Genomic DNA, 101969 nt, shown 5'->3' with positions numbered 1-101969 from the left:
GGGGTGTGTGGGGATGGGGGTGTGCAGGGATGGGGTGTGCGGGGATGGGGTGTGCGGGGATGGGGTGTGCAGGGATGGGGGTGTGGGGGGATGGGGTGTGCAGGGATGGGGGTGTGTGGGGATGGGGGTGTGCAGGGATGGGGTGTGCAGGGATGGGGGTGTGCAGGGATGGGGTGTGCAGGGATGGGGTGTGCAGGGATCAGGGATGGGGGTGTGCAGGGATGGGGTGTGCAGGGATGGGGTGTGCAGGGATGGGGTGTGCAGGGATGGGGGTGTGCGGGGATGGGGTGTGCGGGGTGGTTTGTGCCACACGGGAGCAGTGCCTGAGCACCATGCACACAGGGCTCACTGTGCAGTGTCTGCACTGCTGCATGCAGGGCACAATGTGTGTGCACAGCGCTCGTGCAGGGCGTGCATGGTGCCGTGGGTGTGCAGGGAGCACAGTGTGTGGGGGACATGCACAGCCTGTGGGCACAGGAGCTGTGGGCACCCATTGTGTGCAGTGTGTGCAGGGTGTGCAGGGTGTGCAGGGTGTGCAGGGTGAGCAGTGTGTGCAGGGTGTGCAGGGTGTGCAGGGTGAGCAGTGTGAGCAGTGTGAGCAGTGTGTGCAGGGTGTGCAGGTGTGTGCAGTGTGTATAGTGTGTATAGTGTGAGTGGTGTGTGCAGGGTGTGCAGTGTGAGCAGTGTGAGCAGTGTGAGCAGTGTGTGCAGGGTGTGCAGTGTGAGCAGTGTGTACAGTGTGAGTGGTGTGTGCAGTGTGTGCAGTGTGAGCAGTGTGAGCAGTGTGAGCAGTGTGAGCAGTGTGTGCAGTGTGTGCAGTGTGAGCAGTGTGAGCAGTGTGAGCAGTGTGTGCAGTGTGAGCAGTGTGAGCAGTGTGTGCAGGGTGTGCAGTGTGAGCAGTGTGTGCAGTGTGAGCAGTGTGTGCAGTGTGAGCAGTGTGTACAGTGTGAGTGGTGTGTGCAGTGTGTGCAGTGTGAGCAGTGTGTGCAGTGTGTGCAGTGTGAGCAGTGTGAGCAGTGTGTGCAGGGTGTGCAGTGCACATGGCCCAGGCAGCAAAGGCTCGTGCAGAGCCTGTGGCACACACCATGCAGTGCAGCACATGCAGCGTGTGCACGTGTGTGACAATGTGCAGTGCAGCACATGCAGTGTGTGCACGTGTGTGACAATGTGCAGTGCCTGCCTGGCGTGTGCTGTGTCCGTGCAGTGCAGCCAACACGAGCAGCGTGTGCCTGGTGCTGCTGTGGCGTGCTCCAAGCATGCGCTGTGGGCAGTGTGTCCAGCGCAATCAGTGCATGCCAAGGGCTGTGTGTGCAGCGTGTGCAGTGTCTGCAGTGCCTGCAGAGTGTGCAGGGTGTGTTGCACACCCAGTGGGTGCTGTACTCCCAGAGGGGCTGTGCACACGTGGTGCTGTGTGTGCAGCGAGTGCAGCATGGGGTGTGTGCCTTTGGGAGCTGCATGCCCCCCGATGCCCACAGCCCTTGCGGGGTGTCTGTAGCCCCAAGGGCTCTGGGTCCAGCCCAGCAGTCTCAGGGTGCCTCAGGGGAGCCACAGGTCAGGGCAGAGGTCTTGGGTGCTGCACCCTGGGGTGCCCAAGGCAGCGGTGGCAGGTGGGCTGTGGGCAGCAGGGGCCCTGTGGTCACTGTGTGAGCATCACAGCATGTTCTGGGGTTGGGGACACAGGGAGGCCATGGGGTCCCCCACTGCCATCCTCCTCTCACTTACCTGCTTCTCATTTGCGCAGCTCCACACCTGCAAGGAGAGGAGAGAGGGGGGCTGAGCACCTAGAGCATCCTCCTGGGGCACGACCCCCCGAAAGGACCCAGCACCCCATCAGGATCTCCATCTCCCTGCCCAGCCATGTCCCACGGTCCCATGGAGCGGTGGCGGGGAGCCAGAGCTGGGGGGGAGCTGGAAGGAGCTGGAGCCATGGGAATGGGTGAGATGGGCACTGGGGGAATGAGCGAGAGAGGCGGGGGGGGCTGGGGATAAGACGGGGCAAGCTGGGGAAGAAGAGGGGCAATGGTGGGGGAGCAAGGCTAAGGTGCAGAGACGGAGCCCCATGGTTCACCCCCTGACACCACCAGAAAGCAAAGGAGGCAAAAACTTCTCAGGGAGCAGCCAACCCCGACCTGGGAGCACAGATGAGCCAAGAACAGCAGAACCCCGGAGCAGCAGCGACCCAGCAGCAGGGCAGCACCCCAGACCCCACCCCAGCCTGCCTCGGCCTGGCTGGGGCACAGAATGTCCCTGAGTGGGGAACAGGGGCATTACAGATCAGGCTGGGGGGACATCAGCACCAACCAACCACCCCGTTTTCCCCATCCTCCAGGGACTGGCCTCAGGACTCCCAAGCTTTTGCCACCAGTGTTTTGGGAATCCTGACTGGAAACAGGCCATGCTGACTGGGGATGGGGACACGGCTGAACTCCAGCTCCTGAAGGACATCTGCCTGCAGCCACTGTCATGCTAGCAGCAATTTTCAGGTTTAAGCCCTTAAACGGCAAAACTGTGCTGGGAACCATAAGCACCCAACACCTCAAGAGAGTTCTTCCCTCCCTCTCCTCGATGCTCCAGCCCATGGTTTTCCCGCAGGGGATGGTAGCTTGGGGGGAGGGAACAGCTGCTGGTAAAGACACCCAAAAAAGCAACAGAAATGACATTGAGCCCTGGTCAAAGTGGGTAAAAACCCCTCACTTCCTGAGCCCTGCAAAGCAGCAGAACATCAGTGAGGACAGGTGGCCTGCCCCGTCAGCAGGGGATGTGGAAGAGACAGTCCAGGGACAGCCCCACCTTCCACTGGGACCCCATTCTTTGCCTTTGGAAGCCCATCTGGGCACCAGAATTTGGCTCCCTGGGCTCAAGCCGCCTGGGATGGGTGCTTGGAGCATGGGTGGCTCCTGCCCCTGGCTCTGTGTGATTCAGGGCGAGTGACACTGGCGGGCACCCACAGCCGCTCCTGAGTCCCCAGGGAATGGCGCCAGCCCCGTCCCCAACACCAGCCCCGGGCACACCCTGGGGACACCCACTCCCCGTCTCAGTATCTTCCCTCGGCGCTTTGTCCCGAATTGGAAAAAAACGGCGTTACCTGCTGGGCCCAACTCGGCTTTTCCAGGAGTATTTAACTTTGCTGGTCCCTCCCGGGAACCAAACAAGCGGCTCAACCTCACCAATCTCGCAGCTTTGGCAGCCAAAGTTGCCTCTAGTCTTCTTATTTGTCACAGAACCGCCGTGCTAAGGCTCGGGAGAATCTTTATTTAGTGTTGCAGATGTCACCAAGGCACCGCAGATTGGAAATGAGTCCAAAGGATTAAGACGAGGTTATTAATTGGAGGCCTTCCCCTTTAAGAATGATTGACAGTTACTTTCTGGACAAGTAATTGCTCTAAATGTCCCCCCAGCACGGGTCCGGGGGGGCAGCGGCGGACAAAGCCCCGAACTGCCTTCCCCACTCGGATTGTCTCCCCACAAAGGCGTCCTGCTGGAGTTTGCCGTGTAATCCCCTCATTACGGGCGAGGAGAAAGAATTAGAAACAGGGGGAGCGGAGAAGAAAGGATGGAGGGGGAGGGGGGGAGGGGGCAGGATTTCCTTGGGCTGCGGAGCCTCTGCCCCAGGGATGGGGTCCGGGGCAGATGCCCCAACCTCGGTGGGATAGGGATGCTGCAGTGATGGGTGTTGTCCCCCCTGGACAGGGATGGCGAGCCTGGGGGTGGCCCTGTGACAGTGTGGGTGGCCTGATGGCTCCCAGTGATGCTGCCTGCAGAGCCCTGCCCATGCGGGGAGCAGAGATGGGGACAGGTGTGGGGACAGGGATGGGGACCAGGCATGGCGTCCAGCTGTGAGGACCCAGGGTGAGGACACGGTCTGGGGACCTGCTCTGGGGTCTGGCTGTGGGCCCAGCTGTAGGGACCAGCCATAGAGACCAGCCCCCCTGAACAGCCTTGGGAACCTGGTATGAAGACCAGGCAGGGAACACTCACGGGGACCAGAGCAGGGGACCAGGCAGGAGGGCCAAGTGGGGGGAGCCGCCATGGGGCAGTGACCATGGAGACCAGGCATGGGGAAGAGTCATGGACTGAGCACTAGGGCCAGGCATGGGAACACCCTGTGGGGACCAGCTGTGGGATCCAGCTGTGGGGACAATCCCTGGGGGTGCCCATGGGTCCTGGCCTAAGGGGGCGTGGGACAAAGGCAGCCAGGCTGAGGGGCAGGTCTACCATTCTTCTCCCCACTCCCACTGCTGCTCCTGGGCCCCAAAGAATGATGGAAACATCATGGTGGAGCTCCTGGGCTGTGCTGGGGGATGTGCTTGGTGCTGCCTACAGCCCCCATCATGTGGGGTGGATTTTGCCCTTTTCTTTCTTTGCTCACTTTTACTTTCTCCCAAAACCATCTTCCTGCCACCTGCAACCACTGCCACCCCCGGGCCTGTCTAGGCTTCCTCCCACTCCCTTCCCCTCCTTACCACGCTTCCCCTTTCAGATGGCAAATGTCACTGCGGGGGTTTTGGATCCCAGCACCCTGTGCCAGGTGGCTGCTGGCCCCTGAGCGGGTCTGTGCCCTCCCCACCAGAGCTGCTGGTGGCGAGACCCCGCAGCCCGCTCTGTGTCCTGGTGTGGGCCCCGAGGCCATCCCGTTGTCCCCTACTGGTGATGCTTCACCTGCCCTGTCTCACACTTCTTTGGGGACTGTGTGATGTTGTCTTGGGGAGGGCATGCCACTACCCTGGGGACAGTGTGCCACCACCCCAGGGGACAGGCTGGGGTGCCATCCTCACTGCCCTGGGGACAGAAAGTCCACGCCCCAGGGATGGCATGAGCTGCACAGGCAGCCCCTGGGGAGGGGTGACAGCCCCGTGCCATGCAGCGCTGCAAGAGTGCAGGGGAGAGCAGGGAGCTGCTGCCTGCGGAGGGGCTGGGGACATCCCCGGGCAGGGGCCATGTGTGGGGCAGGTCCCATGTGTGGGGCAGGGGGACAAACTGGACCCCACTCGCCCGGATGCCCATGCTGGCCACTTGACGAGCGCGGGAGCCGTGTGCCCCGCACTGTTGGCCCTCGGCAGGTGTCCCCGGGGTGCCCCACTGGCCCGGGGGTGCAGGGAGGTCCCCAGGGTGCCGGGTTTGGGGGCGGGGGCTGCCCAGCTGCCCGGCCCCGGCGCTGTGTGCCGGCCCCGCGGCTGCCACAAGGTGTTGCCTCGCCCGGGGGGAGGCAGCAGGCCGATTTGCCAAATGATTATAATTGCCTTTTAGGAGCAGATAGCAAATTGATTTGCTTCCTCGTCCAAGGCCCGTAATCGCTTCATCACTTTAAAATATTAATGCTATACTTCTTTGCTAGTTTCCCAATTACCCTAATTGAAGGCAAATTGGTTAAGAAGGTGCAATGCAGAGTATCAGGGGGTTTAGTTCACTCAAATGACAGTTTTAAACCTCCCTAATCCTATTAGCGCGCAAAGCTGCTAACGCTTAGAGACGCTGCGTCAGCTTACCGGGGCGGTGGGGCCGGGGGCGGCCGGGGGGCGGCCGGGGGCCACCGGCCTCACGTGACCAGCTCGGCCGGGATTTATCACTTTTTTAGTTCATTAAGAGGCCTTTGGCAGGCGGGGAGGCAGCAGGGGTGACCCAAAAGGGTGCTGAGCGGGAGGCAGGTGGCAGCACGGGGAGGGCGGGGGGGCAGGACGATTAGCCAAGGAGACCTGGCGGAGGGTCCTGACCCGAATCCCAGCTGGCGCTGGGAGTCCCCATGCAGCCCCACTGGGAGCACTGGGGGAGGGCTGCCCATCGGAGCAGGATGGGACCCTGATGTGGAGCGGGGATGGAGGACTGAGGTGGCGGTGGCAGAGCTCGTTGGGGACCTCAGTGCCACCATCCCAGCAGCTGGCACTTGGTGGCGACGTGCGGTGCGATCGGCGTTGTGCTGGGTGCCACAGCTGCTGACACCCTGTCAGCATCCTGGAGAGGGACTGGCGTGGCGCAGGCGGTCCCATCCCACAGGTGGGGATTGCGCCTCAAGAGACATTTCCTAAATTCTGAAGAAAAGCTGGTGAACGGGGATGAGGGTGATGGCAGAGACAGCAGGGATGATGAAGTCAGCAGGGACAGTGGGGCCACCAAACATCCCGAGGCTCCCCGGTGTCGGGCCCTGCGTGTCTCACGCTCCCTGGGATGCTCCGGCAGCCAGCAGCCTCCGGCCTGGTACCCGGAGGGGTTCCAGGGGGAACTGGGCACCTCGTGCATCCAGGGACCTCCCTGCTCCGTGTGCTCAGCTCCCCAGCGGCGGCTGAGCCCGGTGACACAGCTCCCAGCCCACCCGCGGCCGTGGGCAGCCCGGGCAGGGCCGGCCCCGCAGCCTTTCCGGAGCAGATGGCAGCGGCGTGGGCAGGATGGAGGCAGCTCAGCGCGTCCTTCCTTTCATGCACACGCAGCGTGATTCCCGGCGGCTCCGGCTCCGGCTCCGGCGGGAGGCGCCGCTGGGGCCAGCGCTGGCCGTACATTTTACACGGGTTCAGCGAGCTTAGTCCTCGGGGACAGGCGACTCAGGAAGATTAGACCTCGCTAAAATAGGCAGGTATTAGTGATCTCAGCAGCCCCCGGCCTTCCGGCGCGGCAGCATTTAAGCCAGCGCTGCTGCCGAGCGCCCAGGACAGAGTCCCCGGCGGGGCAAGAGGCAGCCGGGCACCCTGGCCCAGCCAAGGGGATGCCCCTGCTGCCCGCCCGCACTGCTCGAGCACGGGAGTAAATGCTCCACACCGCTGCCGGTGCCGTCCCCAAGGGGTAGCCGGGATGATCACTGGCTCCCGGTGGGGGCTGCTGCAGAAGCAGGGACGGACCCCGTGGCCAAGCGTCCCGGGCTGGTTGGTGGCTCAGGGGACACGGGGCAGCCCGGCTCCAGCGCTGTCATCATATCCCCTCACCAACCAGGACAGGGCCTGTGTGGGTGCGGGATGTGGCAGGACGACCAGAATGGTGCTGGCAAATGCTGTATTTATTGAGCCAAATGGTGCACGGTGCCAGGGCTGGTGACGGGGGTAACAGTGTCAGGGACCTCCCCGTATGGGGGCTCACACCAAGAGCACCACGAGAGGGACCTGACCATACCGGCCGGAAGAGACCCAGGCATTCTGCACCCCTGCACAGCCTGGGAAAGCAAGAGGGAATGGTTTTGGGGGAGAAAACCCGCGCCTAACGTGTATTGGGACCCGCAGCCCCAGTCAGGGCACTGGGAACAGCCAGAGCCTCCGCATGCCGGGGCTCCCGGGGAGCGGGGCTGCCGCTGTCACCCGCGGCGGGGCGGGCAGCGCTGCTACATCAGGGCGCACTTGTCCCTGACCTGATCCACGCCGCCCAGAGCGCGGCCCCGCAGCGCCGGCAGCTCCACCTGCCGCAGCTTCGCCAGGAGGGCGAAGGCCCCGGCGCTGCCGTCCTCCTCCTCCTCCTCCTCGCCGCGCACCATGGCTGCCAGGTCCGGCGGCAGCTCCACCGCCCCTCCGGCCACGTGCACCTGGGCGTCGTCCCGCTCGTCCTAAAGCGGTGGGAGAGGGCGTCGGGTGGGGACAGACGCGGTGCCTGCCACGGTGGAGCGGGGACGGGGGACAGCGAGCAGCCAGTGGTGCTGGGGACACGGTGGGATTCCAGGTGCTGGGGACACGGTGGGATTCCAGGACTGCCCAGTGCCAGACTCGGACGCTGGGTGGACAGTGGGCGGCAGATAGACGGAGACAGTGGCCGTCTGCTGCCCTCTTCAGGAATCCCTCCAGCCCAGGGGAGTACGGCAGCCGGGGCCTGGGGCTGTTCCGGGCGATGCAGGGTCAAGGGGAAGCCCCCGGGTCCGCAGACAGGCTGGTTCTTACCTGGGCCAGGTGGTACTTGTCTCGCAGGTGCATCCGCACCGTGGCCCGTTCTGCCTTCCTCTGTGCAAACGCCTTGTCCCGCTCGATCCTGCAGCAGGTGCCACACCATCACCCCCCCTCCCCGAGCACCCAGGACCACCCCGACCCCGATCACCCTGGTCCTCCTACAGAGCAGGTCTAGGGCACGAGGGAGAAGGTCTGAGACCCACAAGAGGGTTCAAGTGGGGGTCTGGCAGCAGGAGCCACATGCTGTCCACCCAGCCCAGCACCCAGATTCAGAGGTGGTTGATGAAGGCACCCATTGCAGGAACTCGCTCCTTCTGCAGCCTCTCATCCCCCTGGTGCTGAGCTGCTGGGTTCCCACAGCACCTGGTCCCAGGGAGGTGCGACCTGAATCCAATCCCCTGCTGACCCCCATTGCCCACCCTTGGCTCCAAGGGTGCTGGGTGAAACCATCCTGTGGCTCTGACACCTGGGGGTTCCCCTTGTCACCCGTGGTGCACGAAGCTGCTGTCACAGCCCTGTGCCAGCCCCTCCATGGACCTCCCATGCTGTGGGGGAGATACACTGAAGGGCACCTGCTCTGCACTGTCTCCTTCCCCAGCTGCCTCCCTGTCCCTGTCCTGTGCCACCTTGGGCAAGGCCCACAGCAGGTGAGATCCTGATTCTGGAGTGTTGGGGGACCCTAGAGACCCTCTCAGCCGCGGCAAAGCCTTACTTCTCCTCCAGCAGCTGCCGCTGGTACTCCTCAAACTCCTCCCGGGCCATGCTGCTGGGCAGTGCAGCTGCCTTGTCATCCTTGGGGGTCCCCTTGGGGGACTCGTCCTTGCCCCCCTGGAAGCTCTTCAGGGCAGCCGTGAAGAAGGAGGCCATGGTGGGTGGTGGTGGTAGCTCTTGCCCCAAGGTGCCCAGCGGGTCCCAGTGCCTGCAAGGTCAGTGGGACCAGCCCCAGGGGCACCGCGGATCAGGGGCGGATTAAGGCATTAGGAGGGGAAGGCACAGCCAGGGTGGAAGGACCTTCCCTTTGCTGCACCCAAGGGTGCTTGCAGGGGACAGTGGCAGTGCAGGGGGACAGCAGGTGCTGCCACATCACAGTGATGGGGAGGTGGAAGGAGTCATCGACCTGCAGCACACGCTGGGTCAGGCTGACCATGGGTCCAAATTTGGATCAGCACCCAATGGGGCTGGGGCAAGCCCTGGGGAGAGCCCCATGCCATGGGCACCCAGAACCATGCACACGGGGGGATTGGGGGTGCAGGAAGTCAGCACAGAGGAGACACAAGAGGATTAGCCAAAAAAACCCAGTCGAGGGTCAGGGGACTGGCAGCAGATGAGGCGGTGGCGGTGCACACCCGCCCGCGGCAGCCCCGTGCCCCCGCTAATCCCTGCTCCACCGAGACTCGAGATTGCTCGGCAGCCTGCGGGGCCGGGGGCTCCCCACGGCTGGGGATGTGCCCCGTGCCCATAATCTATACGAAAGCAATTCCCATACAGCCTCTGATTAAAGCATAATCCCCTGCTGCACAGAGCTCCGGTGGGAGAGGGGCTGGATGGCATCCGGGGTTCCAAGGGCCAGAGCTCCTGGCCCCCCCAAAGCCTTTCACTGGCCTTTGTCAGGCTCCAAGTGAGAGATAGACCTAATTTCACCCCAGAGGCTTAAAGATGCTGTTGAACTAATTTCTTTGGTTTAATCAAAAAGCCCAAATCCATGTGGTTTAGCTGGCTGTGCCAGCATCCCTGTGTGGGGCTGGGTGCTGGGGCAGAGCTGAATCAGGGTGGGATCTCATTATCCAGTGAGTGGACATTCCAGTCCTGTTTCCCATCACTGGGAGTCTCAGCTTGAAGGGACCCCACAGGCAGCATCTGCTCCTGGGGCTGAGCACAAGGGGTGTGGGCATGGCTCCCTTGGGCCCTGTGCTCCCCACTGTGGTGGGCCAGGGGAGATCAATCCCATGGCAACCTTCTCTGGGCTGTGTGGCGGGTAGAAGGACCGTGCTGAGATGGAGGGGGGCTGCTGCCCCATCTCCACAGGGAGAGAGCAGCACCATGGACCTTCCTGTTCCTGGCCCCTCTTGCTCTGCCACAGCCAGCCCTGGAGGATCTAGGGGCTTCAGGTCCTGTGTCCTGGTAGCAGGATGGGGTTAAATGTCCCTCAGGTGCTTCAGCTCCTTCTGTAGCTTCTCTGTGAGTTTCTTGAAAGACGGGCGCTTGCCTGGCTCCAGCTCCCAGCAGCTCTTCATCAGGGCATAGATGGTGGGTGGGCAGCCCTCGGGGGCGTCCATGCGGTACCCCTGCTCCAGCAGCTCTGTCACCTCCTTCAGGGCCTGCCAGGATGGAGAAGCCAGCTGGCAACCCCCTTCCCTGCTCTGCCCAGGGAGCAACGGGATGCCCCTGTCCCGTCAGTGCCACTGGGGTGTAACCTGTGGTGCTCCCTGGCACAGTGCTCACCAGCTTAGGGTAGGGTGCCCGTCCAAAGGAAAAGGTTTCCCACAGGAGGATCCCGTAGCTCCACACGTCTGACTTGGAGGAGAATTTCTGTGGCGGCAGGAGAGGGGGAGGCTGAGGGCTGTGCTGGGTCCCCATTGCTTCCCAAGGGTGAGACACAGGACAGTGACTGCCCCCTGCCCCCCCTCAGCTCCCCAGGGTGTGAACACCCCCCCAGTCCCATCATCCTGCCCCAATTCCCAATTCCCCAAGTCCCATACGCCTGCTCAGGACAGAGACAGAATTTTGGGAGATGCAGGGCTGACAGTGCCAGAGGCCAGCGTGGGACAGGGATGGGTCAGTGGGAATGGGAACAAGCAGGGACAACCCAAGGGTGTGAGATACTTTGGAAGGACCCCCTGGCCAGCCCAGCCCCTCTCACTGTCCCTCACATTGTGTTTCAGGGCCTCTGGTGCCGTCCACTTCACAGGGAGCAATGTGGCATCTGCACCCTTGGGGTTGACCCGGGCCAAGCCGAAGTCGCTCACTTTGGCCACGTTCTCCTCAGAGATGAGGATGTTGCGGGCAGCCAGGTCCCGGTGCACCAACTTCTTGGATTCAAGGTAGTCCATGCCTTGAGCCACATCCCTGCCACAACCGAGTGAGACAGAGCCGTGTCACCCATGCTCCCTGGGGCTGCACAGGGCGATGCAGGGCCCTGGATCCCAGCCCAGAGGAGAGGGGGGAACTTACAGAGCGAACAGGAGGAGCTGCTGGGTCGGGACGAGTGCCCGGCCCCGCGTGCGCAGGAAGTTCACCAGGTTGCCCTGACAGAGGAGGATAAAATGCGTCAGGACCAACAGGATGGGGCTGCCAGAAGACTTTGCCTTCTGCAGGTGCTGCAGTGTCTGGCATGTGTGATGACTCAGCCTCTAGATGCAGATATTGTTCCCAAATCTAAGTGGTGATGGGTCCCACTGGCTGAGGAGCAGCCAGGTGCTCTCACCTTGCTCATGAACTCCATGACAATGTAGAGGCCATTGTGCAGGATCACTCCCAGCAAACACACCAGGTTTTTGTGCCGGACCTTCCTGGAATGGAAGGGATCTGAGTCAAGGAGGTGCCTGGTCATCCTGGGCCACAGGCAGGGTCGGGCCACACCTCCACGGAGCACTCACGTCATGGCAGCTGTTTCAGCGAGGAAGGCCTGGGCAGTCACATCGCACTTGATGTTCTTCACAGCCACCCTCTGCCCCAGGTACTCGCCCTGTAGGACATCTGGGAGAGCATGGGAGAGTCAGGCTGAGCCCCACACCCAGCCTCCTGCTCTCCAGGCTGAGCTCCCCATGCCATGAGATGGGGAGGGGGATCAGGCAGTGCTCTCTGGGGAAGCTGCACCCGGGAACCTCCAGCCCCATCCTCTCACCTACCTCCGAACTCGCCTTGCCCAATGCGGTCCCCCAGTGTGAGGTGCTTCAGGTTCAGCAACCAGCCAGCTGGGCATGGGCACAAGGGCAGGTTAGCAGGGGCCACCAGTGGGGCCTTGTCCCTAAAATGCAGACCACAGCCCCGTCCCACCATCCCCTACCTTTGGCCAACTCCTCCTCAGCTGACTTCATCCCAGATTTTGGTTTTGGCTTCACCAGCTTGGTGCAGATGGCTCCCTGCTCCTTCATGTAATGCTGCCAAGGGATGAACAGATGGAGGTGATGCCAGCTCTTATCCTCAGGGTCAAGGGGTCCAGGGAACAGCTTTGGGATGCTCCACAAGACCGCACCATCACCACCCTTGAGGACAGCCCATGTCTCAGCCTTGCTCCCCTCTGGGCACAGCCAGAGGAACACCATGATGGACCACAGGTGTTTGGGGTGCTACTGGTGTGGTTTGAACTCCTGGCAGGTGCTGCAGCAGCTGAGGGCAGTTTGCAGAGGCAATGGGGGAGGAAGCAGCCAGACAGGATGGGACAGGATGGGATGGGACAAGACAACCTTCAGACTTTTAAAGTGGGGCCAGGGCAGCTGAGAAGGGAAAGGAGCCACCCAAAAGTTGTGTCTATAAGGAAAACTTAAGGGTACAACTCCCTGGAGAGGAGACAGGGTGAGGGAAGGACCACCAGGAAAAACTCACTGGAAGGGCAAGAGCTCACACAACAGCCTGGGAGCCCTGTGGGGTCAGCAGGTGAGAGGGGGCTTTGAGTGGAAGGAGACACAGCAAAATGCCCTGAAGTCCAGGGGAGGTAGAGGCCACCAGGGTCTTCCTGCTTTCTGAAGCATTGAATAAGCAGGGATAGGGGTAAAATGTAGCCCTTGGCTGTGGACTGTGACTGCAGCTGGCACAGCTGGTTTGCAGAGGCATCCTTGGGATATCCCAGATCTGCCTATTGCACTCAAACCGGGTGAGAACCATGAGCATTTGAAAGGGGCAGAGAATTACACCAGGTAAAACACCAGTGAAAACCACATAGAACAGGACAAGGACCTGCCTCTGTGTGAGCCTTTGAGGTCCTTGCCCTTCTCTGGCACTGGTGGGACCCTCTGCCCGGGAGGTCTCACCTCAATCATGTCAATGAGGTTGGAGAAGTACTGCTGGCTGTCGATGCTGAGCGTGTTCTCCTCGTGCACCACACGGTAGTGGATCACCTCCCTGCCGAAGCTCACGCACAGCACGTAGTCCCCGGGGTGCCGGACAGACTCCCGCACCAGGAACAGCCCATCCTCGGGGGGCTGCAGCTCCTGCACCGCCTCCGTCCCCGAGATCTTCCCATGGAACCAGCTGAGGACAGAGGCACCGCAGAGGGGGCTGAGCCAGGGACAGCAGCGAGATGGGGAAAGCAGAGCCCGTGCCGAAGCTACAGAGACCCTACTGCATGAAAGGTCTCTCCATGGGGTGCAGCCCCGCTGGGCTGGCACAACTAGAGGTCCTTAAAGCCAGGTACTGGCCCCAGCAGATCCCTCCATCCCCAGGGCACGGCTACAGGATGCTCTGTCCCCTGCTGCGCCCCCAGAACGTTGATGGAGGAACATGCTGGACCCATGTGCTGCTGCAGCTCGCAGGGGCTCGGCTGGGTCCCCCGGGCCCCCCAGTCACCCCAGCTGTACTCACGGCATCAGGCTGAGTTTGGGGTCGGCGCGGATGGCCCCGCGCTCCCGCAGCGCGCTGGCTGCCAGCAGCCCCTCCTGCCCCGTCTCGTTGTGCCTGGCACGGTACCAGCCTTTGCCCTGGGGAGGAGAGGGTCTCAGAGCGACGGAAGGAAGGGCGGATGCCTCTGGGAAGGGAGGGACCGGCTGTGACAGCTGAGCTGATGGCACTGGAGCCTCGCTCAGGCCATGCCCGCTCAGCGCAGCGTGTCCCTGAGCACCCACAGGTCTCACCTCCACGGCCTCGATGATGGTGACCATGTCCCCCTTGCGGAAGGCCAGCTCCCGGGGCTTGGGCTTGGTGTGGTCATGCTTGGCGACACACTGCGTCCCGGGGGGCCAGTGCTTCTGCAAGGAGAAGCAGTCAGTAGGGACAGCGAAAGCAGGACCCCTCTGCTTCCCCAGGCACCAGGGCCAGCCCCAAGGACCATCTGAAACCCTGGCTGGGGACCAGGGGTACTGGGCATGAGCCCTCCTCCACCCCACTTCGGTCCTGGGGGCACTCTGGGGTCCCCCGGTGTCCGCTGGATTGTCGGTGTCCCTGTGCAGCCCCGCTCACCCCAGACATGGCCAACCGTCAGCGCATCAGGGGCTCCCTGTCCTCTCCTGCTGCCACCTGCAGAAGAAACCAAAGGGGCTGTGGAGGGACAGAGCTGAGCTGGCTTGTCCCAGGTTACGGCTGCTGTCCCACAGACTCCCCTGGCCAGTGCAGCTCCTGTCCCTCACACAGCCTCGCACCACGGGATGGAGGAAAAGGCTGCAAACTCTGCCTGTGCCAGCTGTGTCCCGGGGACACTCCTGTCCCACACACGGCTGGCAGCAGGATCAGCACTCTGCTCTCTGCCACCCAGGAGGGGCCCCAGCTCTCACCAGTCCTGTGGCACAGCAGGAGCCCAACACCACAGCTGTGTGGGAGTAATGTGGTTTTATCAGGAACTTGCTTTTTCACCTCCTCTTTCAGGAGCTCAGAGTCACCAGGGTCCCGAGAGGCACCAGCCATGGCCCCGCTGACGTGGAATGAAGCAAGGCTGGTGTGGGGGCTGCCTGGCACTGGGGACACGGGGGAGGCTGGGCTGAGGTGGGACTGTCACATGCACTGGCTGTGGGATGATTGCACAATGTCCCTGTGCTGCCCCTGACACCAGCTAGTCATGCTGGTATACATATGACAGCTTTGCAATTTAAAATTGTGTGTCTTTTCCTCCTTCATACCCACTGTCGCCTCCTTGGGAGGATCACAGAATCAGGGAATGGTATGGTTTGGAAGGGACCTTAAGCCCCATCTAATTTAACTCCTTGACATGGACAGAGACAATTTCCACTATCTCAATGTGCTCCAAGCCATGTTCAGCCTGGCCTTGGGCACTGCCAGGGATCCAGGGGCAGCCACAGCTGCTCTGGGCACCCTGTGCCAGGGCCTGCCCACCCTGCCAGGGAACAATTCCTGCCCAATATCCCATTGAATCCCACTGCCCTCTGGCAGTGGGAGCCATTCCCTGTGTCCTGTCCCTCCAGGCCTTGTCCCCAGTCCCTCTCCAGCTCTCCTGGAGCCCCTTCAGGCCCTGCCAGGGGCTCTGAGCTCTCCTGGAGCTTCTCCTCTCCAGGGGAGCACCCCCAGCTCTCCCAGCCTGCCTCCAGAGCAGAGGGGCTCCAGCTCTCAGAGCACATTTGTGGTGTCCTCTGGCCTGGCTCCAGCAGCTCCACGTCCTCCTGATGCTGGGGTTCTGAGAGCTGGAGGCAGCTCTGCAGCTGGGGTCTAATCAGAGCAGAGCAGAGGTGCAGAATCCCCCCCTCCCCCACTGCTCACACTTTGGATGAGCTCCTTGGAGCAGAGATGACTTTGCTCCTTTGGAAGGTGAGTCACAATCACTGCTCTGCATCACTGCTGGTAACTCCTCTCTGTGGCAGTGCAGATCTAAGGACTGTCTGATTCTGCCAGCCCATATCCATAACGGCAAAACAGGGACGATTGCAGCTGCTACAAGGTTAGTTTTGGAAGGCAGCAGTTTGTCTCTGCCAGAAGCCACCGTTAGCCAGCACTGCCATCCCCTTGCCTTGCAGCCCATCCATGGCACACATGTTGTGGTGGTGAAGTTGGGGCTGCACAGGCAGCCACTGTGTGCCTGCTCCCCAGGTGCAGCTCAGATCACCTCCAGGATGGTGACAACCTCATGAACACAGAGCTTCAGAACAGGGTGTGCTCCATACCCCTGCCGAGGTACATTCTGTCCAAGGAGGGATGTGCTGGCTGAGCCAGGAGGACTGATGGCAGCTCTGACAACTGTCCTGCATTTTCTGCTGCTCTAGGACAGAACTTTCAGGTGAAAAGCAGCAACTGTTTGGTCAGTCCTGCCCTTGTGTGCAAACAGCTCTTGGTGCTGGGAAGGGACAGATCCCCCACTCGAGCACCAAAGGGAAGAGCTTCTCCTCTGCCCAGCTCAACTTGGGCCAGAGTGATGGACACACAGCCCCACATGGACACCTGCTGCCAGCAGAGCCTGGACAGCAGCCAGTGCCTCACCCAGGCACCAGCAGGGACAGCAGTGAATCACCTCCCTCCTGGGGACACTCACATGCCTTGTCCTAAAGCAGCTCTTTGCTCCTGGAGGTGCTTGATCCAGGAGATTCCCATGTTCCCACAAACAGAGTGTGCAGGCAGAAAGCCTGAGAGGAGATATTTGCCTCCTTCTTTGTTCTGGGGCTGTTCTGTACTTTTATGAATTGGTAAACCTGAGTAATTGCAATAAGGTTGAGAAGCACAGAAACATAGTGGGGGGTGGTAGAGCTGTCCCAACCCTGACTGCAGAGCTGAAGCTTATTCCCAGCGCAGTTACCCGGCCAGGCGGTGCCCGACCCGGGCCCTGTGACAGAGGGGACGCCGCCCGCTGCGATGGGGCCGCGCGGTGCCCTCCCCTCCAGAGCACGCTGCCGGCTGCCCCGGGTGGCACTCGGGCAGAGGGCAGCTGCGGCTCCTCGGCTGGAAACGGGGCACTCCCCTGCCCGCCATGCAGCACCGTGCCCGTCCCTCCTGCTGCCGGAGCGGGAGCAGGTCTTGCCTCAGCCATGGCAATGGACCATGGCCAGGACCCTCAGCGCCCTCGGGCCTGGCTCTTACCTCTCAGCCGTGCCCATGTGCGGCCGGGGGCAGCGATGTCAGCGAAGCTCACAGCTGGGCCTGGACTTGGATTCTGAACCCCTGGGGACTCTGTCCTGCACAGAGCCGAGCTATGTCCAAGAGTAGCTCCCAGGCAGAGCCGGGGCCCAGTTTCCTGATTCTCTGCTGCTGAGGCTGTGATGCAGCGCCCGGGCGGTCCCTGCACTGGCGCCGCCTGCGCCCTCAAACCTCCGTCAGAAATGAGTCATTATTTGACAACACTCAGGGCAACTTCTGCCCTTTGAGGGCCCAGTTACACACCCTCGCTGGAAGGGAACTGGAACTCACCAGATCCTGTTCCCTGTGGCTCTGTGGCGGCACCCCCTGCACGCAGGGACAGCTGCTGTCACCACTGCTGGCTGGCCAGAGCAGTGACAGCGGAGTGGGTGCCTCTGCTGCCAGCAGCTCTGCAGGGGGACTGGGTCCTAGGAGAGGAACAGCTGGGACCAGGGATCCCAGGTGTAATCTTGTCCCAGCATCGACTCTGTGAGCCTCAGAGCAGGTTGATCCAGGCCACTCTTCGCTGTTCCTCTGGGGTTGACAATCCAGAGGCACCATGGGTTGGGACAGGCAATGGCACAGAAAGCTTTAAATGAGTACTGCTGTCAAAGAGAAGCAGCTTATCTGTATCCTGCAGCATCCACACAAGTGGGGAGGGAATAACCACCTCTGCAGCTCATAATCCCAGCCACAAAACCAGACACCAGTTCTGCACTAAAGTTCTGCATTTTCAATATTCTGAGCAAAATGGTGAAAAAGAGGAAAATGCCATTGTAGGCAAACACCAGATTTCATTCAGGGGTCTTGGGACCTTTCTGGGTGTACTTTAAAAAAATTAATAAAATGGTGTTTTAAGCCTTCAGAAAACATTGGCAATTCAAGGGCAAAGGCAGTGTAAAAGAAAACTCATCCAAACTAGCAGGTACTTTCAGGTCCTGGTTATATTTTTCCCTACACAAACAACTTCCCCAAGCCATTCAAGCCAGATTGTTTGTAGGATTCTTGGGGCAGGTTTCCCCAGGAGCACTCCTTGCATTATTCCTTGTATTTGTCGGGCTGGATCCTTAGAAACTTGGTCTGTTTTGGCTGGAGAATAAACACGTGAGTTCATCCTTACAGCTCTGCGCTGCACTCCCAGGATCTGCACAAGGCTCCCTGTGACAAACAGAAATGTTCTGTGCTTTTTGGGTTTTGCCACATCTGGCCGTTGTTACAGACACGACCACGGGCCGAAGAACTCGGTGTCGCACACAGGGAGCACTCCCTCAGATGCAATAAATGGGCTTTCCCTGTCCTGCTGCACAGCTAGCAGAGATTCCTACGTGCTTCTGCCTGAGCTTGTGTCCCCTTTCCATCCTGGGCATGCCACCCAGCCAGAGCCTGAGCCTTTAACACACAAACTGCAGCACTGCCTTCTCCCTTCTCTGGCGCAGCAAAGGCGATGCCCGGCTCGGTGGGTACAGCTGAACCACCGCCTGCCAGGCGCCTCCCAAAGCTACACAGCCAAAACATGGGGACTGCACAGCCCTTCCCAAGTCACCGAGTAAATGGGAATAGTTTGGGAACATTTGTCTCACATTCTAGGCTGAGGCTTTGCCTACTCACCAGTCTTCCTCCTGGCATTCTGCATTTGGGCCAGGGAGAGTGAGGCTCAACATTCTACAGAGCAAATTACTGAGCAGTGCCATTCCTGACAAAATCCAAGTTATCCAAAGGAGCAGAGTTTGGAGGTGGAGAGATGGGCAACAATATTTATCAGGAGCAGCACACATTTTGTACAAAAAAAACATCTCCAGTCATCTCAGCAGGATCTGGGTATTAGCAATCCCAAACCCACAGGCTCTCTTTTGCCAACCCAACCCCTTTCAGTCCTCTTGGAGAATACCATTGGATTCCCCAGATATGTACCTTCTAGCCTGAGTAGTCTGCCCTGCATTGCACACCTTCAAAAAGGGAACCAGAAAATGGCAATAAATCATAAAAGCAGACATGTCTTTGACATCCAATCTCCAGCATTTAAAGGGAATGTCACTGAGTTAAAACATGCTTTATCACATCAAAGATTTATATTTCCACACAGAAATATAGACTCACAGAATTCCAGAATGATTGGTGTTGGAAGTGACCTTGACTAACATCCCTTTCTAAACCCCTGCCAAGGGCAGGGACACCTTCCACCGTCCCAGGCTGCTCCCAGCCCTGCACAACCTGGCCTGGAACACTTCCAGGGATGGAGCAGCCACAGCTGCTCTGGGCACCCTGTGCCAGGGCCTGCCCACCCTGCCAGGGAACAATTCCTGCCCAGTATCCCATTGAATCCCTCTGGCAGTGGGAGCCATTCCCTGTGTCCTGTCCCTCCAGGCCTTGTCCCCAGTCCCTCTCCAGCTCTCCTGGAGCCCCTTCAGGCCCTGCCAGGGGCTCTGAGCTCTCCCTGGAGCTTCTCCTCTCCAGGGGAGCACCCCCAGCTCTCCCAGCCTTCAACAAATACATGAAGCTGAAGCCTGTGGCAATTCTCTTGCTGTCTGCTGGTGTCATGTCCAACAACCCAAGTGCCCAGATCTGGTTCTCTGCATTGCACTCTTTTTCCAGGTACCACTGTGACAGCACCAAAGCTGTGTTACAGCTCAGTCAGCTTTGTTCCAAACCACTGAGAAGGAAGTGTCTCCATGTCTGCACCTCGCTGTACAAACAGCCCCCAGGATCCCTGCTCCAAAGGGTGGGGGATAACCCCAAACCCATACAACAAAACCTGGCAGCTTCAGGCACCTCAGGCCAGAGGCCAGAAATCTAAAGTGACAAAATGTTTAAAGGATACACATGATACCAGAGTGTGTGTGGGATTTATTTCTCTTTATTATATCGTTCTACATGTTTTACTGTGGGAAGAGTTTCTTCTAGAGCAAGGAGTGGGAGGAAGGAAACATAACAGAAGGAAAGGAACTGTTGCTACAGGCAACTCAACTCTTACACAACGGTGCAATTTCTGTAATGGTTATGGAATCACAGAATCATTAAGGTGGGAAAAGACCTCCAGGATCATCAAGTCCAACTGTCAGCCCAGCACCACCTCCATGTTCACCACTAAACCATGTCCCCAAGTGCCACAGCCACACATTTCAACACTTCAGGCATGATGACTCCATCACTGCCTTGGGCACCTGTGCCAGTGCCTGACCACCATTTCCATGAAGTTTTCCTCTATATCCAACCCAGACCTCTCCTGCTGCAATTTGAGGCTGTTTCCTCTTGTTCTGTCATTTGTTACCTGGCAAAGAGACTGACCCCACCTGGCTCCACTGTCCCATCAGGGATTACACAATTTTGGAGAATTATAGTGCAACAAAACTACCTGCAATTGTCTATTTAAAACACAAGCTATCAGACGAACCCAGGACTTATTACAGGCAAAAATTGCAATAATATGAGCATTATTTCATACATGCAATATGATTACTATGCAGCATTTCTTTTTTGTAATTTTTTCCACCTCCTTCACCCTCTGCTTTTTTACCTGTCTCTCTTTTCACTGTGTGCATCAAATGTATTCTTTCAGGATTTCAAGTGCTATGATTATGGGTTTTTTTTCCCTCAAAGTCATCATTTTTTTGCCAGGGGAAAAAGGAGATAAAATGGTAACAACCCAACTGAAATGAAGGCCACTATATGGAGGAAATACAGAGAAATCTGCAGTTCTTCCCACACACTATGGAAGATGGAATTTTAAGTTATTTAGAAGTTCATCACCACCACTACACCATACACAGAAATTAAGCTTATATTGCAAAACCTCACCTAAAGCTACAGTAGCCAGTGCCTTTGAAAATACGAAACCATGAATCTGGTGTCCAAGCTGAAGCCTTCTTCATCAAATTTCTGCCCTGAGTCACAGAGGTTTCAGGCAAGACCGGCTACTGCAATTTTAATTTAATCTCAAACTAGATTCCCTTTCATCATATTTAACATGAGCAATTTTTAATATTTGCTTATTTGATATTGATCAAGAAAGCCAATGCTCTCATTGCACAGTCAAGAGAATTGCAACTGTTTATGAAAAAAAGTAATTACATTTAAATGACCTTTCCTAGTGCATATCAAACCAAGAAGAACTGAGCAAACAGGATGGGAGAGGGCTTGAGTCATGCACTGTACAATTTTATGTGCTGCAATAAATTCTGTGGTTTTTCGCATAGGCAATAAAAAATGGGACAGAGGAGTCAGTGGCACATAGAAACACTGAGCACGTGTAGCATTTCATTTATAGACAGGAGCACTCTCCTTTGGTGGGACAGCCCAACCTCTCACTGTCAGTGTGGAGAGCCAAATTAACCAGGACCCTCCTGTCAGGCCTTGGCATGGAGCTCAGGGAAAGGTTCTTCCCCCCGAGGGTGCTGGCACTGCCCAGGCTCCCCAGGGAATGGTCCCGGCCCCGAGGCTGCCAGAGCTGCAGGAGCGTTTGGACAGCGCTCTCAGGGCTGCTCAGGGTGGGGCTGTTGGGGGGTCTGGGCAGGGACAGGGGCTGCATGGATGGACCTGTGGGTCCCTTCCAGCTCTGGATTTTCTGTGGTTCTATGCTCCTCTCACTTTGATGAATCCCTTCACTTAAATCTGAGCAACACAATTTCTAGTGTTACTAATGATAGAAGAATAAGAATAAATTAAATGTAGTCCACATCTCTCAGTTGCAGTGAGAATCCATAGTATCCCACTGTCAGGGACATTCAGCAAACTGGTATTAACTGCACTTCTCTACCTGCATCAATGAAATGCATCATCTCATTACAGAGTCACTGAATCCCAGAACAGTTTGGGTTGGGAAGGACCTTAAAACCCGTCCCATTTCACCCCTGCCATGCCAGGGACACCTTCCACTGTCTCCAAGCCCTGTCCAGCCTGGCTTTGGACACTGCCAGGGATCCAGAGGCAGCCACAGCTGCTCTGGGCAGCCTATGCCAGGGCCTGCCCACCCTCACAGAGAAGAATTTCTTCTTCTACAGTAAAGAAAACTTCCTGGCACCTTACAGTCTCTAAAGCATCCAACTTACCTTCCTAACAGGGATCTTGCAGTCCAGGTTCATCTGTCAATGCTAGAGATGAGAAAGGAAACCTATCACAAAAATGAATATATTGCAGTCAGGTTTTTAACAGCAAACATCAGCAGGCAAAGAATTAAAAACATGCTTAAAAACTATTTAAATAATTCTGAAATCTTGCTTTACCTGAAGTAAGGAAATGTGAGAAGCTGATCAACTGAGCTTTAGATTCTCTGGAATGAGCCCACAGTTACAGCATCTGAGACTTCCCTTAAAAGCTTTTCTATAAATAACAACTCTGAGTGTTCCGAAAAGCAACATGAGCGTTGTAGAAGTCAAGTGGGAGTGCCTGGGGCTGGAAATACAGTTCTGAAAAATCCACAGAACCACAGAATCCCAGAAAGGTTTGGGTTGGAAGGGATCTTAAACCTCATCTTATTCCACACCCATGGGCAGGGACACCTCCCACTGTCCCAGGCTGCTCCCAGCCCTGTCCAGCCTGGCCTTGGGCACTGCCAGGGATCCAGGGGCAGCCACAGCTGCTCTGGGCACCCTGTGCCAGGGCCTGCCCACCCTGCCAGGGAACAATTCCTGCCCAATCTCCCATCCAGCCCTGCCCTCTGGCACTGGGAGCCATTCCCTGTGTCCTGTCCCTCCATGCCCTTGCCTAAGCTTCCTCTCCAGCTCTCCTGGAGCCCCTTTAGGCACTGGAAGGGGCTCTGAGGTCTCCCTGAATCCTTCTTTTAAACCCTTGTTTACAAAAAGTCCCATTGTCTCTGGAGTGGATTAAAGTGACACGTTAGAAGTTAAAAAGCAGACAAACATGCTTTCCCTTTAACGAAACCTTGCTACTTCTCTGGACATTTTTCCATTCTTGGGACTCTGCCTTGGGGTTTGAAGCATTTTGAAATTAATTACTAGACTGCTTTGTCACAGGTCATCAAACTACAGGGATGTATCCATCTTTGTGGGAAATTACACAAATAGCCAAGTAAGAAATTTTATTTTCTCTTTTATCACCAAAATGCACACACCCCCAACAAATCAACTCTTGGACTTGACCTTGGTGGCAGAACTTCCTTGGGATGAATGTCAGGAGAATGAAGAGCTGATTTCAGAGCTCTTTTCTAAAAATGTTAATGTTCTCAGACAACTGAGTGCATGCAGGATTTTACAGCTGCCTGGTAATCTTCTTAACTGCAGTAATCATACAAGAATTCTACCTCAAATGCACACCCAGAGCTGAATATATCACTTCTGTCACTGAGATGGAGTCTTTGGGGTCTCCATGGATATTTCTGTTCTTTCCTGGCATTTTCTTATCATTCACCTGCTGCAGTTTGATGGCCAAGTGCAAGAGGAGAAGTTTTTTCCCCACCTCCTGTCACATCTTTTATCTGAGTGTAGGATTCTGGCACTACTGTCTGAATACTAAACACAAACCCATTGCAGCTGGACTCAGAACTTACAAGGAAGTTGGATATTTTAACTTTCACCATTTCAAATCTGAGACACAAAGCACATCCTTCAGGATAACTAACCATGACAGTGACAGCAGGAATTTCTCACCAGGATGTATTTTCTCAAGGTATACATACTTATTCCTTAATATAATGTTGCCACCCTATTGAGTAACAGTGACTTTAAAAGCTCCCAGCCACCTTACACTGCAATTCAAGACAGGAAGGAAATGCAACATCCATTGAATCTGCAAAGGGCTCTAGAAAGAGCCAGCTGAAAACCCCACAGAGAAATTGAACCAGACCACAATTCATTCACATACATTGACAGGGTTTGTCAACACGATGGAAATGTCTTAATTTTAAAGGTTATGGGAAGTAGCAGTCATTTAACAAAGCATTTCTTATAGCAGATTTTTTTGAGTCCGTTGTACACTCAGGTATGCTCTCTTGAAAAATATCTCCCTTTCCTGGTGCTAATCAATCACTGCCTGTGTTATCATGGGCATTTTCCATGCATAAATAATACTTATATTTGTTTTTTTTTTTTTTTTATCTGGCCCTGCTTATACTAAGAATGGGAAGAACAAAACCTGATCTCACTGGAAATGAAGATTTAATTTAGATTTTGAATCTTAATGTATGATTTCATAAGTAACATTTTCAGGAATTCACAAAATGCAAATAATCTAAATGTGTCATCATCTGTCCCAGCATTGAAAACAGTATTGGCACACAGAAAAACAAACAAAAAAAAAGCCTGACTAATACAAAACCCTACATGAAAGCCCATAAATGTGTATTTGAAAAATCTGAGTAAGGCGATTATGCACAAAATAAACCAGCATGGCATAAATTCAACAGCTTGATCAAGCATTGTTGAAAAATAATGTTGTAAAAAAGTTAAAAATCGTGATGAATATATCTGAAATCAAAAGCCTCACACAGCAATTTGTCCCACAAGGAAAGTGTCAACCTCTCCTACTCAGTCATGTCAAACAGGGTGTACACTCAGCAGACCTCAAGGTACACTTTCAAAGACAGTTGTAGTCTGCTTCAGTTTTGTCACCTTCTTTTCACAAGTTTGCTGCTTCTTTTCTCTATTTTTAGTAGTTTGTGAATGAAGAAAACTGACTTAGTAATTCAATTCTTAGCTGTTTAGGAAGACATCCCTAATAGCATTTAAGTTAAAAATCCTTCATACTATTGACAGCCGTTTGTTTCTATGAAATCTTCCCCAATTTTTTCTATTCCTTCTCATTAGAGCAATTATTAGAGCAGCTGGCTGTGGTGGATTAAATTTATTACATTTACACCTGTAACCCAACATTGAAGCAATGCCTTTGCTAAAAGCTTTGCTTTGTTAAGTAAAAGCTTCTGCTTGAGCACACCTGGCTGGCACTCAGCCTCCCCAGTGTGCAGCAGGTGATGCTCAAAAGGCACACCTGGCACAGATGGGCTGGAGAGGTGGGTTCGAACCCATCTCACAAAGTTCACCCAAGGCCAAGCACAACTCCTGCACCAGGGTCAGGGCAACCCCAGGCACAAACCCAGAGAATGGATGAGGAGCAGCCCTGGGGAGGGTTGGGGTGCTGGTGGGTGAGAGGCTCAGCCTGCCCCGGCCATGGGCACTGACCCCAGAGCCCCCCTGGGCTGGGCTGAGCCCAGCGTGGGCAGCAGGGGAGGGGGGATTCTGCCCCTCTGCCCCGCTCAGGTGAGACCCCACCTGCAGAGCTGCCCCAGCCTGGGGAACAGCAGCAGGAGGACGTGGAGCTGCTGGAGCCAGGCCAGAGGAGCCACGGAGATGCTGCAAGGGCTGGAGCCCCTCTGCCATGGAGCCAGGCTGGGAGAGCTGGGGGTGCTCCCCTGGAGAGGAGAAGCTCCAGGGAGAGCTCAGAGCCCCTGGCAGGGCCTGAAGGGGCTCCAGGAGAGATGGAGAGGGACTGGGGACAAGGCCTGGAGGGACAGGACACAGGGAATGGCTCCCAGTGCCAGAGGGCAGGGCTGGATGGGAGATTGGGCAGGAATTGTTCCCTGGCAGGGTGGGCAGGCCCTGGCACAGGGTGCCCACCCTGGGTCCCTGGCAGTGCCCAAGGCCAGGCTGGACAGGGCTTGGAGCAGCCTGGGACAGTGAAAGTTGTTCCTGCCCAGGGGTGTGGAATCCCTTCCAACCTAAAGCATTTCCATGATTCCAAATTTTTCCAATGGTAAGAAATCTTTCAAAATAAAAGGCAATTCAAGACTCTCTTAGAATCTTCGTGCATTGCAAATACAAATTTAATTGTAATTTTTTCTTTGATTATGGTTTTATTAACTACAAAGTGTAGTTAGGCCTGACAGATTTTAAGCTTTTTATCGCTAGTGGACATGAATGTCTCCATGATGCTATACATCAGATGCTTTCAATGTTGCAGAATATTTCTGAATAGGTTATGGCTCACACCACTTTTTCCACTCTTAGCATCCCTTCCTCTGTGCAGTTCTCTGGATCAGCTGCTCCTAAACTTCTGTTCATGCCACATTAGCAGCCTCAGCAAAGAACAGTTACTGCTGAGTAACTTCAGATGCTCAGCTGGTCCCACAGACAAACAGACCTGTCACAGCCTCTCTAAGAGTGAGGAGTAAGTACTGGCACCCTGCTGTAAGTACTCTGGGACAGAAGTAGACATTGGGAAAAACTCCAGTAAAGACAACTCTGAATGACCACATTGTGATCATGTGCATGATCTTCTTCCAGTGCCATATGAAAAATCTGACAATTCTTGTGCTCAGACATTTTCAAAGCCATAACTCAGAGAAGACATGAGGTACAATGTCGAAAGACGAATGAACACTTGGAGCAAAAGGTTTTTAGAGACATCAACTTGATCAGTCAAAACCAATTGCAAAATAATTTTGAAGAATATTTTAAGAAATAACACTTGAGGTTTGATTGTGCTCTACTTAAGTTACTGGGTTTTTCTGAAGTGTTAACTTTATTTCCCTGTTAACTGTAACATCAGTCTAACTTTTGAGAAAAATGTGATAGAAAGCCTTTGGGAAATGGTTTGGTTTCATAGCATTAGATGGCACCTTTAAGCTAAGAACTTTTGGCAAAGCTAAACAAGACAGATCACACTAGGTTGTCCCAAGAGCTCATTTACTGCTGTGAATTGACTCAAAGCATATACTTCTACCATAGTTTTTATTTCAGAAATATTTCTGAAAGAGCTTATCCTTGATGTACACCCTTCTAAAACATGAACAAGCTCTGTGGTGCTCATAGCCCCACAAACGTGTCCCACCTCCCAAGGCTCCGGATACGCTCGCACCTGCTCCTGCGAGCCACCAGCAGATACCACAGAGCCCACATTGACGTGCCTTGCATCCTGCAGGGCTCATGTTTCCTGGCTTCCTGCCTGCTGAACAACGCCTTTCTTGTTGCACTTTTGTCATTCTAAGTGTCCCTGCTATGACAGGGCAACAGATTCATTTCCCTTTCAATGAAAGTACTGTTTTTCTATTAAACATTGTGTCTTCTGACTATAAATGGAAAAATTTCTTAAACATTCAGATTAAAAACAAAAAAAACCACCCTTTGGAGTCACATAAAAACCTGCAATGTATAAAAAGCTCACAAGCACTGTCAGTTTGATGAGTTTCTCCTTCACTGCCTCACACTGTTGGTGTACCTGAAGCTGGGTTCTGTCACCACGTGTGCAGGAGCTAACCCACACACCCAGTCAGGATACTGGGTTTTATCACCAGCCTGCAGAACAGGGTGCCAGGCCCCTCACAATGCTGGCACACCTGGGAAACAAGCACAGGCCTGTATACAAAAAGGTAACACAGAAAAATGACACAGAAATGGGTGATTGTTCACTCACACTTCCAACTTGTAATTCTTAATGTGCATCCAGCTCATTACACCCTCATTCACACAGAGAAATTTCCCTGAGGGGCTGTTTTTTAGCATTATAATAATCTAAGATAACTTTAGGCTGTATTTTTATCCTATCACCAAGTTAATATTTAACCTTACACTTGATAACAATTTCTGCATGAATCTGTTTGAACAATTGTCAACAAAATAGGTATTTCTGGTGTTCTGCTCCTAGGGGCTCCATTACTCTGCACCCTGTTCTCACGGTGTCAAGTTGCTGTGAACTTGCTGTGAATTGTGTAAACTTCCTCTGACATCACTACTGCAAGAATCCACACAGAACCCATTAATTTTATACAACCAGCCCAGTCTTGGCTGCAAGACTTGCATGTGGCATGGACCGAGTGGGTCCTTTCCCACTCAGGATATCCCAGCAATCTGTGATTCCCCATATGGAAAGCCACCAGTGTCATCAGCTGCCCTGTAGAGCACACCTGGGGTAGCTGGTTTAGATCCAGGTGACAACACTGCTGCTGCATGTTCTTGGTTGGATGCACTGACCTTACCAAGCAAGAAGACCTAAAGACCCTTCTGCCCCAACCTGTTTGTCATTTAAGTTTTCAGTAAGGGACAGATTGAGCGCTACAACAGGTTAGAGCAAAGTTCGAAGAGGCCAGGCAGTTACTGGTACATCATGCACTTGCTCTGAAAAATGTGCAGTTTTAGATGTGGTAACTCCTGGGTTAAACACTTGTGAGATGCTGCAGCTCTTTGCAAACTGCCCTTTTGTCCCACCACTACACCAGCTGTCACCGAGGTGGCAAACGGGGACAGCCACACAGCTCAGGGAGGAATGCCCCCTCGAGGTTTGTGTCTCTCAGCTGCCTGTGCTCCACACGCCCTTCCAAGGGAGAGGCTGACCCTGGTTCCAGGCATCCATGGACACATCAATAACCAGCTGCCAGACTGAAGGCATCCCAAAAGATGCATTCCCATGCTTTCAGACAAATTAAGTTAGCAAAGAGATGTTTAGCACATCAATATACATTGTGTCTTAAAGCAAAAGGAGATTATTTAAGAAAAATCAGAAGAATTCAGGTGAAAAAAGAAAAACCATCTAATTTTAAGTTCTAAAACAGCACATAATTATTCCACAAAACTACACTTATCATAGAAATATTTGCATTTTACCTGGAGAGGGAAGTTTTTCTCATTACTAAAAATAAATCTCAGAGGAAAAGAGAAATATTGAGCCAGTTTTTAGCACTTCTTGCTTTCTCAACAGGACAAATACAGCAATTTTAGTTAAAACATACTGCTTACTGTCCTCTGTTTTTTCAATATATACACGTTGAGGAAGGTATTTTTAGAGTCCCTCAAAGATTGTACCTGTTGAAACCTTCTTCTCCCTTCTCACCCCACATAAAAAAAAAAAAAAAAAAAAAAAAAAAAAAAAAAATCAGTGATGGAGTCAGATAAAATATATCACACCTTAAAAAGGAGAAATGCTAATTCTGTAACAGTTTCATTTCTCAAATTCAGTGCTACAGGAATATCACCTGTTCTAGCATAATTTCAAGAAATTAAGGAAGAATACTTACAGTTCACAGTTCATCTCATCATATTCTCTCAATAAATAGAAATGGAAAGATACTGCTTATGCACTCAAGGTACTTCAAATCCTGCTTGGAGACGTGACTATCACAGAATCATAGAATCATGGGGTGGTTTGGGTTGGAAGGGACCTTAAAGCCCATCCTGTTCCCCATGGGTAGGGTCACCTTCCACTAGACCAGATGGTTCCAAATCCATCCAGTAGATTTACTGCGGAACATGCATTAAACACAACTTACTAATGAGAACTGATTTTCTGACAAGAAAGAGACATTTCAGCAAGAAGGTTGTAATTTCACACTGAAAAAAATTATTTTCCTCTTTACATAGAGAGAGACTTCTCCAGAAAGAGCTTCTGGGCAGGAACCTCATTCCCTTCCACGACTGAATGAAGTTGTTTGAAGTGCCTAAATTGAGAACCAACTACCTGTACTGCAAGAACTTTTAGATAAAACACAGACATACAGAAGCCATGGATGCTGGATTCCAGCAGCAGTGGTCCTGCTTGCTCTTCACTGTTGCTCACAGATGTTTGTTGCTCATAACTAATTATCCTGTATACAGAATTCCAACAGAAAAAACAGGAAAAATAGGAATTAAGAAAACTGTAGTAAAAAATAGTTGGTTTTATTTGATTGTTATGACAGAGATCAGATAATTCATAGATTTTATTTCTTATTCTGCCTCAAACAGAGCATAGTTATTTCTAGAAAAATACCTAAGGACATCTTTGTGGTGTCGGAAGGGAATGGGTCAAGAGCAGGAACAGGATAATTGTGCTTACTCCAGGGGAGCAGGAAAAAAGGAGGGATTACTAACAACAACTCTGAGCAGGAAGGTAGTTTTAAGTCATTCTTACAAGAGGTCCATTCTATTTCCAAATGGTTTCCAGCTTGAGTCAACCCAAAATTAGACTTTGTTGCAAACTTTAGAAGCAGATACAGCACCTCATTAAAACTTACACAATCCAATGTTCTTGCCAGCATGACAGGTACCAATTTAAAAGGTAATTTGCAATTGGGTGGGGGGGTGTATGGAAGTAAGATTTGTTAATTTTGACGCTCTAGAAATAACGAGGTCCGGAACACTGATAAAAAAGAAACATCATCTCAGCATTCAAAGGAAGCAGGTGAGGTGCTGAAGTCTAGAACTTCTGACATTTACTAGAGAGTCAAAGCTGATTCATTAACTCATTGTCACTCATTGACTCTAGCAAAGCCTAAAGATTGACTGAAACCCATTGTATTACCGAAAAAAGCTCATACCTGAAAAATGCAGGTCTGAGGTCAATCCCACACACAGCAACTCCTTTAGTCACTTCAGTCAAGGATGGGGATTGTCCCACTCTGCTCTGCCCTGGGGCAGCCTCAGCTCCAGTGCTGGGGGCACTTTGGGCACCACAAGGTCAGAAGGAGCCAAAGCTGTTGGAGAGTGTCCCAAGGAGGGACACGGAGCTGGGGAAGGTCTGAGGAGCGGCTGAGGGCACTTGGCTCGTTCAGCTGGAGCACAGGAGATGAGGGGAGGCTCCTGGGGGCTGCAGCTCCTCCCGAGGGGAGGCAGAGGGGCAGGGGCTGAGCTCTGCTCTGGGACAGCTCCTGGAGCCCAGCGAGGGCTGGAGCTGTGCCAGGCCTTGGCATGGAACTCAGGGAAAGGTTCTTCCCCCCGAGGGTGCTGGCACTGCCCAGGCTCCCCAGGGAATGGTCCCGGCCCCGAGGCTGCCAGAGCTGCAGGAGCGTTTGGACAGCGCTCTCAGGGCTGGGCAGGGTGGGGCTGTTGGGGGGTCTGGGCAGGGACAGGGGCTGGGCTGATGATCCCTGGGGGTCCCTTCCAGCTCAGGAGATCTGTGGTTCTGTGGCTCAGGTACCCTGAGCGCTGTCATGGAGCCAGAGCTTCACACAGGCTGCAGTGCCGAGGCAAAGCAAAGCCCTGGCACCTTGGTTGTCTGTTGGCCGCCAGCCTGAAGACATCAGAGTCGCCAATGGCACCAGAGTGCCGGCGCAGGTCCGGGAGCCACAGACTCTCGCCGGCGCCGCTGCGTTCCGCTGCCCACAGAGGGAGTCAAGGCTGGCTGGCGCAGGAGCCGGGGCACCGCAGCAACGCCCACGCGGAGCAGAAATCATGCAGTGGTGATAAAGCAACTGTGTGAAGTCTGTCACAGAGGTACTGCCTGGCAATAAGCACATTGCTGGAGGTTAGGATTTTTCCTTTTATTTTTCTTTCTGTCAGGGAATTTTCTCCCATTTGTTTTCTGATGGTTATTGGCGATACTTTAGAGATAAAAGATGTGCTGGAAGGAGGAGGAGGAGGAGGAAGAAGGGTGCAGTTTGCTCCCACCCCTTAGCTGGAGGGCTTTCTCTTGGAAGCGCAGAGACACTGCGACATTTCGGCCGGGGTTGAGGGGCTGGGCTCCTCGCTCGCTCCCGGACCGCGGCTGAGCCGGTCAGCCCGTGGCTGTGGGAGAATTCGCTGCCAGCGCGGAGTTCTGTCCTGCACGGTTTTCTCTTACCGGGGGTGAGCTGCTGCTCTCAAGAGCAGCTGTTGAATTGGGACCTTTCCAACACCCGACCTCGCTGGGAAGGGGACCCCGACCCCCTCCCCCTCGGGAGGGAGCGTCTCTGGCTGCTTGCGGCAGCTGCTCGTGTGCGTCCGTGACAGACACCCGGCTTTCGAACCAAGACACATTCAGGTCTGTCCAACGGGATATCCTGTCTCTAATGGTGCTACAAGCAAATGCTGAGGAAAGAGGCAGCACAGAACTCTCCCTCTGCTTCAACTGTCAGCCCCCAGAATAACCCAAGCCTGTCATACTTTGTCCTTTGATAGAGCTCAGAACATCTCTGAGCTCTTGCTCAGCCTGCTTTTTATTCCCGTTTAACTTTCTGTAGGCGCAACATCCTCGAGCATCCCACAGATTCAGTGCCTATTCCCAGGATCCTCGCCCCCTCCATCTGTGTGGAAGCCATTTCCTCACAGCCTCACTGGCAACCCAAGCTTGTGCAGTACAGCAAAAGCCAGCAAACAATCAGTTCCTATTCAGTGGCTTTGTGCCACTTAAGATCCAGTATTTGGTTTAAATTGTCTCTCCAGGTTGAAGAGTTCCAGCCTGCTCAGCCATTCTTGCAATGGCAGCTCTGCTCTGCTTTTGATTATCAAAAATGTTTTTTGTTATTGTCACAGGCCATCCCCACTTCCTACATACCTTCTCCAAGAATCACAGAAATGTTAAGGCTGGAAAAGACATCTAAGACCATTAAGTCCAACCACCTACCCAGCACCACCACCATGCTCACCACTAACACATGTCCTCAGGTGCCACATCCAAAAGGTTTTTGACCACCTCCAGGGATGGAGTCTCCACCTCTGCCCTGGACAGCCTGTGCCAGGGCCTGACAACCCCTTCTGTGAAGCAATGTCTTGAAGACAAGAGGAACAGAACTGCATGCCATCTGTATCCTGAGCGCAGGTGAATCACTATAATTACACAAAATAGTAGCATAATGTTCTCTGTCCTCTATTTTTGTTCTTAATGTCTGACATTTTCTAAGCTAATGCTCTGCAACATCATGAACTCCAATATTTTGCTCCTGAGTGGTGATAGTCAGCATAGTTTCATATCTTGTGGAAAAGCCAGGATGGTTTCCCCCCAGGCTTTACTTCTGTATGTTAACTATTCAGTCACACATGATGGCTTCCTGTAAGTCCTCACATCTGCCCTACAGAGCCACGGATTATGTCACCTCCCTGCTCATCTGTTTTTCAGATAATGAATATACTGACCTAAACCTCACTGTGAAGCTTAAAACACACTGTGTGACTCATACCACACCATGTCACCAACATCACTTCTTATAATCGGCTGAAATAACTCCTCACACAAGAGGGAGAATTCAACATAAAACTCACCAGAATCAACCCAAAGATCTTAAATCTCCAACCAATTCATTCCAAATTTCACTGTGGTTCTAACAGACATTAATGCATAGAGGCAATTGCGTGTTGGATCCCAGCACCTCTTACAGCCAAGAAGAAATTAGGATTCAATTTATATCATACTATTACAGAGCTGTAAGTGATGCATGTATTCCAAGAAGAAAATATGTACAATTCTGTTTTCCTAGTGGTCCATGAAACCTATGGGAATTCAAGTCTTCAGTCCTAGAAGGGATTTCTCCCTGTATCAACCACACAGTTCGTTCTACGAGGTAATCTGGTGGCCCCATGGTTCTCACCCTTCTCTACACTACACTAGGCACAGACAGCATTTCAAACAACATTTCCTACCTTAAAACCCTTACTGACAATCTCGATTTGGAGCAAGAATAACAAAAAGTGGCACATCAGGTCTACAGACTTGCTATCAGTGACATTAAACATGGACCAGGTAAAGAATTGCCGCAGTGGGCAAGGAGGGCTTATCATTGGGAAGTGTTTATTATGGGAGCTGGATAATGATCCCATTCCTCCCCTGTCCTCTGCAGAATGACTCCTGTGACCATGGAGCATCCAACAAAGGTTATGAGCATTTTCTGTTGCAGCACAAGTATCTCTGCCTTTGACTGGAGCTCCTTGACAACTTACAGGACCCCTTCCTCCTCCAAACATCCCATCCTACACTTGGCAGTAATTTGGTACCTGCCCTGAGAAGTAAATCCTCTGCTTTAAGACAAATACCTAATGCATATGTTCCTTTTATTTTATTTCTTGTTATAACTCCACTTTGTGATCTTCATGGCAAAAGAGTAAGTAGGTCATTAGTAGATACATCAAATTAGCCTGGAGAAATTAGCCTGGGGAAAAGGAGGCTCAGGGAGGACCTTGTGGCTCTCCACAACTCCAGCAGGGTACAGCCAGGTAGAGGTCAGGCTGTGCTCCCAGGGAACAAGGGACAGGAGGAGATAAACAGCTTCAACTTGTTCCAGGGGAGGTTCATGTTGGGTATTAGGGGGAAATTCTGCCTGGAGAGGGTTGCTAAGCTCTGACACAAGCTGCCCAATGCGTTGGTGGAGTTACTGTCCCTGGAAATGTCTGAAAAATACGTAAATGTGGTACTTAGGGACACAGACTTGATGATCTTAAAAGTCTTTTTTCAACCTAAACAATTCTGTGATTCTAGGAAATGCTAATGACAGAGTGGGTTGGAGATATTACAGCACCATGTGTACTGATGATCAGCCTAGGCAGTATTCTACTCTCGCAAAGCTTCACAAACTGACAACTTTTTCTTCAAGATGTCAGATCTTGAAGAAAATATTGACTCCTTTATCATAGCTCCTGACCTGAACCCAGTGCAGATAAGCCTCATGCTATCAGAAAGAGAACAAAACATTGATGTATCCTGATAGACAAAAAGCTGCTGATGAATTTATTCATCCTTGATGCTAAAGCAGAGGTATTCTTATGAAACTGATCAAAAACATTCTATGAGCTCCATTGTCTGCTGAAGTGCTCTCAGTACATAGATTAAAAGAGCAAATCAAAGCAACTCCCTAGTTAAGCAAACTCCAAATCAGCCCACTAGTTCAAAGCCACAAGTCTGAACAAAAGGTCTGTTTTTTTCCTTGGAAAGCATTAGCAATGTATGTCTGTAATAAATCACATGAGATGTAAAGACAATGACTCACTTCATTATCTTCAAAGTATGAGAACAAAATATTCTGCTGAGACGAAAGTCTCTCAGAAATGCTGATACCCACTGCACTTTGCTCTCTGGTGGCAGCAAGGAACAATAAAACAATTCCAAGAAACCTCCACAAAAACAGAACTGCAGAGATTACAGGATTTCAGTCTGGATTTGTGGGTTATACACGCTCATCTTACAGCTCCAAAAAGGCCCCCTTTGAGGAATAGGCCTGCAAATTAAACCTAACATCTCAAAACTAAATATGTGCAGAGATGAGGAGCAAACATGCCAGCAGTAAAAGTTCTGGTGGCCAGAAGGAAGGAAACCTGTGGGACATGGCAGTCATTTCTGTGGATAATCTCAAGAGTTAGTTCAATACATTCCAAAATTGACACCTTTACTACAAACAATAAAGCCCTGAAAAATCTTCATAACTTGACATTGTGCCATACTAGGAAATTTCTAATTTAATTCACTCAGAGCCCTTACTGCCCACAAACCACATCCCTTCCTTCTTGAAGCTGCCTGAAGTATTTATATTGGACAGGTCTATTTTATCTGCTCTATCAGGCAGCCACAGGTGACAGGAACCAATTTCTCTTAAAAGGATAAAAAATCCTGACTCTAATCTAGGAAATAAATGTAGTTGATGAAAGCTTAGAAACACAACCATGATGTCTGTGGGCAGGGCCACAAAGCCCCTGCCCAAGTATGCAGTGCTGCTGGTGAGGCATTCCTGTCAGGAGTACCAGAGAAATACTTGGAATAACCTAGACCAAAAGCTGAGATTTATTAATTCTGATTCCCTGTTACTTCCAGAGTTACACAAGGAAAAATATGCAGCAGTAAAATTCAAACTGCATTGAATTATGGTGTAGCAAAGAGGTTCCAAAATGGTGTTTTATTTTTACCATCCCATCATCCAAAATCCGCATTGGAATGCCAGGATGAACTGTAAAGGCATGGAGAACACTGAAGTTAGTGACACCTGAGTCTTTTCAATTAAACATTTGCCACACAAATCATAGAAGATCTTGATCTCTACTGCCTTGACTGTGTAATTGGCATACAAGAAACACTGAGGGGCTGGAGCATGTCCAGACATGAGAATGGAACTGAGGAAGGGTCTGGAGCACCAGGAGCAGCTGAGGGAGCCGGGGATGCTCAGCCTGGAGAGAAGGAGGCTCAGGGGGGACCTTGTGGCCTGACAGGAGGGGACAGCTGGAGGGGGATCAGGATCTGCTCCTAGGGACAAATGATAGGACAAGAGCAAACAGCCTGAAGCTGTGCCAGAGAAGGTTTAGGCTGGACATCAGGAATAATTTCTTCCCTGGAAGAGTGGAGAAGGGTTAGAATAGGCTGCCCAGGGCAGTGGTGGAGACACCAACCCTGGAAGCACTCAACAAAGGAGTTAACATAGCCCTTGGGGATATGGTTTAGTGGGAATGGGAGGATTAGCTTAAAGGTTAGACTTGATGGTTCTGAAGGTATTCCACAAAGCTAACGATTCTGTGATAAGCAAATACCATCAATACTGGTTGCCATCTAGAGCTGCCCTGGGTTTTAATCCATGTTCCCTTCCTGAATGTTTGCTGTTAGGACAGGCTGGGGAATAAGTTCCTCTGCTGCCAGGCAGGACCACAGCCTGGCCCAGTGACCTGGACTGGACAGGGCCATAAGGGATAGCTCACCTGGGCCAGCAGCCACAGATGCTTACATGGGAGTTTGCTTTCTGGTAGAGCTCCCTCCACAAATGAATTAGACTTAAACTGTACATGCCTGAGTGCTTAAAAAAACAGAAACAAAAACAAAACCAAAACAACCACAAAAACAAAAACCCAAACAAACAAACAAACCACAAAAAAACCCCATAAAACAACAAAAAGCCAACAAGTAAAAAAAAAAGTTGTATCTAACAAACCCATCTTCCAGGCAGAGAATGAGAGAATGTAGTGATATAGCAGTTTAGCATCACCCTGCAGCCAGGCAATTTGTAAAGACAGACTGACTAATGCATGATACAACACTGAGGACACAACTGATTAGACATGGAACTGAGATAAAGTCACACAAATCAGACAGATAATTCCAAGCAAATAAACAAATAGCTCTCAAATTCCTAGCAATTATGGATTTTAAATTGCAAAAATACTTCTTGCCCATCATGACCAGCCCAACTCTGTAATCTTAGTATGCTACAAAATAACAAATGCTGAATTTTTGTAGGTATTGTTTCAGTTACTGTCTCTGTTTGGAAATAAATTGACGAGAAAACGCTCTGAAATTAGTGTTTCCTCTAAAAGAGAGGTGCTCCAGTAATCCTTTTTGCTAATGAGAAATGAATGCCAGCGGGTGAAATTGAAAAAACCCTAACAGTTTATTAACGAAGAAAAAAACCAAGAGGGTGCCCGCAAGGCACAGAAAAGGATTGTATAAATGCTAGATATGGAAGTTTCAAATTCTTAACCCCCATCCCCCAGCAGAGCGCTGCCTGGGAGGCAGCGGTGGCGGCTGCCCCCCTTTGCCTCAGGGAATGGGAGGAACAGGAGCTTACAGATGGGAAACTTTCTGGCACCGGACTCTTCCTCACAGCAAGAACAACTGGTGGTTTTTAGGGTTCTCTCTTGTGTTGGTTCAGCTTCTCCGAGATCGGTTTGGCGCCGATAAAAACCCCAAAATCGAAACAGTTCAGGGGAAAAAAAAAAAAACCAACCAACCAAAAAAAAAAAAAAAAACAAAAAAAAAAAAAACAAACCAAAAACACCCACAAAACAAAAACACAAAACAAAACAAAACAAAACAAACACCAAAAACCAACCAACCAAACAAACAAAAGATGCCAAGAGGATTCCCAGGACAGCCTCCAGGCTAGGAGAAGGGGAATAAAACCTTTAAAACCTTCTTGTTTCAAGCTGGCAAACTAATCCATCAAAAGGAACAATGTAGTGTCCCGGTCCCCGCCGCAGCCACGCACCCGGAGAGAGGGGGTTTGAATCGACCGCGCAGCTCCCCGCCCCTCCCCGGGTCCTTCTCGGAGCTACAGCGGCCGTTTTGGGGCATAAAGCAGACCATTAGGGATTAAAGTTTCATCATAAAATCACCCCACGACAATTGAGAAAAAAAAAAAAAAAAAAAAAAAAAAAAAGCTGCTCCTTTGTCTATGTGAGCAAACCGGCAGCAGCTCAGACCTCAGGAGTTACCACAGCTCTGCTGAGCATTCCTGAAAGAAAATAAGAAAATATAACCCTGCAGTTGCTACAGTTGCTACCTTGGAAATTTTATGGCAGAGCTGCTTTTCATGTGTCCCTAAGTCATTAACTTAGAGCCCTACTTCTGCATTCAGCAGCTCTGGTTTGCTGTTAGATTTAAATTAAAGTCATACCATGTGGATCAGCCAGGTCGTGGCAGTGGGAAAGCTCATGTAGAAACCCAAAACTGAAGGAAGGAAAAGCATTAAGGTCCATTAGTTGTAATAGAACAAGGTCCCTAAAACGATGCTGTTTAATTGCATGAGGAAAACTGATTTAAGAACCTACTCTAAAAGCCTTTATCGCATAATATGTTCTCTCCTTACTGAGGAAGACAGAAAACTATCAGAGCATTCCTTTTGCTGTACCTCCATCTCTTGTGCATATTCTATTCTGAGGCCATGGTTCAGATCAACATTCAAATAATAGAGCTTTTATGTCTTAAAAAGTCAACATTTGCAAAGATTTTACAAATATTTTGTAGTGCCATTAGCTGCAAAGATGAAGTTACGGCAAAAGTTACTTCTTCCAGGTTCAGAAATTATTGAAACTGGGCCACTAGCAAAAAGTTACATTTAAAACAAAACATTTTAAAATTTGATACTAGTATTACTGTAATAATTGCAAGCATTAGTTTCCATTAATGAGAAGAGCCTTGAAGACAAAAACAAGAATCGTGATGCCTTGTAAAGAGACTTCAAAAGGTACAGAAGAATTTGTACACCCAAAGCCCCATAAACTCAGAAAGCACTGTGCTGTAAGTCTTTAAACCCTGATAGCTTTCCATCCTCCCCAGATACAGGATTCTGTCATTTGAAAAGAAATCTGGGTCTACATAGTGGCCTTGGCTTCAGTGTATTATCAAATTTAGCTCTTCAAATAAACCAAACCTTGAAGTGCAGGTAACCTCTAATTAGCAGGGTAACACCTTAAAAAAATAAAGCAATGCAGAGGTAAGGATCTTGTTACATTTATAAAGAAAAAATATTTAGTCACATTGGCTTCCCCCCCTCCCCCCTTTTTACACAGCACTGTTATTAAAAGCTGTTTTAGAGCTTTATCTAATAGCTAGGTAAGTAGCAAAGATACCAACATCAAACACATGATCTTAACCTATAAAGTAGGGGAAAATTATTCTTTATTGCTCTCAGGCAGATCCAGAGACATTGTGATGTCACAGGAGAGGATCTGACTTTCTTTAGCAGCCCAGTGCTCACCTGGTTCACTCCATTGCACCTTTTCCCACACCAATCCTCCAGGCAGTTGCAGCAACACACACATCCACTGCTGAATGCTAACTGAAACATGAGAGGTCATGTTGGGACACAGCAGACCAACAGTACAGGAAAATTAATTATTATTAAATTGTCATATAAGATAGGTTACAGTTACCCACATCACAGCCAGCTCAACAAGCTGCAGAGGAAGGACAGGAAGGGCCTGTCAGCATCACCACTGGGATGTGATACCATCTGAAGGCCATGCTGGAGGAGCCTGGGGCCATTTGGAATCAGTCTGGGCCACAGCTGAGTGCTCACACATGACCATGGTGGCTGATATGCTTCAGCTTCAACTGGGGATGAATTTTCCCCAGGAGCTCCAGTGCTCTGCAGCACCTCCAAGCTGTCCTTCTGAGGGATTTTTGAGAGATTGTGCTTGGCATCTGTCATGGAATCTTATAACATTTTGCCAGAGGAGGTTTAGACTGGATATTAGGGAAAGGTTCTTCCCCCAGCAGGTAGTCAGGCACTGAACAGGCTCCCCAGGGAATGGTAACAGGCCCTAGGCTGCCAAAGCTCCAGGAGTATTTGGACAACAATCCCCAGGGGGAGATTGTTGAGGTGTCCTGTGCAGGGCCAGGAGTTGGACTTAATGACCTATTTGCTCCCTTCCTACTCAGAAGATTCTATGAATCTACGATGCTATGAAATAATATATTCAAGTGATATTTATTTTGTAAGCCATTCAAAGGAGATAAATCAATTAAGGCTTAGCCAGCCTTTGAATACAATTTCATTATGTCAGAGAGAGCTGGTTCTGCCCAACTGACTTGAGAACTCCGAAGATTTTAGGACACTTAGTCCAGATAGGGGATCCCTCACACACTGAGGCAAGGGCTCTCAGCCTCCAGGAGTTCCCTCGAGCAACCCAACCCAAGGAAGAGTCCTTGACTACAGACCTACAGCTCCAAGGAGGGCTGGCTCCACTGACAGCCCTGGCAGGGCTCCACCATAGCCAAGTGAGATCCGACTGATGGTCAGGTATGGTTATAATCACCCTCCCTGGGGGGCTCTGACCTGCTGCCCACCACAGCCACTCTGAAATGTAGTAGGGTCCAGCCTGCACACAGAGGTCAGTGATTCATCTCTGAAGCCATGCCACAGCTCAGGCCAATACAGGTCCCTGCTGCGGGAGTACCTGCACAGGTGCTGAGGACATGCATCTCCCGACTGCTCTAACACCTAGCAAGCTCTTGACTGGATGACTGGAATTTCTGAAGTTAACCCCTTTGAGGGGCACAACTAATGTGGGTCATGTGAGCAGACATCGTTAAGACACCCCAGCTATTCAGAAGAGTGTTCAGCATGTAAACACATAGCATATTGTTGGAAACAGGAGCACAATATCCCAACCATTGGACAGCCACACACATGTGACACAGCAGCCAGCACAGCCATGCACCACCTGGGACAGCCACACACTGATGAGCTCCACGTCCTCCTGCTGCTGTTCCCCAGGCTGGGGCAGCTCTGCAGGTGGGGTCTCACCTGAGCGGGGCAGAGGGGCAGAATCCCCCCTCCCCTACTGCCCACGCTGGGCTCAGCCCAGCCCAGGGGGGCTCTGGGGTCAGTGCCCATGGCCGGGGCAGGCTGAGCCTCTCACCCACCAGCACCCCAACCCTCCCCCAGGGCTGCTCCTCATCCATTTTCCTGTTTTGTGCTTGGAATGCTTGATCTCAAGACTAATAAACCATTCTCCAATAACATTATTAAAGCACATATCCAGCTCTTCAAAACTCCCTACTACTAGTTCATATTACCACACATAGTGCCAGAGTGAGTGGTAGGTTTTGTCAAACATTCAAAAGTACCAAAAGAACAGGTGCTTTCCCTAAGCTGTTGGGGAAACAAAAAAAGTAAATTAATCAGTGTGTTTACTGTGCATTTTACTACTTCTTAATATCTTCTTGGAAAACTATGATAAATGTAATTAATATTGTCTAACTGACAATCTGACAAAGTGTTTTTCACACCAACAGCTCACTGGACACATACAACTACGCTACAAATTCATTCACAGCCAGAATAAAACCACACGCAACCACAAGCTTCACAAATTATGAGCTTGGAATAAAGATGACTCCTGGCAACCAGGAAAGCTACTGGCTTGCTTCCTTACATTTTGTTGTTTTTCTGTTAAATCTTTTACCTACTGATAAATTTTAAAGGAGATTATTTCTGAATCTAAGCTAATAGATAGTGGTTGCTGCGCAACAAACATCAAGGGGGGAACATATAGAGAGGTCATTAATACATAAAGGAAAAGAGAAACCAAGGAAAGAGCGAGGAAAAAATCAGCTTCAATAACAGCTTATAATAAGTGCACATTTAAATGGAATTAAAGCTTTTCCACATCTATCTGCAAATGATTAAGTGTGGCTGGTTTAATTAGAGCAGCTCAGTGCAGAGAAACCTAAACCAACACATTCCTCAACCAATGTGCTGCTGGCAGCAATGCTGCTTCAGGGCTCACACAGCCATGCCTGGCTTTTTCTTCATCAACCTTGGGAAATCCAGAAAAAGTTCTCCTATGAGTCACTGGGAATGTAAATGGGGGTGATCTTTCTGCAGCACAACTAGAGACAAACATGCTCCAGGTGACATAATTCACCTCACAAGTGAAACAACAGCAAAGGCAGAACAAGAAAAGCAGTTACCTCAGGGAAGGTGACTCCCATGGGAGTGAAGTGGCAAGGGCGAGTCCATCCTTCTGCAAATGGCCAGAAGGAAATTCCAAAGAGGGCAAACTGCTCCAGACAGTCGATATTATTCCTCCTCAGGGGAAGAAATGACACTTGGAACAAAGACAAAAGCACAAAGGAACAGGAAGACTGAGGAGAGCACAAGGGAACACCAAGGAAAGAAAAGAGTTACCTAGAAGGATGCTGTCAGTGGAGCAATACATGAGCCCTTAAGTCTGGGTGATGGAGCCACAAACCCAAAGATGAGAGATCAGAAAGGGTTGATAAGCAAAGCCTTGCAACAGAGCTGGGACATGCGTTGAGAGAGGTAGGATGAACCAGAGAATAATGGAGAACGGGGGCTGAAAGCCTGTGGAGAGGAAGACACAGGAGATTGAAGGTGATCTCAGAGAGGTGAGAAATCAGAAAACATGCCTTCTTCATTCCCTGAAGAAGGGAAAGAAATCCAGGCACAGAGGAGCCAAGGAGGGATGGCTGGAAGACACCAGGGCAATCATAGAATCAGGGAATGGTTTGGGCTGCAAGGGACCTTAGAGTCCATCCCATTGCACTCCCTGCTACAGGCAGGGACAACTTCCACTGTCCCAGGCTGCTCCCAGCCCCATCCAACCTGGCCTTGGGCACTGCCAGGGATCCAGGGGCAGCCACAGCTGCTCTGGGCACCCTGTGCCAGGGCCTGCCCACCCTGCCAGGGAACAATTCCTGCCCAATCTCCCATCCAGCCCTGCCCTCTGGCACTGGGAAGCCATTTCTTCTTGTCCTGGCACGCCAAGCCCTTGTCCAGAATCCTTCTCCAGCTCTCTTGGAGCCCCCTTAGGCATTGGAAGGGACTCTGAGGTCTCTCCCCTTCTCTTCTCCAGGCTGAACACCCCCAGCGGTCTCACACTGAATAAAGGCGGGAGGTCAGGGCAGTGGCAGCTGCCCAGGACGCTCCAGCACCCGCTGCACCCCTGTGCCCCGGGCTGAGCAGCCTGTGAGGGGCCAGACAAAGAGCGCCCGAAACATTCCAGGGCCGCGCCAGCCGGGGCCGCCATTTCACCCCTGTGGGCTCGGGGAGGGGGCGGGGCGCGGGCGGGCCATGCCGACCCCGCCCCCTCCGCCGGCCGCCATTTCAGAGCCGCGCCGGGGCGGAGCGGCCCCGCCGGGCGAGCGGCTCTGCTGCCCGGGGCCTCGCGGTTCACAGCCGCCCCAACGCGAGGCCCCGCGGCTATGGAGCCGGCACTGCTCACTGCGAGCGTGCCTGGGGCTGCCGCTCACGGCTGTAGCCAGGAGAGTGCACCCGAGGTGGGGCGGATTCGGAGCTTCTCTGCCCTTCTCTGCGTGGCATCTGCGCCGTTAGGAAGCTCTGTATCCATCCATCATCCATCCATCACTCCATCCCTCCATCTTGCCTTGTGTGACCCGGAGTGCCCAGCTGAGGGCGCTTGGCTCGTTCAGCTGGAGCACAGGAGATGAGGGGAGGCTCCTCGGGGCTGCAGCTCCTCCCGAGGGGAGGCAGAGGGGCAGGGGCTGAGCTCTGCTCTGGGACAGCTCCTGGAGCCCAGCGAGGGCTGGAGCTGTGCCAGGCCTTGGCATGGAGCTCAGGGAAAGGTTCTTCCCCCCGAGGGTGCTGGCACTGCCCAGGCTCCCCAGGGAATGGTCCCGGCCCCGAGGCTGCCAGAGCTGCAGGAGCGTTTGGACAGCGCTCTCAGGGCTGGGCAGGGTGGGGCTGTTGGGGGGTCTGGGCAGGGACAGGGGCTGGGCTGATGATCCCTGGGGGTCCCTTCCAATCCAGGACATTGTGATTTTATGATTCTGTTTATTCAAAGCCAAGTAGAACCATTTGTCCTTAGCTGCTGCTTCCATCCATCAATTCCCACTGCACATTTTCCTCTTGAGTCAAAATCACGTTCATCAAGGGCTTCCTGGGTCACCCTGTTTTCACTGAGCTTTTTTCATGTTTGAGGATATCCCAGAAATGGTATGACCAAAAATACCTGTAGCATTCATGTTGCATTATCTTGAGATAATTTCAAATATGACACTTGGTTTTACATTGCTAAAGTTCCACATTACCATAAGCTGATGTTTTCACATTGAACTGAAACACTGTAACAGACCATTAATATATAGCAAGATCCATAATATCAAAAAGAGATAATTCCTGTAAGAATTGACACACAGCTTCAAAGGACAGCTTTTCATTGACATCTTAAATAAGTGTTTATGGTAATAGATGAAATTTTGAGATTGCAAATATGCTGTCAAAATATTAAGGCCCATCAACGCTCTGTGCAGTGTTGTGCTCATGGCCTCAATTTTTGAAGATTTGAAACCCACCTCATGTCCAAGAATGGGATCGTTATTTAAAACCTGGATGATACAAGGAAAACATCAAATTTACAGTAAAAGAAAACTGCCACTGATGTGAATGACAATATTGTGATTTTGGGGCTGGCAGGATGAGCAAATAACAGATGCATAAACGTCTTTAATGTTTTATGAGGCCTTAAAGGATATTTCCAAACCTGTCAGGCTTGGAATTTTCATGTGAGGATTCCCCATCTGGCAGGGAGAACTATTGTAGAGATGAAAGGAAAATGGCAATGCTTTTAACATTGCTCTTAATCCAACATCCTCAGCAGTCTCTTCATGGAGCTGAACATTAGGATCTCTGTCACGCTGTGCCCATTGCATATGGCAGAGGCTGGGCTGTCCCTGGCTGTCACATGTGGAAGATGAGCACATGGCCCAATGTAATAGGCCACTTGAAAGGGTTTCTGGGCAGTTTAACCAGAAAACATCAGTGCAACCATGTTGGGAATTTACCAGATAAGCTCTTGCTAGAGGCCACATCAGGATAGGCAGAGATAGATATTTGTATTTTCATTGAGTAATGTGCCACATATTCCAGTAGACAGAGTATTTCCACATGTGTGCATGGAAATACCAAAGAACACAAACTCCTGTCTGGCTGCAATTCCCATCCTTCAGGCGAGATTTCACTCTTCTAGACTTGAGAAAGGAGCTAGAGAAGCAGAAATTTGATTTTCAGGTATGCCACTCTAAAAAAGACTCAAATTATGAGTTGTCTGTGAATGAAAAGGAAATAATGTATTGTAATGCAGAAGTATTCTGATTTTTCTTCCCCGAAGTTGAGCACCTTAACGCAGGATTTCCAGACCTGAAGCTTATATGTCACACACTAACACGCTGCTTTGTACCAGGGTATTATTGCAGAGTACTGTTGGCAATGACAAAAAGACTTCTCTTTCTTCAGAATAGTGGAATTTTACTCTCACAGATGTCTCCTGTGCAGTGGAAATAGGTGCAGATAGAAAGGGATGCCCTTGGCTACGAAAAGTGAAAACGGAAGAGGGAAAACTCTTGGGCAGCTGGTCCCTTCAGGGCGCTGCAGAATTTCTCAGCACAGCGAAGTGCTGGCCACCAGTTTCTCTGAGAGATCATTTGCATCTCATTTACACAAAAAGCACTTAATCTCCTACCCAGTCACCAGCATTCCCGTGGGCTGTGCCCGGGGAGATTCCCTGTCGCGGGCTCCGGCTGACACTGGCCCTCAGCCGAGGAGAGGCTCGGCTGCCGGGAGCGCTGCCCGCAGCCGCCGGGCCCAGGGCTGCCGTGCTCCATCTTCACGCGAGCCTGGCTCGCTGGCACAGCCCGGCCGGCACAGGGCGCACGTTCTCCTGCGGGCGCCGCTCCAGAAGCGCAGCCGGACCCTCACCCAGCCCGGGCCGCCGGGATCGCTCTCCCCGCGGCCGGGCCCTCCACCCCGGCCGCGGTCCCCTCCCCCCGGCGCGCGGCGCGCTCCGCCCCCGGCGGGCGCTTGACGGACGGGAGGAGAAGCCAATGGCGCGCGGGGCACGTGCGCGCGGCAGCCAATGGGTGTCGGCGGGCGGCGCGGGGGCGGGGCCGTGGCGCTGGAGCGGCTCGTTGTGCGCTGCGGACCGATCGCCTCCCGCTGCCCGGGCCCGGCCGCCGCCGCCGCAGGTGAGGCCGCGCGCGGGGCCGCGGAGCCGCGCCCGAACGGCGCCGGCGGCACCCGCGGGGCCGGCGCGGGACGGAGCGGGCGGCGGGGACCGGGCGGCCGGGCCGAGGCCTGGGCCTGGCGGGGTAGCCCGGCCTGTGGGGGGAGGGGCCGCAGGGCAGCGCGGGCCCGGGGCGGCGGGCGGGCGGCGGGGTCGCGGCCCGCGGGGCCCGCGGGGGCCGGATGGGGCACGGGCGGGGAGCGGCTCCCGAGGCCGCCGCGTTCGCGGCAGGAAGGCCGCGGGTCGCGGAGCCGCGATGCGCGGCGGGTCCGCGCCGCGTCTCAGGGCCTTTCTGCGTCCGGGTAATGGCCTCATATTTCATGTTTATTTTTTCCGTGTCTGCGCGGCCGCGGGCTTTTAAATCTCCCACGTTGGCTGTGGCTGGCACGTCCTTGTTGACTGGCGGTGCCCGAGGGTCCATGCCAGCGCGGTCAGTGCCGGTTGGCATCAGTGCTGGCAGCGGGTCCGGTGCTGGTGTGGCGATTGCCCGGGCCGCGGGAATCGTGGCTAAAGCAGCACCGCCGCTGTTTGTGCTCGTGGGAGCAATTCAGTGCAGAGCGTTTGCTCGTTTTAGCGGTTGGAAGAGGCAGGACTGTCCGGGGGGCTCTTTCACGGCAGTAGCGTGAGGGCTGGCGTAGGACAGCCGTGGGGAGGCGAGTGCTCCTGCCAGGTTCTGCGCTGCTGGGACTGCGGGAGCGTTTGTTGGGCACAGAGTTGTATCCGAGACTTACTGGGAAAGGAAGCACGCTTTGTTTCGTGAGGATTTGCACTGGGATCCTGTGATCACTTAATTAGGCATCTGTGGAAAACAAAAGGGGAAAGAGTTGGGAAGGGCAGGGATTAATTCCTTTTGTTAACGCCTGTTGTTAAATTTGATCACTTTTTGAGGTCTTTATATTTTTCTTCATTTTACTCCCTGATGGTGTTTGTTGACTGCTCATGTTCCTCGGCTCTCACCTCTCTACGAGTTGTTGTTCCTGTAGTCATGTTTTAACCACTTTTTTTTGTGGAGCGTGCGAACACTTCTCTGACTTGTTACATTACAACTAGGACGATGCACATGTTCCATAGTCTTTATCAAACCTTTAGAGTTGATGGGATTTCTAGGATTCCTGTTGAGTCCTAGGTTATGTCTATGTGCATGCTGACTAATAAAACCAAGAGTCCCGAGCCTGTAAGTCTGTGCTGCGTGAGCTGTTAACTGTGATTGTCTGTCCCCTGTTTTGTTCTGAAGCAGAGTAACTGTATATAATGATCCCAGTGCTCCTGTGGTTTCCATGATTCAAGGTGTTTAGTGGTCTGGAGTTACAGCTGTGGTTGCAGTAGGCTCTTGCCAGGCCTGACAGGAATATGAACAGGAACATCTTAAGCTGATGTGATTATTAAATGTGTTGTACAGTGAGTTTATAGCCCTGCTGTGGGTGGTTCTGCAGGACCAGATGAACTCCCTAGGGAGCTGTGTTGTGCAGTACCAAGTTTGTGAAAACAGCAGCAGCAGTAAGCACAGTGAATGGAAATGTGAATGTTGTGTGTAGCAGCTTACTTATCAGTGTTTGTTGAACAGTGTTTGGTGCTGACATTAACTTAATGTGAAATGTGCTCTATGCTCTGAATTCAAACACTATTTTCTTTCTGTTTCTTGCATGTTCTGTCACTTTTTTTTTCTGGGAAAATTCCTCCTTGTCTTGACCTGAGACATGCCATTTTACTTTCAGAATCCATCTCTTTCAGTTGTAACAGCCTGCTTTCTCTCTTGAAGCTTTGGTCTCTGTCTTGTTTCTTGTTTATTTGTTGTGAGCTCTCTGAATTGATTCCCAAAGTTACTGGCTGTCGCTCTGACCATATGTGGATAAGCTGCCTGTGAAGTTGGTAGACTTTTAGTCACCAAGTTTAGAAAGCTTGAACTTTCTATGTTTTTAGACTTCAAGAAGTTGTTCAGAAGCTGTTCTTTCTGCACTTCCAGGTACTTTAGTTGCAGCCTGGAAGGTATTCAGGGAGAATGACAGAGTTAGCAAAGGAGAGGTGATACATTTTGACCTGTTCTGAAAATTATCAGAGCACTTCTGTCTGATGTGCAGATTTGTGTTCAGGCACCTGCAAGCTTCAAACTGCTGGCCTAAATGATCCATTTGAGTATACAACCTCGTTATATGTAGGTGATGTATACAAAAATAGATTCTAGTTTGTTTTTTTTTTTTTTTCTGATAGGGTGGAAATCAGCTCTACTGAAAAGGCAGAGATGTTTTTCATGTGTGTGGGCCTGCTGCCTTTGGGGGTTGTTTTGTTTGTTTTTAAAATTAGTAGCAGTGGTATAGTACTACAAAGGTATAATTTTCCTATCTCCTACTGCTTCCATGGCCTCCATGTAGGAACACAGCAGCAACCACAATTTCTACCAGGCCCTCAGAGATGGATTTCCAGCTAGTTCTGTTGTGCTGGTGAACAGGTTGGATGCTGTGTTTCCCTCCTTACCTTGCTGCCCCATCAAGGTGAAAGTATCTGAAGATGGGTCAGTGTTATCCAAGGTTGGATCAATGTGTGGAGCAGCTGTTGCCAGATAGTGTCTGGAATCTTCAGCTCTTATGTTCACTTCTTCTCATCTCCTGCCCTCTCCCTTTCAAAAGCAATCATTCCCTCACAGTTGTCTCCAGATGTCTTTTGTGTAGGTGAAAAAATTGCCAAAGGCAGTTTATGGACAATCCGACACTGTCTAGAAAAAGGAAGATAATAAATTATTTCCTGTTTTTAAAGATCTGTTTATCATAAATCTGTTTTTTTTAAAATACAGGTGCAGAAGGTGAGATAGTCCAGGCTGCACAAAGTTTTTCACTGTCTCTTCCCTGTGTAGGAACTTGGTGGTGTTAACTGGCAGCATCTTTGACCCAGGGCAAACATCTGTGGAATCACAGAATGCCAGAAGGGCTGGAGTTGGAAGGGACCTTAGAGACCATTTAATTCCACCCCCTACCCCAGGCAGGGACACCTTCCACCATCCCAGGCTGCTCCAAGCCCTGCACAACCTGGCCTGGAACACTTCCAGGGATGGAGCAGCCACAGCTGCTCTGGGCACCCTGTGCCAGGGCCTGCCCACCCTGCCAGGGAACAATTCCTGCCCAATCTCCCATCCAGCCCTGCCCTCTGGCACTGGGAGCCATTCCCTGTGTCCTGTCCCTCCAGGCCTTGTCCCCAGTCCCTCTCCAGCTCTCCTGGAGCCCCTTCAGGCCCTGCCAGGGGCTCTGAGCTCTCCCTGGAGCTTCTCCTCTCCAGCCTGGCTCCATGGCAGAGGGGCTCCAGACCGGGGAGCATTTCCATGGCCTCAGAACTGGCTCCAGCAGCTCCATGTTCTTCCTGCGCTGAGAAGTGTATTGTGATGTGAAGCTCTGAGCACAGCCTGGTATCCTTTATCTGTCAGGGCTGGCTGTTAACCTGGGAAGATGGGGAAATATAGATCTGGCAGTAGATGTTCAGTGTTTCAGTCACAGGTTTCTGATTGCCCTTATTCCTACAGCTCAAGCTGAGAGGGGCCCCAGTCCCTGCTGGGTGTTGGACCATCAGTGGATGGTAATTATGGCCAGCCTGTATCTGATTTCTGACAGCATTCCAATGATGATTAATTTTATTCCTAGGAATTGAATGTAGTTCATCAGACTGCTGAAGTAAGGTCATTGCTCTGAAGAGTGCAGAGTAATTCTGAAGAATGCAGAGAATATTTTTGGCCTCAAATGCTTTTGTCTCTGGATGGCAATATAAGCATTGACAAAAACACCTTGATGATATTATTATATGAACATGAATAGAAACAACGAGAAGAGGCATTTAAAACCCTTCCAGACAAATCTGATTGCTAAGGAACATCTAAAACTGCTTTGTTGAAGTATTAAAATTGTGACAGTTGAGATTTGTTAGACCAAAAATGTACTCAAAACTAAGTTTATGCCCAGTGTTTTTAAACTAACATTAAAAAAAAAGCTTAAAATATGTTGTACTAAAATGAGTGATTCAGCATACGGAAATAGAATTTGTGGAAATGCAGCAGCAGATTTTAGTAATGGCTGCTTCTAGTACTGAGCTATTTTTACTGGCAAAAGAGTTGGAATCTTAGGTGCAGTCAAGCTGAGGAGAACAAGGGCAGTGTCCTCGTTTCAGGTGTGCAAAGGGGAGAAGAATCAGAGATGAGATCTGTTACCTCTGCAAAACACAAAGGGTAGGCAAGTAGAAAGGGTTTGCTTTTTTCCCCTCATACACTGGATAAATGCTGTTCTTGAATTTAAGAGACAATGTAGATTTTGTGATTTCTTCCTCCCCTCAAATGGCTTTTGATGTTTGGTCAAGATTTGAGAGGAATTTGAAGGAATAGTACATGAATGTGCGGTGAATCAAATACCAACAGGGCTTGCACTGCACTGTTCTTTTCCTGGGGTATGTCTGTGTGTTCATGGAGAGTGCTTGTGGGATGCAATAGGCAGACCTGTTGGGGTCATGAAAAGAGTTTGTATAAAGAATAAAATGTGTTTTCTTGTAGATTATAGGGGAAGGCTCTGTGATGTAGAGAGGTTTGGATTAAGTAACGGAGAGAGATGTGTTCTGACCGTGGAGTGCTGGGAAACTTTTTTTTTTCTTAGAGGCATGTAAGCCTAGGGGGAGGGTTTTCTGCTGGCTTGGCTGTTCAGGTGAATGTGTACTGTTCCTTACAGTGATTTCAGAGAAGACAGTATGATGCTTTTTCTTCCCCAGTGTCTGTCCTACTCTGTTGTGATTAAGTTCTTGCTTCTCAATCCTGGTATGACAGCTGCCTGCAAAGCAAGTTTTTGCATGACAATACTGTGTTGGATAGTTCTTGAAAACTTTTCCTGAAGCAGTTGAAATTCATCGAGGCTCTTCAGGCCCTTCTAAATGTGTGGCATTGGTTTTGACATGTATTCCAGCCTGGACATCTCAGCACCTCTGCATCTGCCTTCTGGATTGGTTTGGCACTTGCATGAACGTAGTCGTGTTCTTTTTGTTCTGTTTCAGGTGTGGTCTCCAAGAAATAGCTCAGCAGCTTAAGACAAGATTGTTGTATTGTAGTCAGCCATGATTCTTGGTGGGAGGCATGTCAACAGATGTTTGTATGCTGGAGAAACAGAAGGGCTCTAGTAGCCTTGAGGTTCTACTTGATGACCCCACTTAGATTCCTAAGCCCACAGGCAGAGCTCAGGAATGGGCTGATGAGACTGAAGTGCGAGTTGATGAAACAGCTCATGGGCAGAACTCTGCAGCATCACTGGTTTCAGGGCTCCTGTTCATTTACCACTAACATCAATAAGGAGGTTTCACCAGTTCAGGGACTGTGTCAGGCCCTGTCCACTGGAGCCCTTCCTGTGTAGAATGTCCTGGATGATGTTGACTTGCACTTCATTGCAAAGAAAGGTGGAGGTTTTGAGTGAGTAGCTGGGTCAGCAGCCTCAGGTCTGCTGTGATTTAAGGACCATGCTGTGCTCACTGTGGCCCATTCCCAGTGCTCCAGTCAAGGTGCCATGAGCTCTGTGTCACAAAGCTCATTGATCCAGGAAGAATTTCCCATCTTAAGTTTTACACTAGCTGATCCATCACCTGTCCCACCTGAGCAGCTGCCTCCATCTCTGGGAACTCTAGCACAAGGAAGACATAGATGTGTTGGAGTGAGCCCAACAGGTGATTGAGGTCAGAGAGATGCTCTGAGGGCTGGAGCCAGGCTGGGAGAGCTGGGGCAAGAGAGCTGAGCCCTGGACAAGGCTCCAGGGAGAGTTCCAAGCCCCTGGCAGGGCCTGAAGGGGCTCCAGGAGAGCTGGAGAGGGACTGGGGACAAGGCCTGGAGGGACAGGACACAGGGAATGGCTCCCAGTGCCAGAGGGCAGGGCTGGATGGGAGATTGGGCAGGAATTGTTCCCTGGCAGGGTGGGCAGGCCCTGGCACAGGGTGCCCAGAGCAGCTGTGGCTGCTCCATCCCTGGAAGTGTTCCAGGCCAGGTTGTGCAGGGCTTGGAGCAGCCTGGGATGGTGGAAGGTGTCCCTGCCTGGGGTAGGGGGTGGAATTAAATTGTCTGTAAGGTCCCTTCCAACCCAACTATCCTGGCATTCTGTGAGCATCTGTTTAGGTGTCTGTATATGAATTTGTGACCTCAGTAGTGGTCTGGTGCCTTTTTAGTCCTGTGAGCAAGGTGTAGGTAGACAAAGCCTCTTGCCTGATGTTGAAGATGGACAGTTCTTGCCAGTGTTCTTGTTTCATGTGATCTCCACAGATCCATACAGGTCTTCCTTCTTAGCAAACATCTTGCGGTGAAATAATTAATAGCAGTGATTCCTAGAATTCTGGACGGAGATACAGAGTGTCATTGGGAAAAAACTTATTGGTCTGTTGCCAAAACAATTAAACCTGTGGAATCTGGTGCACTTTTGTGAGAAGTTGATTGTCATGGTCAGTGCAACATTTCTGCAAAAATTACCCATGAGAGCTTTTCAATCCAGTCCTGGGAATGCTGGCCTGGCTGAGGGTGCCTGAGCAGTCATTGGCACAGGTGGTGAAGTGTTCTGCTGTGTGGATTTGAGCACCTCCAGAATTAGTGGACGATTCGGACACGGCACATATGGTTTCCTTTATTGCTCTGTGCACCCTTGGCATTTTAAATGTTGGGGCACCTTACCCTAGGACGAAGGTTGCTGCTGCCTTTTCAAATAAGCTTCTGCAGCATTTGATTATTGTTTTAGAATTTGTCATTTCAGGAAGTGCAGTGCAGTGGAACCTAGTCTTAAAGTTTTAGTTTTTTGGGACATAAAAATGAAGGCCTGTTTTGGAAAGGTTGCAAATTACCAGTCTCTTTTCAGTCAGCCTTCCCAAATGGAGCCGTTGGGCCTTCTTGCTATCATTGGCCTGTCCGCTGGGAATATAAATGCATTCAGTCTTGTGATTTATGTTGTAGATGGCAAGCGTCGGTTAACGAAGTTCTAACTTGCAAATTATTGTATAGGCCTGGTTCTCAAATCGAGAACATTTACTGATATAAATGGATTGTTGTATCTTTGGTAAAGAAAGATCAGGACGTTCCCTCAGTATATTTCAATGAGAGCTGAATAAAACCTTGTTTTCCAGTGTAGCATTGCTTGTTTCATCTGTCCTGCCTTACATCTTCTTTTCGTTTTGGAAATCTTTTCAGTATGCAGAGGTAACAATTCTTTAGGGGCTTTTTTAAACTTCGCTGGCATGAGAACTGTTGACCTGTTGAGAAATACACCTGGTTCAGGTCAGCAGCTGCAGGTTGTTCTGGGAGGGGATTCTTCAACTCTGACAGACTTGGGGCCATGACCATTTCCCTGGGGAGCCTCTTCCAGAACCTTTTCCTAATATCCAATCTAAACCTCCCCTGACACATTGAGATGACCTTGGACTAAACATCAGTATCAGGATGGGCACAGCCCAGAGGGGCTTTGTCTGAGATCCCTCCCCAGGGGCACCAGCTGGAGCTGTTCTGTGTCACTGCACCACAGAGGAACTGGGGTCAGGGACTGTGCTGTGGGAAACCTGGGGCTGAGCTGGTGAGAGGAGCTGGTCTGACTGGGGGACTGGGGTGTGTGGGGAGTCACACAGGACCTGTGGGGTCACTGGAGCCACTGCTGCAAAGGGGCTTTGATCCCAGCAGTGCCAGTGGGACCCCCAGAGTGACATCAGACTGGTGGAGTGGAGGAGTGTCCTTAACACCTCACCAACAGAGGAAGTGGTGCCCACTAACTTCCAGGCTGGCTGGACAGTGTTAGTCCTGCAGTAGATTGTGTAAGCGCTCAGCAAGAGATTAGAAAGAAAGAAGCATCTTCTCTCTCAGTGCTCTGCTCCTCTAGCCCTTCACTGTGCCTTCACTGCTCCTGCATGCTTGGTTCCTGGTATCCCATGGAAACCTTTGCCAGGCCTGTATGCAAGGGCTTCCTCTGTTTGCTTTCTAAATGCCTGAAGAAAAGCAACTTCCTTCCCACCTTGTAATGGTTCTGAATCAGCCCTGCCCCAGGCACTGCTTAAGTGTCCTGGGAGGGTGTAGACTGTGAGTATTGCAGACTTAGAGGATGTGGGACAATGATGGAAAGTCAGTAGCCACTTGGCAAACTCTTGTCAGTTCTGCTTTATGCCAGATATAAGTGTGGTAACTTGCCATCATGGTATGCTGGGCAGGTTTCTCTGCTTGGTATCTGACTGTGTTGCCTCCTTTTCAGGCAGCAGATACACCATGGAAAATAAAACAAAAAAACAAAACCCCAATCTTTTAAGTGTCTGTTCTTGAAATCATTAGAATTTATAGCAATTTCTTAATCTCAGCAGCATGAAGGATTTATAGCATAAATAAATGGTAATAAAGGGCAAAGTTCATTAAAATGAAGGAAATTTTAACTTTTTCCTCTTACAGGTGGAAAAATCTCGACGTTTCTTCCTTTGCTTACTGAATATTCTAGTTGTGCCATACAACTTGTACTCGTCAACATATTGGTGTGTTCTGCTTGTAGGGCTTGAGTTTTATGGAGCATGAAGGCAAGCAAAGTTGCCTTCTATTAAAATAATTCTGAAAATGTGTGTTGCATTATTTTATAACTTAGACATGGTGACTATAGACAGTTCAGCTGTTTGAGCATTGTTTACCAGAACAAGAAACTTCTCTGAGATTGTGCTCAGCAAGTTGTGACAGAGCCAGGATGGAATGTGTATTTAATGACAAAATTTGCAGTACAATAGAGATGACCTGGGAGCTTAAAAATTGCCTGCGCTTCCCCTGCTTCCAGCTTTGCAGTGTCTCCACCTGCTTTCCTATCCTGTGGCATTAACTGGTGCTTATCTTGCTGCAAGGAGAGCAGATTAAAACTGCTGACACAACAAGAAGGGCTTCCCTCCTGTGTGGTTTTCCATTGCTTTCATAGTACAGATTGGTTATCCCATGGGCAGAAGGTGCTGGAATGGGCTCATGTTGACACTTGAAACACAAAAATGGGAGTAGAACCTGATCTGTGGGTGAAGGGGAGCAAGAGCTGCCAACTCTTAATGCTCCAACACATACTGAAAAGATAAAGATTCAGTTCAAATCCATACTGTGTTAAATCTTAAATTAGCATAAGTCTTCTCATGGTTTATTCTATAATCACATGCTCAGGTATTTGTTTAAAAATTTGACCTTCACTTTCAGACATGAATTAACAGCAGCTGCTGGTGAGGAGCCTGGAAGTCCCTTCATGCAGAGAGCATTCCCTTTCTAGACTGAGGATTTCTGGTTGTTTCTGACTTCTTCCATTATTCAACTTCTGGCTGTCAGTCATGGTGCAGTCCATGGAAAGGCTAATCCTTTAGCAGATCCAGATCTGTAGATTCTGTTGCAGAAACAGGATTTAGATATCCTGATTTTGACTATTTTGACAAAGTAGTTGAAGGGCTTTAAAAACTATGATTCTGGCAAGCCATGAGCAGCTTGAGTCTCATGTGAGTTTTAGTTGCAGGTCAACTAAAACTTCAGGATTCAGTCCCTGATGATGGATTGAGGCAGAGAGTATCTTCCTGTTATAGGAATTCTGTGTGTTTTCTCAGGGCTTTCTTTAAAAAGCTGCCAAAAATAGAAATTGTCAAATACTCAATATGCCCCCAAGTCAGTGTGCAGCACAGACTCAGCAGTTTCATACACACAGTAAAGCAGCACCAAAGGCAGCATTAAGCTGTAACAGGCCTTGAGATGCTGGATGGAGAACATTTACAAGGGAAAACATTAGAAAATTAATAGTCTCCAGTTGAAACACTGAACTGCTGGGTTAGATCTTGCTGCTTCTTGTCTTCCTGTTGGTAAAAGTTCTGGGCATAAGGTTGGAATTCAGGTTGAGGTGGCAGTGTGGTTGTGGCTGGTCAAGTATCTGGACATGAGGGAACCTGATTTTTTACCTTGGCTGTTGGGAACACTTTGGTTTTACAGGAATGTCTTCAAAATCTATCTTGATGCTTTTTATTAATGTAAAAAATTAGAAATCCTGAAGAGCTCTTTAATGGTACATAGTTTTGTAAAATGTCATGTTTGTGCTTTTGAAAGAATTATTGTTCTGGAATTTTCAACAAATGGTGTTTTGTTTTCTGAGTTGAAAAAAAGCGTTGTTGAAGCAGTGGCTTGTTCTTAGTTTTTAAAATAAACATTCAAACTTATTTCAGGTGGAGGAAGTTTGGTTTGTGGAAATGTGAAGATCTAAACCTCACTGAGGATTTTTTCATTTTGCAGATATATTGTAAAATGTCCAATGGTTATGAAGATCACATGGCTGAAGATTGCAGGGATGATATTGGTAGGACAAATTTAATTGTGAACTACCTTCCTCAGAACATGACGCAGGATGAATTACGGAGTCTGTTCAGCAGCATTGGTGAAGTGGAATCTGCAAAACTTATTCGGGATAAAGTTGCAGGTATGATTTGGTATTTCAGAAATTGTCACCTTGTGCTAGACTGTGTGAGCAGATACTTGATTGAATTCAACTTAATCTAGAAATACTAAGTATTTGTGTGTGTAATCAAACTATTGCCAAGTTTGCCTGGAGCTCCAGTAACGCCAGGATTGGATATTGGGAGGATGGAATGTTCAAGGCTAAATTAATGACTATTGTGTGTATGGCTAGGAATTCTAAGAAGTACAGTTCCCAAATTTGAACATTAATAGACAGGTCTAAGACTGGTTTAGATTTAGTCCCTGACTGATTTATTCTTCCTACAGTCTGAGTGTTTTTGACTCCACCCGAGCTCTGAATATACAAACCTTTTGTTCTGATTTTGATCAGTAAAAGAAAGGTGTGCTGGAGTTCTGAAGTGACTGTAGGTCTTATCACTGTTGTGAAATTTAACTTGTAAGTCCCTTAAATAGGATTAGTAGTAGTAGCTTTAAAATATGAGAGGAATGAATTGTTCTGACTTGTGAAATTTAATGTTTCCTTGAAGCAAAACAAATGCTGACAGAGCAGCTGCTTCCATATCTGTTTAGTTGCAGGAGGTTTTAGCTGCTCTCTGGAGTGGTTTTAGTCCTTGCACTGTTAAAATACTTCATTTACAAGTTTTGATTATTCTTGTTCAGTATTTGCAGAATCTTGGATTCAGTGAGAGCGCTTGGTTGTTTCTGGAGGGGAAAAAAAAAGTGCTGTTAACTAGCTGTGCCCTGGTGTTTGTTCTCAGCCTGCAGCTCACTGCTTGTGGAATTCTGTGCTGCACATGCTCAGTGTTGTATTTCAGAATCCAGCGATACTGATCGTTATCTAACCCATAAGGGAGCCGGCCTGAGACTGCTCCCTAGTCTGTAGAAGCTGCATGGGAGCTGATGGAATGCATGAGAGCTCTCTGTGCGTCATCTTTAGTGCTTTATTTGCTTGAGAATACCCACGAGAACTGAATAATTAAAAACTTCAGAATTTCACTTCTGAATAATAGCCTCTCTGATATCCATGTCTCTGACTTTCCTGATATCTTACAGATGAAGTATCTTGTAATGTCTGTCTGTCTGTATCTCTACTTAAAGGATGTATATGTTCAGTCATGGTAAAATAGTTACATAAATACTGATTTCTTTGAATGTTTTGTTAGGTGAGTGTTGGTCCCAGTTGTTATGTGCTTTGCCTCAGAAGTTGAGGCTTACTCTGAAAGCTGGTTTTGTAAGGAATAAGACCCCTTGCTTTATCATAGCAGGTTGTAGCTGACCCACACCTTAGACTGTAAAATAAGCACAGAATTACCTGTGTGGGAAGGATATTTTCAGTGGGGAGCAAGAGATTTATTCAGTCTCTGAAGTGGAGACCCTGCTTCACAGGTACCTGTAGCATCAAACACTCTGGTAAAGTCTGCTTAACTTTAACTTGGCACTTGACAGTGCTGGGTAGTTTAAGTCCAAAACACACTTGTGTTCTCAAGGTTGTTCTTAACTTCAAGAATGAAAAATAAAATTGTTGTTATTGTTTCAGAGAGCCCTTGAGTGCCTGTGGACAGAACACTGGCTTTTCTCTAAAGTGGTTGCAAGTGCTGGATTCTGTGTGGCTGCTGTGGTCATGCCACTGGATTTTGTTGCTACCTAACTTTTCACTTGCTTGCAACACTGTTAGGAGCAGTTACCCAGTCAAGTCCAGTACTGACAGTACTGGAATATCAATGCCAAAGAACTGGCTCCTTCTGAGCATTTTTTCTTCCTCTTGCTTTTGTTTCTGCCCCTTCAGAATGTTTCTGCCCCTATAATGTTCACATTATATTCTTTATTCTCAAACTGTCTGCTGAACACATGGATGTGCAGCAGTCCCTGAACAGAAAAATCCTGTGGCACGGTTCTGCTTTTCTTGTGCCTCCACTTGCATTTCTCTGACCCTGTGGCAGACGGCAGGAAACTGGAGCTGCAGAAAAACCTGTTCAGCTCCCTGACCTTGGTTTCTGGTCAGATAAGTCATAATATTGGCATGTGAGATAGAGCGGGTTGAGTGCCCTGAGCAGGAGGGAGGGAACCTTTTGCTTTTATTGGAATTAGACTTTTTGGATCAGTTTAGTTCTTTTCAATGAAGTCATAGCTTTTGGTGTCCCCATAAAGTTATAATAATCAGAGAATTTTGTCTTTGAAGTTCCCTTTATTGTTTGTGTTTGCAGAGTTAAAATTAATGTTTCATTGATAATGTTTGCTTTTTGAAAAATGTTGAATGATACATACATTTCTTCTCAATTTATTGTCTGTTAATGAAATAATGGTACAAAAAATACTTCTGCTTGGAATGCAATTTTTCATGACTTATTGAACTGGCATAAACTGTTTGGAGACTGATTACTGGGATTCAAGAACTGATTTGAAAGCCAAGTTTGGGTTTGTTTGAACAAAATATTTTATTATGATCATTACATATGTTGGTGCATTTTGCTTCAAATGCAGCAGAGTATTGAACAATCTGTGTTCCATGTGTTAGGTTGTGGTATAAAATGTAGAGAAGCTCCTTGAAGACTCCAGACTGCTTAGCCTTTATCTCACTACTGATGAGCATTACAAGAAGGTGAAAGTAGCAGCAAACCATAGTGTCAGTTCACATTCCTTACCAGGAACTTCTGGGTTTGTGTACACATAGGTTATAGCCATTGATAAGGGTGTGACTGTGTGTCTGGTTTGTTGTTAGAGATGTGACAGCTTCTTTTTTTTTTTTTTTCCCTTTTTTTTTTTTTCAGTACCTGTGCAGAGAAATTCCTGCACAATAGATGAGCATTAGAAGGATGCAGGGTTCCTCTTCATCATACTGGAGGAATAGAGTGCTGGGCTTTGCATTCTCCAGTTGGTGTAATGCGTTCCTCAGCACTTCCAGACATGGCTTTGCTTGACTTGTGATGAGTGAAACAGTACTGTGGGTCAGCAGGCAAATTCTGAATTGTTGCTGTGCTGCTCACTGTACCTGTGTTTGCGGCAAGTATGTCTTGGACATCCAGGATTTTCGTAAGAGAATTACAGAATTCATTGGACACTGTTCTTTCTCTCAGATCTTAATTGAGCACCAGCCATGCCTTGGGGCTTTGAACCCTAGGGAAATGTTAGAAGGCTGATTCCCACTTCCCAATATAGTATGGCACAGTGTCCAGCCTGCAGTGTAACTTTTCACTGGTGCATCTCCTGGCCTGTCACAATGATTGCTGAGGTCTGTGAGTAGCCCTTGACCTGATTCCATCAATTAAATCCTCTCTTCCTGGGGCTCTGACTCATGAGGCTGAGAGCAAGAAGTCTGGGGTTGGTCCAGTAGCCTGCAGCATTGACTGCAGACCCAGACAGCAGGGCCAGACCTCTGCTCTGCACTGATTCCCTCTCCAGGGATGTGTATGATATTAAATGTCCACTTCCTTGGAGCGGCTGCCTTGTGCTAGAGAAGATCCAACAGAAGAAATCTGTCTCATGCTGTATTTTGCATGGTCAGGTTCTGGAGTCTGGGTTCTGGACTGCGCTAACAGGTGAGTTTTTTAAAAACATTTCTCCTTCAGTACCTGTTAATGCAGGAATGCAGGCGTCTGTGCCTCTCTGGGGTTGCTCAGTTTCTTGCAGCACAGATGTTGATGGCTTGTTGTGTCAGGATGTCTGACTTTAGAGCAAAAGCATCTGTGCTGTGCATTTTCCAGCAGAGCCTGGTCATCTTTACCTTGCTGTCCATACAGCTGTACAGAGGCTGTTAGTCCTTCTGGACCAAATGCTGAAGCTGAAAGTTGGTTGGTCATGTGTGTTTTAGTTTCTGTCTTCCCCTTACTTTGCGGAAGTATTGGTACTTTCAAACCTGACTGTCTAAAGTTCTGAAAAGGTAGAGTTAAACTGCTTTTTTTGTGGAATTACTAAAAACAAAAAGCTGCCAAACTCATGTGCTATGGTAGCACATGGAAATATTAAAAATAATATCCCTTATTGGAATAATTCTGTGAGCTGTGAGGTGCTCCCACCTGTGATACTGTATATAGCTGTCCTCAGAGTGCAAGGGAAAAGAATTCATCAAAACTACCACAAAGCTATGTTGGAGGAGTTTAAACTGGATATTAGGAAGAGTTTTATTCCCCCCGAGGGTGCTGGCACTGCCCAGGCTCCCCAGGGAATGGTCCTGGCCCCGAGGCTGCCAGAGCTGCAGGAGCGTTTGGACAGCGCTCTCAGGGCTGCTCAGGGTGGGGCTGTTGGGGGGTCTGGGCAGGGACAGGGATTGGAAAGGCCCCACAAGGACCATCAATCCAACTGAGAATATTCTGGGGTTCTATTCTAGGATTCTATGAACCTTTTTCCTCATGTGTTTATGGTCTCAGACTTATATAGGGTCTATTTATTGCTTCTGACACCTTATCCCTGCTTTGAGTCCCTTGTGACAGGTTGCTGTGCACAGCTCATTCTGTGAGGGTTCCTTCTGACAGTGATTGATTGTGGAAAGGAGGCATCCAGCTTCCTCAGGGTGCCTGTTCCTTCCCTCACACCTCTGTACTGCCTGAGCCAGAGTATTTTCCCTCTGGTGCTCATGACTCTCTGCTCTAGGAAGTGGAACTCTAGGATATGATCCTTCACACTGTTCCAAAGGCTCTGTCTGTGCCTGTCAGCTCCCCAGACATGGCCCCCTCTGTGCAGAGGCTGCGAGGGAGGCGTGGGCTTCCTCTGCACTCTCTGCATTTGCTTGTGTCAGTGTGAGTTCTGATATATCAGAAAGGTGATCAGCAGCTGTTGGGGCAAAGGGATCTCTCTCCACTGCTACTGGCAAGTGTAGAGTGGAAAGGACATTTTGGGGTGACTTGTTAAGGTTTTATGCGGGAACTTGGGGTCCATCTCAACCATTGCTGTCGTGATGGCTCGCTCTCTGCAGGTGTGCCTGGGACATGTTGCATACAGGACCAAAACAATTCACATTCAGATAGTTGCAGTTCCTCAGGAGTGGACATAAAGCTTTACCCTTTCTCTGCCTTTTTCTTTTCACGTCTTCTCTGGAAGACTCATTCTCAGAAATTATGCAGCCAAAAAAGAAATGAGTGTCCTTGTCCATGTGAGCTTTTCAAGCAGAAAGGGGAGGAGGATTTTACTGCTCAGCTGTCAGGTGCTGCAGACTGGTGAGTGGCTCAAGTTTATGTGACAGGGCAACTACTCATTTCACCAGTGCAGTGAACTCAGTCTAGAAATGGAATTCTGAAGTGTTCTTGTTTGTTGAAAATACTTAAGTATTATCTTTGGCTGAAATAGTTTCCTTTTGCATGCAAAACACCCATGAAATTGTTTATGCAGTTTTGCTGTTAAGTGTGGAATTGGAGTGCATCATTACCTCTGGATTTCTTTTTTCTAGCTCTTTATTCACATTTGGTGGTAAGTGATTTTTTTAAATGTGCATTCAAGAATGCCTTGTGGCAATGGTTAACTTAATGAGAAAATGTAAATGGTTTGCAGACAAATTGCCCAAATACTGAAAATGTGAACACCAGCTTTGCCAGCTCCACTTAATTCCCTTTGTCATAAAGGTGGCCACATAAACTGCCTCGAGGTAGTAACTTCATTCTCTCAAGGCTATAGGAATACAGTTAACCTAAATCAGAGAATCCTGGAGTATCCTGAGCTGGAAGGGACCCCCAGGGATCATCAGCCCAGCCCCTGTCCCTGCCCAGACCCCCCAACACCCCACCCTGAGCAGCCCTGAGAGCGCTGTCCAAACGCTCCTGCAGCTCTGGCAGCCTCGGGGCCGGGACCATTCCCTGGGGAGCCTGGGCAGTGCCAGCACCCTCGGGGGGAAGAACCTTTCCCTGAGCTCCATGCCAAGGCCTGGCACAGCTCCAGCCCTCGCTGGGCTCCAGGAGCTGTCCCAGAGCAGAGCTCAGCCCCTGCCCCTCTGCCTCCCCTCGGGAGGAGCTGCAGCCCCGAGGAGCCTCCCCTCATCTCCTGTGCTCCAGCTGAACGAGCCAAGTGCCCTCAGACCCTTCCCCATCTTTCCAGCCCTAAAGGTTGCCTGGCTTCTTTCAGAGGGATCAGAGCACAGCCAGTAGAAGCAACCGCTCTAGCAGCAGTTCTTGGGTTCTGCTTCTCAATATTCAGGGCATATTTTGGGTTTTCAGTGGATTTCTGGTACCCTTCTTATGACCCAGAGTCCTGGCTGCTGTCAGGATGGGATAGCTGCAGGACTCCTGGATTTGGAGCAGGTTGCTCAGAGCTTTGTCCGGTGTACTTGACCAAAAGGAGGTTGAAGTTTTTGTTCTGGTTGACTCCTCACTGGGGACAGTCAAGCCCTTGTTTAGCTGTTGCTGAGGCCAGGCCTATGTACCAATGTGGCCTAGAGCAGAGCTTCCAGAGCACTGTGAGCAGGCAGAGTAGAGCAGGGAGTGGGCACTCTGCTGTGTTTAGCCAGTGCACTCAGAGTTGGTGCTGTGGTCTCCAGCAGTTTTAGCAGCACCAATTCCTGGAATAGCAGAGGCCTTGGCAAAAGAAAAGCTGCCTTTACTGAAAAGGATGGTGGAGCTCTGCAGGGAGTGCCTGGGGCCTCTCACTCTGGGCAGATGTGTTCTTAGTGCTGCAAGTGAGGAGGACCTGCGTCACCAGGTGAAGGGCCTGTGAGTATGTTGACAACCAGTCCTTGAGTTTGGGGTTCATCAGCACAAGGTGGAGCCTCTAGTGAAGTACCCAAAGGTTTGACATCAGGGCCAAATCTGTTAGAAATGTTGGTCACTGAGCTGGCTGATGGTTCTGATTGCACTCTTGGTGTGTGCACAGTGATGCCAGACTGGGAACAGTGGCTGGTCACCAGGTGGTGGTGCTGCCACTCAGAGGGACCCTGAGAGTGTTCTCCAAAAGCTTTGAGGCAGGGCTGGCGCAACAGGCAGTGACTCCCTGCTGTTTTGGGGTTGTGGGTGTCCTTCCACTCTGCCTGGATACACTGAGAGTGTTAAATATAACCCTCCTTATGGTACAAGTCAAGAAGGCCAAGAGAACTGTACAGACCATTCCATGGCTCTGCATCCTTTGCTTTTGTTTTCCCCTCAGCCATACAAATGAGCCATGCAGCAACATCTTTGTTTGTGTTCTGATGTTTTTCAGCATGCTTTTAGTGGGAGTATTTTTATACATCTTATAATACTTTCACTCTCTTCCAGTGGGGCAGCTCCGTTTCTGCAGTGTAAGAGTTGGGTTCAGTTCAGCCTGTGATTGGGGTGACTGAGCACTTGCTGAGGTTTTTGTACTGTAATGTTTGCAGCTAAAGAAGCATGCTGTTTTTTGAAAGTAGAAGTTTCTTCCTCAAGAGAAGGAAGAAATGAATTTTTGAGCCCTCAGTATCTTGAACAGTCAGATTGTTGTTCCAACAACAGGTGAATAAGTTGGGTCCTGTTTAAAGAAATGAGATCTTCCAGTAAGTGGTCAGGCATTTTCCTCCCAGATTCCCTCCAAAAAAAAAACCAGCCCGTGGTGTTTCTGCACAGTTTTGAGCCTGGTGTTTTCTGTGTTCATTTTACAAATCCTTTTCACTTCACAGAATCTTAGATCCTGGCAGTTCATCTGAAAAAGGAGCCCTGGAGCAACTAAAATCTCAACACAGAATTGTTCTGGAACTGAGAGAAAGGAAAAAAAAATGAACGTATAGAAATGATAATTATGCTTTGTGAAATAAATTACTAAAAAAACTCCACCCTTCTGTTTTCAGGATTTAAAACTATTACTCTTCCAATTGAATTTTTGCAATATTGTGGAGATGGTGAGATCCCTGTGAACTCTCTGAACTGGGGTTGACAACAGACTTGTAAAGTTAGCTTTGTAGCTTTTGACTTTTCCCCAAAGAGGTGCCTGTTTGAGTTGTTTGTATTCATCTTTGTTTCAAGGCAAATATCACTGATTTTACATAAGAAGGAGAGGCAGCTTTATTTGTAATGTTTTTCTGAATTGTTTGAAGGTCAGGCTTTCCAAGCCAGCTAAATGTGCTTTTGCCCTTAAATTAGACTCTTCATTGTGTAGCTGTGAACAGAAAGAGTTGTGTCCTAAAGCCAGGGGAAGCAGAGGAAGCACATTCTGGATTGTAAAGTCATTATCAATATAACTAGATATTTTCTTTGTTTCCTTGCTAGTTTCTTTCTGTTGCCATCAAGTGTCTGTTCAGTAAGATGTGCTGGTTTGAAGTCTGGAGCAGATGTGGGAATTGGCTTAGTGAGCAGTTTGGGTCTTAGTCACAGGAACTGCCACTAAGCTGGGTCCAAGTCCTATAGAAGGAATATCCTGAGCTGCTGCATGGACTAACAGAAAAGGGTGAAACATCGTGAAAATGCTGAGTTATAAACCTAAACTTTCAGCTCTGTACTCTGTGTAGGTGGAGCAGGTGCAGTAATTGCCCATGAGGTGTTGGTGTGACTGACCCCAGCCCTACAGGAGCACAGTGCTCCCCAGGGCTCTCTAGGCCAGGCACAGCCCTGGGCTATTTGCCCCCAGCCTGACACAGACAGGACTGTGTGGGGTGTTTCTGGTGCTGTCTTGGTGTTTCGGGGACTAAATTGTGGGAATTAGAAAAACAGAAACTTCCACAGTCACTGAAGGATTTGATCTGCAGCCTTGGCAGAAACTGGGGTTGATGTAAAAATACAATACACACATATTAAGCAGAACAATCATAAACTTATGTTTCTGTAGTTGTAAGTATATGCCTTAAGTAAATGAGAAACTGTATTGGGTGAGATAGTGAAGGGTTTATTATGTAGGGGTATAGTTGTTAGCTGAGAGTTTAGAAGTTAGAAGCATGTGAGTTAGAAGCCCATTGGACAAAGGTATCCACAGTACAGCAGAAGTAAGCAAAGGTGATAGGTTAGAAAAGCAAAATAAACCCTGTGGCAACTGTCTGTTGGTTTAGAAAGTTATGTATCGTCATGTAACAAAGAATTTGTGACTGCTTTGTGCTACAGCCAACTGCCTGCTCCTCCAAAATCTCACTGCCTCAGAGACTGATGTTCATCTGCAAATAAATTGTTCTTAGCCTGACGATGGTACTGTCCCTTCAGGGACAAAGCAGCAAAAATGATACTAAATGATAGTTTTGGGCAGCATTTATCACTTAACTGGAGATGAGGCAGATGAAAGTGTTTCAGAATGATTAATAGTTGCTTCAACAAATTCTTTGGGTGAACAAAAAAATACTTACTTCCATTTGGCAGAATATTTTTGGTAGGCAAAATAAAAGTGAAATTTACTTTTAACTGCTTCAGTACCTGCACTGAAGCTCCTGTACTCAATTCTGTCTCAAGTAGCTTGTTTCCTGGAACTCACTGTGGTCACCAAAGCACAAATGGTTGTGTCAGAGATACAGCAGCTGCTCAGTATCACTGGTGGGGTAGATAAGAGGACGTCCCTGGACTGTGGGCTAGGGGACAGGATAAGAGAAAATTTTTGGTTCAAACTATGGGGATTAGCTACAGCTTCATGTGTTTCCAGAGTAGCTGAGATGCATCATCTATACCATTAATGAAGGACTGAGTGCGAGGCTGGATCCCCTCTGCTCTGGAGGCAGGCTGGGAGAGCTGGGGGTGCTCCCCTGGAGAGGAGAAGCTCCAGGGAGAGCTCAGAGCCCCTGGCAGGGCCTGAAGGGGCTCCAGGAGAGCTGGAGAGGGACTGGGGACAAGGATGGAGGGACAGGACACAGGGAATGGCTCCCACTGCTGGAGGGATCCCTGGCAGTGCCCAAGGCCAGGCTGAATGTGGCTTGGAGTACATTGGGATAGTGGAAAATGTCCTTGCCTGTGTCAGGGAGCAGAATAAAATTCTCTAAGGTCCCTCCCAACCCAAACCATTCCATAATTCCATAATTTCCTGTATTTTAAAAAGCATACTATGAATTATATGCTAGAAGTTATTCTATTTATTACTGTCTATGTTGTGATGATGGAATTTGATCAACATAGACATGGAATGGAAAATCATGCCATTAATTGTTAATTTTTAAAGTTGGTTGTTAAATACTTCAGATGCTTGTGTACAAACACAGAAATATGTTTTGACAGAAATCCTTCATGAAGCTGCTTTCTTTTTGATGTAAGGACACCTTACAGTATGAAAACAAAATCTGCTGAGGATGTAACAAATAGCTGGTCCTTGTCTCCAGAGTCAAGTGTTCTGTCTTGTGGCTGTACAGGATGCTGTTACCCCTCTCCCTTGGGGCACCCTGTTCCCCAGCTCGTTTTCTGTAGAACAGTCTCCAGCCAGTAAGTGTCTGGTCTGTTGTTGCCAGGGTGTCTTTCTCCCCATGATCAGGGCTCTGCATCTGTCCTTGCTGCATTCCCTGAAGCACTGTTGGCCTGTCCTCTGTGACCCTTCAGTGTAGGACATGTTCCTCCCAACCTGGTGAGATCTCTGGTCTTGGTGAGAGCACGTTCCCATCACCTCCTCCACAGCGTGGAGCACAAGGTAAACTGCAGGTCCCAGTAGAGACCCTGCAAACTCCACTAGTTCCATGCATACAGCTGGAGTGTGTGTGGGGGGGTGTTTTTGTCTCCTTTTGAACATGAATGTGGTGTTTACCTTCCTTCTTCCAATTTCCTGATAATTCAAAGATGGAACAGTTTTGGCAGGGACATGAGCCTGGTTCCTCATCACCCTTATATGGAGCCCATTTCACCCCACCATGGGTTTGCCTGGGACAAGTTCACTCAAACAATCAGTCCCTGGCTCAGTGTTCATCCACTGGCCTTTCTCTGGGAGCTCTTTCCAAGGTGCAGAGGCCTGGTACTCTGCTCGTGAAGTGAGGCACAGAAAGCATCCTGTGCCTCTCTGCTCAGATCACATATTAAATCTGCTGCCATACTTCCAGCCTTGTGCTGCTGGGACAGCAATAGAATATTTTCTGTTTACCCATGATATTGTTCTTTTGTTTCTTTCCATTATTTTAAAGTCTAAACTGCATTTGAGCTCTGCCATTCCTCAGATACAGTGGACATGTTTCCAAATTCCTCCTTTTGTAGCTGTTACTACTTCTATCTCCTGTGCTCTGTTTCCCTTGGAGCTCTGCCATGGCTGCCTGCTCAGCCGGGCTGCTCTGCTCACACATCTGCGTGTTTTCCTGGCTGTTAGGAAACAGAGGATGCTGTGTGTGTGCTGTGACTCACTCGGCACACAGGATGCAGCCTCTTGATCACCTGCTCTGCCAGTCCTACCTTGCTGCACTTCTCCATTGTCATAGCACTTTTTGGGAAGTTTGGTGCAGGATGGTTGTGAACTGATGTGATTGTGGACCCCTGGTTGTACAGCAGTGTACATCCTCCAAATATGATTCCCAGTTCAGCAAACAAGTTCTAAACTAAGTTGCCATCATGCTGAGGTGCACTGACATAACAGGAACCAGGTCTGAGTTTGAGGTTTCTTGTGGAGGACAGGATGGGGAGGATCTGAGTCAGCTGCTCTCAGAGAAGTGCTCTGGTGTGTATCAGACTCCTCAGTGAAGCTGGAATTATCAGCACTGGTCTGGGAATAAGGAAGAAGCTGGTAACTGAAGCTGTGTGTCTCAGGAGCTGGGAAAGGAAGCAGGGACATGGACAGAAACCCAAGTGATGCCTGGAAAGAAAAGCTGTGCTCTCTCTCCTGAAAAGACCTTTTATCATGGAAACAAAACTTGATTCTTTCTGCTGAAGGAGTCTGGTATTTCACTTAAAACTAGGTTTTGTAGTTACATCGTTAATTATTTGTGCAGATAAAGACCTACTTGTTGCTCTTTTTTAGCTTTGTCTCTTGAGTAAATTTATATTTATGTATATGCGAACTTTTAAAAATATTTTTTAATTCCTATCCACTAAAATATTTTGAAAACTGTTACAGCACCAGTTTTTACAGCAGGCTGGAACATCAGGAGAAAGCAAAAAAACTTCTCTCCTTGCCTGGGGTAACACTTGACAGCAGTCATAATATTGTGTAAATGCTAATTCCTTATATATTTCCTGTCATCCCTAGCATATACGTAGATTGTACTGTTTTGGAGTAAAATGATGAAGCAAAGACCATTCCTGTACAGGCATCCATGCAGTGGAAATGTCTCCTGCAGTGACAGGACTGTTGTGTGTTGGCCCAGCCTGTGCAGAGATGAACACCGGGCATTGAGTGTGAGGAGATGGCTGAGGCTGATGCTATTGGGTATTTTAGAGCAAGATAAGTTAACATATGCTGCCAGTTTTGCATGGGTTGGGTTTTGTGAGCACTTAAGGACTATAAGGTCATGTTCTACTACTGTAGTTTTAAGGTGGTAAGTACAGACTAAAAGGGATAGTCTGCATTCTAGTTATTGTAGAGAAATACAGGTAATTGATAGTTTCTTACCTATTGTCAGGTAAAAGCTAATAGGACTGTAATATTGGGATTCAGTACAAACTTACTGTCAAATGCCTAGAAGGAATATGAGAATGAACCTTTATGATCCTGCCACTCTCAGAGCCTTCCTTTTCTAGTCAGTGTTTGTTTGGGTAAACCCCATTACATCCCTGCCCCCTCACTTCCCAGGACATTCAAACCATTGGATAAGGAGTAGTCATTGAGGAATCTGTATAAAACTGGAACTGAAAAAGATGCAGAATTTTGCTCTGACAGAAACAGTAAAGAAGGCCAGTCAAAAACAGTAAAAGATGATACAGTCACTGTGTGATGGTACTGTCAGGACAGACACTTGGAGGGAGAAACATGTGTAAGGTGTAGGAGGATAGGACTTGTACAGGAACAAGTGGACACAGAATATGTACACCTCAGTTTCTTAAAGGTGGAGGCTGTAGAATGTGCTTTCAGGGTGCCTGGCAGACTGCTTTTAATGTGGGCTGGTGTGTGTGTTAGGGCACGGTTTCTGAGTCCAGTGACTGGGCCCAGGTCACTTTTTACCCTTTTACTCCTGGCTGTCCATGGGTGCTGCAAGTTAAGTCTGGTTTTATCTATGTATAAGGATCAAAATTCCTTGTCATGGATCTCAAATGGTGCATTAACACATATTGTAATGCTTTGGAAAGAAAGGAGTTTGGGCAGCAGGGGAGAGGGGGATTTCTGTCCCTCTACTCCACTCTGGTGAGACCCCATCTGCAGAGCTGTCTCCAGCCCTGGAGACCCCAACACAAGATAGACATGGACCTGTGTGAGTGAGGCCAGAGGAGACCATGGAGATGTTCTGAGGGCTGGAGTCTCCCTGCTCTGAAGCCAGGCTGGGAGAGCTGGGGGTGCTCCCCTGGAGAGGAGAAGCTCCAGGGAGAGCTCAGAGCCCCTGGCAGGGCCTGAAGGGGCTCGAGGAGAGCTGGACAGGGACTGGGGACAAGGCCTGTAGGGACAGGACACAGGGAATGGCTCCCAGTGCCAGAGGGCAGGGCTGGATGGGAGATTGGGCAGGAATTGTTCCCTGGCAGGGTGGGCAGGCCCTGGCACAGGGTGCCCAGAGCAGCTGTGGCTGCCCCTGGATCCCTGGAAGTGTCCCAGCCAGGCTGAATGTGGCTTGGAGCAGCCTGGGATAGTGGAAAATGTCCTTGCCTGTGTCAGGGAGTGGAATAAAACTGTCTCTAAGGTCCGTTCAAATCCAGACCATGCCATGATGTACAATTCCATGCCTGCTGTGTTCTCTGGGAACTTGTTGCAAGGGAAGGATACTCAGTGTACTGAAGACAGCATAATAAATTTATGAGTGGCATCCTGCTCTTCACCTGTCAGGAGCATTGTCCCTCAGTCCTCCCCAGTGCAGCATCCGTCCAGGAAGCGAGAGTGCTGACTGCCAGGGCTCACTGTGGGTTACACTTGGAGGGATCAGTCTTGTTTGGGGTATGTTTCTCTGGTCTTTAAGGCCCCATTTCCATAGTTTTTATTATGACCTGGTTGTGTTCAGTAGTTTTCTGGAGTATTCATGTTTATGTGACTTTTGGGACAGACTGAAAATATCTCTAAAGCAGCTGTTGAGCTTCAGAGCAGGGCTGGACCTCTGAGGGATGTTGGATCCTTCCCATCCTTGCAAAAGTCATTGCCAGCTGTCCACCTGGTATTTTTTCCCTTTTAAGCTTACTTTTGTTTTCTTAGTCTTGAGAAATAAGGTAGGCTCCAGATGCTCAACATTTTTTTAAATGTTCAATTACTCATTTTCTTAATCAGAGGTAAATAATCTCAGAAGGCAAGTGGTGGGAATCAACCATATTTGATCTCAGTTTTATTAGTCTCTGACTAACAAAATGAATGTTATAGAGGAATCACAAAAACCCTGCTGTGGGTACATGTTGGAAACATTGATCAGAATTTTGTGGATGCTGTCTGTAGGTCTCCAGAGGATGGAGTTCAATCCTCCTTGGCTGTCACAGAGCGGTGTGCCTTAGTTGTGTTCTGTGTCTGGTGTCACGAGAGGCTGATTTGGAGCTGCTTTAGTACCAGGTCGCTAAGGGAACAGGATGTTGTTTCTGTTCAAGGCTTGAACACAGGGAATATGGCTTCTCTAAGAGTTTTAGCAGACGACAGAAATTACCTGTGAGTGTTTATACAAAGGGTATATTAGACAGCAGGCTCTGACAAAGTCTGGGTTCAGCTGAGTTACTGCTGGATTAGGTTTCACAAGGAAGCAGCCAAAGGCAGAGGCTGTGCCAGGAGCTGATGCAGCTCTGCAGTCAGTCTGTTGGCATGAAAACACTGGGGGTTATCTGGGGCTTCCTTCTATTCCCTTGTGGATTTTACACTTGCAATCTTGATGTCTCAGCAGACTGGGCATCTTTTTTTCTGTATCTGAAGTTAATCTACGGTTCTCTTGCAGCCCCTTTCTTCATTTCCTTTGACATTCCTGCCATGATACCATCATTGGACACCTGTGTCTGTATTTGGTGTTCTGAAAAGTCAGAAAAGCATAAGGAAACTTCCTTATCAGCTAAGACCATTGCAGAGCCAAGCAGTATGATTAAAAAGAGCTATTTCACCATGGAATCCTTTACCATAACAATTAGCTTTGTCTTCTAGTGTTCTTAAGCCTAACAATATAACTTAATAACTTAAAAGTAGTGTATTGTTAGAGGAAAATAGCACATTTTCCTATGCATGCTTACAATTTTCTTTAGAAAATCCCTCAGATCTGACAGAGACAAGGAGAAGCTGGCTGAAAGAAGTGTGTCTTGGGTTGAATTGCAGCTTTTTTATTACTCCTAGACAGTCTTGAAATATTTTAGTTATTTTTAGGCCTATACTGATAATAACCTGTAATTGTTGGAAAATTGCAACCCAAAATTATCTTAGTATGTATGCTATAATTGATAGTAGTAATAGTGGAGATTGGAGATAGAAGAACATGTAAGTATCCAAATAAATATACTTTTCAATAAATACTTTAGGGATTTTTATTATTAATATCAAATTCTTCCTTTAAGAGTTAGGAGTAAACTTGAATAAAGTGACAGTACAATAATTGTCTGCCTTAAAGAGAAATTTTCACTCTTCACTTTGATGCTGTGTTTGTGTTACAGCTGCTTGTTAGCTGTATTAATGAAGAATTGGAAATGTCTTTTTCCTTCTTGTCCCCAGGGGTGGAGTTTGGGATAGCCAAAGAAATCACAAGGGTCTTCATTTCATACCTGCCAGTTCATCCATTGACATTTTCTCACTTTCTGCTCTCAATCCACAAGACTTTGTACTGATGAACTTGGTTAAGTCATTGCCTTTGTTCCACAGCCATGAAGTTTGCAAGACTGGTCAGAGCTGGTGTTTCAGCCCTACATTTCTTGCTGTTAAAGGGTGCTCTGTCCAATGCCTGCTGTCTGTGAAGGCAGAGGGATGTCCAGAGTAGAAATAAAAGACCTCCGAGTTACTGATGATGTGTGCCAGCCTTGGGAAATGTCCTTGGCTTACTGAAATATTTGCTGTGTGCATTGTGTATGTTAAGTTCACTTCTTGTTTGCAATTCCTTTCGATTATTTTTTTAGGATTAATTTTAAAAAACGTTCTTCCCTTTAGGACACAGCTTAGGCTACGGCTTCGTGAACTATGTAACTGCAAAAGATGCTGAAAGAGCAATAAACACACTTAATGGTCTCAGACTTCAGTCCAAAACCATCAAGGTAGGAGCTCTTCAGTCGTCTGTGAAAACAGCATTGTAATAAACTGTATTCTGATGGTAAAGTTGGTGTGCTCCCACCTCCAGCATGCATAAATCTGTGAATTGTGAATAGATACTGAAGTGTTTTGGAACAGCTCAGTATTTGAAGGTTCCCTTTCTTTATATTCCCACCATTTTTGCAGCAGTAGAGAGACCATTATAGATGGTTGCCAGGCTTTTTAACTCATGCACATCTTGGATGTTTCATAATATTTATTGTAAATATTGTTAGTACACACTCCTTTCCTTATACAAAACAACAGCCCGTGCTCTGTGTGTAGGCTTCACTCCTGCTTGGGTGATCTATGCAGCTTTCTCCAGTAGCAGAAATTAGGACAGAAAACTGCACTCTACTCATGCCATTTTTTATGAAGATTTAGAAAATATACTGGCAGGACAAGTTCCTGATGTGAGCTGTGGCAGGTCCAGTGGCTGAGTCAGAACTCGGGGTTGTTTTCGTGGCAGAAGTGTTTGCTGGGAGCATTGGTGTTGGTCTGTTGCTGTCTCCTTACAGCAGTGTTAATATAGTTGTTATCTCTTGGGTAAGCCCAAAATGACTGGCATTATGTAGGGACATGCCCTTTCTCCTGTTGTTTGGTTTATTTTTCCCTACTCTCTCCTGGTTCCATTTTTTGAACTCCAGTAAAAATGCATGTGTTGGTAATGGGGGGGTTAATTAAATTGGCTCATGACGATAAATTGATCTTCCCTGTTAATCCCCTAAACACGTATTTTTATTTGTTTTAAAGGTTTCCTATGCCCGCCCAAGTTCTGAAGTTATCAAGGATGCTAATTTATATATCAGTGGCTTGCCCCGGTCAATGACACAGAAGGATGTAGAAGATATGTTTTCCCGTTTTGGGCGCATCATCAACTCACGTGTCCTTGTGGATCAAACCACAGGTGAGTTCTGGGACCTTGGCTGTGGAAAGCTGGAGTGTACAGCACGTGTTTGGTATTTTCTGAGACTGGCAGTACCTAAACTTCTGTAAATTAGACTTCCACAAGCTAACCATGACACCTGCTATCAACCAGTGATAGAATTTTCACAGGATATTCATGTTCAATTATATCTTTTAAACACAGAATGACACACTGCCTTTTTGCCAGTTTACAGCACAAACCTCATATTAAAATAGGATTATTGTCATTTTTATCAGCTACTGATTTGCCAAATCTACTTTCTTGCTCTGACACTTGCTGGCACTGCAATGCACTGTTTCTGGACCATGTGTGTCACCTGGAGTGCTGGCCTTACCTTGACTTTTCACACATGCAGCTCTTAACCACTGGTCAATTCCAGGCCGTAGTTACAGATTTAAAGCAGAACAAAAATATGTTTTGTCTTTTTTGCCAGTCTGGAACTCACTCACTTAATTTTCCCATATTTTAAACCATGTGAGATGTCTTACAGACCTCTGTGGTTACTGCTGAGCAAAGGAATTAATTTCATACACTTAGTACTGCCCTGAAAGTTCTGAATGTATTTTGTGTATTAAAAAAAGGAAAAAAAGAAAAAAAAAAAAGAGAAGTTACTTGGCTCAGGGGAGACCAAAGTTACGGGTTTTTTTGTGATGGCAATTCTGACTCTGTTACAGTGTGTTTTCAGAGTTTTTAAGTTCTTACCCCATTATTTCAGACAGTATAACTGTCTTGCTTATCCTGTTACCCAGCTGTTCTGTGGTTTTACTGGTAGCCCATATGTCATGTATTAATCTGGAGAGTGCTTTTACAAATACACTTTTTCATTGATTATACATCTGGTGTATTGGAATAGAAGACAATCTAATTCTAGCAGCTCCACATTTAACATTTATAACTGGGATGTACACATCACTTCAGAAGCAGCTTTTCTGCTCTGTGAAGAATCTGCTGTAGTTAGGAGTGGGTCACCAGCAGCTCCTGGTGGGCTCAGTCTGAGTGCAGGCTGAGGTCAGCAGGGCTGTGTCCCCATCAGAGCCAGCTCCTGGTCCAGGCACCACTGGCAGGTGTTTGGTCAGATGGTACTGCAAATGTGACTGTGCATCAGAGAAACCTGAGGTGACTTGGTGAGATCTGGGGACTGACATGGCAGACACTCCATGGTTGAGTGAGGAAAATCCCATCCTGCCTGGAGAAAATGGTTTGTTTTGCCCAATTCTGATACCTGCATGGTCCTGTCCCTAGAGCTGGTTATCTAGGATGCAGCTGTAATGAGAGGCAAGAAAAAGACTTGTGGAGCACAGCAAACTTAGTAATGCAAGTTTCAAAACTAGTCATCCGTCTCTGGCAGTCCATGGGGTCTGGAGAGCATCTGTATTTTACAGAGCTGTAAAATGAGATGACAGAAGTCATACAAATAAAAACTCCCCAAGAATAATACGGTTTTCATGTGTGTGCTGAGGTGCTGTGTAATTCAGCTCAGAACACACCACCTGCTTTCCCATAGCCTTAATAATGCATTGATTGAAGAGTGGGTTCTATTGTATCTCATAGTTAATGCTTGTAGAGCCTGGGCTTGCCATCCCACCAGAATGTAGCTATGCCTTGGCTTTAAGACTGCATTCCGTATCTTGATCTGATCCCACTTAAGGCACTTTTTAATTTGTACTTAGCTGTACCTTCTCACAGAGGTGGTACTCCAACTTTTGAAAATTATTCTGTTTAAAAATACACTTTCTAAAATATTTGCGTTTTAAATGAATGCTTTGAGAAACACTAGGATGAGCAGCATGAAAGTGGAGGAGTCACAGTAAGCTGAGCTCTAGGATAGGCCTTGCTGAGTTCTGAATGATGCTGCTACCCTGGGCCTTCCCAGGGTGGGCCATACCCTTCTCCCTGGCACGGAGGCTGATCTCAGTGGTACCGAGCATACAGTGCTCTCAGCTCTGCTCTGGTGAGCCCATGTGTTGTTATTTATCAAAATGCAAGCACACCTTGTTTGCTTCAGGCCCAGGCCTTCACATATTGCATTTCCTTCTGTGAAACGGAGAAAATGATTCTCAACTGTTACCAACAGCCTTGTGGTTTATGATAAGCTTAGCTTCTGTATCTGGCTTTGAAGATGGTCCTGGTTGGATCTGAAGAAAACAAAGTATCTGATATGTCCCTTTCTGAAACAGCTGACAAAGTCCTATATTTAGTCTGACCACAATACCTCCTTTGGAATGACATTTAAACTAAATGTGCCCTTTTAGCTTCACTGTGATAAACTGTGTTTTCAGCCTATGGTCAAATCACAGATGAGAAGCAAGGGGAGGAGAGCTCACAAGGCATCACTTGTACCTCAGTCAGAAGGAAACAGCATCCAAGGGATGGGACTAGGAAAAAAAGTACACAAATTTTTAACAGCTGTGATATTGGTTCAGTACAGCTACCAAGAGGTAATTCTTAATTGATTTTAATGACTAAAAATAATCTATGTGTCAGCTGGAAATAGTGTATGTGGTGCAGCTGAAATTCTGATCTCCTTTAAAAAAGGTGGAAGTCCTTTATTATAGTCAGATATTTGTTCCCTCATCTCTGAACCTGAGTGTGTTCCAGGTATGGAAAAATTAAAACATTTGCAAAAATTCTGTGATTGCAGATGCTCTTTAGTGATGAAGTAATTGAAACTAAGAGGTTTGGGTTTGTTTTTAACCATCTGGAGTTAATTTTGGTTTTTTTTTTTACTTAATTTAAAATGTTGAGTTTTTTGTGAATGGAAATGTCAGTTAGTGATGAATATCATAGAATACTACCATATATTTTTTTAAGTATTTAGTCACTGTGGTTGTTATAGCTGAAATGAGTATGCTAATTTGTCTTTGGTTTCTTAATTTTGTATTTTGTCCTCCAGCTGCTGAAGAAATATAAATGTAGAGAACTTGAAAGCTGTGACCATAGAAATACTGAACTTTTTTGGATTTTGTTTTCAAAGTTATTTTGAGTTTACCCTGAACTTCAATTTTTTTTTTTTTGTTTGTTTGTTTGTTTATTGGTTTGGTTACAAGGTTTGTCCAGAGGGGTCGCATTTATCCGGTTTGACAAAAGGTCAGAAGCAGAAGAGGCAATTACAAATTTCAATGGTCACAAACCCCCAGGTTCATCCGAGCCCATTACAGTGAAGTTTGCAGCCAACCCTAACCAGAACAAAAATGTGGCACTGTTGTCGCAGCTGTGTCATTCACCAGCTAGACGGTTTGGAGGGCCAGTGCATCACCAGGCACAGAGATTCAGGTAGGTTAGGAAGAATAAATGCATTTAAGGCTGTGCTCCTGTTCCCATGGTTGTGTGGGGAGCTGTGCCCCTGCAGCTGGGCAGTGATCCTTCATTGCAGCGTGCGTGAATGAATACATAGTGCACTATTTGTCCTCAGTGTTATGTAAAGAAACTGTTGCATTAAAATATGATATAAAGAAAAATCTTACTTGTAAAATTTATATTGAAGTTAGTATGTAAAGGTACCTGCACTCTTGGTGTCTGTTTCCACTACTGGGTTACAGTGAGGGGACAGCAACAGCAGGTTCCAGGTGCGTGTTGGTAGGTGCCTGTCTCAACAGATCCCCATTCTGTGGTCTATATATCTGAACACAGATAGAATTTGACAACTTAATTAAAGCTCTGAATGGTTGGTTCCAGCAGGGAGATGTTACAATAAGAGAGGAAAACATTATTTCTGACAAGGAGGTTCTGTGGGATTCCTGCCTGAATTGCAACCTGTGCAGGATTCTGCCTTCCCTCGAGGCCTCATGAGTTTACTGATGAGAATATTGAGCAGTTGCAGCTTCCTGTCTGCTTCCAGGGCTATGGAAGACACTGTGCTTTGCCATAGAAAATTGCTTTGGTTGCTTTGAATTTGAATTGCTTGAATTGGAAGTGCCTTGGGTGTTCATGGAGGAAACTGATGGTTGGAGGGTGCTCTGGAAAATGCAATATATTGGCTGTCTTGCAGAGAAGCAATAGGCTTTGAGATTGTACATATTTCTGAGAGCAATGGCTCCCTGTTGAGAATTTACTCTGGGGTTTTTTTGTTTGGTTTTTTTTTTATTTTTTTTCTCCTGTGAGGGATCCAATAAGCTCAGTAAAATTGGACTAAAATCTCAGCCACCTTTTAGCTGTGCTGCTCTTCCAGTGTTGCTGTCTCTTGCCCACAGTACTGTAGCTCAGCATTTTGAGCACAGCTCTGTGTAATGAGTCTCCAGAGAAAATTCATACTTTGTAGTCAGTTGTGGTTTTATACTGGGAGTGGTCGAACAGTTTGCCCAAGGAGACAGTGAAGTTTCTGTCCTTGGAGATGCTGAAACCTGGCTGAAATTGATACCAAAAGGATTAATCTAATTTCTGCTTTGCCTGCGTAGTTTTAGCATGAAACAGGGTGTGCAGGATCTGCTTTCTCAGCAAGGATGGTTGGAAGTTAAGGAGAAGACATCTGGCTTAGGAATGCAACCACAGCCAAAACAAGGACTGAACCTGGGAAATTAGGGAGACCTTTATGGTAATGAGCAAATTATGCACGTGGTGACTATATAAGCAACAGGCCTGTAGAAGATCACATGTACACAAGGTGGAGTTATCCCCTGTGCAACCAGGCATGTAATGAATAATGAATGCCCTTCTGAATGCTACACTGGTGTTAAGGACTTTTATTTGACCAGTTTTTGGTGAGTTTCGGTGACAGGATGAACCTGAGGAACCTGCTCCAGGTGCCCTGCTTCGGGCAGAGGATTTCCAGAGGTTCCTGCCAGCATCAGTTGTTCTCCAGCTCTCTTCAGCTGTAGCCCAGGGAAGTCAGCTCAGGCAGCTCCTTGTTTCCCTGAAGCAGTCACCCAGATCTTCACACCAAACCTCCTGAACCATGCTGAGGAATGAAATTCTGCATTGTTTGCATTTAGGTAAATTATTAAAAAATCAACACATCTGCCTTTTATCTCAGCCAGGGCTTCAGTGTGTGTTCGGATCCTAGTGAAATATTTTTCATTCTTAACGTTCTTAATTTACATGGACATTTTCATCATTGTTCTTCCCCCTAAAATTTATGCCAGGATCAAAATGTATCAGAATAAGGAGTGCAAATAATATTCACATCCATAATTAAGAGACCAAATACTTTTAATTCAATCCTGTAATGATCGCTCAGGAGCAATAAAAACGATTAATGTATTTATATTAAGAGTTGCTGGTGAAACTAAATTTTTATAACCAGTTCATTATTCTCTTAATGTACCATTTAGAACAGCATTAATGTCAATTGTGTGCATTTCATAGAATCACAGGCTAGTCTGTGTTGGAAGGGACCTTAAAGCTCATCTTGTCCCACCCCTGCCTTGGGCAGGGACACCTTCCACTGTCCCAGGGTTCTCCAAGCCCTGTGCAGCCTGGCCTGGAACACGTTCAGGGATGGGGCAGACACACCCAGTGTTTTGTAGGCTTGGGATGTCATAGTGGGGGTTAAGAGGAAGAAAATGTTCAGTTCCATGTCTCTGTTCAATCCCTGCTGCCCTAGGAGCTGTGTCCTGCTGGGTGTCTGTGCCCAGTGCTTGTTTGTCAGCACGCGTTGGCCGGCTGCTGCTCCTAGTGGCAGACCTGCTGGTGGGGAAAGACTAAAGATCTTGGGGTTCCACAGCCTGGCAGAGGTCAGAGTAGAGCAGTTGAGGTAAGGCTGTGCTTTCAGGAGGACGCTTTGGACACAAGAGCCCCCAGCTGACTTGCAGACACAAGCTCTTAATCTCTGCCTTGTCACAGACTTGTGAGAGCTCCAACACTTAATTCATAGCTTCCTTCCGTCCATCACTCATGCAGGCATGTCTGTACACATATGCACAGTGCTTACACCATGGAGTCATGGAATTATTAAGTTGGAAAAGACATCTAATATCATCAAGTCTGTCCCACAACCCTTTGTGTTTTTCTTCCCACCTTTAGTGTTAGCTGCAAGTCCCTTCTAGTGAGTCTATCATCCTTGAAGGATGCTGAACTGAAGCAGTTGTGATTACTCATGCTGTGGTTAAGATCAGGAACCTGAGTTTGGGCTGAGTCTTGTTTGTTTTGGTAGTGAACCAGGCATGATGAATGGATAAGCAGCTTCCACAGAGCCTGCAGTCTGTATAAATTAAAGTTGTGATTTCTGCTCCACAGAGGTTGAATATGTAACCTGATATTTTGATTACATTTCATTTAATTTCATCATAATCCCTGTAAATCCAGGATTAAGCCTTTAGTATCTAATTTGTAATTATTAATTTCCTACAGATATTTCCCCAACCCTTTGTTTAATGTTCTCTTAATCCTTTTGAGTTCCTGTGGTGCTTGTGGCTCACATCAGGAGCTGGTCTTAGTGCTGTGTCCCACTGGATTCCTGGGCTAATTCAAAGACCCAGGCTCTCTGCTTCCATCCAGAGGGAATGATGCCACAGCATGGGGTTGTGTCTGGAGGACAGATAAAACATCTGGGGCAGGGGTTTCTTTAGAGTGTAAGATTTGTTTACTTAAAGAAAATAGCAGATCTCCAGGTGCTGAACTGTGATGAAATGGAGGGGTTTAGCTCCTGAAGCATGAGGACACTGCTCAGAGCCTCTGGAAGTCCTGTGCTTTTGCAGCTCTCCAGAGCTTTATAGTAGAGCAATATTCTTTCAAACCTCAGCTATTGCCAGTTTAGCTGATATTGCTTTCAGACTTGCTCAGGGTTGGAGCCAGTTCCCAGTTCCTTTAATGGGCATTACTACCAGTATCAGCCTGTGAGTTCTGCCCTGAATGCCTGAAGGGAGCCATTTCTGATAGTTCTTTGGTGCAAGGGGAAATGCAGTAAGTCTTAACACTGTCAGTGATACGGTTGCTCAGACAGCTCCTGTACACCGCTTGGTTTCACACCAGTGAAATTGTTTCAATTTTCAGGTTTTATACCAATTTGTAATTTGGATGCAAGCTGTGTGTATTGAGTAAAAACTATTTCATTCAGAGTAGTATTTCATCAGAGTTCTGGAAGAATATGGGAGTGAAACCCCAGTTGCTTCTGTTCTTCCTTACGTGGTTGTTTGACCCAACACCATGACTTTTTTCAGGCTTAGAGCTTGTGTCACTGAGTTCTCAACAAGACTTGTATTGGCCACAGCAGATCTCTTCTGTCTTTAACAAAGACAGCAGAAAAAGTTGCTTGTCAGAAGGACATTGTCAGTGTAGCTGAGCTCCTGCTCTTCATGGAACTACTCAAAAATAAAAAGCTGCCAAGCTCAAGTGCAGTGGCAACACAAGCTGGTATTAAAACTAATGTTCCTGCTTATTGGCATCCCACCTGTGGTGCTGCTGTATGGAAACGTCCTCAGAGTGCAGGGAAAAAAGTTCAGCAAAACCAGCAAAAAGCTGTGTTAAGGGAGGTTTAAGTTTGTTATTAGGGAAAGGTTCTTCCCCCCGAGGGTGCTGGCACTGCCCAGGCTCCCCAGGGAATGGTCCCGGCCCCGAGGCTGCCAGAGCTGCAGGAGCGTTTGGACAGCGCTCTCAGGGCTGGGCAGGGTGGGGCTGTTGGGGGGTCTGGGCAGGGACAGGGGCTGGACTCCATCCTTGTGGTCCCTTCCAGCTCAGGAGTTTCTGTGGTTGTATGAAAAGAATGTATAGGATTGTGTAGACATAAAAAGAAACTGCTTTCATTTAGGAGTGTCATTTCTGAGATTACATCCTCCAGTGAGTTATACTAATCTCAGGATCTGTTAAATGAAACAGGCTGTTAATGGCAGAGGGAGCAAAAGGTCATTAACAGAAACATTAAATTTATAAAGTAAAAAAAAGTTATGATGGAAAATACACTGTTGTTGATACCTAATGCCCCAAGATGTTGGCATATTAGGTTAGCATGGCTTGAAAGAACCATCTTTGAATAACACTGGCTACAGACTCTTTGGGAGGGTTGAAAAAGCAATGTGGAGGAGACAGTATAAAAATAATTTCAACAGAAATGAGGACGCCAGCTGTAAGTGAGATAGTTCAAGTTACAATATTAAAGGAATTTTAAAACCACTTTCTCTGAAACATCCTGGATCTCTGTTAACCTTTGTGTTTGTCACAGTAGGACATTCTTTTAAACATCCTTAATAAGTATAACTTCCTAAAGGTCATCTGAAATTGGTGTGGTCACAAAAATTTGTCCTGGTAGGACAGAGAGCTGTGTGTCAGCTGCTCTGGCCCTGCTCATGCAGGCTGTTACCCTGAGCTGAGTGAGAGATCTGGGGTCCCTCTTGTGCAGAGTGAGAACAGAGATTGATCAGATTGGCTGAATAATCATCTCCTACAGGTTTCTTTTGAAATTACTTTTCTAATAGTTTAGGGCACTTTTTTGGTTTTACCATGTTTTGTTTGGTTTGGGTATTTTAATAAACCTTTAACATTTTTGTGTGTCAAAGCAGGAAGAGAGGACAATCTGTTTGAAGATAAGTGTATCCAAAGAGCAGAGGTACTTGCTATTTAAATTATTTTGTCTGTAACAAGCTTTTAGGTTTGTTGTTTTCTTGCATTTAACACCAGTTGCTCTTCTACAACTGATTGCAGCACTTGATATGGTGTTACCTGGGCTCCTGGGCAGCACCTGAGCCTTTGGAGCAGGCAGGGACAGAGCTATACTGACTGCTGGAACCAACATCAGGCAATTCTGAGCTCAGTGGTTTGAGAAGGGATTCAGGACTGGTGATCTGTTGAGATGGAAACTTGACAGATATTAAGATAAATTCATCCTACCAGATTATTACTCACTTGGAAAGAAGCTACAGAACTGAAGGTGTCTGTCAGAACAAGTAAGTGTATCAAGCATGCAAGCACAGGAGCGTTTTTATACAAAGCCAAAAGAAATACCAGATGTGTCACCTCTTCATCAGATCACATGGGTTGGTATGTCTCATTCACCTTGTGGTACTTCTAACTGCTTTTTCAGTTTGGCTGTAGTACAAGGCTTCCCAAACTTGTTTTTTCATGGGGCTGGCTGTCAGTGAGTTGCTGCAGCTCAGGAGTGTCCCACTGTGCTCCGGGAGCCCCTGGCCTGCGGAGCAGCAGTGAGGGAGGGATGGAGTGGCACTTACTCTGGGGACAGGACAGTCCAGGAGCTCAGGTGTCCAAGGCAGTGAGCTCTGAGCACCAGAGGGCCTGGGGGAGATGAGCACTGAGTGGTTCTTGTGTGTGAGTGCACTCTGTGTGTGTGTGAGTGTGCACTGCCACCCCTCTGCTCCCCTCCCTCCCCATACTCCTCGAGCCCTCCCTCCTCGAGAAAGGCAGCAGCAGCTCCTTGGTGCAGGGCAAGAAAGAGTCAGAGGGGAAGCATTTGGCACTTACTGCAGCATTCACTGCCCAGACATCCCTTCCCTGTTTCCTCCAGGTCAGCAGAGAATCAGGATCTGCCACCGCCCTGCTCTTGGCAGAGAGCAGCTCGTGTACCGCTTTTAAGGGGTTTGCAAATCACCAGTGGTACACCTCAATTTGGGAACCCCTGGTATAGTATCATTATATTTCTATGATCACATGACCTCATATTTTTAAATAATAAGTTAGCACAAGGGTTCAAAGTGAGTTTTTGACCTTAACTTCCACATTTCCTGGTCTTTGAATGCTTAACTGTGCAACGCTAATATTGCACTAAAATATTCAGAAGCTTTGATTTTCTGGAGTGTAGGCCAGAAATAGAATAAAGGGGAATTAGAAATGTGGGTCATAGGGAAAAGAAATTAATACATAACAAGACATAAAAAGGAGAAGATTTTTGCTTTTTGTTATGCATGAATCCTGCTGAGGTATTGGGAAGGAGGCAGGATTCAGGAAGAGTGGGTAGGTGATTTTAAAAATCCAGTTCAGTAAAGTCTGATCTGAGTTTTCCTGGAAAAAATAATAAAACCATCCATACACACTGGAATAATAAAACTGCACTGAGCCTGCTCATGTTGGGAGTGTTTGCCTGCACCTGCTGCCTTTGGGTGAAAAGGGAGTAGGTTTTGTTCTGTTTCACAAAAGAAGAAATTAATACAATCTCTACTCCTGAGAACCCAGAACACTTACCTCCTGCCCCAAATAAACTCTTTGACTTAAGAGTTTCCCAACATGTTCTTTTAGAGGCAAGAAAAGGAGCATGGGTGGAAAAAAAAAATCTCCTTCTGTGAAATAAGTGGGAGATGCCTGGGGGTGTCTGGGGCCTCTGGGGAGGTGCTGCCCGAGCCCCTGAACTCAAATAGTTCTGCAGCAATGCCCTGGACACTGAGCAGCCTGGCTGAGTTCAGACATCCATCCAGGTCCCCTGGGAAAGTGATCATGTAATCTTGCCTTGCCTGTTCCTTGCCTATTTCTAAGGATAGTTCCCTGTTGATAAATCAGTTGGAATACTTAACTTTTTTTTTTCTGGCAGCTGTCAATTTGATTGTCAGTTTGAATGGGGAAACATTTATGTGGCGGTTTTGATGTGCCATGTATAAAATATTCATTCTCAGTTGCTTCCCATTCAAGTTAATTTGCTTAATTGAACATGAAATATTGTGCTTTTTATTTGCTAGGTTCTCTCCTATGGGTGTAGATCACATGAGTGGGCTTTCTGGTGTAAATGTTCCAGGAAACGCATCTTCTGGCTGGTGTATCTTCATCTACAACCTTGGTCAAGATGCTGATGAGGGAATCCTCTGGCAGATGTTTGGCCCCTTTGGTGCGGTTACCAATGTGAAAGTTATTCGAGATTTCAACACCAACAAGTGCAAAGGTTTTGGTTTTGTGACCATGACAAACTATGAAGAAGCTGCAATGGCCATAGCAAGTCTTAATGGCTACCGCCTGGGGGACAAAATCTTACAGGTTTCCTTCAAAACCAACAAGTCCCACAAATAACTTGCTCGTGCTTTTTGTATGGAATAGATAATGGAGTGACAGAAGTTGAAACATTTTTGTTAGTGTAAAACTCATTTTGCGCCAATTTTCACAAGTGTTTGTCTTAGTCTAAATGAGAAGTGAAAAGGTTTTATATTCTGGGATGCAACTGACATGTTCAAATGTTTGAAATCCCACAATGTTAGACCAATTTTAAGTTCCTTTAAGTTATTTCATTTAAAACATGTTAAAAATCCCCTGAAATCTTAAGTAGATTGCATTAACTAGACCCTCTGGATGGTGGTAAAATTGAAGCATGCTTTCACTTATGAGACTAACATTTGTTTCATTGAATGTTGTCTGCAAAAACTGGAATTTTCTGAAAAATATCAGGCTGAATTAATTGATTTTCTTTGGTTTTATGTTGTTCTTCCTACCCATCCCCCTCTCCTTTTGTTCCCCCTCAGTTTCAGTAGTATGGAAGAAAAGTTGAGAAATACTAATGTTTTAGTTGACAGTAAATTGTTTGATAAATTAATATTCATTACTCTGTGTCTAGTTGAGGATCAGCTTTTAAAAGTCAAGGTCTTGTAAGTAGTAGCATGCCAGCCTAACTTTAACACCATTGAGGAGGTAAGTTGCACACTGAGCAGTGGCCAAGCTGTCCAATTCACAGGTTTTAGAAACGTGACTTTTAAAGCCCACTTTGAGAGGAATGGACCAAAGAGTTTCAAAGAAACTCCAGGAAGATTTCAGAGTCAAAATGAAACTCAAAAAAAGCAAGTGTGAATATATGTTGCTACTTTATCAGACTGAATCTCTTCTGTCCAAATATTTAATGCATGGTGCACTACTTACATTATAATACAGCAAGATACTCACTCATCTTCCAAGATCATTGTAGTTGGAATTCCTTTGGCAGTTCTATTTTGTAAAGAAAAACCAGTTATAAACATTTGAGCATTGTATTTCTCGCATCCCTTCTAATGAGTGCTAGTTTTTCTATTTTAATAGGATTTTGTTTTGACAACTAGCTTTACTTACTGAACACTCAGCAGAAAAGTACTTACAACTTGCAAGTTAGATATTAACCAAAAAAAACCCTTTGATTTGTAGATTTAAAGATTAATCCCCCAGGTTTTCTGCAGACTGCCTTGAAACTTTGAGTTGTTCTGTTTCTGTTAATTTTCTTTTGCTTTTTTGTGTTTTTTGTTTGTTTTTACTTTTGCATTTAAGAACATTAAATTTGATTTTGTTTTGCTCAAATTTTGTTTTGTTTTTTATTTTCTGTTCTTTTTTTTGCTAAGTATTGCACAAAGTGTCCAGCTTTCAGAGTGCTGTTTAAGGAACTGTAGCTACGCTTTAAGAGAATTTTAATTTACTGCTTTGACAGATGAGTAGAAGAAAAAGAATTTTGAAACAAGCACCACAATAAATGTCTCACGTAGAAATGAGTGTCACAGACTGATGTAACCCTCAGGTGTGCTTCCATAGGCAACTGGGAAGGCTGATGCTTCCTGTACAGGTGTGTGAGCTGCTGTGCACAACTAGAGCCTTGGCTCTGGTGTTTATGTAGGTAGAGCAGGTGTGGAAATGAGGTCTGTGACAGTTGAATGCAGTGTCTCCTTGTTTTGCCTGAATCTCTACCAGCCCCAGAGTTCATTTCCAAACTCGAGAGGCCAGTCCATGCTGCCTGCTCGTCTCACTCCATCCCCAGCTGACCTTGCCTTGTGCTTGCCGCCGTTTGTCCTCTCCTTGTCCTCTCCTTGCCACGGGCTCTGCACAGCCTGAGGGCTCCCTCAGCCTCCACATGTGGCTGAGCTGGTGCCCAGCTCCAGGGAGGACCTGTGGGAGTTGCTGATGTTCCTGGACCTGCCCAGGACATATGTAAACCCTACAGACAGGCATTGGCCCAGCGAGAGCCTCCTGCTCCATTTGAGCTTGTGTGCAGTGAATGCAGGGGGATTTTTCCTGTTAAAACATCCAGCCTTGCCTCTCCTGCCAGTCTGTTCCCTCCCCATCTCTTGAGATGCTCAGTGGAACAGTGACACAGCAGCCAGCCCACTTCCACCCCTCAAAGCTGCTCTTGGCTGTCAGAGGTTTCCTTCCACCAGTTCATCACCATCCATTTATCACATCAATTATTATTTCCTTTCTGCGTACAAGGAGAGCTTGGGAAGCCTTCTGGGGGGTCTCCCGAGTTAAAGCTGTGTAGTACAGAGAAGTTCTCTTATGTGTCCCATCATTGTTGAACCCTGCACTGTCCTGTTCCACTTCCACAGGAGTGGGCTGTAGTCATTCAGTTCCTGTCATTCTCTCTTGCTTTATTCCATTTAAGATAAATTTGCTGCTAAACTAAAATGGGAGTTGCTGTTTATCACAATACTTAGCAGGGGTTCAGACTTGTAGCGAGTGACCCCTAAACATGACTCTGTATCAGTACTGGTTCCAAGCACACTGGCCATGGCAGCAGCACATTGCTGTGCTGCCACTTCTGGAAAAACCTCCTTTTCTTGGATGCTTTCTGGCATCACTGTTCCTTTCTTTTTCCAATTCTTCCCTCTTTTCCCATCTCTCGTTCTTTGCTAAGTAAGAAGGAAATGCAGGATATGGTTTTGTACCACTACTGCAACAATCTCTTTTAGGAAAGGTCTGATTCCAGCTTTCTTTGCTAGATGCTCTGATAATAATTTTCAGGCAATTGTTATGAGCAAAGTACTGCTGCTCGAGTCAGGAAAAGAGGAAAAACTCCTGCTAATGTCCAGAGCTGATACCAGAAGTAGTGTGTGATCATTGCTATTCTAACAGTCAAAAAAATCTTGGCAAAAATACCTGAAGTCCAGAAAAAATTGTGTATGTATTCTTGATTCTTTTGGTCCTAAAGCAAAAGGCTTGTGCATTCTACTAGTAAAGACTAAAAGGAAGCTTCTAGGGGTGGAAACTAAATTCTAACAAGACATCTGTCAGGAGTTTTTCTGCCCAAAAGGTAGGAGCAGCTGGTTTTCTTCTCACACTGCTTTGAAGCTCTCACTTGAACAGACTGTTTCAAGAGAGGTTTTGGCCTCTTTATTCTCAAACAGTCTTCTGCTTTTTCATCCATCCATTTGATGGAAGCCAGGTGTTTCTGTCAGGTGAGTCTTCTGCCAGTAAATGATCCAGTAAATGGATCTTTGTGGAACCAAAGGCTGTCTCAAAGCAGAGGTCTCACATTGCACATGAGATGCAGTGGTCTCATTGAGGTAGAGAGTTCTGGAAAGTCTTCATTGCAGGACTAGGATGTGATAATCAGATTTTGGAGACCTGAATCTTTTGGTCTGTACTGAGATGTGCTACAGGAACAGCTGAGATTAGAGTGTTTTAAGGTCCTTTAGAATAGGTTGAGTCTCTTGGGACAGCCCCTGGTGTAGCTTCTGAAGGACCAGGTGTAATTCCTGCTGAAAACACAGGTTCATGCTGCTGTCCCAGGGTCTCATGCATAGATGCTGAGGGGAGTTACTGCATTTGCTTCCCAGATGTCCACATGAATGGAATTTACCCCATGCAGAACGCTGGCCATGAGCCTCATCACCTAGAAACCTCCTGTTAATCATTAGCACATAGGCAAATACCACATAAATATGGAAGAGGAATCTCTGTATGTGCTTGGTGTGAGCTGGCAGAGGGACATGCAGATCCTTCAGGTGAGGGGATGGCAACACCAGAAATCCAGACATGAGCAGAATCAGAGCAGCTCAGTGTGTTCAGTTCTCGGTGGTTCCCTGTTAGATGGTGTCTGTGCAGTGAAGTGTTGGATTTGTTTTATTTTATTCTTCAAGCTGCATTATCGTAAAATTTGATTGACTTGAGCTGCTCCACTCTCCTGTCAGAGACTGGCCAGCGCAATTACTGTTGCCTCCTGAGCCTTCCTCTGCAGTCCCTGCATCTGTTACTGCTCTGGGACTGGGAAAGGCTTGAGGATCCAGCTCCCAGGCTGAGGGGAGAAGTCACATCACCACAGTGGTGTGTGTGGCCGCATAGCTTTTCCTTCCATTTGCTTGGATATGTTTTTTGTACATCTGTATCATGTGAGTATGAAAACCATGGAAAACGCAGAGACAAGTCACTGGAGCAGGATAAATTGTCACCACAGTGAACATTGGTTGGTCAGTGTGTGGTCACTTGCTCTTGTCCAGATGACCAAAGGGTGTTTGCATGGAAAGGACACCTATTTTTATAGGGGGATTAAATGTTGCGGTACTTTTATTTATACAAAGCAGTTAAATATCTTTTTAAGTTTTTAAAAAGTTAAAAAAAAGAAACTTGGTATCATTTATAAAAGGATATCCAGCAGTCAAAACCAAAATGGTGAACTAACTGCAAAGGTGATCCATTATTTTAAGACTGAGTTTGGAAAGTGAATAGTCCTTAAGGTCCTTCAACAACTGTTACAATTCTATGTTGCTTTAATGTTCTGGGTAAGGTTAATAAAGTAGAAATTCTTAAAATATTTCAGGAAACATTTTTTTCAGTGCATTTTAAATGGCAAAAACTCAAGGTCCTTTTTGGATAGTTTATCATTACATATGTACTTTTAAAAAAAACAGACTTGGAGAATATCCCCATGTTTATGAATCTTAACACAATACACAGGTCATATGATAAATGGTTTATTCAAAGTAGCTCCTCTGATAGCTCTGCCTGCAGATGGTTGGCGTTTGTGGGAGGTTTTTAACACGCAGCTCTTGTGAGCTACTGGTAGCCTGGTTGAATCACATAAGCATAAGTTTGACTGGGGGCTCTGTCAGAAGGTCACCGTATTTTTTATTTCCATAATGAAAAAATGTGTCCTTTATAACTGTCGATGAAGCACCTTATTGTTACATATCTACATTTAGGCATCTACAAATAGCTTTAGAGAGAAGGGACCAAATACACCTTTAGCATAAGGAAACACCAACACCTTCAGCTCCCTGAGTGGAGCTTTAGTCCTTTTTTCACTTTGTTTTTATTTTCCAAGAGCTGAATTTTTCACCTGAGGTACTTTAATCTCTATCTGGAAGCAGGAGAGTCTTTCTGTGCCTTTGGCAAGTTCCTCTGATGTAGCTCTGCACTTCTGAAGGTTGGCTGCTCAGCACAGTAGAATGGATAAATCCAGAGCTCAAGAGGCCAGTGGTTATTTTCTCTGATTATTATATTTATTATTACTGGGCTTCTCCTTACTAATATAAAAAATGAAAAATGTGGAGTTCATGAAAAGGGTCTCAATTCCCTCCCTCTCGCTTGGAAGAGGCGGTGCCTCCATGACAACCAGTGGATCGAAAATCACCGGTAATTTCTGAGCATCCGCTCGTAGGTTGATCAGGTACGGCGTCATTTCAGTGGTTGCTGTTTGTAGTAGTCTCATGTAGTCAAACAAAACCAAACTCAAAGAGTTGCTTTCTCATCCTGCATGATTTAAAGCCAGTCCAAATCTTTATGATCTCGAAAGCATAACTCACCACCCCATGGGTGGCTTTGACATTCATCTCTGGAGATTCCTTCTAGATCACACTCGATCAAACAGCAACAAAGGTTTAGAAATATTTTTCTGTTGAGTGGAATTTTCAGCACTGAAATTCTCTTTTGTTGCTAATGATGGAAAAACAGTAATGGTAGAACTGCCACCTGAAACCTTGGAAAATTGCTCTGTGTTCACATTTTAGACTCTCAATATTCTCCTACTGTTCCTTATTTCTAAACATTTTTGAGTAAGGTTTTAGTGGTATGGCTGAACTTTTTCACTTGGTCATTGAGAAGAAAATGGCTTGAGACATTTGAAACATAAGTTGAGAGAAACCTTTATTTGATGAGTAATTTGAATAATACTGTACTTCTAGTCTTTTTATTGATTTCCTTTCCTTTAACTTATGTAATCTTTTGTTTATAAATTAATCTGTTTGTGGGACAGAAGGTTTTATCAATTGCTTTCCATACTGTACAGTATATGGTTACACATTTTGTATATTTAGCGTGTTTTTAAGTTATTGATTTGTTTTATATCAAATAATTTATTTTTCAGGTACCATTTTCATTTAAACTTTGTTTTTACATGGGTTTACTTTAAATAAAGTATGACACTGCTTTCCAAATGTCTAAAATGAAGTTGAATCCCATTGTGTTATTTTGAGATGATTTATGTAAATCAACTTATTTTAGAAGTAACTGCAAAAATGTACCAAGTTCATACTTTGGTTGTGCTTCAATTCAAGTGCTTGGAAATTCTCTGCAATGATTTTTGAGCAGTTTGAAAAAATGGAGTTTTCATATTGAAACAGTTCAAAGATTTGTTGATGAAGCAGCAGTTTTGTAGAATCCTGTGGATGGAGTTATGAATATTGTTTTCTATATGGATTTTCAAAATTGAATGAAACAACTCATAGATATTTTTCACTGGTGTTAAGATTTAAATGTCGTTATCTATGTTAATAGTGCAAAGGAGTTTTTGTACTTTTGCCACATGTTCATGGCTGGTTTTGTTGAGCACTTGTTTGGAACATACTTGGGATACTTTTACTTGAGCCCTGTTGAAGGGTGATGTACTTCAAAATAGAAATAGGCTTTTACTAAATTGTTCATATTTTGTCTTTTTTTCCCTGCAGGAATTGGATTATTATTGTGCAGTTTGGAATTTGACATGTTTTCAGAAGAATCTGAACTGTGTTCAGGAATAGGCCAATCAAGGTTCCTCCACTAAAGATTTTGTAACTTGTGGCCATGTTAGAAAGATGGAATTAAAAGAAGGGGCTTAGTTTCCTTTTTATTTTTCAGGAAAAAAATTGTTGTCTTTATCTTACATTTTTCTTCCTGATTAAACCAAAGCCCAGTTACTCAGAAGTATACAGCGAAACTTCTTCAGGGAGCTCCTGGGGAAACACCTCAAGTTGGCCCATTGGAGCTTTAGATTGGATGAAGATTTTCTGCAGATTGTGCCAGGGTTGTCAAGCCCTGGCACAGGCTGCCCAGGGAAGTGGAGAATCACCATCCCTGGAAGTGTTCCAAAAACACGTGGCTGTGGCATGGGGGGTCCTGGGCTGGTGGTGAACATGGTGGTGCTGCCAGCTTGATGGTTGGGTTTGATTGCCTTAGAGGGTTTTTCAACCTAACAACTGTGATTCCATGAGAAGGGACCATCAGTGTAGGTCAGGCTCCCTGGTTCCTTGGGTGAGGCTGGGGCAGGACTGTCTTGGTTTGGAAAGACAGGTGTCTGCTTAAGGAAGGCAGGAGCCTCCCCTGAAACGGAATAAAAAAGTGTAGACCCCCTTCCTCCAAATAAATTTGAAATTAAGGGGGGCTCTCAGGCACAAATGTAGGAGCAGGAATAACAGTTCTTTATTAGGGAAGAAAATAAAAAGATAAAATAAACAACGCAGTGAACCCAAACAACACTGACAGAGTCAGGGTACAACCTGGCACCCTGTTGGACAGGGTGTTGGCTGCAGTCCAGTTGGGAATTGTGGCTGCAGTCCCGGGAGTGTCAGGTGTGGCTCTGTTGGAGCAGTGATCCTGTAGAAAAGGGGGTGGTCTCCTTGCAGTGGAAGAGGCAGCTGTTCCTCTGGGAAATCCAGGGCAGGAAAAGCCGGGCTGGTGCTCCAGAAACTCCAGATTACATCCAGGTAGGAACGCTTGGCTCCTCCCTCTGGGCAGAGCATCTCCCAGTGGGATGCTGCAGCTTTTATCAGTCACACAGTGACATTCAATAGCCCATGAACAGAGGATTGGTTTGGGGAAGAGATGAAGGAAAGTGCCCACTTAGGAGAAGACAACTGCCACACCTCTAACAGATGGCAACTGAGCACATCTTGCCTTGCAGTCTAAGACAAGGACAGACACCCCAGGTAAAACCCTGGAGGAGGTTCTGTAAGAAGTGTTTTCCAGAAATGCTTCTGAGACCACATCTTTTTGGTTGAAGGAACACATATAACCCTGCTAGCTCTGCACAGACTGTGTTCCAGTCTTAGTCCTTTCTTCACCAAAACAAACTTTCAGTCTTGATAAGCTGAAATCTGTCCTGCTGTGTTTCAGCAGGTGCCTCCTGTCCTTTAGTCACAAAAATGATCTCTCTGAGAGCTGAGCTAATTGTTGTACCTTTGAGACATTGCCTCTGATTTTTCTCTTAAAGACTTACTGAGAAAAGTGATGTAAAGTAAGAGATTTAGATAGTATTTTATGTATGATATCACGGAACATGGAGCAATGCTGCCTCAGCTCAGGATCTCTTCCAACTCAGGAGTTTTTAGATTTGCAGTTATTTTTTCTGTGATGAGAATTTCTCAGTTCAGCACTGTTCGCCATATGGAATTATTTGTTGAGCTAAATTGGTAAAGAGCAGAAGTGAGAATTTCTGTTCCTACCATTATATCAGTGGATTGTTGAATGTGCAGCATCTGGTGTATTCAGGAATGCTTCATTGGGATTTAGACCTTTCCTGGGTTTTCCTCTGCATGGAGCTGGAACCCTTCTCCATTTTTGCTCCCACCAGAGTTCATCCCATGTGGTTCACTTTGCTCATGTTCATTTTTACCACTATGGTATTTTCCATGTTTTTCTTCTATGAAAAATTGTGAGGGAAAAATATATTAAATTCCAAAAAGCGTAATCACAGACATAGCCATGTGAAGTTCTAGCTCCTTAGAAATTACTCTTTTTCTAAAAGCAAACAAACAAAAAAATTGTGTAGACCCTTTAACACCCAGACAGGGATTCTGGTTTTTGCAGAATTCCTGATAGACTCCCTGGCTTTTGACTATTTCCCCTCCTTGCTCTGCTCTTGTGATATTCTGCTTCCAAATTTCACCCCCCTCATTTCCAGAACAATGAAAGAGGGAGGGGGGGAGAAAAAAGGTGTTAAACTGATATGTCAGAGAAAGATGTCTGAACCCTTTTCTCCATATTTCCTATCTTTAAAAAATTCTGGAAGAATATGACTGTAAGAAGTGTCCTGGGTCGTGCTGACTTGCTCTGGATTCTGTCCCAGCAGTGGCAGTGAACAGCTATTTAAGGAAAGCCTGGCTGCCGTCCCCCCCTCCCTTCATTCCCCTTGTGCTTCCCCAGCTCCATGTCAGAGGGGCCCTAAATACCTCCTCTTCTTTAGAATCCTGATTTTTGAAACTGCCTTTCTTTTCCCTAAACTCTCCTCTGCTTCATCCTCTACTGACAGCAGGAAGAGGAAGTGGAACATTTGGGAGTGGTTTTACACATATGTGTTATCTGTGCAGCTGAAGGAAGGTGAATAAATCACAATGCTTTGCTCTTTGCACTGTGACACACTTTCTTTTTTGTCTTTTTTTTTTATGTTTATGTATAGAAACTGAAGAGCAAAATGAGACTCTGAATCTAGTTTGTCAGAACATAACTTGTACTAACATCTCATTAACAAATAATGTTTCATTGCATCAAAATTAATTTAAATCAAATTTGGCACAGTTAAAATACAGATTTTCTTTATTTGAATTTTAAGTGTGGTTTATAACGTTCTGAAGGTTGACCTTTCCAGAATTAATTGACTTCTCCCTGCAGGGCCAGAGCTCCATGCTTACAAAGGAGCATGTCCTCAAACCAGAGCTTAGAAAGAACTGAGTTTAATAAAAATAAGTCTGTGACTTCCTGTGTTCTCAGAGTAGGGGTCGGAGGAGCTGTTTAATCTACTTTAACAAACCTGTCAAACCTACTGTTTGAATGTGTTGGAACAGATTCTGCCCCAAGAGAAGGCTCATAGAGGAGAGCAGAGCAGGAGTGGTTTGGCTTGGGAGCAGAGTTGGGGCAGTGTAAGCAGTGCTGAGCTGCTTCCTGCCATGGGCTCCAGCTCTGCTGTCATGGGAGGAGGAGGCACTGGCAGGACCCCAGGGCTGGCTTGCAGCCCATGAACAGCTGTGGTAAGTAGCTTTTGCTTCTCAGTCCTGACACAGAGGGGTTTGGTCTTGGTTTAACCAGACTTGCAGAATTTGTGATTAAACACTTTTGTGACCATGTATCCTGCTTTACCTTTCTGTCTGAGCTTGTTCCTTCTGCTTTTCATCTTTCAAGAGACACAGAGAGCACATGCGTTTGTATGTGTGTGTACACACACATGTAATACCTGTGTGTACTAAAACGTGTAGGCTGTATTTATACATTTAGAGTAGGTACACATACTTTTCAGTTGCGTGTTACTTTCTCTGCTGTATAGGTGCTATATATAGCACATGTGAAATGGCACATCTGCACTGTCCCATATCCTGCACAGTGCAGAGATGTATGTCCTTAAAAAAACAAGATTATGTGAAGCTTTCTAAGGCATTGGTCACAAATCTACAGTGATGTGAGAAGCGAGCTGTGAAAGTTTAAGAAAATTAATGCCCATCTTAGAAAGAACTTAACATCCACATTTTTTTAACTCTGGAAAACTGTAATATCTATATATTGTGTCTCAATGTTTTTCAGCAGTGGTCCTGTACTGTACCATATCACTGCTGCTCATGGAGTACCTGCCATTCCCTTTTCCCTGTGAGATACAGTGCTGTCACTCCAGTGAGTCAGTGACTTCAGAGGTCACTGATTTTGTTTTAAGCCACCTTTATTCTGTATTTTCCCCCTTTCTGTTTTTACTATATTCCATGGGTCTTAATGTTTTAATCTTTTCTTACTGCAGGAATGGAGAAAGGAAGACAGTTCAGCTGCAAGAAGGACTGTGGTTCTAGAGGGATGGCAGTGGCTGAACTGCACATGCCACGGCACACAGCATGACAGCCTGGGCTGCATGGCCAGGCCCCCCTGCCCCATCACTGGATTCCCGGAGGGACATCAGGGCTGCTCAGGCTTTTTTAGATAAAACATACCAAAGCTTTGTTCCAGCGTGTTCAGAGCTGCTTTTCTGAGCAGCACAAAGTTCAGGTTTGACTCACTGTGATGTCTGTGCCTTGTTCAGTCACTCAGGTAGCTCATAAAGACTTGCACCAGGTGTTTCATTCCAGGGCAGTGGTGCCTCCAACACTGTAATAGTTTCTGGAAGCATTCTGGCTGCCCCGATTTGCATCTTATGTTACTTACACACAGTGATGCTCAAAGGCAAAACAAGAGCTGTCAGATGGAAACTGGTTGAGAAGCTTTGTGCTTCTGTTCCAGTCTTGGTGCTCTTTGCTCAGCTGGGCACATTCTGTTGGACTGCCGGGGACCTTGAAGAATGAATGTTTGCAATGGAATATTTGCCCTGATTTTGGTCTTTCCACATTCATATGACAAATCTTGATATTACAGAAGAACGTCTTTAATATCCACTCTGTGGAATTGGATGTCCAGCTTCTTTGTCCTTATCCATTCTGGGTTTGGGTGAGGGAATAATGAGAGCTGGTTGTATCCAAGAAGGAATAAAAGAAGAAAAGGACAGACTTGCTGAATTGGTGAGATTAAGGCAGCCTGCTGGAATTTGTGAAATGTGACAGGAAGGATCCATGTTGGGGGTATTGGGGTCAGTGCAGGGTAGGGAATTGATTGATAGGAACTGTGTCAGCCCTTTGCTCAGTGAGAATGGTGAACAGCATCTAGTCCTAACAGAAGGTTTGCTTCATTTGCTGCACAAACAAAAGGAGGGAAGGAGGCGTGATGCCCTAACGTGGACAAGGATGAAGTGATTGTGCTCAGAAATACTTTGGCATTTTGTAGTTCATGTGCTACAGCTGGGAGGCACAGTGCTGTGGGGCAGTGCTGCTGACTGAGACGTCAGCTGGGCACTGTCAATCTGCTGTTCCTTATGGAGATGGAGGAGGAATTCTTGCAATGAGTGCATTTTCATCCTGTGTGAAAGCTTAATAGGTTATTAAAATAATGTTACATGGTACAGCTTCATACATGTTTTTGTATTAAAAGATTAAAAAACCTCATAATCATAATCATCATAATCAAATGTGTTTGAAGATGTAAATAAGGCTTCAAAGGTGAGCTCTGGATATATTTTAGGTGCTGGTGTCCAGCATCTTACACAAACCCTCCACCATCACCTTACTTGTGCTGATAAAACTATTAGTAGGCATTTCTTTAATTAAAAGAAAGATAAGTCTTTCGAGTGGTTCCTTTAAACCTGATCAGTTCTTGGATCTGGTTGCCCTGTAGTTCCCTCTCATGCTAAAGGGACAGTTAAAGGGTTGGGATCAGGCTGGGTAATATGGTACTTTTATCAAAAAGTGCACTGGATGATACTTGAGGTCAGCTGGGGGGGCTCAAGAAAACAGTAGGAATTAATTATTCTGAAAAGCCAGCTAGATTAGAGTGTGGACTATGGATGTGGAGGACAGTCCTTGGAGTCATTTCTTAGTCAAAACTTCTGGTACGATCATCAGTCCATGTACCTGGCAAAGCCAAAAAACCTGCACGGGTAAAAATCCAACCCAAAGTTTTAAAATCACAGTAAATGGAGTAGTGGAGGACTGGTGAGAAACCAAAGGTACTTTTCGAAGGTCAGGAAGGAAATGAGCTGTTTGTAAGCTGTGAAATGGGGAAGGAAGCAGCTCCATGTTCAGCCGAAGGGAGAATGTAGCATGTTAGTTACAGAAGGTTGGGCAATGGAGGTGCAAGGACCTGCAAGGTAATGGCCATGCTAAAATCAGGAGAGAAATCTTGAACAGAAGAGCTCTGGTAGGAAGTACATTAACTTGTCCCTCCTAGCAGTGTCTTGTGTGGAAAATTGCACATCACAGACAAGTGTGTGTTAGGGGTGTATGGCATGGGCTGGTACAGCCCTTTTAAACTGATCCCTGTGCTGCACCATGTGTTTCCATAGACAGGACACTTAGCCCTACAAAGTGCTGAAGCAGGGAATGAAGGCTGTAGCAGCTTCTTCCAAGGGGCTCTGAACTGAGGAGGCTCCATCCCACCAAGGCATGGTGAAAAAACTACTCTAAAGCCATATGCTTCAAATTCTGAATAACAGAATTTAAAGATACAGAGCTAAATGAAAATGTTCAAATACATTTTGTCACAGAAGAATTAATTTGGTAAGTTACTTTGAGAATAGTAAGTAAATAGATTCTTAAAATTCAGTAACTCCCATTTACATGGACTTTTATAAAGCATTTGAGATGGTGTTGGATACTACTAAATAAACTTTGGTAGTTACAAACACGGGAAATTTAGGGTGGGAGTTGCTTTGAAGAAGGAAGGCAGTATGGAAGGGTTAGCAGGAGGTTTTCAGCTGGTGGGATATTACTAATTTCTCAGATCTTTGGGATGCATTTTCAGCATTTACTTAAGTTTAAGTATCACGTATGTGCTATGGCATCCTCTGCTGGAAATTGTGGAGAGATGCTGTAGCTCTTCCCTGACTTCCCCATTCACACTCTCCTGTATGAGGAGAGGTTTTGGAGAGGCAGAAGCAGTGTAAATGCTCTGGCCTGGAGTGTGGGTTGGGTATGATGCAGAGGAGTGCACAGACTGGTTCAGGAGCCAGGATCTGCGGCAGGGGTAACAGGGATGTGGGACACAGCTGTGAGAGGGAGCTTTGGGTGCAAATTGTTCAGGGCCTGTGGGAGTAGGAGAGTCCACGTGAGTCCTGTAGGCTCAGTCATGTGCTTTGTAGCAACTTGTGATGCAGGACTGAAGCTCTCCAAAAGAGCTTCTTGCTGGGTAGTCCATTTACATCTGTGTGTGCTACCAGTCTGTATCCTTTGGCTGGGAGATGCACAATGCTGGGAGTGGGGAAATCCTTCCAAGACAGGATTTGGCAGTCTACTGGCAATATTGTCACTTGTTTGTTTATGAAAATGCAGTGGAAGGCTGTTGATGAGAAGTTCAAAATCTCAATGCATCTGTTATTCAGGGGTTGGTCACACAGGTGACATAGGAGGCTCAGAATGGGCAGAGAGTGAATTCTTTCTCCCAGAGAAGCTGGAGTAGAGAAGCTTTTTGCATGTCCCATTCCCAGGTGCAGTATCTGGCACTGCTGTTGATCTCTTTTTGCTTATGAGGAAATAGATGGAGAGGCCCAAACCTTGTGATGTATGTTTGTGCTGAAGTGAACCATCCTGCTTGCTTAGTCTGATGGGGAACCAGCTGACCAATTTGGTGGTTTTCCTCAGGGGGGTGGGAGATGAGGGAAGTGAGTGTGTTGTGTAGGGTAATGATGCAGTGATGAGAATGAATTGTGCACACCAGAAACCTGCTGTTGACAACTTTGACCAGCTCAACATGTTTCTCAGCATGAGCCAGAGTGCCGGCTCGGCGGTGATGATGGACGTGGCTGTTTGCTGTCCAGAGCCAGCCACGGACTCGTGGGGCTTGTCACTGAGTCAAGTCCTCCTCAGAGCAATCTTTACAATCCCAGGTTAAAGCAGTGTGTTCCTGATGGTTGCAGGTGAAATCCAGCTGACGGGTGGTTTGGTGGGGAGGGCAGAGCTTCCCTGCTGTGTGTGGCTGCTGGAGCATCAGGGCTGTACAGCTGGGGCGGCCCCACGAGGTGTGCACACAGGAGGGGATTGTCTGCCCTGGGCTCACTGCCACAGCTCTGTTGGTACAGGCACCCAGCCTTGGGTTCTTCCTTACAAAACATGGCGTTGCTACGAGGCCATCTGCTTTGGGCACCAGGATGTGGTGGTCCTTGTCCCCAGCCTGACTCGGACTAGGTGGAATCGTGGCTGTTTGCGCTGGCAGCAATGGATGTTCCTGGTGGGTGCATTTTCTTTTCAGTTGTGTTTGAGTGCTTGAGGGTGCAATGGACAACAGAAGAGGAGTCCTGATTGTTTGTATCTACCCATTTGCAGGGTTCTTGTGTCTCTGGTTGTTCTTTATCTGCCAATTTTGGGGAGTTTATTGCCCCAGTAGAGCTGCTGGGGGACGCGTGGTGTTCACCCTGAGCAGTGGGACTCACCAGGTTGTTTCTGTTCTCTGCTGCTTGGCTGTGTCATGCTGAGATTTACCTTGGGTCCTGCCTTTGCTGGATCATGAGGGGAAAGGCAGGTTTTGTGGCTGTGAGTTCAAAAGGTGAAATAATTCAGGTCCATAGGTGAACCCAGAGCCTGAGCACTTCTCTGTGGGTTTGGTTTGCACGTGGTTGGAAAGTGAGAGGGTGAATTAGAACAGAGTTCTGCTTTGGTAACTCATTGTGAGCAAGTGGGTAATTGGGAGCATACGTATGAATGTTTTATTTCCTACTTAAGGCTTCATGTCTAGGAAATGCAGGTTGGTGCTCAGGTTAGAGGGAAGCATGGAAGAGCAGCTCATAACCTGAATAGCAACTGGGTGGATGCTGCATCCTGTGGGGAAGAATCACTTGATACATGAACAGTAAAAACCTACAGTGAAAGGTCAGGATTCACATTTTGTTTGCATTACGAAGAGAATTGTGTGGAAGTTAGCCTGGCTTGAGCTATGACACCACCAGCAGATGTCTGCCAGGCTGTAAGTGCAAAGAACATGTGCTTTGTCTGTCTATAGTGATTGCAGCCTGTCAAAGTAAGTAACTGCTTGGGGTAGAGAAAGCAAGACAGAGAAATGGAATGAGATGTCTAGAGACAACACAGTGTTCTGAAGTTGGGGTCATGATGCTGCTCTTCTCAGTGTTTTAGCACCAGAATCTCGTTTAAAATCCTGCTTTACAGATGGTTGAAGACTCCAGGAATATTGAAAGGGAAAGAAGGAGAATGGCCAAATACCCATTTTGTTGTGTTTCAAGGAAGAACAGTGCGTAGAAGATCTCTGGTGAAATGGCCAGGTAAGTGGAGCAGCAAGTTTTGGGTTGGGTAATGTTTCAGCCTTACTGTTCTTTCCTGTCTAAGTCCATGGCTCAGAGTGAAAACTAAAATATGGCCTTTTAGAGTTTGAAGGCTCAGGATTCTAAAAATAGGTCTCTTGCTCAGACATGTAATTTAGTGTGGGATTCACCTACTGACTCAAACTAATAAAGTCTTAGCACCCAGTCCAAACCCATCAGTTAGAATCTTCTGAAGACATCTACTCCTAAAGCCTGAGATGTACTCCTCAGAAAGGTGCCTGGCTCTCAGTGTTGGCTACAGGGCACTTCATCTGTGTAGTTTAAACGAGACACGAAGCTTCCAGAAAACAAAGGTAAGTGCACATTGCACACCTGAGTGCCAGGTCCTCTGCACCTGCAAAAGTCTGGCTACTGCTGCCATGGATTTTGGAGCTTCTTACAGAGGGATGTTACAGTTTCCTCCCCACACTGAAGCCTGGCAAGTTTGCATCTGGAGGATGTCCAGCACGGTGAGGTGGAACACGCTGCAGAATTGCCAAGGCTGGTGGAAGCCCAAGGCAAAGAGTCCATGGGGCATCTCTGCACCCTGTACTGTGCATGGCTGGGGCTCATGGGGTCTGGGGTCACTGAGGGGGGTCTGAGCACCAGCTCTGAGGGCCCAGCCAAGGTGCAGATGCAGCTTATAGGGAACCTGCAAGAGACTCAGAGAGGGACTTGAGACAAGGCCTGGAGTGCCCGGACAAGGGAGAACAGTTTCCCATTGCCAGAGGGCAGGGTTAGGTGGGATGATTAGGAAGAAATTCTTGGCTGTGAGATGGGCAGGCCCTGGCACAGGGTGCCCAGAGCAGCTGTGGCTGCCCCTGGATCCCTGGCAGGCTGGACAGGGCTGGGAGCAGCCTGGGACAGTGGGAGGTGTCCCTGCCATGGCAGGGGGTGGGATGAGATTCTCTGGATGTGAACACTGAATGGCAATTTCTGAGCTAGATCTGAACTGTTAACTCTTGTACAGTTTGCAAATGGTGCGACGAGCACAGGCACACAGTGCCTTGCTGTGTGTTCTGCCCTGACCTGGGCTGTGGCGTGTGGAGCCCTGGGTGATGGACTGAGCTGCACCTGCCTGCAGGAGGGACTGAAATAATTCATTCAGATCTTCTAGAATGTTTTATTATCACGTCAGACAAAATTAAGAGTTCTCAAGGAAATGAATACAGTGAATTGGAAAAGGAGAAGCAGAAAACACATCCCCAGGGAGGCACTCACTCCTTAGAGGAGCATTTAGTGGAGGTTACATGCTGTGGTTCTCATAAAAAAACTTACTTGAGCCATATCTGTTGTTCAGAGCTACTTTGGAAATCTGGTTTTACTGAGAAACCTGGGGTTTTAATAGATTTAAATAATTGCATTCAAAAATTTTGTGGAAGACACTTTTCAAAATTATTCTAGAAAACTTGCAGACTAATTTTGAAGTGGGTAGTATTTTAAATTAAAAGAGAGCTCTGGGCTGGTTTTCACATCTGTTTTTTGGATTGTATTTCGCCACATGCTACAGTATTGAGTTATTTTGTTATTATTTTCAGTTTTAGTAAAACACAAACCGAGGTGCATTGTCATCCAAAGGAAAGATGGCAGCAGTGCTCTGCTGACAGTGCCCTTCCAACTCCATTTATACATCCTAAAAAGGTGTGAAAATAATATAAAAGCAAAAGTCTTTGGTCAAAACTCATAATTTTATAAATTCAGATATGTAAAAATAATTTGTTCTGTGGAAGACAGCTGATGCACAGAAAAGAACCAATCTGTAGGATCAAAGCAACGGCTTGTAGGAACAAGGCAATGTCTTTTGAATAAAGTATACACTCAAGTAATTCTGTTCAATGAAAATTCACTTAAGCTTAATGTTTATGGCCAGTCACATCCTCAAATTCCCAAATACCATTGCAGAAATGTCATTCCCCAGTCAAGGCTCATGTGGCCAACAGGTGGATTTTCTGTCCATGTCTAGAAGGTGTCCCAGAGCCAAGGACTGCTTCAACTTTTCCTTTTGCTTAATAACCACAGACCCCATAAATATCTTCCACATGAATTTTAGTTCACCAAAGTAGCCTTCCTTCAATTTTTTTTCCTTCAAATTTTTTTTCAGTAAAATAACACTTGTATAACATCCAAATTCCTTCACCCAGGTGCTCTCCAACTTTATTATATTACACACAGCAACCATAACTCAGGGATCATTTATATTACCATAGCAACTGAGATTTTTGTTTGTAAGGAAAACAAGGATTTCCAAGGAAGAAATACAGGTTTGAGCTTGTGTGCTTCCTGTACACCAGATTTCCGTGCTGTAGGGTGCCTGCCTTGCACTGCCTGCACTTCTCCAATTGCTTGGAAATCACAGATTTTCAGAGAGAGGCTCCTTTTCTTCTTACAGGTGCCTGGGAAAATAGTTTATAATACTTTGAAGGTGCAGTGTGTCAGTCAGTCAGTAGAATTTAATTATGGAACCACAGAATGTCCTGAGCTGGAAGAGACCCTCGGGGATCATCAGTCC

At 47.6% G+C, this 101969-nt stretch overlaps 3 protein-coding genes and 1 long non-coding RNA gene across 6 annotated transcripts; 1 reads left to right on the top strand and 3 right to left on the bottom strand.

The window, feature by feature from the left end:
- Positions 1-6964: 6964 nt before the first annotated feature.
- Positions 6965-8725, bottom strand: LOC110469492 (complexin-3-like). The gene is made up of 3 exons (XM_021528269.3): positions 8566-8725; positions 7848-7935; positions 6965-7519 (listed from the first exon to the last, which is right to left on the bottom strand). The coding sequence occupies exons 1-3, from the start codon at positions 8718-8720 to the stop codon at positions 7301-7303; spliced, it is 462 nt and encodes a 153-aa protein (XP_021383944.2). The 5' UTR covers positions 8721-8725; the 3' UTR covers positions 6965-7300.
- A 785-nt stretch (positions 8726-9510) lies between these two features.
- Positions 9511-21930, bottom strand: MATK (megakaryocyte-associated tyrosine kinase). 2 transcript variants are annotated; one of them, XM_021528210.2, is made up of 14 exons: positions 21779-21930; positions 21605-21666; positions 13968-14024; positions 13643-13756; positions 13374-13489; positions 12824-13043; positions 11860-11953; positions 11702-11767; positions 11450-11549; positions 11278-11362; positions 11025-11098; positions 10724-10919; positions 10296-10382; positions 9511-10171 (listed from the first exon to the last, which is right to left on the bottom strand). In XM_021528210.2, the coding sequence occupies exons 3-14, from the start codon at positions 13974-13976 to the stop codon at positions 9989-9991; spliced, it is 1344 nt and encodes a 447-aa protein (XP_021383885.1). In that variant the 5' UTR covers positions 13977-14024; positions 21605-21666; positions 21779-21930; the 3' UTR covers positions 9511-9988. The 2 variants fall into 2 exon arrangements, with proteins under 2 accessions (XP_021383885.1, XP_021383884.1); XM_021528209.2 differs by lacking the exon at positions 13968-14024.
- Positions 21931-41159: 19229 nt separating this feature from the next.
- LOC116184528 (uncharacterized) lies at positions 41160-41576 on the bottom strand. The gene is made up of 3 exons (XR_004149284.2): positions 41551-41576; positions 41334-41451; positions 41160-41252 (listed from the first exon to the last, which is right to left on the bottom strand). It is a non-coding gene; the product is annotated as an uncharacterized LOC116184528 (long non-coding RNA).
- A 3694-nt stretch (positions 41577-45270) lies between these two features.
- On the top strand, positions 45271-90313 carry ELAVL1 (ELAV like RNA binding protein 1). 2 transcript variants are annotated; one of them, XM_021528207.2, is made up of 7 exons: positions 45271-45365; positions 55647-55830; positions 71808-71911; positions 72699-72852; positions 75921-76146; positions 82262-82375; positions 83424-90313. In XM_021528207.2, exons 2-7 carry the CDS (start codon positions 55659-55661, stop codon positions 83746-83748), a joined length of 1095 nt encoding a protein of 364 aa, XP_021383882.1. In that variant the 5' UTR covers positions 45271-45365; positions 55647-55658; the 3' UTR covers positions 83749-90313. The 2 variants fall into 2 exon arrangements, with proteins under 2 accessions (XP_021383882.1, XP_021383883.1); XM_021528208.2 differs by lacking the exon at positions 82262-82375.
- The last annotated feature ends 11656 nt before the right edge of the window (positions 90314-101969 follow it).

The sequence above is a fragment of the Lonchura striata genome, chromosome 28, assembly GCF_046129695.1.
Source record: "Lonchura striata isolate bLonStr1 chromosome 28, bLonStr1.mat, whole genome shotgun sequence".
Taxonomy (NCBI): Eukaryota; Metazoa; Chordata; class Aves; order Passeriformes; family Estrildidae; genus Lonchura; species Lonchura striata.
Note: the sequence above shows the minus strand (reverse complement) of the source record. Positions and strands in the feature narration are given on the sequence as shown.

Excerpts from the sequence above, each read along its gene's own strand:
- ELAVL1 (XM_021528207.2), top strand. The coding sequence starts at position 55,659 with ATGTCCAATGGTTATGAAGATCACATGGCTGAAGATTGCAGGGATGAT. Across the intron at positions 72,853-75,920 it reads CCTTGTGGATCAAACCACAG|GTTTGTCCAGAGGGGTCGCA; the intron begins GTGAGTTCTGGG and ends TTTGGTTACAAG. Across the intron at positions 76,147-82,261 it reads CACCAGGCACAGAGATTCAG|GTCAGCAGAGAATCAGGATC; the intron begins GTAGGTTAGGAA and ends TGTTTCCTCCAG.
- MATK (XM_021528209.2), bottom strand. The coding sequence starts at position 21,637 with ATGAACCTGGACTGCAAGATCCCTGTTAGGAAG. Across the intron at positions 13,757-21,604 it reads GCAAGATCCCTGTTAGGAAG|AAGCACTGGCCCCCCGGGAC; the intron begins GTAAGTTGGATG and ends TTCTCCTTGCAG. Across the intron at positions 13,044-13,373 it reads CCCAAACTCAGCCTGATGCC|CTGGTTCCATGGGAAGATCT; the intron begins GTGAGTACAGCT and ends CTCTGTCCTCAG.
- LOC110469492 (XM_021528269.3), bottom strand. The coding sequence starts at position 8,720 with ATGGCCTCCTTCTTCACGGCTGCCCTGAAGAGCTTCCAGGGGGGCAAG. Across the intron at positions 7,936-8,565 it reads CGGCAGCTGCTGGAGGAGAA|GATCGAGCGGGACAAGGCGT; the intron begins GTAAGGCTTTGC and ends CACCTGCTGCAG. Across the intron at positions 7,520-7,847 it reads ACAAGTACCACCTGGCCCAG|GACGAGCGGGACGACGCCCA; the intron begins GTAAGAACCAGC and ends CCACCGCTTTAG.